General features: G+C 41.7%; 1 protein-coding gene across 4 annotated transcripts; it reads right to left on the bottom strand.

Annotated features, from left to right (window-relative positions):
- Positions 1-42,882: 42,882 nt before the first annotated feature.
- ATP6V1C1 (ATPase H+ transporting V1 subunit C1) lies at positions 42,883-85,251 on the bottom strand. 4 transcript variants are annotated; one of them, NM_001309283.2, is given in 14 exon segments: positions 42,883-46,087; positions 47,206-47,332; positions 48,196-48,293; positions 50,169-50,262; positions 50,347-50,439; positions 56,660-56,728; positions 58,676-58,774; positions 59,783-59,874; positions 61,385-61,479; positions 63,775-63,860; positions 69,441-69,508; positions 70,851-71,021; positions 81,989-82,180; positions 84,575-84,699. In NM_001309283.2, coding segments are annotated over 12 exon segments (1,149 nt in total). In that variant the 5' UTR covers positions 70,983-71,021; positions 81,989-82,180; positions 84,575-84,699; the 3' UTR covers positions 42,883-45,991.
- Positions 85,252-141,513: the final 56,262 nt, after the last annotated feature.

Here is a 141,513-nt window from a genome sequence, read left to right as displayed (position 1 = left end):
CTTTGGGGGCAAAGACAATGCTCTCTCTCTCCCTTAAAGAGGAAATTTCTGAAATTATGTGTTTTCACATGAGATAATGTCTGTGAGTTTGCTCAGCACACAGCAGAAGTTTGGTAAATGGTAGTCTTTTTCTTCTCCCTGCTTCCCTCTTCCTTCCTTTGTGATGGTACTGCCGATAACCTTCCTGCAAATAAAATTTCTTACCACCATTCCCAAGGTCGATAATCATTATTGACAGAGCAATAGTCTATTTTTTCATGTAATCTCTTCTTGCTACTATACAACACCATAAATTCAGAGAAATTTTGAACCTAGAAAAACTTAGAGATCAGCTGGTCCAGTCCTTTAATTTTACCCACTAGGAAATCACAGCTCAGAGAAGTTTGTGGAATCACCCAAAGTCACAGAGTAAGATGCTCTCTCCTGCACAGGGGCCCAGGAGGGCAGGGCTTGGGTCTCCAAGGCAAAGCCTGCGGAGTGGAACAGAATGTTCTCCCCATGTGCCTCCATGGCCTGGCACATGGAGGCAAACCGTTTCTTGAGGCTCTTGAAGGTTCTCAGAAATGTTTGTGTAGCACAAAATAGGCCAGATAATTGAGATTCTTTGAAAGAAAAGAAAGCACTTTCAGACAATTTTTGTTTGCTGTTTCCTTAATTACACGACAATTAACCTGGACCTCCCATTATTAAAGAGATGTGGTATATCTTACTCATTTCCCTTTGCAAAGAGTCGCTTGCGTACTCAGAGCAAATAAAAATGAGTGTCAGGCAAGTAAAAATATACAAATTTATTTTCACGTTTATTAGACTCCTTAGGGTGTGGTAGGTGTTAACTGTGTAAGTTAGACCACGCCACAGCAAAGCTCAGGGGAACAGGTGGTGACTTTCACTCATCAGTTCCCAGACAAAGGGAAAGGACCACAGTCATTTACACTGTCAATGCCTCTTTGGCTGTTGCTATTGTGATTGGTGCCTTCATCAGATAAGGTGTAGATACAGAAGAGAGGGGGTGAGATGCTGGGAAGTCAAGCCATTCTCAACCCTGTCCCCGTAAAATTATTGTGGAAATGAGGCTCAGTTTGCTTTCCACTAGTCTTCAGTCAACGGAAAAGTAATTGCCTTATCCTAAATGAAAAACATGACTTCCTGATTATAGTAAACAGGGGGAAGAGAAAAAATGAGAAGGGCAGACAACCAGGTCTGTCATTACCTAGTGAAAACACTGCCCCCTCAGAGAGCCAGTAGTTCAGGAGCTGATGGAAAAGAAGACGAGGCAGCCGGCAGAGCATTTTGAAGGTGGAAGTCGTCCATATGCAGGAAGATCCCGGGACACTGCCTGTTAGGGGGGTTGATCTGACTCTGCCTGTATTTGGGGATAATAAATCAATGATTTTCAATGTCTTTTGCATTTTTTTCCCCCTCAAACAAACCTGTGTTCAAATTCTGACTCTGACGCTTCCTGTGAGACCATAGGCACTTCTCTGTGCCTTAGTCTCATCTGTGACATGGAAGTAAGCATGGTACTTGCTTCACAGTGTTGCTGAGAAGAGTGGGCAGTGCGTGGAAAGTTCTGAACACAGTCCTAACACACAGCAAGTTTTCAGTCGATGGTAGCTATTATTTCACTCTTTAAAAATGTTTTATTTTTTAAGTAACAATAACAATAAAATAAAATGTTTATTATTCCTTGACTGACTGGGACGGCCAGGTCTTCTTTCTGTCCTGCTTTTGACGTTCCAGGGCTGACCTTGCGTGCTCTATCTCACAACATCGTTAACACTCTGACAACCTCAGAGCAAGATAAAATGTGTGGACAAGCTAAGTTAATCCCCAATGGGGCTCCAAAGATGTGGAGGCCCCCTCCCTTTCTTTGAGTCTCCACCTCTGGCTAGAGAGACAGAGCTCACAAGCAGAACCAGGATTCTGCACAGATGCAGCTGGGTTTTGCACCAGAGGTGACCATGGAAACCAACAGGAGACACTGGAGGGTGTCCAGTCCTGCAAGGACCCCCTTTCTGATAAACAGAGATCAGATGGACCTTTGATGCACACGGACAGGGTTCCCAGGCTGGAACAGGAACACTCAGAGGGAGGAGGCGGTCCTCCACCCAGCTACGATGACTAATAATAGCCAACATTTATGGAGCACTTATACGTCCCAGTCTCTGTATAATAAGCACTTTGAACACAGATTAGCTCATTTAATCTTCACACCAATGCTAGAAGGTAGGTGTTCTTAAAAGCCCCATTTTCATAATGAGAACCCTGAAACTTAGGGAGGTTAAGTGACTTATCCAATGTCAGCCATAACACTAGAGCCAGGATTTAAACCCAGTTCTATATGACACCACTGATCTCAATGCCAATCTCCCATTTGAGAGCTGGTTCCCTGAGACTAGTTACTGGCCAACATCTAAGGAGCTGCACATGTCACAGACTCAGATGGAGAACCCGTGAGTTCTTCTCCAGGGGCAACCCCATTGTGGGGAAGCTACATGTGCTCTCCTACTGCTCACAGGAGGGAAAACTGAGGATTATTAAGGGCTTGGAAGCAATTTTCCAGTTCCAAGGAGTGTCTATGCTGTGAGTAATCCTATTCAGAATTGAGAAAAATAGAACAGTTACTGGAAATAGGGTGAAAAATACTCCTCTACGCTTTAGAACTCCCTCATAAACAACCATATGACCAAATCCAGGAACAAGCCATGAATATAAGAAGGATGATTTGATTTTGTTTATTATCTATGTTGCATAGGGTGTTACCCTCACAGTGCTGGGGAGAAATGAGCGAGTGAAAATTATGTGTGGGCTGAGAGAACGTTTCAAATTATCTGCATTGTTGATTTTACCTCCAGATATATTCCTTCGTAAGGTTAAATTAACTGATGTGCATTTTAAGTTCTCAGCTACCAGGAGGCAAATCACTTTTGAATCTCAGAGAATCGCTGCATCACCCAGGCCAGGCAGCAGGTGGTTTCACTCTTATCAAAGCATCTCAAATAAGAACAGAATTTTAGGATCATGGGGGAAAAAACCCACAAAACAAAAAACTCCTTACTGAATAAGCCCTATACAGAAAGAACAGTGTATTTCTTTTCGTCCCTATAGAACATATGTAGACATTCTTGCGGGAAAAGGTGTGGGGAGGGTGGGTATTAGAGAATTAAAGAAGAGTAGGTGGCGGTGGTAGGGGGGAACAAGTTAAGGCTAAATTGTTCAAATATATCCAACTTGTCTGGACAAGGGCTCAGGTGGGCTCTCTTTGCTTGAGAGACTGAGAAGCCTCTGGGAGGAAGATTTGGGGAAAGCAAGCTTGCTCAAAAAGCAAGGTCTTCACTGTCAGAAAGAGGGATGTCCTCAGTGCAGCCTAGAGCAGGTTATTCAGATTCACCTCCTGCCTCACTCAGGCCTCCAGTCTTCCAAACTCCCTTCCTCTGTGAACTTGTGTCCAAATCCTAAAGAAAGGAGCAGGCTGTAAGCAAAACTAGAAAATAGTTTCACTCAAAGCTGTTTGTGGTGGTTGCCAGAGGCAGGGGATTGGAGAGTGAGCAAAATGGGTAAAGGGGGTCAAAAGGTACAACTTCCAGTTATGAAACCCAGTTATAAACCATGGGGATGTAATTAACAACATGGTGATTACAGTCAACAATACTGTACTGCATATTTGAAAGTTGCTAAGAGAGTAAATGGATGATAACTAGACTTATGGTGGTGATCATTTCACAATATATACCAATATGGAATCATAATATTGTACATCTGAAACTGATATGTCAATTATACCTCAATAAATAAAATTTTAAAAGAGTTTTTAGGGGCTGGCCCCGTGGCCGAGTGGTTAAGTTCGCGCGCTCCGCTGCAGGCGGCCCAGTGTTTCGTTGGTTCGAATCCTGGGTGCGGACATGGCACTGCTCATCAGACCACGCTGAGGCAGCGTCCCACATGCCACAACTAGAAGAACCCACAACGAAGAATATACAACTATGTACCGGGGGGCTTTGGGGAGAAAAAGGAAAATAATAAAATCTTAAAAAAAAAAAAAAAAGAGTTTTTATGCTGTTTGATTTTAGAGCACAGATTTCACTCCCTTGGCACTCTTCCAACCAAATGAGACACATACAGAAATAGGAGAGAGATGTGCTTTGGCACCTCTAGGATCCATGTCCCAGCAGGAGACTGCAGTACCCAGAAGAAGTGGTGGCACCCGGGGAAATGACAGAGGTGCCCAGTAGATAAGCCATGGTGTCTGGTGTACACCATGATAACAAGCTCAGATTTTGCTTTAAGAGCAATGAAAGGTATTTTTATCAGAAAAGAGAATAATCTGGTTTTCAGTTTTTAAAAGATTGCTTGTGTGCAAGACTGATTTTAGGGAGCTGAGAGAAAAAGAAGGGAGTCAAGTTTGAAGACTGTTGCAATAGTCAAGGCAAGAGACAGCTGACAGTGGCTTATAGACTGAGGAAGGTGGCAGAGAAGATGGAGAAAATGGATAGATTTGAGACATATTATGAAGGTAGACTCAGGAAGGCAACTCATATTTTGGATGTCAAGGGTAAGAGAGAGGGAGAAAAGAAGGACTCTCTGATTTCTGCTTATATATCTGAGTAGGTGAGGAAAACTTGATGAGGAATAAATTTAGAGAAAAAATCAGCAGTTCTGTCTTGGATATTTTAAGGTTAAACATGCCTGGGAGTTAAGGAGACAATTGGATAGAGAAGATAAGAAATCAAAGGAAGGTCAGCAGAGCCATGAAGAAAGTGTGAGACTCCCTAAAGTAGAAGTATGGAGGGAGAGAAGAGAGGATGGTCTGGCATCAAGCCCAGAGGAAACCACTCTATAGAGGACGGATAGAGGAAAATGAACTTGAGAAGAAAACTCAGAAGGGGAACTCAGAGAAGCAGGAGGAAAACCTAACAGTGTGGTGTCCCAGGAGCAAAGAGAAGAGTCCTTGCCAAGAAGAGAGTGCTCAGTTTTGACTAAGGCTGCTGAGAAGGCATGTAAGTCAAGGATGAGAAACAGTCTGTTGGTTTTGAGAACATGGAGGTCACTGGTGAACGTGGTGAGAGGGATCTCAGTGGAGGGGTGGAGTCAGAGCTGGAGCGAGTGGGTTTATGAGCGAGTGAACACATGCATCTAATTTTACTCTTTCTTGAAACCCCACAAAAACAACAATAAAGTGATTGTCTTTAACATAAACCCAGAAGGATAGTGAGAAGAGGAGAGGACAAAACAACCACAAAATTTTGAAAGCTAAAAACCATTTAGGTAAGTTGTAACCGAGCAGACTGAAGAAAGCTGAATCCTAAGTCAGTAGTGAGGAAACTTAAAACCAACACAATTTATACCTTCAAAGTCTCAGGAATTGGTGGCACCAGGAAATCTTAAAAGAGGGGGAGAGGCAAGGGGGCTGGGAATTGGCATTGAAGCAAGGAGAACTGATTGAAAGCAGTTTAAGAAGTAATCATATCTGCAGAAACCCCACCATACCCTGAATAGTCTTTTAACTGCTCTTCCCCATCCTGGCAGAAGACTGGATTTATTCTCTGGAAAGATAAAACAAGCCCCTAGACTGGGGTACCCAGTGGGAAGACTGAGAGACTGCATGCTTACTTTGCCAAGACTCCTCAAGGCTCTTCCCCGCCTCGCCTTCCAGAGCACAGACAGGGACAATTCTCTTGGGAAATGAACTGGTCTGGAGGGAAGATACTTACACATCAGGGTTACCCAAGGAAATAGCCAAGCCAAACTGCCCTCCTGTGAAGCCCACCATTGAAAAGCTCCACTGGAGAACAAAGCTTCAAATCAGCTATCTGGTCCCTGCTGTCAAGTATAAGCAGAGAGCAATATTCTAAGATATCTGAAGAAGGCCTTTAATATGAAAGAGCTACTTGGAAAACATAGAGACTATACAAGAGGAAGAAAACTTCCAAAAAATTATATTTAATATCCTCAGAGAGATTAGGGGAGATATTGCAATCATGAAAAAAAGAACAGATGCAAGTAAAATAGGACCCTCAGAGAACAAACAACAACAACCAAAAGCCCTTGGAAATTAAATATATGATGGCAGAAATGAAAAACTTAGTAGAAAGGTTAGAAAAACAAAACTGAGGCTAAAAAGCCAAAGAGATGGAATACAGGAGAGAAAAGAGAAGGAAATGAGAGGACCTGTCTAAGAGGTCCAATACCCCCCCAAAAAAGGAGTCACAGAAAGAGATAAGAAAACAGAGAGAGAAAGAAATCATCAACGAAATAATTCAAAAAAATTTTCTAGAATTGAACTGTCAAATGGATGAAGGTAAACCTATCCCAAAGCACATTGTAGCATTTCAGAGCACTGGGGACAAAGAGTAGCTCCTGAAGGCTTCCAAAGAGAAAAATAGGTGACATACAGAGGATTAAGAATCAGAATGTCTTTGGACTTCTCGATCAAAATACTAGAGGCTAGAACACAGTGGAACATTGCCTTCAAAATTCTGAAGAAGTTATTTTCAACCTAGAGGTTTTTTTATTCCCAGCCTAACCATCAATTAAGTAAAAGGTTAGAATAAAGGCAGTTTCACTTGCAAGGTGTCAAAAAAATGGCCTTCCATACACTTTTCTCAAGAAGTAACTGGAAGATGTATTCCACAAAAACAGGAAAGAGTTTGGAGTCAGGACCCAAATAAAAGATGAAGAGGATCCCCAGGATGACGGTGAAGGGCCCACCTGAGAGGTAGTGCTGTCCCAGGTCTGGAGGGCGGACTAGAGAAGCCCTAAATTGGAAAAGGTCTGAAGGCTCTGGAAGAGATTTCTTCAAGAGGATAAAATTGATAGCTAAATCTACACATTTTGAGAGGAGAGTGAAATAACGACAATTTGAAGTTGAGCTTGAATTCGAATTTGAAGTGGTGATAAGTAAATAGAAAACTAAGCAAATAAAAAAAGTTATTCCCAAGGAAAATTAAAAGTTGTATAAGAAAGAAAAAGTAATCTAGATTTACTACATGGCCCAGCTCTCAATATCACTATATGATCAATAAAGTAAACACTCATTACTGAACCGAGCAAAATGATGATGTAACTGTGCAGGGAGGGTAAAGGGGTGGGAAGAGGATGTCTGCGCGCTGTGGGAGAGGAGAGTTAAATCCTCATGCTCTCTAAGGGGAGACCAGTGGATACTACTTAAAACTGAGGCATCGAGAAGTAGCACAATAGTAGCATTTTATTTAAAAACACAGAGCTAAATGCCAAAAAGAAAAATCAGCTAAAAGAGTTATAAGTAGTCTCTGACGGGGGAAGCAGAGCAGGGGACTCCTGCTTTTCATAACAAGTCTTCTAGAACTACTTGACTCTTTAAAATATTATGTGAAGCACCTCGCTAAGAATAGAAACCATATGAAAACAGGGGTAAATGGAAAGTGAAGAAGTAATGGTGGCAGGTATAGACCAATGTTTTGAGATATTGGTTCCAAATGGAAAATAGAAAAGTGAGTTAGGGTAGTTTGGGTCAAAGGTGGGTTTTTTAAACATGGAAAATAGAGCACATTTGGGATGAGAACTGTCTACCTGAGAGGGAGAAATTGATGGTGCAGTGGAGGGAGTGGGCATGGACTTTGATATGGGAGGAACATGTCCTTCACTGAAACAAGAAGGAAGAAAAAGATAGGTGCAGACACAAATAGAACTGTAGAACTCGTCATGACTGCTTCTTGTCAGGCCTCAACAAGATACCCAGAGCAGAACACAATGCAATACACCAGCAATTATATGAGAAGTAACACAAACCATAACCAAGCATGTTCCTTCAACCCTCCTCCAGTGTGGGATGCCACACTGCCTCTGCTTGCTTGATGAATAAGTCTCCCACAATGGATATATTACCCTTTCATCTCACAGAGATAAGAACATCTACATTTGAAAACACAAAGGCTTCCACTGGTAACATGTTGGATTCAATTTTCTGGTGGGCCCCCTATGCTGCAAAACAACCACATCCCAGATAAAGCATGCTTACTGACGCGATGTTGGGCTTTTAGGAAATAGGGGAAATTGCCAAGAGACCTCACCCCCAAAACGAGCAAACTATAAGTGGCAATTACAGCTGGAAGCAGTGATCACGAAGGGAGGAACAACAGCCCTGGGAGCAAACGATGGCAGCAGTGGCGTGATCCAGATACTAACCCTTGGGCAAGCAGCAAGGAGGGGGAGGAACCCCAGACTCTCCCATTAAGCCAGAACTCTGCAAGAGGTCTAGGTGGTGCCAAGTTGGCAGCGCCCCCTGGCTCTTGGCAGAAGCAGATACAAATCTTCCCTGAAGAGAACACCCCCAATTTAAACCTGGAAGGTTCCCACGGATGAAGATCTAACAAACATGAGCACACACTCAGAGATCAGCAGGCCCAGGAGGGGCAACGCCACCATGAGTGAGTCAGCAGACGCATTTTAACAAGAAGATAGGAAAAGGAGATTAAAAAAACCTATGTGCTGCTTTCCCAAGTCTGGCCTTTGGAACACATGTACCACTATCACCTGAGCGCTTACTAAAATGCACATTCCTGGGTCCCATTCCAGACCTGCAGAGCCTAGGCTCTGGGGTTGAGTCTGGGAATCTGCATTAACACTCACTCCCCACAAAGGGAAAACCAGACACACAGGACCCGGCTTTCCTTTCCATGATCATATTCCTGTAGATCTTACTTTCCACTCATCAAGGTATAAACACAGCAGGCCCATCCACTGAAATGCCAAAGCAAAACTGAGACAATAGCTAAGCAAGACAGCATGCCCTAGTGCCAGCAAGACATAAGGACAGAGTTGGCTTGGGTGCTGTCTGTCTCCTGTCAGAACATAGCACGGCCCTAGTCTGTCCAGCCCCTGTGCCCTGGAGTCATCACTGTGCTGGAATCCTGGTCACACTTCAGTGACTACAATGCACAAACTACTGTGATGGAAGATGATAGGGAGTGGCAGCCATAATAATGACTAATATAATAGCTTAATGTAGGCTGTTCAGCGGGAATTTAGAAAAGCTCAGAGAAACCACGGGTGGGCTGTCAGGAGACTCTTTGCAGGAGGGACCAATTGAGGCTGGGAGAAGAACTCACTCTAAAGGAAGAAGGAAGAGAGTCAGGCATAGGCTGGGTACAAAGACAATGAGCTGTTTCAAAGAGAAGAGCTAATTTTGAGAAGGGCAGAGGCTGATTCTGATTTACTTGGCCCAACCCCCATAGCCCTTATCTTAGAGAGAATTTTGGACAAAAAAACAAAAAAAGAGCAAAAATGCAAACAAAAGATACCAGTGCTTTGAAGTGTTGTAGCTTAAGCAGCATGGGACAGGCTAAGAGGGAAATAGAAAATGCCTTGTGAGAAAATTGGCCAGGACAACAATAGCCAATTAAAGTTGAATGGCTACTATGGGCCCCACACGGTAGTGTTATAAGTCCTGTCAGGCAGGCATTACTGTTATTTTACAGATGAGAAGACCAAGTTCAGAGAGGTTGAGTAACTTTTTTGACATCACACAACAATAAATTATGGAGCCAAATTTGAACCCAGGACTGCTCAACTTCATGGGCCAAGTTCTTAAAAATTTTTTTCTGATTTGATTGTTTAAGTAGGTGATTTAATTTCACAGTTCAAGATTTAGAAGTTATTACAAGAAAGTCAGTGAAAATTCCTTCTCTTACCACTGCTGCTAGACACGCAGCCCCCCGCCTCACAGGCAACCAGCATCATTAGATTGTGTGTGATATTCTAGAGATACTTTATGAATTTCATTTTGCTACCAGAGTGAGAGCAGATTACCTACACTGTTCTGAACCTCACACTTTTCACTTAGGAAGATGTCCTGTGGATCTCTCCATGTCAGTACACAAACAGCTTCCTTGTTTGGTTTTCCGGCTGCAGGATTCCATTGCTAGGTGGATGCCCTGATCCTGTTTAGGAGTCCCTGGTCAATAGACTGAACTGCATTTCCCTTCTTTGAGTAGGTAGCCACCGTGCTTTACCCTGAGCGAGTCCAGTCCCTCCAGACGGATCTTGAGATTCTCCCTATGACAGTTAGGCTCCTCTAAGCTGCAAGACATGGCAACACTCTCAGGTTACCTTGACCAGTGGGGGTTTATTGTGAAGGCAGGAAAGAAAGGAAACTGCAAACAGCTGGAGAGAGGCAGAAGGCAGTGAGCTCTGCCCTGGCATCCGGCCCTTGGCCCTCACCCACTGGGAGGTACATCCTCAGCTACCCTCACGCTGCCACCTCGGCTCCCGCCCCTATCAGTTATTGGGCTCCTCTGGTGCACCTGAGTCCAAACCTCTGCAGAGGAAGGGGGCGGGGTCTCCAAGCGCATGGCCCCCTCGGCAGGCTTGGGGAGCTGCTGGCCGGTAAGCTGCCCCAGGAGCAGGGCCTACCCCTAGTCCCACCGGGTGTAGCCAAGGTGGTGGGTTAAGTAGGAGAAAGTGGGAGGAGCTGTACCTGTGGGCCCATTTCCTCAGCAGGGGCTTGAGCCCCTTGCTCAGAGCAAAACAGACTCTTTGGCAGTACCTCCTGCCCAGGAATTCTAGAACTTCTGGGAAGGAGTGGGCTGGAACTCCTGCCAAGCAAGTGAGGCTAGAGTCATTGAATCCTTCCAAAAGTTGCCTTGTCTTAAGACCCAGGCTGATTTAGTCTGGGGAAAAAATGGCCACATGGAGCCTCTTATAAGGCTTTCTAGGTTAAAAAACAATTGCACATACCTTAGCTCCTGAAGTAGGCATTATCAGTAGCATTTCCATTTTACAGACAAGAAAACTGAGGCCTAGAGAGGTTACATAGATTGCCCAGGATCACATAGCCAATAAGCAAAGGAGCTGAGACTCAAACCCAGGTCTTCTGAGTCCGTGTGTGCCTCCTTCTGATTCCTCATCCCTGCATGCCTATTTGCCAGCTCCTCCCCGCCCCCCACCCAGCTCCCGAATGTTGATGCTCCCGAAGTTCTCTCTCAGTTCCTCCATTTCTCTCCCTCTCTGTACTCTCTCCAGTTGTTCTCCTTTACTTCCTTGCCTTGGTCTAATTCCAGAAGGTTGATAGTCCCCACTTTCTCTCTGCAGCTCAGATCTTTCTCCCGAGTTCTATACCCATGTAACTAATATCCTACTGGACACCTCCATGTGACTGCCTAAGTCATCTCAAGTGCAACGTTTCTAAAATGAAACTCACTGTCTTTCTCCTTAAACTGCTTCTTCTGTGTTCTCCATCTCAGTAGCAGTAGCTTCCACTTCTTAAGCACAGACCATGTGCCAGTCACTTTAAACTGGCAAGATGGGGGTATTATCATTCCATTTTACAGATGAAGAAACCAACTCAGAGATGTTACCCCACTTGCACAAGACCATGGCACTGAGTAGTTGACGGAGCCAGGATTCAAACTGAGCTCTATTCTGCATGGCTCCCGCTGTCCTAGGCGGTCTGTGAACAGTAGGGCCATAGCTGTTCTCTGTTGAACAAGCCAGAAGTCACGGGTCATCCTTCCCCAACTCCACCCCCTCACCCCCACAGCTACTCCAGAGCCAAGTCAACCAAATCTGCCTCCTAGTTGGTTCTCAGGTTGAGCCTTCTCTCCCTTCCTATCTCCACCCCCTTAGTTCAGCCCCTACGTTATTTCTCCCGCGTGACTGAACTAGCTTCCTGGCTCGTTTCTTTGCCTTTACAACAACCCCACTTCGAATCCTCTCGCACTGTGAATGAGCTTTCTAAAACATACATGATCATTGCACTGCACCGATTAAGAGCCTCCAAAGGCTTCCTGTGACCGTGTGAATGAAATCCCAACTCCCTGTTCCTGCCACGGCCCGCCCATCCAGGTGCCCTCTTGCTGGGTCTTTGTAAACACCCGTGGCCTCATTAATAAAAATGGGCTCATCTCTCAGAGCCTGGCTCCCTCCCACTAGCTGAGCCAATATGCATCCACTCTCATCGCTCATTGCACTGATCCAGGCCGTGTATACTGGACTCCAGTGAACTGCAGAATAATGCCTGCGTGAGAGCCATTCACATGCCAAACAGCGAAAGGCTGAAAGATGCAGAAACTATTGGCAAGACTACAGTAATCTATCATGCTATTGTTTACCCAACAAATTGTGTTTGTACTGTCTTTGGTACCATGTAATTTGGTTTTATGCCAGTGTAACCAGTTAGACCCAGGCTGGCAGGATGAGAGTGTTACTGAATGATTCACTACTCCACACCTCACAGAGAAGTGCACTTCATAAACTTTCCAAAACTGTTCAACAGAGGGCATAATTTGCTCTGACGACAAAGGATTTTGTCATATGCACATTTACATAGTAACGGCTCACAGCAAACCAGCAATGCAGAAAGTAGAGTGATTTTGTTCTTAGGAATTTTGTTCACAGTTTTCTCTTTGCACATCTATGCAGTAACATCTTCTGAAAGAGTTTTCCCTCCACAGATGTTTGGGGAAGCACTGGAATAGAGTGCAGAGGCCCTCAAGGCTTCTGAAATTTCACCTACTCTGATGTCAAGATGCAAGCGCAGACCTGCCACTCTCTGCCTGGAACAGCTTTGGTTAACTCCTGCCGGTCTGTCAAGATTTGGTTCAGGTGTAATTTCCTCCTAGAAGCCATCAAACAGACAGACACATACACACATTTGTGATGTGTAATCTTATATGATCCCATAACACCCCTCGCTCATAACACCTTTCTGCATTTTCTACGGTGGATAGAAAATTCAGCTCAGACTGACAGAGCTGAAGGAGAATTTACAGGCTCAGGCACCGGAGGCATCTGTTGTAGCAGCTCCTGCCTTACTCCCTCCCAGGTCCAAGTTCAGCAGGAAAGCAGACACCTGGCTCCCTCAGCAGGCCCCTCTCATTGGTCACATGCCTCATCACTGTAGCTGAGGAAATGAGTACAGAACTGTTAACACCTGTGGCCTAGACCACACGTGCCACCTCTGAAGTTGGGAGGAGGCGGCCTCTCAGGTAGGGATGGTTCCCGAGATGAAAGGTGAGGGGATAGATACAGGATGACCCAAATCGCCAGCTTATAACCCACAGCAAACACCCCAAACCTTCTGCTTACTTACCTAGCTCCCCAGGCCAGCTGTGAAGTCCCTGAGGTGGGCCAGGTCTTACCTCCACATCCAGCCCTGAGCACCTTACCTGGCCTACCTTATTTTGAAGAAATGATAAATGGGGACACAAAATGATCAAAGCAAGACTCCGACCTTGAAGGAGTTTATGGTCTAGTCCAAGAGTTAGTGTTTATACAGTAAAAATCAATTAACCTTACAAGCTGACACAATGTAAGTCCCAAATGAGTGACTGGGGTATTGTCAAAGGAATTCAAAGAAGGGACAGTTGGGCAAGGGAGCCCAGGAAACCTGCAGCTACCGTCCACTTGACTCGCCCCCACGCCTTAGGAGAAGTGACAGGAGCCGAGCAAGCTACCCCAGTGTGGGGACTGCATCAGGAGGCTGCTCACTCCTCCCAAACTCCTGGAGAAGTGGGCCACATCAGTCTCAGGCCTCGCCAGTCTCAGGCCTCGCCAGTCTTGAGACCCTAAGCCTTTCCCTCCCTTGGCCCACCTCTCTCCCCCTCCCCTCCCAGCCCCTGAGCAGCTGGGGCCTGCAGCCAGGGCCTTCCCTCCCTCTGCCCAGCCCTCCCTGTGTGGCGTGTGGCTGACTCTCTGGACCCACATCCCAGCCTGACACAGACAAGCTCTTCCTCATCTCACTTTCACTGCTGGTTTTTAATAACTTTTTTGTTTTTCTAACTGAGGATTTGAATGCTGTTAAAGTCAATGAAGTCCTGCCCTTAGATGGAGCTGGCCGTGGCACCAATGACGACTCTGCCAGGAGAACACCCAGCTGGGCTTGCTGAGCCCATGGACACCATTGGGAAGTTTTCATCCTGGCAGGCATTTCCCACCTCTGATTTTGCCACCAGAATCTGAACAAGTTTGGTTTTAAGGTGAGGTCTTCAACCTGTAGGATTTAAACAACAAATCCTGCTGGGCAGAGCTTGGCAGGAGGGAGGGCTGGTGATGAGCGATTTCTCGCAGCCCCCTGAAGACCCTCAGCGGCTCCGCATTGCCTACAAGACAAAATTCAAAGTCTGTGATGACCACCACAGCCTCTCTGTGACCTCTGGGCTGGGCTCATCCTCAGCACAACCTGACTTGCACTTTACCTTCCAGTACCACAAAACTGCTCCTCGCCCCCACATATACCATTCCAGGCCATTGTTCATGCTGTTCCCTCCACCCCATGCCTTCCACCTCCTGTTTGCCTGGTTAACTGTTGTCCTTTAAACCTCAGCTCGGTTGTCACCTATTCCAGGAAGCTTTCCCTGATCTCTCCACCCATTGAGGAGTAAGTGTTCCTGTAATACACTGTATGCATCCCTGTTCCTATGAGCTAACTGAGGGTAGGAAATACCCGGCCTTTGCATTTAATGCAGGGCCTGGTATGTTGTGGACATTCAGTACAATTTTTGAATGACAATGAATGAATGCGTCCGTACACAAATGAATGTTTGCCTCTGGCACCTACCTCCTCTGAACCCTTTTCCTTCTGGGTGTCTGTACATTTTCACTGCTGACTTTCTTTCCTTCCTTCTTTCCCTCCTCCCTCCCTTCCTTCCTTCTTTCTTTTTCTTTCCCTCTGCCACCCCAGCTGCCATTAAAATCTTCCAATAGGAAAGCTTCCTATAAACTCATCCTCACTACGTATAAATGAGTAATAAGACATAATATGTCTCCTCCCACCATCACCAGCACCAGTGGGGATTTGTTTAAACACAATGCACAGTCTTAAAGCTAAAGGAATAAAACTATAACATTGGGGTTCAGGCATTGGCTGGAAGTGATCATCTTAGATCTGTGAGGTCCTGCTGGCCCCTCCTCTGCTCACTGGCTCCACTTCTCCACTACTGGGGGACAGAGCAATAGGTGTGCCAGGACCAGGGGAGGTGCTGTTACCCAGCAGAAAAGTCATCAGTAAGGGAACACTGCACCTGGGAGGTCTTACTGGTTGGGTACTTGGGCCCTAGATCAGACTGTCTCTGGATTGCAACCCCAGGTTCACTGTTGTGTGACCTTGGACAGGTCACTTAACTTCTCTAAGACTGAGTAAAAATGCTTATCTAATAGGGATAGTTAGGATTAAATGAGGTAATCCCTAAAAGCATTTATCATACTGCTTGACTCATAGACAGTACTTGCCAAATATTAAATATTGTATCAGTTAGCTATTGAGACATAACAAATCACCCCAAAACTCAGTGGCTTAAAACAATAAGAATAATTTATTATTGACTCATGGATCTGGGGGCTCTCCCTCAGGGTTTCTCACGCAATTACAGTCAGATGGGGAGTGGGGCTAGACCCATCTGAAGATTCACTTGTATGTCTGGCACCTGGGCTGAGAAGTCTCTGTAGGGGAGGAAGACATTTCCTCTATCCTCTCTGGGTTCTTCTTGCCAGAGAATGAATTAAATTCACATGAGACAGAATAGCAGGAGAAAATTAAACAAAGCTTTATAACATGTATACATGGGAGAGGCTCAGGCAAGCTGAGCAACTTGCCAAAATGGCTGAAGCCCCCACCTTAAATATCATATTCAGCTAAAGACAAAGGAGGATGTTGGGGGTAAGGGGAGTCAGTTACAGGAGGTTACCAGACAAGCACAATAAACAGGAGTAAGATTATTATGCAGATTTAAGTCCTTGCATTCTGTATTGATAGGAGTTTCTAGAGATAAGGTCATCCCCCTTCTTCCTGGTACAGAGAGGGAGACAACTTTACAGATGGAGATTTCCTTTACAATGTAAATGTCTCCTAACAAAGGGCAAGCAAATTCCACTCCTCAGAGCCTTCTTCCCATCTGCAGTTTATTAAAAGCAATCAGCCCCAAATAATCCTCATGCCAAAGAGACATATCTTGGGGTGGCCAATTCCAGGCCGCCACATCTCACAAAGCCAATAGTCAAATAGTAGGGATCCTCGAGCATCATTCTCTATCTCTATGTCATTTTGCTATATGGACTCCCCAGCACGGTGGCTTCAAATAGCCAGATTTCTTACATAGAGGCTCAAGGCTCCAAAGAAAGTGGAGAGAAAGGAGATAGAGAGGTAGAAAGAGAAAGAGAGAGAGAGAGACGTTTTATGACCTAGCATCAGAAGTCTGAGAGCATCACTTCCTCCATAGTCTGTTGGGCAAGGCAGGCACAAAAGCTGATGCAGGCTCAAGGGAAGGGAACATAGACTCCACCTCTTGATGGGGGAGAGGCAAAGTTCTAAAGGAATATGCGCGGGGGCTGGCCCCGTGGCCGAGTGGTTAAGTTCGCGCGCTCCGCTGCAGGCGGCCCAGTGTTTCGTTGGTTCGAATCCTGGGCGTGGACATGGCACTGCTCATCAGACCACGCTGAGGCAGCGTCCCACATGCCACAACTAGAAGGACCCACAACGAAGAATATACAACTATGTACTGGGGGGCTTTGGGGAGAAAAAGGAAAAAATAAAATCTTTAAAGGAATATGTGCGGTGGAAAAGATCATGACCATTTTGGGAAAATATAATCTGACAGAGTATTATTATAGTTACCATTTACTGATCACCTGCCATATGCCTTGTGACTTCCACGTATTATACTGAAACTGGATTTGTTGATTAGATTGTAGGTTTAGGAGCTGAGCATGGAAATATACATAATATGGAGGATCTGAAAGAATCACAGAAAATAAAATCCTTTTCCACAGTGAGGGGAAGTAGGGATAGTTGTTCCTTATCAAATATATGAGTTACACACACCTCATAACTCAAATTGCATTCAATTACTCAAAGCAAAGCTTAGCAAATTATATTTAAACTGACTACTTGAGAAAATTAAACTAATTTATCTGTACCAGCTAAAAATGACTTGCTGTATTTCTAACAAACAGCATCTTTGAGGCTGTGGCAGCCTCCCTTTGTTACACCAAGCAATGTTGGAATGCATTAGTCTGATTTTGCCCTTACTCATGAGTCCCTTTAATCCTCCCACCGGCCCAGACGGCCCAAGGGAAGATGGAACATCCAAGCACCGCCATGTCGCCTTATACATGGACAGAGTAGATGACTGTGTCCATGTGCATACAAACTATTGGTCAGCCACTGGGCCTGAGATTTCCTCCATTTATGACATTCCCTGAAGATCTTCTTAAGCAGCATGCTTTTCTAAGCCAAGGAAGAGGTTATCTGGTACGGAAACATTTTAACTAGCTTGCATATCAAAATCCATGACTATGTATTGCTACCTATCAGAATGCAGTCCCTGAGGGTGTGCATGACAGAAAGGAAAGGGTCTAAGGCTGGCAGGATGGTGTGGAACCTGGGACATCACATAATTGCAGTATCTGGGAGTCAGAGCCTTGAAAGAAGATGTCCTGGATCCAAGAACAAACTTCATCTTCCACAGCCAGCCTTGCATGTGGTGATCAGTCTCAGAGGGATGTGGATCAGTTGGTGGCCAGTCAGGAAAACAGAAACCACATGAGTTGTTCTAACAGAAAATTTAAAACAAGTATTAGAAGAATGAAAATTTCAAAAGAAAAACTTAGGTTACACAGAGATAGTAAGTGCAGGCAGTGGCTATCACCCCTAATGTTAGGAGAACAAAGAGAAGAGTTTGGAGTTATTAGAAATTACGTGCTTAGAAGAGGGGCCCCACAAAACTGGAACAATAGGCCTCTAAGAAGAAGACGCTGCCCAGCTGGTGGAATGTTGAAAGAAGTCGGAGCCAAGAAATTGCAACTGCCAGGGGAGAGGGCCAGGAGAAATGCTAACAGGAATGGTGAGCAAACAGAAAAGAAGTCCCTTCTCCATCTGCCAGCCTTCCAGTCTCTCTCTCATGCTCCCTAGAGGCAGAACCCAACAAGAAACCAGCCGGCAAAAAAGAAATGGAGTTCGCAGAGTACCCACCCCAGCATCACAGAACATAGTATAGAAAAGCATTCTAGCTGAGAGACTATAGATTAATAATCGCCACACAGTGTGTTTCAGAATATGCAGGAACTGGCTGTGAGAGCCCCTTGCAACATGTGACAACTCTTCAGGCAAGTAATTCAGTTGGTAACCCATCCCGTTTCCCTTTGTGCTTTAGTTGACAGTAAACTTAGCTAAACTTTGCAAAGTGGAAGTAATCGTCTTCAGATTGAATAATTTCTACTGGACTATATTCAAACTCACAAATTTTTTCCTCTTTCATCTCCATTTTGCTGTTAAGCCTATCAGTGAACTTATTTACTTCAAATATTGGATTTTTCAGTTCTATGATTTCCATTTGGTTCTTTTTATTGTTTCTATTTCTCTATTGAGATTTCCTATCTTATAAATCATTATAAGCATATTTTCCTTTATGTCATTGAGCATAGTCATAATAACTGCTTTAAAAGCCTTGTCTGTTCATTCCAAAATCTGGGTCATCTCTGGGTCAGCCTTCACTGATGATTTTTTGTCTTGAGAATGGGGTATATTTTCCTATTTCTTGGTGTGTTAAGTGATTTGGGATTGTACCTTGGTATTGTGAAGGCTACATTGTGGAGACTCTGGATTCCGCTACACCCTTTCAATCAGTGTCAATTTTGTTTTTGCAGGGAAATAAACTTGGTTGGATTCAGACTGCAAACTCTGTTTCTTGGGCTGTAGCTCAAATCTCAGTTCAGTTCTTAGACCTTTCACTGGGCTTCTTGAAATCTTCCCTGTGTATATATGGTTTAGGAACCAATCAGATATTTGGGCAAAATTTATATACAGAATTTAGGCTCTCTAGCTCTCTCCATTCCTGAATATCCTCCCCTCTCTCACTTTCCAGGGGTTGCCGTTTCCCTGAACTCTATCATCTGATTCTTCAGGCCAGAAGGACTTCAGATTTTCTACTGGCATTTTAGCCACCTCTCATGGGGCAGACTGAGGCCTTAGTCTAGAAGTCATAAAAACCGAAAACTCACCACATGCCATTCCTATCTTCCAAGTATTGGTTCCCATCCAGTTCTTTCAGGTAATTGTTTTTGTACTTTGTCCAAAGTTTATAGGTGCAATATGTGGAAGGCTTGGTCTGGTAAGAGCTTACTCAACCATTATCAGAAGTAGAACTGCAAGTAGTCATTTTTGTTTTATTTTTTTTAATCGAGGCACATTGGTTTATAACATTGTATAAATTTCAGGTGTACATCATTATATTTTGACTTCTGTATAGACTACATTATGTTAACCACCAAAAGTCTAATTGCCAAATGTCCTCCTTTACCCCTTTCACACTCCCCCGATCCTGCTTCCCCCATGGTAACCGCCACTCTGTTCTCTGGATCTATGTGTTTGTCTGTTTGTTTATCTTCCACATATGAGTGAAATCATGTAGTATTTGTCTTTCTCTGTCTGACTCATTTTACTTAGCATAATGCCCTCAAGCTTCATCCATTTTGTTGCAAATGGCAGGATTTCACTTTTTTTATGGCTGAGTAGTATTTCAGTGTGTGTGTGTGTGTGTGTGTGTGTGTGTGTATACACCACATCTTTATCCATTCATCTGTTGATGGGCACTCAGGTTATTTCCAAGTCTTGGCTATTGTGAATAATACTGTGATGAACATAAGGGTGCATATATCTTTTTGAATTTGTGTTTTTGTGTTCTTTGGATAAATACACAGAAGTGGGATACCTAGATCATATGGCAGTTTTATTTTTAATATTTTGAGGAATCTCCATACTGTTTTCCATAGTGGCTGCACCAGTTTGCATTCCCACCAGCAGTGTATGAGGGTTCCCTTTTCTCCACATCCTTTCCAACACTTGTTATTTCTTGTCTTTTTAATAACAGCCATTCTGACAGATGTGAGGTGAGATCTCATTGTGGTTTTGATTTGTATTTCCCTAATAATTAGTGATGTCGGACATCTTTTCACGTGCCTGTTGGCCATCTGTATGTCTTCTCTGGAAAAATGTCTGTTCAGGTCCTCTGGCCATTTTTAACTTATTTTGTTGTTGCTGAGTTGTATGAGTTCTTTTATAGATATTGGATATTAACTCCTTATCAAGTATATTATTGCAAGAGTCATCTTTAGCTAGCGTTTTTTTATGATTCTCTCTCCACTGCCTTTCTTACTTGGTGTTTGCTGTTTTTGCCTTCACCTTACTGGTTATATTCTATTTGTGCTTTTATAAGATGCCTTAGATCCTCTCCAGAAGCAAATAACGTATAGATAATTTGTAAAGAAATAGATATATGGATTAAAAAAATAAACTCTGCTGCCTTAAGGAGAAAGCTACACCCACTTAAAATAGGTTCTCTTTCCAGGCCAGTAGTTCCATGATTTGGGCTCAGACAGGTAGGCTGACTCTGAGTGAAGGGGAGAATAGTGGCACAGGGTGAAGGGGTATCACTTCAACTCCAGGCCTAGAAAGTGCCAACTGAATACTCTTTGTGAATAGAGAAAAAAATGGAGCTTGTAGTGTGCTAAGACAGCATGCTCTTCCACCTCCTTCTACTAGTTCCTCTGGAGGAATGCTTGCCCACTCTGGGAGGTCCTAATGGGACTGTCAACCATGCAGCAGTAGCCTCCCTCCATAGAGATGGCCGCATGACCCAAGATGGCCAATCAGAGCTTCCCCTCTCTTAGCCAAAGAGGTTGGTTCAGGGGTGAAATATGACCTGAGTTGTCTTTGAGGTTTATGGCTATGTGGACACTGATGAGACTGTGGTTGCTGAGCTGGGAAGAAGGGAGTGTGGGAGACAGAGGGGGCCAGGAGACATCTTGCCCCCCGTATGAGGAAAGTTTGTTGAATGAAGTGGAACATAACTAGCAGAGCTGAGAGACAGAGAAGCAGCCCCATATCCAGCCATGTCTGAAACCCAATCCATCTTTGGACTTCCCAGTTATATGAACCAATGCATTCTCTTTTAGCTCAAGCTAGTCCGAGTTGGACTTCTGTCGTTTCTAATAACAGAAGTCCTAACACCGAGAGCAATATGTATCAGATTCAAGCACTAGAATTTGTGGGACTCAAGATACATCGGATTCTTTGTAAACTATGCAGCTGTTCTAACAATATTTTACAATTTAACGCATTCCTATCAATTTCAAAGTGCCTAAAGACCTATATAACTGAAATGTAATCTCTTCCAGTCATCTCAATTCACAAACATCACGGCCAAGTACAATTTAAGGAATAGTCTCATTTCCTTTGAATGCAAATAGCATTTCTTAAATGGAGACCCACTTTTTTATTGCTAACTCAAGATTCAGTCTAAATAAAATTAATGAAAGAGAACAATGGTAACTATGTACTGGGGCTTTAGGGAGGAAAAAAAAGAGGAAGATTGGCAACAGACGTTAGCTCAGGGCCAATCTTTCCCAGCAAATAAATAAATAAAACACTGAATCACAATTCAGGCTCATGGTCCTGTGCCCGACCCCTCACTGAAGGTGGGAAAACCTGTCAGAGGAGGATGATGTTGCTGCCTTCATCTAGCAAGAGCCACGACTTGAATGACAAAGAGAAGCAGGTTTTCTCTCCACATTAGTAAACACTGACAAGAGTCAGGTGATTTTCCTACACCCTTCACTGTCTTGTTCTGAGGGAGGATCTGACTTAACCAAATACAAAACCTAACAGGTATTTCTCCCAAGTGAATCAGTGGGGAGGAGCTGAAGTGACCTTTTTTTGTTTTGCTGAGGAAGATTAGCCCTGAGCTAACAGCTGTTGCCGATCCCTCTTTTTGCTTGAGGAAGCTTGTCACTGAGCTAACATCTGTGCCAATCTTCCTCTGCTTTCTATGTGGGTCACTGCCACAGCATGGCTGATGAGTGGTATAGGTCTGTGCCCAGGATCTGCACCTGTGAACCCGGGTCGCTGAGGCAGAGTCTGCCGAACTTAACCAATATGCCACAGCGTAGGCCCCTGAAGTGACATTTTTTAAAAAGAGAAAGGTAATATTTAAAGAGAGAGTTGTCTATGTCCCCCACCTTGGCGAAGGTAGCCTTAACATTTCCATCAACTTTGATACGTGTGAATCACAGCCCTTTCACTCCTATGAAAACATCATGATTCATCACAAGCCCTGCCAGCTGTGGGCTGCACATGATTCTTCTGACAGTGCCGGCCTTCCCCAGAGAAGAACTCTGGGAACACGCCACTCCCAGCTGCATGTTGTTATGAACCAGCCCTCTGTTTACTTCTTTTCAGAGATGAGACACAGACTAGGACGACCTGAACATCAGCTTTTTTTTTTTTTAAGGAAGATTAGCCCTAAGCTAACATCTGCCACCATCCTCCTCTTTTTGTGGAGGAAGACTGGCCCTGAGCTAACATCCATGCCCATCTTCCTCCATTTTATATGTGGGATGCCATCACAGCATGGCTTGACAAGTGGTGTGTAGGTCCACATCGGGGTTCCAACCTGGTGAACCCCAGGCTGCCAAAGCAGAACGTACGAACTTAACCGCTGCGCCACCAGGCCTGCCCCTGAACACCAGCTTTGAGGTCATGACATATTCAGAGTGCTCTGCGGAAGATCCACTCTTCCATCACCATATGAATCAGGCCACCTTGGCTGAGGAAAGCAGACTGCATTTATTTTTTATTTCAATGTTTGTGCATAAAGAAAAAATTTAGTATTTCTTGAATAAACTTCACTGAAGTATAATTTATGTACAATTAACTACACCCATTTTAAGAATGCAGTTTGAGTTTTGATAAATGGATACACCTGTGCAAACTCCACCCTAATCAAGACATAGAATATTTCCACCATCCCAAAAAGTTCCTTCATGCCCGTTCACAGTCAATCTCTCCCACCCCCACCCCAGCAACCACTGAGCTGCTATCAGTATAGATTAGTTCTGGTTATTATAGAATTTCATGTAAGTGAAATCACACAGTGTGTACTCTTTCATGTCTGGCTTCTTTAGCTCAATGTGATGTTTTTGAGATTCATGAACGTTATTGCATGTATCAGTAGTTTATTTCTTTTCACAGCTGAGTAGTATTCCATTGTACAGCTGTATCACAATTGGTTTATCCATTCACCTATTGATAGGGGTTTGGGTTGTTTCCAGGTTTTGGCTATCATGAATAAAACTGCTGTGAATATTAACGTACAAGTCTTTCTGTGGAAATGTGCACTTATTTCTCTTGCACACATCCTAGAAGTAGAGCAAACTGCCTTTTTAAGAAGTCATCAAACGTGATGATGCAGATATGACCAGGAATTGGGAGGAAATGTGAACACTGCAGGTGATTAGAAAAGAAAATTATAATACTGTAAAAATTCAAATGGGGTGGGTTCCTGTAGGATGGGTGACATGCCAGCAGGTGTGGAAAGTCCTGGAGTACAGGAATTTAACAATTCCTTGCTTTTCTCCAGTCTGCATGAGCTTGGACAAGCCTCTTACCTTCTGGAACCACCTCGAAATGAAAGTAGTAATAGCTGATTCTTACTTCGCTGAGCTTTAAGATCACCTCTTGGAAAATGTCTGAGTCCCTTAAGAGAACTTTAGCTATAAAAAGTCAAGGTGGCATACATTGTACTTACAAATATGGACCAAGTGCAGGAGGTCAGGCACAGAACACACACACGATGGGTACTGTTAGGGAAATACAATTAAAAACAAAATCTTCTCCCAACCCAGAAATCTTCTCCACAAAGATAACAGAATAAGCATTAAATCAGAAAGTGATGCACAGCACAGACAACACACTAAAAATTGCACAGACAGAAAGAAACCTCACCCTCTTATAGATCCAAGCAGATACCACCCTTTCCATACATATTCTGAAGATAAACCATCACTAGTCCTCAACTACCACTTGACGGCACCATTGGTCACACATAACTCATTCTCACTTTGCCTGGTAATTAGAGTGACCACGTGTGTTAGCTAATTGGCGTTATCCAGAGGAAAAACAAACTTCTGCTTCATGACAGGAGGCCATTCTGCAGGTGGGAGGAGGCACACACGGAAGTTGGCTCCTATCCCGCCCCCCCCCCCCCCCCCCCCCCCCCCCCCCCCCCCCGCCTGAGCTGGGAGACAGGGGTGCTCTCTCCCTTGATGTTTACACTTCAAAGAGATAGCTCCCAGGTCCCCGGGAAGACATGCCTGGATCAAAAAGCTGACAAACTGCCAATCCAATCTTCAAAAGGATTTATATATCTTTCAAAGAGGGGAGAAGGTACTTACAATGATAAGTTTCCTAAAATCAATGCTCAGAGAAAAAGGAGAGCAATCTCTTCCTTATTTTCAACAGGGAGAATTGAACCTGTTTTTAATTTATATTTGTCCTGACAATACATAATGAATGTTCCTTAAAATGATGCACATAAATCATTTTTTGGTCCCAGCTCCCAGTCTGGAGCCTCAGGCCTTGGGGTGAGCAAAGGTGAGAGACGGACCCAAAGGCTCCAACCCCTGCAACCTTTGGCTCACGTGGTGGACTCCATGCTCAGCATTTCTCTTCCATCCAACCCTTCCCATCTCCGGCTCATTTTTATTCATGAAGTGGCTGCTGCTAAGAAACCCCCCTCCTCCTTCCCCCCACTGCTAGCTCCAGGGCTTTGACTTCTGCCTGGGCCCCTGCAATCCTTCAGAAGCCCCAGCAAATCCCTAACTGACCCCTCACTCTGGAGGCACCCGGGGTCGAGGACAACACAAGATTCACACAGCGGCCGGGAGCCCATTTGGCTCCATGAGTCAACCTCTGCGCCCCTCACAGAGAAGCTCCTTAGATCCAAACCCAGCCATGACCTGCGCCGTCTTTCCTGAGCTGATGCCCCCATTGTTCTGTCGGAAAAGAGATGTCTGTAAGCTGCCCCATCCAGTTACTACAGTTTCTTTCTCTCTAAAATGCTACCATTTTCTAAATGTTTTTAACTGAAATTGGGTGGCTTCCCTTTCTAATTAACTCAAATGGCCTCTTTCCTGATGGTGGCAGCTATAATTATGCCTCACTTAACTCCGAGAGTTCTGTTTAAAAGTGGGGGATGTATAAGGTGACCTTTGTGTCACCCCTTGTTTATCTGGACTTGTTTCTGGGGATGAGAAGGACAGTGCTCCACAGATGCGTCATTTTACCCCACTGGCTCAGAGGGATGCGCTGTGACATACACGCGTCGTTCACTTTGTTGCAGCCCTGCAGAGAGTAGCTGACTCAGTGGGTGCAGGGCTGGAGAGTTTGTGTTTGGTGATGTGTGACACCGAGGGAGGAGGAAGACGGTTGATACTGTCATTATTTAAAATCACTTCCACCCACTGGGCTGAGTCACTGGAACGTCACTGCCTAGGATTTTGCATCAGTCTCAAAAATATACCTCTGCAGAGTTTTCCACTCTCAGCAGCGTGCCCGTTCCCTCACTCAGGCCCCTTAAAAGGAAGCCTGCGTGGATCTTGCGCACAGCTACTTCTCCATCAGGTGCCTGAATCCAACCCCCCCCCCCCCCCCCACCCCGTCGCCGCATCTTCCTGACAACAGTGATGATGCATGTTTGCGTAGACTTGACATTTCCAACCCGAGTTCTGAGGGAGGCGGTTCTGGTGCCCCCCTTCACACACAGGAAAACTAAGATTCTACCAGCTGAGGGACTTGACCCAAGGTAGCCGGAGAGCAGGCTGGGCCAGAATCCAAGGTTTCCTGCCTCCTGGCCTAATCCTGAACCAACGAGAGAGGGAAAAGGACCTTTGGATCTGAACACACGGATCTCTAAAATACACCTGAAGCAGGCCAAGTAAACAGGACAAAAATCTTCTTTGGCTGAAATGATTCGACCACTGGACATTTGATTTCAGATTTCAGAACAAATGAGAACATTTCTTTTTTTCTTATACCTCAGACTGTGATAAACATTCTCTCCCTGCCCCTCAAAGTCCAAAACAAAAGCCTTCTTGTAAAAGGCGTGGCTGGTTTCCAGAACACCTGTGACCACTTATAAGGAAAAGAATGATTTCCCAAGTAGTGAGTTCAAGTGGTTCTACGAACACAGCTCTGGGGCCAAGGCAGGCTTGGGGAAGAGCCCTGTCTGGGCAGGTGACCACGGTCATCATCACAGGATTGTTATGAGGAGTCAATGAGATAATGGATGCAGAGCACCGCGCACTGCGCCTGACGTTTATTCACCCTCTATAAATGTTGCCGATAATATTCTAAATTTTCAATAATTATGCTGCATATCTGATACTGGATACTGTAAGTAATGGCTCTGGTCTTACTTTTTAAGCACTGTCTATAATGACGGTCTGTTAAGATTCCCTTTGTAAAAGATATTTAAGCATGTATGTCAAATTCTATGTCCAATATGCTACCAAAACAAACTTCCTTTGGTGAAAATATTTATTTTACATTTGTCGTATGGGCAACTGGAGCCCCCTACTGTCGGAGGAGCCCCAACTACACGGTTTTTGGGTTTTTTTCCATCCAATTTCCAGACGAACTCCTTGGAGCCTTCTAGGCTCAGAAGGATTGGTTAACCCAGGAGAATAAGTCCCACACGGCTAAGAACAGGAGAAGATCTGTCTTCTCTACAGTAACAGGGCATGCTCTCCAAGAGTGGGGTAAGTTGGGATTTCTTGATGCTTCTTGATTATTCTAGAGCCGCCTCCCCAGAAAAGAGCCTCCATCCTCCTCATCTCCTCACGAAGGGTCGAGCCTCCTCTCGCTGCACCTCTGTACCTGAGGTTCTTTGGAGCCCTTGGCTACACGGATACCAACCAGAACTAGCCCTGGCAGAAGCTTCATTGTCACCACCCTGCTGTTCTCTGAGGGAGGGGCAGGGCCTGGGAGCCTCCAGCGTCCTACATCATCTTGGCTTTTTCCCCATTTAAGCATCTACACTATTTTGTAAATTGAAAAATGCTACAGTGGAAGGAAAAAAAGGAGTCTGTTTTTACTTTTAAAAGACTAGCCTCTGAGAAAATTCAGAGCACAGAAAATTCATCATGAGAATAGGCCAGATTTTTACACCCTCAAACCACAAAAAGATCACCCAGGCTGCTGGGGGTGGAGATGAGGAGGGCAACAGGAATGAGGGGAACAAAGGGAGAGGTATCGGAGCCCAGAACAAGGGGCCCTTATACCTGAAAGGGCCTTTGGTTCAGGAGCTAAGTCGGCACCCTCAGCCTCCACCCCAGTGAGCACCAAACACCACCAGGGCTGAGGAGTTCTCAGATGTCCTTCTCATTGAATTCTTGTTACAACACTTTTGCCTGCAAGTAATACATCTGTCTAAAGATAGGTTAACAATAGAGGCACTTAATCATCACATATGAAGTCTTAAGAAAGATGTCTCAAGGTTGGTTTGGCAGCTTAGTATCATCAAAGACCCAGGCTCTCTTCTGCTGTCTCATAGGATTGGAGTTTTTCCTAGGCTTGTTACCTTATGGATTCAAGATGGCTGCCAGAGCTCCAAGCATCACATCTTCATTTAACTGCATCCAAAGACAGAATGAAAGGAGACAGGGAAGAAGAGTTCTTCTTGTGCATGTTTCTTTTTTAGCAGAGAGGAAAATCTTTCCTAGACTGTCTCCAGCAGATTTTCCTTACACCTCATTGGTTAAGACTGGGTCACATGCCCTCTCCTAGTTGCAATGGAAGCTGAGAATATCTGGCATATTCAGTCTCTATTGTGGGAGATGAGCTCTTCCAACAGGGTATGAAGAGAAAAGGAATTGGACTACACTACTGAGAGACAACCAACAGCGTATGACCAGCCTCTCTGATACCAGGCTGGCTGCCATCCATTAGCCATCCTCCATGCACCATTAGACAGGTGGCACCTGTCTGGGCCCAAGACTTGGACCCTTTATAACTTACATTATAATGTCTTAGGACACACATAAAGCCTCTTCGAGGAAAGGAGGTCTCTAGACACCTATCAAGGTGATGGCACTGGGGGAGGGACACGTTCCACACTTGTACCTGGGCAGGGCTAACTCGAGCATTTGCTCTAGATTCAACTTCTTGCTACACCTTCAAGCCAAGACAGGGGCGCCCCAGCTCCCATTGTCTAAGCAAACAATCATATCAGAACATCGAAGGCTCTTAGCCATGTGAGGTCTGCCATCAAAATGACCACAAGCAAAGTACCATGAGAAGTGCGAATTCAGAACTGAAGGTTTTCCCCAAAGTTTGTTTCCAATCACCAGAATAAGTAGAATATCCCAAGGAATAATATGGACTGGAAATAGAACTTGATTCTAAGAATGCTGGTAGGTGGAATTTACTTCAGCAGGAAAGAAGGCAAGACGAGTTGTTGCTTTTCTATGTAGGACTCACTGTTTCTTAGAGCCAAACAGCAGGAGCACTGCTTCAGTAAGTAAGAATAGGTTTGAATAACATGATCATCTCTAGTTCCATTTCCTTTTCTATTAAAAGGAAACAGCCCAGGGGCTGGCCCCGTGGCCGAGTGGTTAAGTTCGCGCGCTCCGCTGCAGGCGGCCCAGTGTTTCGTTGGTTCGAATCCTGGGCGCGGACATGACACTGCTCATCAGACCACGCTGAGGCAGCGTCCCACATGCCACAACTAGAAGGACCCACAACGAAGAATATACAACTATGTACCGGGGGGCTTTGGGGAGAAAAAGGAAAAAATAAAATCTTTAAAAAAGAAAAAAAAGGAAACAGCCCAAACGCAGTAAAATTAAGAGAGGATAATTAAGCACACTAAATAAGAATGCATTAGACAAGTGAAAATAGAACACCTAACAGGCCATAAAAAATAATCACAACTACACTATACATACACACACACATACATGTATCATATATAATATGTGAAAATAATATAGGTATGTGGGCTTATGGATTATTTAAGCTGTTCTCTTTTGTGGAAAACAGAAATGACAGACAACTAAATGACTTTGGCTGCAGACATACTGGAGCAAGCTTCTGCTAGGGCCTCCTCCCCTCCCTCACACCGGGGCTCTGCAGGCCCCAGGTTCGAGTCCTGCACTGCAGTGGACTTGTCAACAGCTGATCGAGCTCCAAGGGAGGACGAGTAAGGTGAGCCACTGGGATCACGGAAAGCAGCAAGAGAAGGCACAGTTCAATCTCCTGTTTAAATGCATGTCATGTGTGTTCAGCTTGGAAATTTCTCTTACTAACCATACTCATATTCACATGAATATAACTATATTGTTGCACAACAAAGACAAACTGTATGCCTGTCCTGACACATGACTTCCGAAAATCACCTTCTAAATGCTTCCATCTATGTGCTATGACTTCTTGATCCTTTATTGACAAATCTGAAATACTCGTGATTCTGAATGTCTCTTTGATGTTCTGCAATAGGGAATTGAGGCTAACAGAAACCTTGGCAGGTCATTTAGTTGCTGGCTCGCTCCTCGCTGAGTTACAAAGGAATGATTCACTTTAGAATCCAGAAGAAGCCTCTTGAGCCTCGACGGGGAGAAGCTTTGAGGGCGTCTGTGAGCACGTGTAAGGGGCAGCCTACGTTCCAACGTCAACAGTCACAACTTCCTTTGCCCTCTGCCCTTCAAAGTTGAACTTACTAAGAAAATGGCAAGAAGATATCTGCAGTGCTTGCTTTTCCCTTCAGTATTTAATTATTCAGGATAACGTACACTGCAAAAACGCCAAGGAAAAAATTCAGTCTTGTTTAGCCACTTCACAGAGTCAGGAAAAAATGGGTTAAATGAGTGTTTTTCAAACTTTTTGGGCCACGAGCCATAGCAAGAAATACATTTCACATCATAAAGTTTCACAAAACAGTGTTTACCTTTACAATTGTGAAGCGTGCTAATGGTTTTTACTTTATTCTATCCTGTTCTTTTATTCCTCCCTCCTTTCCCTCCTTCTGTCTCTTTCCTTTTTCTTTTTTTTTAAGCAAGTGCTGATTGAAACCCCTACACTGCTGTCACAAGCCTCTAATGGATCTTGGCCTGCATCTTAAAAACACTGGATCAAATGGTGATTATAAATTAACAAGGATTAACACAAAGGATATTTAAGTCACTTATAATACTGGTGCTAAGGGGATAAACTAATTCCCAGGTTACAGACTATACTCTAAGAGCAGACTTTTGTGGGATTTTATTACTTACTCCTTTACTTAAACAAAACAACTCTTTAAAATAATAATTATACTGGACTTGAATCCAGTGGCATTGTGCTCATACAGCTAAAGGCAAGGTCCTCGTGGCCCACTCCACTCCCACCCGGGGCCTCTCCCCGACACTGACTCTTTCCAGGTCTTTCCTAGCCTTTACACACACGGGGTTTACATAGAAAGTTGGAGTTTTGCTCTATGTTTTAATAATATCGTCACATTTACAATATTGTTCTTCAACTTGCTTTTTTAAATTTATTAACTTGAATAATGGCCAATGTTTATGGAGCATGTGTGCAAACCACCATGCCAAGCACACTATGTCCACATGCTTTTGGAGGATTTGTTAAAATGTTAAATTAGATTGAGAGTAAATTATTTCTTAGCAATCAACACTTTTTAATGTTTAACACTTCCCAAGAAACCTAGCTTTTGCCCATAAACATAAATGTGATATCCTCTTATACTTATTCAAAAGTCTTACTCTACTTAAGCGATTCATGTTTTCTTCCCTGCTGTTCGTTTCGTTTGGTGCCTCCCGTACACCATGTTGGTTTTCCTCACACAGTGGGAGATTCCTGGATGGATGTTATCTTTATACTCGAGCGTCCCTCCAGGTCTGCATGTGAGTGCCGCCTCTGGTTAGCGACGGCCTTGGGAACAGGCAGTGGGGGGAGTGGGCAGGACGCCTTTCTCCTCTTGCTGGGTGTGACAGCCCCTCAGAACCCTGCCCTGCCTCATGGGTACAAGCATTCATTGCCCTGCTGACAGCACCCCAGAAGCAGACACATCTCCTTCCTGAGCTTGGCACAGAATTATTCATCAAGAAATTTAAAAATTTAAAAATTCATCAAAAAATTAAAAAAATTCTACCTGGGCTGGAGCAGGGAATAAAGAGGTTCTTCCACTAAGTTATAGGAGCTGTTGATCCTCAGATGAACTCCAGAGAAATAATAACAAGCACCACAAATAGTATAAGGTCATTCAACAAAATCTCAGTGAAGACCTGGAAGACAGAGCTACATTACCTGAACACATAAATCCTGTAATTCCACCTCCACTCACTGTTTTAGTCAGGACACCCGGTCATCACAAACCCAACTTAAACCTACTAAAAATGGAATTTAGTGGCACATGTAACTTAAAAGTCCAGGTGCTCATTAGGCTTCAGGCAATTCTGAATCGAGGGGCTCAAACCAACTCAGCAGGAATCTACTGGTTTCCATTCTTTAGGTCTGCTTTGATCTGTGTTGTCCGCGTTCTCTGGCATGCTCTCTTCTACCCTGGTGATGTCAAGATAACCACCTCCATCTCTGGGCTGACATTCTATCCTGCTGTCTATCCCACAGGAAGGAGAAAGACCTCTTTCCCAACAATTCCAACAAAAGTCCCAGGACTGCATCTTATTGACTGGGTGTGGGTCAGGTCCCCTATTCCTGGCCCAATAACTCTTAAGCTTCGTTGTCAGGGCCCACCTCTGAGCTAGCCTGCTGGGTCAACAGCACCTCAACTACACTGAGAAAGGGGGCTGGGAAGTTCCCCCAAGGAGAATTGGGGTACCATTACCCAAAAAAGGAGGACCAGACCTGGGCTGCCAATAACCACCTCGCTCACCACGCACAAGAGCAGTCTGGTATCACAGAAAGAAAGGATTCTTTGGAAGAAATGACTACAGGATAGTCAAAGAAGGGAATAATGTTCATAGTAATATTGCAGAGTTTAGAGAAATGAGAAATGTGGCGGGCAGAGTAGGGGCCCCTCAAAGACATCTACACCAAAGTCCCTGGAACCTGTGACTATGTTACCTTTCATGGCAAAAGGGACTTTACAGATGTGATTAAGGTTATGGACCTTGAGATCGGGAGATTAGCCTGGAATATCCAGGTGGGCCCAAGGTAATCACAAGGGTCCGTACGAGTAGAAGAGGGAGAGAAGGGTGGATCAGAGGTGGCAGAGTGAGAAGAATTTCATACCCTCCTTTGCTGGTTCTAAGTTCTAGGGGACCACGTGCAAGGATCAGAGAGAAACTGCTATTTGCTAAGGGGGAGGGGTGGGTGGGGCACTCAGCCAATAGCCAGCAAGGGAATGGGGACCTCAGTCTTACAACCTCATGGAACTGAATTCTGCCAACAACCCAAATGACTATGGAAATGGATGGTCCCCACAACCTCCGAAAAGGAACGCAGCCCTGCCGACACCTTGGATCTAGTGGATGAGACTGTGTCAGACTTCCAACCTACCGAACTGTAAGAGGATAAACTCATGTTGTTAAAGCCACTGAATTAGTGGTAATTGGTTATGGCAGTGACAGAGAACTAATTCAACAGGCATGGCCCTGGCTAGTGACTCTCAAAGGAGAAAGGTCTGAGTCCCTAGAAGTGTTTTTCTAAACGTATTCACCCCGAGAAGTGTATCAAGTGCCTTAATGTGATCTCCTCTGACCTGAGAGGCAGACAGGAGAACCCACACGCTTCTCACCAAGGGGCTGCGTGCCTACGTCACACGCCTCCAGAGGGGCTGAGGCAGGGTGCAGCCCAAGGTGGGTGTCGTCCTGGGCTCCTTCCACCACATCACAGTCAGCAAGTGAAGGAGAAACCCGAAATCAGCTAAAGACAACACACACGCCAAAAGAGACATCACACAGTGGGGGCCGAGAGCAAAAGGAGGCAGAGAGGGAAAAGGTGCCATGGAGAAGAGAAAGGCGCCGTGGAGCTGCCCTCGGAGGAACAGGCGCCTCCTAGGCAAAGGAGGACAGACACGAGGCGAAGCGGAAGGGCTGTGAATCCTTCAGAGAGAGAGTGCTGGGGGAGGTGGGTAAGCTGAGGGAGCTTCGACAGACATGAGTAAGGCTGGAAAACTAGGTTGGAATCGTATTTCCACAGAGCTGTGCAGGCCACGCTAAGGAGTTTAAGTTTACTATGAGCAATGGGGATCCAGGAAGATTCCTAAGCAGAGGGTGACCTGGCCAGGTTGCGTTCTAGAAAGCTACTTTCTGCAGCAGTACCAAGCAAGGGTTGGGCACTGAGCCTGGAAGCAGGAAGGAGGCAGCTGCAGTAGTCTGAGGTGGCAAGTGTCAGGCCCACAGAGAGAGCTATTATTTGCTGAGGGCCCACCTGGGTCAAGGAAAAAGTGCTCAGTGCTTCTCACTGCTAATCCTCACAATAACTGTATGAAGGAGTTCTTACCTTCTCTTTACAGATTGGAGAAACTGAGACTCAGAGAGGTTAGTTAGCTTGCCTAAGGTCACACAGCTGCTAAATGCCCAAATTGGGATTTTAATTTGAACTCCTGTCAAGGAGCCAGACTTTAAAACCTATGCTTTTGATTATGCTATGGATAATGCAGAGGAGGGGACAGAATTAAGAGCTATTTTAGAAATAAATGGATGGAATTTAGTGACCAATTAAAAGTGAGGAAGGCTGAGGTACGAGGGAGAGGTCTCTGCTTGATGGACTAGGCGTGTGCTAGGACACAGGAGGCAGGCAAGGGGCGAAGCTGGTGCTTCTCAACCAGGACAGCATCACACCCCTGGGGGCACTTGGAAATGCGGGGGTGGGGGGGCGGGGCGGGCGTTGTTTTGGTTGTTCCAGTGACTAGGTAGGGCCAAACACCCTTCAAGGCATAGGACAGTCCCACTCCACAGAGAACTGTCACTTCCCAGATGCCAAGTATCCCTTCCGACAAATACTGAAGACAATCTCAAAGGACATCCACCTGCCAGATTGGAGAGATGGGGTAGTAAGCAACAATTTCAGAAAATAGATGATACCAGAATCCATGAGACAGACAGGATGACACTAAGGAGAGCTCACAATAAGAGAACATTCTGAAAAACTAGTGACGTCAGTGTCAAAGTGTGGTCTCTGGAGCATCAGCATCACCTGGGACCCATCAGCATTGCCTGGAATCCATCAGCATCACCTGGAATCCATTTAGAAGCAAAACCTTGGGCCCCACCCTAGACCTGCTGAATCAGAAGCTCTGGGGCGGGGCCAACAAGCTGTGGTGTGACAAGCCCTCCAGGTGATCCTGAAGCTCAGTCAGGTGCGAGAAACACTGGTGGAAGGGCTGGACAGAAAACAGAGGAGGGCGGCGCAAGAAAGGAGGACAGTTTCTGGACGAAGGCTATGGCATCAAGTAGGGCAGGCACTACACCTGACTACACAGGATGCTTCCGCGACTTCTCCAAGAACAGTTCCAGTGGACAGGTGGAAAGTGGCTTTCAGCAAGCGGAGGGCTTATTTGGAGTTAAAAAGAATAAAGAATGGGGAGTAAAAGCTTTTCAAAAGGAGGGATCAGTAGTAGCTCGAGAGGGACACAGGGTCAAGGGAGAGATTTTATGATGAAAGAACAGAATTATGCTTATAGAATACAAACGTAAAGGGGAAAACCAGGAAAGAGGAGAAACTTACAGGAGCAAACCAAGCGCAGGAGGCCCGTGCACCAAGGGGCGGGCACTGCGCGGTAAGGTCGGAGCGGAGCCCTGTCTGTGGGGTGGCAGGGAAGTACTGGTGGAGCAGGACGTACCTTTCCAGAAACGGGAAGAACAGAGGCAGGGGGAAGTCTGGAGGTGTTGGGAAAATGAGGGCGTTTAGCACTTGGCACAGTGCTGAGTACCCAGCAGGCTCCCAGAACTAGCAAGCCCAATGCTTCCAATTAAAGCCCAGTTTGACCATCGACAGCCGTGTGACCTCACGCACAGTAACTCTGAGTCTGTTTTGCCCATCTGTGAAAGAGGAGGCCAGGTCTTAAGTGGAGAGCAAAGGGGCAGGAGTCGGGAAGGGGCCTTGAGAAAGGAGGAGATTTGGAACAATTCCTGTGGAGAATGGGAGACAGTTGACCAGAGGCCAGTAAAAAAAACCCATGCAGAGAACATGGTAAAAGGTATATAACCAGGATGTAAAACCAAAGTGGTATACAACTTAAAAAATAATAATGTTCATAGTCACAGCGCTCAACTGAGATTTCAGTCCTTTTTCTTTTGGTTCAACTTCTGTGTATATCAAACAACAAAGCAGCCCAAGCCCAGGTGTGTGTAGTTCCTGAGAAAGCAAGAGCTGCCTGTGACGGGTTAACTACATGCATCAACTAGACTGGACCAGCAGGTGCCCAGATACTTGGTCAAATGTTATTCTGGGTGTTTCTGTGAGGACATATTTGGATGAGATTAATAGTTAAATTGGTGGACTTGAGTAAAGCAGACTGCCCTCCCTAAGGTGAGTGGGCCTCGTCCAAACAGTCAAAGGCCTGATTAGAACAACAGGCTGACCTCCCCCAAGGGAGAGAGAATTCTCCTGCCTGATGGGCTTTGCACTGGACAGCAGCTCTTCCCAGCTCTATAGCAGCTTCTGGCCTTCAGACTCAAACCGGGACATCAGCTGTGGAGATTCTGGACTTTCCAGCCTCCATAATTGTGTGAGCCAATTCATTATAATAAATCTCGTCATGTGATATATATAGATATTTATATAACTTCAGAAAGGATTTGAAATGGCTGCTTAGCAACATGGAATTTCAGGCAAGTAGGCTTTCTTTTAAACTGCAATCCTGACAGGAGAAAAAGCAGCTTCACTGGAAAGGGGTTCTGAAACAAAGGGAGAAAAAAAGAAGAGAGAATAAACAGAAGAATTACCAGGGTCAGCCAGTCAAAACGGACCCCAAATGTTAAAAGATTCTGACCAACCAAAATGAAGAAGCAAAAAATAGGGGGGGAAACTAGGAAACCAAAAATGGCAAAATAAACAATGGCATCACAGGAGGGTGACGGTGGGAAGAAGAGTCTAATAAATGTTACTGTGGCCTTACAATTTAAATGTGGGAATTAGTGAGTTTTTGGAGGCTGATTAAACAGGAACAGCACTGCGTCCCATATTATAGCTGGAGAGTTAACTTTCCTAGGCAGGAGGAACTGAAGCTGCGTGTCTGGGTGTAAAGATAAGAGCCTTCCAAATCATTTATTTTAGAAAAGAAATTCTGATGCAAGGGCAAGCTGCCAATTAAAATCTGGAAAGCTCTGACTATGGAAAAGTTGACGCTTCCCTTCAACTTAAGGACCTAATTACATGGGCCCCATTCCAGAGCTGACACTAACGCTTCTCAGGCAGTCAACTCATACAGCACAATGTTCCCGTCTCTTCCAGGTTGCAGTATTTCCCCTGAAAGAATGTTAGGGATCTGATGTGGCCGAGCCAAACGGACACCTTAAATGACTTAAGAGGAAGAAGCACGAGGGAAGTTGGAGTAGCAACAATTTATATGACAGATTTACACTTTTCGTATTGAGTTGATCATTAGAGTGTGTTGCCTCTTTTCTCCCAGCAAACGGCCATAAGAGTCCGAAGCAAAACGACAACTTTCTCCTCTAAGGAATGCAGAACTGAGAAACACAGACATACTGGGAAAATGAGAGAGAAACCAGAATGCCCCCTACCCCCCAAAACCCTGCTGTCATATGTTTGCTATTCTAAAAGGACTACTGTGGGACTAGTTTAGGGCTACAATTAGCCAGTTAGGTACCAAATATGATTTAAATGCCAACTAATTTCATAAACATGAAATGACTATGATTTCAAAGAAATCAGGGCAGCTGCAAAAGAAATCAGTAATAAAGTGTACAAATTACTGAATTCTCCCTGGATCTTTATGAGCATTTGCAGGAGAGCATTAAAAGTGGTTGCAAAACACTCAAAGAGTGACAAGGTGGAGAGCTTGCGGGTGCAGAGTCCGGCACACTTCCCGGCACAGGATATACTCAATAAACCCACCCTCTGGATGAACCAGGGCCTCCTATGAAGGTGCCAAACACGAATTTAAGAAACTGGGGTTACAAACACGAGTCAGACCCCTGCTGGGTGATTCTTCACAACTGTAAATCAGACCCCACAATGGGTTCTCTTTGTCATTAGAACAAAATCTAAACTCTTCCCCATGGTCTAGAAGATCCTGCCTCACTTGCATTTGCTGCACTTTCTACACCCCTCCCTCACTGAGCTGGTGGCATGTGGACCTTCTGCTGTTCAAAGCCTCTGAGCTGGTTCCCTCTCAGGGGCCTTTGCATCTGCTCTCTCTTCAGCCAGGGATGTTCTTTTCCTAGATCTTCACATGGCTGGCATCTTCCAGGGCACAACTCACCATCCCTACCAGTTCAGGTCACTGTCTATCACGTCACAGGTTCAGAGGTGAAAGGTCTTGTTTGTTACATGTCAGTTGCCTATCAATCACTATTGGGGAAGTGGCCTGCGGGCAGGTTCCCTTTCCTTATTTAAATGCTCTCACCCCAGCACCCAGGAATTCAGCAACTAATAAATATTTGCTGAGTTATGAGGATTCGCCCTCGAGGAACTTGTAACGTTCACATTTAGTAACTGGTTGTTGAAGGAAGGAAGGAACTATGGATACTTTAGCCTAGACAAGCTGTCGGTGCCATGTACACTAACGCAGTGGGAAGAGATCCTCAGAGCACTGCAGTCCCAGACACTTTATCTTCTCCCCGCCACTGCTGGGAGTGAGTGCTGACGGCGGACCTGACTGCCAGTGACACGCGAGCTCCCTGAACCAGAGGGGCAACTGCTGAAAAGGAGGGTCTGAGGACCGCTGCAGCCAAGCCTAACTGGGATGATGAGTGGAACGAAGGAAAACATAAATTTTTTTTTTTTTAAATAAAGGACAGAAAAGGAGACCATAAAACCTCAGAAAAAATAGCAAGGGTATTGAAAGGAGTAAAACACTAAAGTGCAAAACTCCTCACAAAGGGGAATTCAAATTAAGGTTTTTTTCTTAAAAAAAAAAAATTTAGTAACGAGTTTGATGTTCTTTATTCAAGGGAAAGCAATCCATGGACTGGCGGAGGGCAGTGCCTCACACACAGTGGAGCACTCTTGAGGGATTTTGGGCAAGAGTGAGTTTGGGTTTTTTTTGCTGAGGAAGATTCACCCTGAGTTAACATCCGTGCCAATCTTCCTCTATTTTTTAGCATGTGGGTGAGCATGGCCGGCTCACAGCATGGCTGCTAACACAGTGGTGTAGGTCTCTGCCCGGGAACTGAACCCCGGCTGCCAAAGCAGAGCACGCTGAGCTTAACCAACAGGCCGCTGGGACTGGCCCTCAAATTAATTTTTAAAAACTACATTGATAGATAAACATATGAGCAAAGAATTGAGAGAATTTGTAAAAAACTTAATCCCTGGTAGGTTTTTAAATTGAGAAATAGCACAGATATAAAATTCACCCTTTTAAACTGCACAATTCAATGTTTTTTGGTCTATTCACAAAGACGTGCAACCATTATCTGATCCCAGAACATTCTTATGCCCCCAGAAAGAAACCCGGTACCATTAGCAGTCACTCCCACACCCCTCCTTCTTCCTGGTCCCTGCCTGATACTTATCTTCTTTCTGTATCTTTGGTTTTGCCTATTCCTGACATTTCATATGAATGGAATCATACAATATGGGGCCTTTTTGTGTCTGGTTTCTTTCACTTAGCATAATGTTTTCAAGATTCATCCATGTTGTGGGATGGATGGAGACTTCATTCTTTTTATGGCTGAATAATAGTCTACTGTGTGAATGTACCACATTTTGTTTATCCATGCATTCATTATAAGCTGATGGACACTTGGGTGGTTTCCATTATTGGGCTACTGTAGAGAATGCTGCCATGAACCTCCTGTACTAGTTTTGTGTGGATGTATGTTTTCAGTTCTCTTGGATATATATCTTGGAGTGGAATTGATGGCCATATGATCCTGGTAGGTTTTTAATGGGGCTATTTGCCTTCTAAATAGATCTAATTAAAGGGAAACTAACTTCAATTCATATAAGACACAGAAAAAAGCAAAAAAGAAATGAAAATCAAATAGTATAAAAAAGGATAATACTAACCATAAAAATAGCAGTCACCATGTCAAATCCTCCTCTGTGCCATGGACCTTGCCAGAATTTGTACATACCATGAGGTTCAATCCTCCCAATAATCCGATGATATCATAATTATCCCTCTTCTACAGATGAGGAAACCAGTTCAGACCCCAGGATGTCAGGCTGCCCAAGATCACACCAGGAGAGAGCACAGATCTGACCCTGGCAGACATGGCAGCTCTGAGGGGCCAGAAGAGAAAAGCAGACCACTACAGTGTTCATAACAAATGTCCATAGTGTATATTCCCCCATCGAAGAGACTCTGGTCAAATTAAAAAACAAACATTAAACAATATTCTGCTTTCAGAAAAGACGTGGAGAAGCTAAATTAAAAAGAAGGAAAAAAAATGCAATTTGAACAAAGGGACTTTCTTCTGTGGGTAAATGAGGAGCTCTTCAGGCTTTGTGAGCAGTGACTTGACATTCCTCTGGCAGCGGAGCTGGGGTGAACTGAAGGTGAGCAGAGAGCGGGACAAGAAGGCCGGTCAGGAGGCTGTTGAAATAGACTAGGGAGAGGAGGGCTGGGAGGGGAGGGGCGGGGAGCTTGAGTGCCTGGGCGCAAAGGGTGAGAGAGAGGAGCAAGGGGCAGACATGGGAGCGCCAGGAGAGAGGGAGGAGCTTGGGTTTTGACTGCACTCCCTTCTCCCTGGGCCAGTTGCCCCACAGAGTGGTGCCACTGGGCTCACAAAGAAGTAAGATCCATGTCAATGTGTCACTGATGAGAACAACAGGGTTGCTATCCCTTTCATATACCACTTGCCTCTTTCCAAGGGCTCCCTGTAAGTCGCTAGACTTCTTGTTAGAGACCTGAGCCGTTCACTATTTTATGAATCTCTTGAATTCCTAAGAGTCAATAGAGACAAATAATGTCATTCAAGAACATGTGCTGAGTGTTTTCCCAATGTCTCCTTACAGAGCCTGGTGTAGCGAATGCCCTGTATACAATGAACACTGAGTGAGCACTGACTGACAGAAGAAATTATATTCCCAATAGAACCACACAGCTGTGTTTTCAATTCCGCTGATTCAATATTTCCCATCAGACAGCTTTTGGTCTTTCAATATTGCAACCGGTTTACCCTCATGCACATAAAGGCACAAAGTATACATAGTTGTCTTTTGTGATCAAAGAGAAAGCTGTCTGTGTAGCAATCTGAGGCACATCAATAACGATTCAGAAAGCAATCTTTTCCTCTCCTTGTTTCTCAGGCTTGTGGGGAAATTAAATCTGGCAATCAAAGTAAATAGAAGCTAGGCTGGCTCTTTAAGTTAAAGGCATAAAAACAGCCACAGGATATGGGGCATATTGGAAACTCAAGGGCAAAACAGCTCGTTGCTCAAGTGTGACCAACTAGACCTGCTCAGTCCAATGCAGCCCCACTAGCCACATGGAGCTATTTACATTAATTAAAGTTAAATACGATTAAAAATGCAGTTCCCCAGTCACACCAGCCACGTTTCAAGTGACGTGCCACGTGTGGCAGAGGCTATCATATTGGGTAGGAGAGACAAAGAATGTCCATCATGATAGAAAATTCTTTTGGACAGTGCTGAACCAGACCAACTGTGTGGTCAGAGGTGAAAAAATATGAGTCTATTCTTTACCCACTAACTAACATTATAGGCTAACTTTTCTGGACAGATACTTTTAAGCATGGTTTCAGATTCTGGATTTCACATATCAGTAAAATACTTTTTCTAATTTTGGGTTGCCAAATTTGTATTTTGTCAAGTAAGGGTGCCACTGGATGAGTAGTAGGGCCTGTCGAGGGAGGCACTGTGCCTTTCTACTGCTCAGCATCATTTCCCCAGTACTCAAAACAAGGCCTGTTCACAGGATGAGCTGAGGAACGACTTGCTGAATGAGTGATTATATATGCAAACACACATAGACAAATATGCACATAAATATATCACATTTTTCATTTTATTTTTGACTGGTAAAAACTTTGTCACTGGCTGGCACTAGTCACCTGAAAAATGTCTGGGTTCTATACACTGGTTCTACACACACAAACTCACACACACACACAGTCACAAAATGAACGTGAGTCATCTAACATTTTCTGAAAACTTTATATTAACAAAGAGTCATACCAAAATATTCTGAATGAGAACGCTACCGAGCATCTCTGGGATTCTTACATCAACTCTATGTTTCACAACCAACGGTGAAGGGAAGCATGGGGAAGAAACTTCCTGTTTGCTTTTCTATGACACCAGAGTGCCCTCTTGTGGTAAAATATAGCACCCGTGTAGTCACCATTTTTATTTTAAAAAACGAGGGACTTTATGCTTATAACACATTAAAACCGGTACTGACCTGTAGTTAATCCGAGAATCAGCCCAAACAAGTACCTAGATATATAAATATAAAATCTGGCAAGTTGTGTTGGTGAAAAGGATAATTAAGAATAATTTGTCATAGAAATATCCAAAGAGGTCATCCACCTATCTAGGAAATGGCTAAATACACAAAAGCATCTCTTGAGGTTTGATATTCTGGATAGTTTCTGTTCATCCTCTGGTCAAAAAAAAAAATGACTACTTTCAAGTTCAAAGTAGTATTGTACACTCAGTTTATTCCTCTAACATCAAAATACCCTTTACTGCACGCAACTTTTTTCACTTTTATCTTCATACTCCTTTTTTGGTTTCCTCATACAAACCATTCTCTGAAAGTCTGTTTTGATTGTTCTTTTATACTTTATAGACAGTGATAAATTCCACCCAAAGTGGGTTCTCAATTAAAAGATAAAAATGTAACCTTGATCATTTTAGACAGTTTTTGCAAATTTCAATGTGATATTCTACGGCCTTGCAAGGATAAGAGACATCTACGTTGATCAGTTTCTGCTGAGGCAGAACTTCCTGGTTCTATTGATTAATGACGTAGAACACTTCTTCAGGTGACAGGACGAGAAAAGCTGATTTATCCACAGTGATCCTATTAAGTGTGGTCTTAGTGAAACAGAGAAGAATCACTATTTGAACAAGACCTCCAGATGCTCACAAACTCTAAGTCAATGACCCTATGTGGGGGTTCAGAGCAAGAAACTTTAAAAGGCAGCTCAGATTTAACTGGCTGACTACCAGCACCTGAGTCTCCTGGGTGTTTGTTAAAAACGTAGACTATGCCCTCGGACCTACTCAAGATTGTAAATCACGTCTCTGTGGAGCGTGGCAACGAACCCGCATTTTTATTAATTCCCCAAGTAAGAACTGCTGTGGATACAATCAATTTCAATACTGAGCAACTGTCAGGAAACGTCCTGTTTGTGTCTGCGGGGCTGCCCTCTACCTGTTGTACGCTGTTTTCTTCTTGCGTTATTTGACCACTCCTGGTATGATGGATGTTGTCTTGCGTGTCCTCAGTTTCATTTTCTTCTCTAACGACCCCAAAAGATATTCTCTTACTGCTGATTCACTTCCATGATTTTACTCTGTTTATTTTTTCTCTCATGTCCAGGGGCTCAGATCTAAATGCTAAGAGTAAACTGGCTGGTGAATAAAATGGTTCTGATGTATTATATTCCTTTTTTTAAAAAAAGCCAGAATTACATTCATATATTAATTTACAGCTATTTATGCTAGAAAAATAAAGACCATAAATAAGTTTACATTACTGAAATGGGTAAACGTCAACAGGAACTTAATTAGGAAAGTTTTCAATACGTTTCCTCTAGAACATAATACTGTTATAGACCTTCTAGTCTTTTACTGATGTCAACAGAAACAATAACCACATTTTTTCTAAAGGCCTTCAAGGTTTTCATTATAAGCTGTTCTAGAATATTTGTGTAAATGATTTTTAACCTTGTGCATACGTTACTTTTCTTCTTTAAAAATAAAGGCAGATGAGAATGAAGAATAACTTCATATCCAGATCAATTTCTTATATTTTATTTTCAATATTTGAGACTAATTTTGAAATGAGAGCACAGAAAAGTTCACATTTGCTGAGTATTTGTTATGTACAAAGTATTAGTTTAAAGATAGTACTTGACGTGTGCTCATTCAAAAAGCCATAAGGAGTATGTTCCACTCAGACCACACAGTGTCTTAAAAGCAACTTCAGCAATACTATCTGAGGAAGGAAAATCCTCTAGGTTGAATAACTTAGACCAGTGAAATGAGCATGCAGCAGCTGGACACATCATCACCCCTCACTGAGGGGATGTTCTGGGCTCCTAGGGTCCTGCCAAATACCAACACAATTTAATCTCTGATGATCCACATCTAACACCTTTTCTATACCATTATCTAACCTGGACCAAAATTAAGGAATGTGTTTGGCTCACTTGTAGAGTACCTAGTGGAGGGCCAGAGCCATGGTAGGAAGGAAAAACCCGGCAGTAGGAAATAGGTTCAAATTCAGACTCTGACTTAGAATTCGTGAGTTTTAACAAAGAAATCACTTAGCTGCTTTGACTCTAAGCCTCTGCATGTGCAGAATGGGCACTGTCACTCCTCCCAGCATGAACACCACAGGAAGGAAGAGGTGATGGATGTGAGCGTGGGCAGAATGGTCTCTAACAGACATTCAATAAATGTTTAATGGATCTCAGTTATCTGAGCTCTATCCTAGAGAAGGGCCAGTGGACTCTGCAGCAAACAAACCAAGGCAAGCTACGGGAACAGTCCCTTCCCAGGGATGGCAGCTGCCATGAACAATATAAATAATCCAACAGGGTCTGAGCTCAGAGACAGGCAAACAGCTTTAATGTTATGTTATAGACACAGACTCTATTATTCACCATCCCCCCACCCATGTAATTACTTCTTTCTACCCTCCAGACTCCACAATTACATATACCAGATTAAACACAAGTGAAAAAGGGGCTACGGGCCCTCCTCTAGGATTGTAAATACGTGGATCAAATCTTTACCAGGCACCATCCTAAGAACTTTATGTGCACGCTCAGCACAACGGCCCCAGGAGGTGGGCACTCTAGTCATCCCCATTCCACAAAGTGGGGACTGGGGCCTGGCGATCACTGAGCTCTTCGGGAACAGAGCTGCACTCTCAGCCACTCTGCTTACTGCGTCCCTCAGAGAAACAAGCAAGAGTCCCACAGTCCCCAACATGCTCTGGGATTCTAAACGACACAATTCCTACCTACTCATAGCAGAACAATATTCAAGTCTAAATAAAATCTTAAAGCCATCGTGTAGCCTACGTATCTTTTACTTTGTCAATCCCCCTATGATACAGAAATTAAACCTATTTTACAGATACTAAGACTCAAACAACACTTGCAAAAGAAGAAAGAGAACCAGAATTTTCTGACATCAAAAACAAAACTTTTCAGCTTCCCCTTAGCCAAAGGAAAACTGAAAATAAAATCTGCATCCCAAACACGTCTTGAATTTAGAATTCTGACAGATAACTTTGCAGGTAGGTATCAAAATTTTAAATATACCCTATGACCTACTAATCCCACTTCCAGGATCTCTCTTACAAAAATACTAATACAGGTAAACAAAGATATTTGTGCAAAGACGTTTACTGCAGCAGCGTTTGTAACAGCAAAAACTAAAAACAACCTGAATATCCATCCAGGCTGTATTATGGCACGGAAAACCATGGAGCTGGTTAAAGAACGAGGTAGCTCTAGATACACTGACACATACATATCCTGGATATACTAGTAAGCAGAAAGCAAGTGACAGAATATGTGCAGTATGATCCCATTTTCATTTTAAAATAAACTCTGTGTGTGTGTGTGTGTGTGTGTGTGAGAGAGAGAGATATATGTTGTGGGGATACAGAAAAAGGCCTGGAAGGAAACACACACTTCCTTGGGAAGAAAAAGTGGGTGAGGGGGGTTTGTCTCTCATGTTTTACTTTATGTAAGTCTATATTTGTTTGAAGTTAACAATTACTTTTGAAATAATATAAGCTTTTGAAATAAAAAGGATTTTGGAGACTAATTTTTTAGAGGGAATAGAATAGTTTATAAATGCCCTTAAAATAAAATGTAAACTTCTCTCTCCCATTTACAGGCCTGTGAGTGCACAGGAAGGGTAGCAGCCCACGTGGTCCTTTTTCACAGCTCTTCATGAAGCTGAGTCATTCATTTTGGAGGTTTTTAAGACCAGCAATGCCTCTATTTTCAGACTATGTCATAAGTGACATAAATGTCAAAATGAAAGCTTTTATAATTATAGATCTTAAAAAAGAACCACATAAAACAAGGACTTAGACGAAACAAATGACTAAAGCTGCAGTTTTGCTAAACTTTATCCAAAATGGGCCCTACTTCCTAATTATTTTAGAGACCTAAAAGTCTAGTGTCTTGTGCTCTGACCCAAATTTGGCACATTTAAATCATATGCAAGTCAGACACAAATGGTCACACCTCAGTATATAACAAAATCTTACAAGTAGCATAGCAAGTTAGCTACGATATCATTTAATAACTCTCAAACTGAAGTGTAATCTCCTGAAGTTACACACACCACAATACACCTTTGCACAGGTAATTTTATTCTCTCCTGTGGGTGTCAACAGTGCTCATAGACTGTAATTTGAAACATTCAGAAAGCACATACCTGAATATTCTCACATTTCTTTACATCACAATTTAATAACTACTGAACAGTTATGTCTACTAAACACAGTGGACAAAATGGTATAAATGTTTACACCACTCCCTTGTAAACAAGGCTTTTGTGCACAATAGTAACAAATGGAATTAATGCATACCACAATACCAATGAGGAAAGACTTTCTGTTTAAATAAACTATTCTGTTTATAAATAAACTCTGATTTTTTCAGTACACATTTTACAGACCTGATCAATAAAAAGAAATGAGACATATATTTTCCTTTAAAAAGAAAATGCTGAGAAATGGACCACTACGGGAGAACTCACTTAGGAAAAGGGGTCAGAGGCAAGCAAAGGATAATAAAGAGATAAAAGTACTGTCATATCTACGTCTGTGAGCATACACCAACACAAGGACAGGACTGTCTGGGGAGGAGTTCATTTTCACTTGAATTCCAGCAAGTTGCAATCAATCTTGTAGTACACATAGGGGTAGTATTCCTGTTGACTCAGATTTAAGCCTGGAATATCCATAGGAGCCTATGGAAAAATCAGACAATTATTCAATTAAGTATTTACAAAAAGCAAAAGAAGAAATAAAGTATTACCATTTACCTTCCAACTGAACACCTACTTTGGGCTCAGTTAATGCATTTATGTTAATGTAATCTGAGTTAGGTATTATCACCTCCATTTTGCAAATGAGGAGACAATCTCAGAAAGGCTGACGTGGCCTGGGCACACAGACAGTGAGTGGTAAAGCCAGATTCAAGCACTCTGACTCCAAAGCCCATAGGTGTTTAATCTTGACCCTAGTAACCATTTTTATGTATACTGTAAACAACTGCTTTTCAAATCCAGGCTTGGGGTACTGAGTTTATGGGATACAGGGTTTATAAAATGTTATAAAAATAAACTAAGTATGGTTTTAAAGATATCACTTACTATATACCTATTTTATAAGAATTTACTGGTAGGAAATTATCTATCAAAGTCAGACCTCATATTTTATCAACAATTCCATGAAAATCATTTCCTACATTTTCTTCTATCAAGAAAAACTAACTTTTCATGGGTTCTAACTAATGTACACGTGAGATACTACCATCCGAAAGAGGAAAACAATCAAGATATTTAAAATCAACAAAATAAAAGCCCACTACAATTTTAAACAACAGCAACAAGAAAAAACACACACACTTTGTTTATACCTTCTGTTTAGAAGAAGATAAAAACACACACCACTTTAGAAAAATGACAGTTCCCTTTAAAATGCTTATCTATTGACGCTACTACTTCTGCCAAATAAGGTTAAAGCAAGTACTTATTTTCTTCCTCCCTGCAATTTATAATTTTTGTAATCATCTAGTATCATTGGTTGCTTCTATATTTCTGGAGCTATAAAATCTGACCTACAGCAAGATAATGACTGGCTTTTAGAAATACCAAGAAGCAAAGCACAGCTCTAACTAGTATAAAACAGAGTAAACAAGGCAAATTACTTGCTATGTTTATCTAACAAATTAACTCTGAGAACCTGAGAGAAATAAGAAAAAGACCATCACAATACTTACTACCCCTTTTCTATCTTCTTCCAATAACGTTTTCTGAAATTCATTCCAGTTTCTATGCTACTAGGCTATCTAAGAAGTACTTACATCAATAATAGCTGCTGCGCTGCTATCCAGATGTTTATACAATTCATATAATACTTCTCTTAGTTTCTTCATTGTTTTCTTATTGGGCTGAAGTAGCATCGCTTGGAAGTTCACTGGCAAGCCATACCTTAGAGGGAAGCAGAAATACAGTATGTAACACAAGCAAACATATAAAGAGATTTTCTTTTGAAAGCAAATATTCTCCTCCTGTTCCTTAATCATAATTAACGGGAGGACGGTTTCTCATTTTAATGACCACCTTTACAAGTTCAACTAATATACAAAGAGACTTGAACTTCTCTGGTTTGCACTGTCCACTAGAAATCTTTCTTTAAAATGAGAGCCAATTGTCTACTATTAATTAATTACTCTTCAATTTTTAAGGTAATCTATGAATACCCTCAGGAAATAGTAATAATATATAAACTTAGTAGATACTTTAGTGATGATAAACAACATGAGATTACCTACATCTACTTTGAAAATTCAAAGAAATTTAAAAATAGTGAGCATGACCACAGATAAGTATTTTTAACTATTTCTAGTATAAACAACATGTACAGAGGATCACAAGATGATTGAGATTTTAAGAATCTCAAAATAATAAAATATTTTAGGTTAACATGAAACAATGACTTAACATAAGTCATTAGCATACTGTGTACCAAACTACATGTAAAATATTTGAAAGATCTTTCTTTTAAACAAACACTGGCCAATATTTTATAATTGACTTTTAACTTAAATAACTACATAAAAAAGAATCAGAGTACAGCAGGATGGATCTCTTTTTCCAAACCTGGTGTTAAGGGACAAGACTTATATGCATGTAATAAACTATGTGATATTGACAATCTCTCTCTCACGAACGGCCCTTTGGCTTCTCCAAATCCATTTCCTATTATTGGACTGTGTATTATAATAAAGAGATCTAAAGTAAAGGGATCTACGAAGTCTTCAGTTCCAAGTTTCTCAGTTAACTTACTTTACCTTAAAACAGACTCAACAAAAACCCTCAACGCTTTCACATGAATCCACGCAATAAACGCCTCACTGAAATTCACTTTAAGCCACCGTACAAGTGGTCCCTATAAAAAAAAAAAATCACCACAAATTTAGTCTTGGAAATGGCAATTATAAATTAGATAAACCAAGTACTTTTAAAGGAGTGACCATCCACTAAGAATCTGTAGGAGAATTAAATCATATTATAATTCACTTTAAAAATGTTTTGTTATTCTCATTATCTTGAATACTTTACTTAAATTAGATTAAAAGGTTAGCCACTACTCTATAACTTCAGTAGACACTAAAATTCATCGAACCTATTCACTACACAGAAACAGGCACATATCTCAATGGAAGCGGTTTAAAGTGATACAGAATATAGAGGTGCCCCAGGCTTGAAAAGCCAGCCCTGTGGCCTAGTGGTCAAGAGTCAGTGCTCTCATCCCTGTGGCCTGGGTTTGTTTCCCAGTCAGGGAACCACAGCACCTGTCTGTTGGTTGTCATACTGTGGCAGCTGTGATGCTGAAAGCTACGCCACTGGTATTTCAAATTACATCAGGGTCACCCATGGTGGACAGGTTTCAGCAGAGCTTCCAGGCTAGACAGACTAGGAAGAAGGACATGGCCACCCACTTCCAAAAAACTGGCCATGAAAAGCCCATGAATAGCAGTGGAGCCTTGTGTGATATAGCGCTGGAAGGTGAGAAGATCACATGAAAAGACCAGGCAGGGTTCCACTCTCCTGTACTTGGGGTCGCTAGGAGTCAGAATTGACTCAACAGCACTGACAAAGGTTTGAAAAGCAAAATATAAAAATCAGAATTTACTATGCATGCTCTGAAACATTTCATCCATTTAAAATAGAATTCAAATTACAAATAATTTCCCAGGAGCAAAGATAAATAGTTACGTAGCAAGTCATTTAATATCCCTAAGTCTTAGTTTTCTCATCTGTAAAATCAGGGTTGATCTAGATCACTAAAACCTCTTCATGCTCTAAATTTTTAATGATTCTATTTCATAGTATAAATTCTTTTCGAACTTAAAATATTCACTATGATTTCCAGTACTCAATTAAAATATTTCTTTAAAGAAACAGATTTCAAATAACTTAATATCACCTCTCAGACACACATGATCAGTTCAACTAACAGTTATTTGGATAACATTTATTGGGCTCATTTGGATGTACCAACCAATTAATTTAAACAAATTAACAAAACAGGTGAAAATCTTTGGTTAAAATATCTGTTCTTTAAAAGAGTTTTGGATCTTCACAGTAAGTTGGTTTTATTGGACATAACTTGGTTAGGGTTAGTTATCTCCCAATTGAGATGATATGGTTTATGAAGTACTTAGAAATAATTTTAAATGGAATCTGTCTTTATTTCCTCTTGCATTATAAGAGAAATACATTTTCACCCACTATGTTTCCCCTTCCATACAAACTTTTAGTCTTCACAGTAATTCTGTACTTCAAGATGGCAAGAAAGTTGACACCATCTTTCCTTTTCACAGTTCCATCCCTGTTCCCCATTTTGCCAAGAACATACTAACTCTCCAATGGTTTAAGTACAAACTACTTCAGTCAAAGATTGTGGCATTAAAACACTTTGCATCAAGAAAATGAAAATTCTTACTGAAAAGAGAAAACTACTGTTTAACTAAAATAACCCCTCACTACAGGGATATTAATCAAAACACTGCATTTAAAATTAATTTCTGATAGGGATTTAGATGGAGTAATTAATTTTAAGGTATGTATTTTAAGACAACTATTCACAGATCTAAGCTTATTTATAGAATCATTTTGACTACTTAATAGAAAAACTAACAAAAATCAAATGTCTTAAAAGCAAAAGCAGGGAAGTTTTTCTTTCTTTTAAATCAAGGAAAAGCAACACCGCTTTTTCTTCTGATTAACACTGATAATACTAAATATTAAGACCACATACAAATTGCTTTTTCTTGTCAGTAGAAAGCCTGTTCATTTCTTCTTTATCTGCTTTCATCTCCTCTTCATTATACTGGAAGTCACGTACGATGAATCTAAATTTGGGGGGAGAAAACAAAACTGTCCACAACATGTATAGGTAATCTAACAAACTAAAAAACATAAAATAATCATCTTACTTGTTTTCCCTGGCTTTGTGTCTGAAGTCATCAACTGCCTTCCTAAACAAGGTGACATTACAAAGGTAACTGTCTTGGTCCTCTGAGAGAACGCTGTGGAAAAAAAGACGAAGCCTGTTTAAAGCTTTATCCTGATTACGCTCTTCCATAGTGAGGGCAGAACTCAGAAACAGGGGAGGAGGAGGAGCAGCAGGGGATGGCAGCCCTTCCCAAAGCACCTCAATGCTATTCATCTGCATTGCCTCAAACACTGAAGACACTCACTGTTTTTGATGTTTTTATTTGTAGAACCTTAATAGCTCTATATGACACTTACTTCTTCCTAACCCAACAAAATTAAACATTAACTCAAGTAAAGCATCCAGTCTCTGAGAACCATGCTTTTCAATCTGCATCACTGTCAGGCTGGCCAAGCCCAAACTGCCCAGTAGCTGGTTTGTTTCCAGAGTCTCCATGCTTCCCTGTTAAGCATCCTCTTCTTTTCTGGAAACCTAATTCTCTCTTCCTCTCTCCAGCCCAGCCCCATGGAGGCCTGGCCCACCCTCTCTGCCAGTACCTTCCACCTCAGATTCTTACTTTCCTCCCCAATCACAAGCTAAATCAAAAACTGTCTAAATAATCTCTGACAAAACACACTTTTATGCATCTCGGGCTTCCTTTTTGGCTTCAGAAGATCCCAGTGAGGTCAGAACTTCCATCCAGTCACAGCTCTCGTGGACATTACTGGAACCTTTCCAGACACAACTGTCAGGAAATTTTAACTGTCATATAAATTTGCAATGCCCTGGGGGAAAGTCCACTGTTTGGAAAGGCAAGCTGTATAGTTCATGTACAGTATGACCCTAATTTGGCTTTCAAAAATTACTCACAGCTACTCATGCAGAGAATCCCATATGCAAGCTCTATGAAGCTACACACTGAATCGTTGAACAGGGACGATCTTGGGGTGGGAGAACACCAGTTAGGTGGGAGAAGGGGGTCTCTTCTCCTTTCTATCTTTCATGTATCAGGAGTTTTTTTTTAATGTTTTTATTTACAATATGGTACTTCTGAAATCAGAAAAATTATTAAATTTTACAAAACTGAGGCACTGCTTATGGAATTGAAACATACTTTACTAAATACGACAAAGGGAAAAAAAAGCAAGCTTAGTTTTTCCAGGAAGCTAAGAACTGCCTGGTTAGCAAAGTAAATTAAGAAGACAACTACAATGCTTAATGGCAGAACTGCTTTAAGAACTGAAGCCACTCTGGCTCCTGGCCGGCCAGCCAGCAGGGGTCCCTCCCCATCAGAATGACCAGCAGACGCCTCTGGGAGAACTGACCACTGTAATCACGGACATGGTGAGAAACTGAGCTACTCTAGATTTAGAATGTTTAAACCTCTCTTTAAATTGTGCCCTCTCAAAACTATTGCCCTTAGTTCTTGCTCCCACTGCATATCAAATCCAAAGCAAGGTCGCTATCAAGTGACAGAACTCAATAAAAAACCTTTCATGATCTTTCGGTTTGCCAGCATAGATAGACTCAGTAATGTGCAAACTGACTGAGATCAAAACAAATCCAAATCCAACTTGACAGGCTATTTCAGACCTATAACAATATTCCACCATTATCATATTAATCTTTTAAACATATACAGTACTTTGCTGTCTTGAAGGCCGTTTCAAAAGTGTTTGATGCTTGACACAGCTCTGTGTCAAGGAGCCAGGTGTCTATTATGCAGGCTCCCATCCATCATGTAAGACCCGGGTCAAAGCAAAGTTGTTTGGCTTACTCAAAATCCTTGTGGTGAAAGAAGCCAGGCTAAAAATTCAGTCTTGTTTTATGACTAAGTCCCTTTGCACTACCTTATTAAGAAAAAATAAATAGAAATCATTTGCTTTTCCTTCCTCTCCCCAGGAAAAGTATTTCTTAAACTTTATAAAAAATAAACCATGAGTCCTTAGTATAATGGACTTTTGGTCATTTAACATGCACTGAGCCTCAATAAATGTGCCCAGCTCTTGCCTATTAGGAATAAAACTAATAAGACATAGTTCCCTGACCTCAAGACATGGGTCTAATAAAGGAAACATATAAACAGGAAACTACAATACAGAGTTGTAAGTGCTATAAGAGAAAATATATATGATATATTGGGACAAAAAAGGGAATGAATAACTTTATCTGGGGGACATAAAAGAGTTGCACTACAGTGGTGATGCCAAGTGGAAGTTTGAAAGACAGGCGAAGGAAGAGAATGTTCCAGGCAGAACCCCATATGCAAATACAAACAGGAGTGGAATAGCACAGTGCATCTGGGAAACTGCCAGAAATAAGTAGAGCTGGAACACAGGGTAGAAAGGGTTTGTGTGTATGTATGCGTGTGCGTGTGCCAGTAACAAAGAGATCTGTATACCACAGAGATGAAAACGGCAGCAATGCAGAAAGAAGACTGATGAGAGGAAGAAAATGTGGGAGATAAGGAGACCAGCTACTGGCAATCACAATGGTCCAAGAGCTGGGGTCTAAACTGAAGCAGCAGCAGTAGGTACAGTGGGATAGTTTAAAGTAGGTTGAACCATATGAAATTAATGATATCTGACCTTTTTGACCTACAAAATAGCAATTTCATATGGTTCAACCAAATACTATGGGAGGTAGAAATGACACAACTCATTAGATGGGGGGATGAGGGAGAGGTAAGAGTCCAAAATGACTGACTACCATGCTGCTAGTTTGGGTCACTAGGCAGATGTTGCTGTGATACGCTACAAGGGAGATGGGGAGTCGGAGGCTGAGATTGGGGTGACAAACTTGTATCGGTAGTTACCTAGGGCACAGAGAGGTGGAGTGGTCCAGGAGGAACCCAGGTATGTGGATCTGAAGCTATGGGGATAAACAGGCCACAGATGGAGATCTCGGAGTCCTAAAGCTACAGGCACAGGTCAGAGCCAAGGGTATGGCTGAAACAGCACTGACAAAAGAATGGACCACCTCGCTGAGACAGAACAGCCTGTCTAGACTGGTCAATATTCAGGGTTACCAGATTCTCTCCAGCTCACTCGAGCAATTCGGGTGTAGAAGCCAGGAGACTACATTAAAGATTAATTTGGGGTGGGAGTTTGCAGAAGGTCACAGGGAGCAGAGATGATGGTGCTGGCAAGAGAACGGCTGAAGTGATGACTAGAGAGTGCAGGCTCAGGAGAGGAAGCACGACTGAAGGAAATCAACAACATCAGTGCAAACAAAGGGGTGGGGACTGGAGATGCAGACAAGGGCAAAGAGCAGCTTCCACGGCAGTGAAAAAGATGGAAAGAAGGCTCTGGCTCAAGAGGTGGATTACAGATTTAAGATCCCAGAGGTAAAGCCTTTCTAGAGGTCAAGGGGAAGGCCAAGGGCAGAGCGTGTAGAAAGCCAAGTAGAGGTGACGGTCTGTGAGCTTCAAGTATAGGGGAGATGAGAAGCCAAAAGTTGGATGGATTTCAAACCAAGACAAAAGCGGCATCGACCCTGTGACATATGAGACCAAAGTCTCATATAAACAAAATGAAGGCACAAGGAGAGGAAAGAGGTAAGAAAGTACCATCTTTTCATGATTACACATGGACTTGAACTCTCCCCAGATATGACGGTGGCCAGGAACTGTGCCTGAAAGGGGGCTTAGTTTAACCCAACTTACAAAAGTTCTATCAGGTTCAAATAAATGACTCAAACTCACTCTCTTTAGTTCTACTGTTATGTAGAAGTAGTAACACTATCTTTTTCTAAGCGTAACCAGGGCTAGAGGAAACTAAAAGTCAACACTTTTCAGATGTTTCGTGGCATTTTCAGTCACTCATGTGAGTGGCAGTGCTCCTGGAGCTTACTAGCTCTTCCTGCTGCTTCCGATTTCTTACCTCCCTCCTCTGCTATATTTGCTCCCTAATCAATCTACCTGTTTCATTGCCAAGGCATCTTTCCTGCTTTTCTCTATGAAAGTTATCTTTACAACCCCTGCTCCAAAAGACAAGAGAAATGCTCCACTAGGGTAGTTCTTTGTAGGCCTTCCTAGCGAGGCTCCTCTGCTTCATTTGGAGCCGCAGCACTGTGAAGCACCGAAAGAGTCTGCTGCTGTTTCCAACAACACAGAAAAGGCAAAAATTAACCAGTGATCTGACTCAATCAGACTATTAACAAGGAAAAGCAGACAAACAAAAGGAAAATGGTAATTGTGAAAGTACCAGTGAAAAGCACCTCTTTCTAAATGATTTTTCCAACAAGCAGCAGCAGCCCAGCAACCCAGCCTCCACTTCTTTGACCATAACTTTGGCATGGTATTTACACACATCCCTGCACTTAACCACACAATAATGGCAGGATTTCCAATTGTCCAGTCTTTTCAGACTTATGTAGAATATTTTGCAAATAGCTAGATTGTGTATTTTTTTTTAAGATTTTACTTTTCCTTTTTCTCCCAAAGCCCCCCGGTATACAGTTGTATATTCTAGTTGTAGGTCCTTCTAGTTGTGGCATGTGGAATGCCGCCTCAGCATGGCTCGATGAGCAGTGCCATGTCCGCGCCCAGGATCCGAACTGGCGAAACCCTGGGCCACCAAAGCGGAGCACATGAACTTAACCACTCGGCCACCGGGTCAGCCCCTAGACTGTGTATTTTTTAAGTGAAATATTTTTTTTCAGGTTTGAAGATGGTATTTTTCAACCTATTCTTCTCCCCCAAAATTCCACTTTCATCTTCACCGTTCCCAAGAGTAATCAATCACTCAAGCATCATGCCAAAAGCAGCAAGTGAAAGTATTACTACTTATAATTGACTTAAAAAAAAAACACTTAGAACAATGATTAGCATATAGTAATTACTCAAAAATGTCGTTACTATGATAAGCAAAAAATCCAGCATCAAGTCACAGAGATCTTTCCTAAGCAGTGGACAAAATTTCAGACTAACCCACTGAAGTGTGTGTGCCCTACATGAACCAACTTAACAGTGCTGGCTGGGCTACTGCTCTATTCTTGATGACCAAATTTAAATAGCTGAGTTTACAATCAGTGATGCCAAATGTCTTTTGAACTGAGAAACAGGTAGAACAGATGCTTTCATTGAGACAGGTTTAGTTCTCAAAAAAATCAACATTTATGAAACTACAATAATCATCATATTACCTTAAGTTTTATATATCTTATCAAGCCTTAAAATAACCACATAACGTGTACAGGAAAGGTGCTATGCTCGTTTTACAGACAAAGAAAATGAGGCCCAGAAAACTTAAAAGACTTTCCCCAGGTTGGGAACAGAACCAGGAACAGACTTCAGATCCCTGGGCCCAGGACTCTCCATTACATTAAGCTCCCTCCATTACACTAAGCTATGACACAATGAAACTGGAAAAGAAAATATTTCAAGGACCTAGGCTTACTAATGCCACCTCTTTACTATCTCCTATACCTTTCTTTCATCACATCGCTACCTCCTGAAGCCCATACATACAAAAGAATCCTTTGATGTGCCTATACACAGTATTGAGTATTTTTGCAAAGAACACCCACGTGGAATGGCAGAATTCAGGAAAAAATGACATGGTAGAGTTCAAAAGAGTACAGGACCTGGATTTAGAAGACCTCAGTTTTAATCCTAACTGCCACTGAACACTTATACAGCCATATGCCTTAGGCAACTATTTAACTCTTTTGCATTTTTACTTCCTCATCTATGAGAATAAGAATGATAATTGTCCAAAGTACTTCACAGAATTGTTGTAATACCCAATAAGACAACGTATGTTAATCCATAAACTAAAAAACACTTACTAAAAGTGTTTTTTTTTTTTAAGGAAAGTATAGATTAGGTAGAATCTATGCTCACTGGAAAGTGATGGTGACTATTTGGAGATTAACACAGTACTCTACATAGCCATTTTGGTATACTTCCTTTGCAAGATAAATGAGGAATTATAGTCACATAGTAGGTACACAATAAATACTGAATGAAGAATTTTCAGAAGGTAGCACAGCACAGCGGAAAAGTACACCAGAGACCTGGGTTCTAATTCTAGCCCTGCCACTAATGGGACATGTGACTCTGGGCAAACCACTTCACCTTTGTGGCCTCAAACTTCTACATCTATAAACATGAGTGAGTTGATCAGGCTGAAAATCCCCTTCCAGGTCGAAAATTATGGTAACTAGAGTTAACATAATTCATTTATAAAGTGAAAAGATAGTTCTAAACTGTAACTGACCACAAAGGAAACATACAGATATTTCTAACCCAACATCCAAACTATAAAAAGAATTCCAGGAAAGAAATGGGTTTTACAAAGACTACTACTTACTTGCTAGACCTTGGAACTACCATATCAGCTAACGTTTCATACTGCTTAATCCAGTCGTTGTGGTTTAACCTGAAGAAAAGGTACAATAAGTTCTGGAAAAGAAAAACAAGTCCCGCTGCCTGCCATTTCCAGAAAGAGAAAAAACTATGGGATAAATAGGAAATTCAACTACATTAAGTATACTCCAAATCTATTTAACAAAAAAAATTCAAGTTTTCTACTGAGAATAAATTTCAAATACACTGAATGGTGAAGCAGGAAATACAGTTCACCACCCTATTATATCTAGTAACTATTGCAAAAGAGGCACATCCTCGAACTAAGATTGGAAGGAAAGTAAAGCAAAGTATAGATTCTAAGTTACGTTCAAACTTTAGGGTTAAAATACACATTACCTCACAAAAAAAGAAAAACGCCATGTTGAAATCACTACCATTTCTATTCAGTGGCCATTAGGAAGGACTGGATAAAACCATATTTACTGAAAGCACAGAGTACCAGGAAGTATTGAGTAAAAAGGTGACGGTAAACTATGATGTCAGAGAACATTGTGCAACAACCTTTTCTAGAGACCATGGGCTTTTGGGGACGTACGGAGAGACAATTATGTTTGCAATTTAAAATAAAGAACTGTAGTATTTGTAAGCCAGGATAGTGAATAATGCTAAGTATTTTAAAATAAAGATTGAATGGGACAAATCTTTTATTTGGGCAAAGGTTATTTTCCTACATAGTATAAAAACACAGATACACAGAAATTTATTATAAATAATCTGTGTTCTAGTATTCTACTAGAAGGGAGAAAAAAGCAGAAGTCAGATAATATTGTAGCCAATGTAAATACAATGGAGGTGCTTTCCCAACCCTTTCCAGGAGGCATCATTTTCCAATATTCCCGGTATCCTAACCAGATAAAATGGAGAACAGAGCAAGGGAGGACTTCATGCAATGATGCTCTGAAGAGTCCCCAAATCTCCCGCTTCAGGTTGGATCCCTCCAGACGCCCTGATAGTGAGACTTCAGTGCACAGCAGAAGCGAAACCATTAACAGTGTTTAATACACACAGCGTTGTAATCTTCCAAAGGTTTCACTTTACCAAGATTAACTATGATCGAATGTTAATTAACACAGAAGGCCTAATCTAAAGAAGATATCGAAGGGTTACCTAATCCAGCAAACTATGTCCATAGGCCGTGCCTATTTTTGTAAATAAAGTTTTACTGAAACACAGCCACATCCATTCGTGTACAGATTGTGTATGACTCCTTTCAGCTACAACCACAAAGCTGACGTGGTAGAGTTGCGTAGTTGGACCAGAGACCAAATGACTTGCAAAGTGTAAAATACTATCTGGTCCTTTACATAGAAAATTTGCTAAGCTGACGTGGTAGAGTTGCGTAGTTGGACCAGAGACCAAATGACTTGCAAAGTGTAAAACACTATCTGGTCCTTTACATAGAAAATTTGCTAAGCTGACGTGGTAGAGTCGCGTAGTTGGACCAGAGACCAAATGACTTGCAAAGTGTAAAACACTATCTGGTCCTTTACATAGAAAATTTGCTAACCTCTGATCTAATCCATGCTTTGCTTCTTATTGGGCTTAGTTCATCCTAACCAATCAAAGATTTTTCAGAAAAACAAATACAAAGAGCTTCCTATTTTGAAAAATCTAAAATCTGTATTTTAAAAAAATCCAATAATTTAGCCTTACTTCATTTTTTAATGAGCCAACACTACTAAGCTGCTAAACTTGATTTGGAATCTCAATTTATAACTGACATCCCCATTACCAGGTTATCAACTAAATCCTATGGTATGTGCCACATAAATATATGTTGGTTGACAGAATAAATAACAAGGTGATATTCCCTTTATACTTGGGTTTTATGGAAAACTTCAAATTACAGTATCATATTGCAATGATATCAATTACATATCACATACAATATCAATACTGCAGTATCATTTTTCTTGTACTTTAACAAGCAAAAACCTTTTGTAATGAAAAGACATACTTAGGAACTACAACCAGCAATGTGATGAGATACTCTGAATCAAGAACAAAGTCATCCTTCTTCACAATTTCTGCTAGACTTCTAGTTAGCAAACTTCCTCTGAAGAATAAGAAAAAAATCATTAGGCTGATAATTATGTGGTTCCATAACACAAATAAAGAAACAGCAGGCTAATTATATTCACATATATTATATATACATCTCAAGAGAAGGATTAGCCTTAGTTAACATTTTTACTTATAAGAAGTCAAAATCTAGCTGAATATCTCCCACCTCTGCAACCAAAGAAATGTCAACATTTATCAAAACTTGCCTCTAGTGTCTCCCTTTGTGTTTGCTTTAATTATTATAACTCAGCTCTTCTCTTGATTATATATATAATATCTTGACTGGGAAAGTGTTATTCATTAGATATCAATTAAAGCATATGTCATCATAATTACAAAATTACACCATCTAAGCACAACCTTGGATTTTCCTCCCTTTCCCTGGGTATCATTTGACACTGGGCAATTTTGGTTAGTTAACCCAATAATCAACTCTTTCAGATCAGTCTTTCATAATGAAATGACTTGCCCTCTTTGCTCCATGATAGTGTCCAACCAACTTTCCCTCTGGGATATGAATGCATAACTTGAATAGCTAAGTGCTTAAAGCTACACTTGTAGTAGTCATACTACAATGAGATCAACCAAAACAACTGTGTTCTGTTTTAAGAAAACCTAACAAGTAAAAAAATGTAAACTTGGAAAACAGATAAATTAAAGAATGATTACATTATGAAAGGATTCTTCCAAAGAATTCTTTTGAGTAGCAGATAATTGCTATGGAATTAAACTATGATTTAAGAGAATTAATTTGACAATTTTTCAATGAAAAAATCAAATGGATAAAGGGACAGACCAGGACCCAACTCTCAAGTATTATTTGTGAAACAAGCATAATAAATCAGCCTTGCATCTATTTTGACTAGCCTAAATTCACGAACTTTTCCTCATGAAGTGAAAAAACACCATTTGATTATAGAAACAGCCAACAATAGCTCATTCAGCATATGCTAGAGTGCTCCCCCAATTCTTAATATCCACATATACTTGATATGCTTACGCATTCTTTCGTTCCAAATTCTGAAGATTCCCTTTCAGGTTATTATATGCGGATGCTCGAGATTTCAGGTCATTGTCAATCTGAGTCACTCCCTTAAAAAAACAAGAATAGAGAAAGTTTTCCTAAATCTGCCTCTACTGATACAATTAAAGTAGCTGTACTTAAACACTAACTTTAAAAAAAACAAAACACCACTAGTTTCTGATGTAGGAATATTCTATTATTTTAAAGTAAAACTTTAAAAGGTAATTTTAAAAAATAACCTACTTCATTTTTAATAACTGGTAATTTCCATATGAATCTTTTCTACTAAAGATAATGTTTTAGTCCACACATATTTTACTTATTGCCACTAAGTATAACAATTACTAATAAAAGATTTTAATTCACAAGGCTGAAGGATTAATTTCCAAAAGGAACTAAACCACATAGAGTTTGTTGTTCACACCACCACTATTCTTACCCAAAATATTTTCACAATGAAATTGAAATTGTAGTTGAATTTATTTAGAAATGCTACAAAAGCTGATTTTCAAAAAGCTGACTGAAACTACTAACAACTTAGGGAGAAAAGCAAAGCAACAGATTTAACACTAGAAGAACTAGCTTAAACTCAGCTCTACCATTATTAGCTATGAGTCAGTTCACCTCTCTGAGCTGTTTCCTCATCTAGAACAATATCAGGAAGAAGATCACTAACTCCTTGACAAGGATCAAAAGAAAATAAGGCTCAGTCATAGTAAAAGCACTACTTTACATTACTGAACTACTCATTTGCATTGAATTATATAATGATTTTAGCTAAAATCCTTAATAGTCTATTCATTTATATTTATCCATAGAGCACACTGTACAAATAAAGTCACTGGGAGCCAAGGAAAGTCTGTCCAAGTAATTTAGACCACACTTTCCACTCCAGCCAGGTCATAAAAATGTTGGCAAACAACTAATAGCTCCTTGTCTATTTGCCTTATAGTTTCAGGTGATACTTTTATGTTTTCCCTCAAGCTCAAGGACTCTGAAATATAAAAAGAACTCTTAGCTCAGCGAGTTCATGGACGGGCTTCATGATCTGTGTACTCCCTGAAACTCTACAGAAAATAACACGGCACATGAACATTGGCATTTTTCTGGGTAGAAGATGAATACTGAATATGTCAGAAGGTGTCAGAGGTTTAGCGCCTGAATCAGTACTGTACATAAACATACTTAAGTGACCACTACCATCCACCTGAACGACTCAGAAATCTTTAAGAGATTCCAATTTCCTGTTCTACATCATTTCAGTTACCCTTAAAATTTGTATAAATCAATATAGAATTTTAAAGTTTCTTTTCTTATTTAAGCATTGTTGATGCAATACTTAAGTTAACAACATAAATAAGTAAACTACACAACTTGGATACACATGACAGTGTTATACTTTTTAACATCTTTCTTTTTTGGTAAAGTTGTAGTAAGGGTACCTCCTGTCTGTATCAGTCACATATAATTAAGTTGCCTTGTCAAAAAACCTAAAGAATATTTCATAGCTAAATCCTTATAAAATAAAAAATGCCACTATAAATCAATGTGTCCTACCTGTGTCATTTTTTATCTTACCTTGGCAATTATTTCAGAAATATTTTTCAGGGACTGCTTGATTGGATATTTAGCCATGTCCCACTGAAACCTTGTTATATAAGTAACCAAGTCAACTGAAATAAGGGAATAAATTAATTACTGAGAAGGAAAAGAATGTTTTTATAGTTTGCTAAACAGTAATAGATTTAAATGCTGAAATTGGCATTGAGAAAAATTAGTAAAGATGCTTGTCTTTTCTGAAGAGTCCTGATTAAATAGACGTGAAACTGCATTAAGTAACTGGATTAATCAAAATTTTTACCTTGTAATCTGATTGGATCTCTTCTCCTTACTCAAAATTTAATATATATACATATAGATAAATGCTCCTTCTAATTTGATGACTTAATAAACAGAATATGCACATACCCATGATATGCCTCATATTCAGGAGAAAGAGACACAAAGATTAAGAAACTACTTCAAATTGTCTCCTCAATAAGCAGAATTTGACAAAAGTATCTTCTCTTTGCCAACTTAAACAAACTGAAAATGACCTTGTCTGTTAAAACCATGTGATGATTGTTTCTAGGACCCTCTCACTTTCAAATGAAAAAAATAAAAAACGTAGAGCCAAAGAGACACTCAACAACTAATTCACTGAAAGCTTAGTAATTAAGATGACTTTACCCCTCAAATCTGATGGGATCGAGGTCAGAGAAACCAAATGTCAAGTATGGCCAACTGGAAAAAGTAATTCACACCAAAATCTCTCTGTCAACTTCTCCCTACAGAATACCAACAAGTCAACAACGTAGGTGGCATTTCCAAAAGCAATTTTAGATGCAATGCTCCCTAGATTGTCAACCCCAATTCCACCTCCTAGGCTGACCGCCCTAGCTCACTGAATACCTAGAAGATCAGTAAAGGCACCCTAAATTAACATATGTTCCTTCTGCACCAAACACAAATTAACAGAAACAGTAAACAATTAGGTCAGGATGACTATTATATAAAAAGCAAGAACAAGTTAAGTTCTTCTTTCTTTTCCTTTTTTTTTTTTTGCTGATTAAGTACTTATTGAGCATCTATTATTTGCAAGAACAAATGAGATTAGAGAAACACTGGTTTTAAAATACAGTGACTGTTGAGACTTTAGCCAAACTACTCCATACTGCTGCCTCGAGAACCATTTTACGTGGCCAAGTGCCTGCAGGGGCCTAGAAATCACACCAGCCCCTCCTTCAATAACAGCCTGCAGAGTCACAAGTAAACATAAGTTCCTGATATGACCCCCTGATATGACCCATGTGATAAGCACTCTCCCCAATGCCTAGGGCCTTCCTCTTGTGTACCCCTTAGATAAGACCCCCTCGAAACTTACCAAAGCCCCGCTTTTGGTTTGAAATGACCAACTCAGACTTAGCCTGGGAACCCCAACGTACTCCACCCACGAACCCTAAGAAAGGCATGTGCCCCAGGTCCCACTGCTCTCTCTGCACCACTCTCTGCCTGCACCTCGCCTTGACATTTCCACACGGCCCCCCTCCTCAAGGACCTGTGAGTAATAAACTTCTCTATTTTGCTTTCCCTTGAGGTCTTTTGTTGACTGTGGCTCACCATCCCATGACACCCCAGGGTTCTACTTAACAAACGTTAATTTAACGAAGTCACAATAGTGACCTTTATCACAGTAGGCTATACTGGATAGAATGAAAGGAAACAGTTATTTGTTATTATAATATCATATCACTGAAGATTAGCCTAATTTAAAACGAAGAAAATGCTAAAGTGGTATTTCATTAAAAAAACAACAAATTCAAGTACAAAGACAACAATGAGGTCAAAGTCATCTTTCAAAACCATCATTACACAGAGCAAACCCTATGTAAATATTAGTTTCTAGCTACAAAGAGGTCAGTAGTAGACTATTCTATGGGTACTAAAGAAATGCCATATTCAAATTTGAGGGTAGGAGGCCTTACTCTGCAATAAAATTAACAATTTCTATTCTAAGGCTGTAGCAGTTGGATGCTATTAGTTATGAAAAGCTGGAGAAAATAAGTATTCAACTGGAACAATGCTGTTATGGAACAAGACACATAACTTGGAAACACACTTGTAAGTGTGAGTTAACAAAGAGATTCAGAAAGAACTAAGGTAAATCTTTGTAATATTGCTTTTGGAAGGAGTTGACATCCATATCATAAGTTCTATTACATAAGATTGTCTTACATAAGACTGTGTTTCAGGGACAGAATGTAACTGGCAGTATCATCAAATTCAGTAATAATAATTACATTTTAATGGCTTTCTATTGCATTCAATATCCTTATCTATAGATCTTTTTTATATGTTCTTTTTTTGTTTTTGTAGCTAAGTCATTCACTTTATACAAGTCAATATCAAATCATGAAACATTAGCTTACCTCCATTGGCCAACAGATTCTCCTGAACTTTATCTTTACTATCCTCCAATACATCAGCCATATATTGAGCCACTTTCTTAACCACCCTTAGGAGTAAAAAAAAAAAAACCCGTAATCATTTTGAGGAAAAAGACCTAACTTGCATGCTATACAATGAACACATTATATAAAGACATGAATTTGACTACATATGTTCCCATTACACGTGTCTATATAATACAGAACAAATGTGACCTAACTTCTATAAATAATGTTCAAAGGATAAAATGGACCAAGAGTTTGTTATATGCAAAACTCAACTGAATAACTGTAGAGTTTTAAAGTAGACTACACACAATATATGCTTACTAAGTCTGGAAAGATAGTAGCGGGAAGCTGGTGAGAAACAACAGCGAGACGTTATATGCCGAAAAACTGGGCAAGAGACCTGACTGCAAGGACTAAGAACAAAGCAGGAGGCAGGGAGTTAGCATTCACTAATTATATGCTTTCACTTAGGACAAAAGGGATCCAACAGGCAAGAGAATACAAGCAACAGTAATGATGAAGAGAGAGGTCCTGCATTATTTGTTCATTAACTATTTATTGAACATCTACTGTTTGCAAGGAACAATGCTAAAGAGGGAACCATAGCGCCAAAACTACTGAGGCATCTAGGTATTACCTTGTCAATCCCTTCATTTTATAAGTAAAGACACTGAGGTATAAAGAGAGTAAGTGACTTAGTCACAAAAGTCACAAAGTCACAAAACCAATTATTGGCAGAGCTGTGACTAGAAACATGGTGTCTTGACTTTGGAGTCCAGTGTTCAAAACACGGTGTCTTGACCTGAGTCCGGAGTCAAGTATACAAGACAAAATCACCAGCTTCACAGTGCTTAAAGTCGAATTGGAGAGATACTAAAAAACAGAAATGACTAAATACAAAGCAATTTGTGGTAAGTGCCAGCTGAGACTACCAGGTTAGTCAGAAGCATAAAAAAAAAAGGGACCACTTCCAGCTACTGTAATCAAGAAAGCATAATGGCTCATGGAAGGGCATTGAAGAACAGGAATGGTTTTGAAAGGATGATTTGATGGGAAGAAGTATATTCTTGCAGAGGGCATCATATGAGTCAAGATCAGGAGAGGTAGAAAAGGAATGGGCATTCAGAGAATGATGATGGGTCCAAACTGCCTGGATGTTGTGCTGAGAAGTGGAGGTTAGGCTAAGAAGGTAGGCTGGGGCCAGAATGCAGACAGATAGCCTCTGATGTCAGACTTCAGAGAGAGGTGTAACACGGTCGGAAACAGGGCTTCAGAGAATTCTTCTGATAACTATATGCTCAATGGCAGGGAGGGCAAACTGGAAGACAAATTAAGGAACTCCTGCAATATGAACCAATAAGGGCCAGAAAAAAGCAACAGAAGAGCTAAATTTGAATGAGAATCCTATACTGAATGACCTCAAACCTGAGAAAGTAGAACAATTTCAGAAAAAATGATGTAAGCCATAAATCTTCAACGTGTTTAACTTGGGATTTGTACATATACTTGGCTATGTCTCCAAAATTCACCCATTCCTTCAAAGGAGACAAATCATCATTCCCATACAAATTGACAAGCTTTTTGTAAAAAGAACCATTTGCTATGAACATTCAAAAAGGTGCACGTTTACCAGAGAAACAGTTCAGCATATAAAATTGCCTGGAGTCAAATTTATAAACTTAACATTGCATAACTCAGACCTTCACAATCTACCTGTGCATCTTTACAAGAGTATCTTTGCCAAAGTACACATGGTCACTTAAAAAACAAATCTGCTCTAATGATTAGATTACTGAAAAAGTATAAACTATGATTTACTCCGTACCCCACAATGTTCAGACTTTAAAAACTGGAACATTTAAGTCATTAAGTTACCATCTGTCAATTCTACCAAGGTCTAACAACCACATGATTTTTAAGTTCCTCATAACTTGCAGGAAGACTGATGAAGACAAGATCGCATAACAGTGCGGAAAAGAACAGCTGACAAACTGCACAGGTAACTTTCAGTTCTACTGACCAAACGAACTGCATTTGCCCTAAATACTCTTCAGACTCCTTCCCTAAAAATGTGAGCAAAGTATATTTGGGACATCCCATTGACAATTTAAAGAAAGACCTATAAAGCCACTGAGGTGATTAATAAGGATCCAAATAAGGGTTAATAATTATATTCTCAGGAACCTCCCTCCTCAACGTCTCTTGGCTGCATGACCTGAAATCATAATGAGGTCGATGGGGATGCAGGGAAGACAACCACCTCAGGGACAGCAACTTCAAAAAGTTTCCTCAAACTCTTAACTAAAAACCTATAATCAAGAAACCAAGAGACAATTCTTACCATCAATAGGTCCTTTGAGAATATCATCAATTATTATTTTCACATTTGCTCTATATGAATACATGGAATTGTGAACCCTACAAGTAACTTGTTACTTTTTCTTTCATCTTCTCTTTTTCATTCTTATTGCCAAGTGCCTGGCCTTAGGTGACTGAAGCTTTTAATATTTCTTGCCAAATCTACTGTAAAACTGTCTCCTAACTGACCTTTTTGCCTCTAATATTAAAGACCATGAGTACATCTTTAGATCTGTTTATTTCCTTACTACACGTTGTTATGTTAAAAGGTCTCTCTGCAACATCTCAGCCTCTATTACCACAGCCATTTCATTATGGTGGTTCCATCAATTCAGAAAAACCTAACAGATAAATGGGAAACCCTTCAGCACAGATTTCAAAAACAAGTTCCCCTCTATTCAAATCCATTTCCTTAAAACTTCAATCAAATGTACACTTCTAGGATTCTCCAAAATTCTGTGTTTTACGAATTACACCTATTTACCTAAGCCCTTTGTATTTAAAATCTCTGCATTCTAAGAGTCAAAGGAACTGTAGACTGATTCTGCCAATTAATCAAAATGCAGAAAGTTATCAAAGATTCTATACCCATTTCAGCTAATATACACTGTATACACTGTGTAATATACACTAATATATACTGAATTTCAAAAATGACTAAAACTGTAGTTTAAAAAAACTCCTCTAGGGGCTGGCCCATGGCACAGTGATTAAGTTCGGCATGCTCCGCTTCAGTGGCCTGCGTTTGCAGGTTTGGATCCCAGGTGTGGACTTACATCACTCATCAGCCATGTCGTGGTGGGGATCCACATATAAAGCGGAGGAAGACTGGCACAGATATTAGCTCAGGGCTAATCTTCCTCAGTAAAACTAACTAACTAACTAAACTCCTCTAATATAACTGAATTTTGAAGACAAAAGCATCACCATCTTCAAATAAATGGCATAACATCCTATGTTCATGGCTCAAAGACTTAATACTGTTAGGATGGCAATACTCCCCAAATCGATCTACAGATTCAACATAATCCCATCAGAATTCCAGCTGACTTCTTTTGGTGATCCTAAAATTCATATGGAAATGAGAGGAACCAGAACAGCCAAAACAATCTTGGAAAAGAAAAGCAAAGTTGGAGAACCCACACTTCCTGATTTCAAAACTTACTTCACAGCTACAGTAATGAAGACAATGTGGTACTGGCATAAGGATGGAAATACAGAACAGAAAGAAATATGGAACAGAACTGAGAGTCAAGAAATAAACCCTCACATTTATGTTCAATAGATTTTTGGCAAGGGTGTCAAGACAATTCAATGGAGAAAGAATAGTCTTTTCAACAAATGGTGCTAGGACAACTGGACATCTGTATACAAAAGAATGAAGCTGGACTCACCATATACAAAAATTAACTCAAACTGGATCAAAGACCTAAATGTAAAAGCTAAAACTATAAAACTCTGAGAAGAAAATATAGACATAAAACCATGTGACCTTGGATTAGGCAATGGTTTCTTAAACATGATATCAAAAACACAAGCAACAAAAACCAGATAAATTGAACATCAAAATTAAAAATTTTGTGCTTCAAAGGACACTACAAAGAAAGTGAAGACAACCTACAGAATGGGAAAAACACTTGCAAGTCATATTTGATATGGGACTTGTATCTAGAAGATATAAAGAACTCTTACACTCAATAATAAAAAAAGCCAACTAAAAAATGTGCAAAGGATCCAAATAGATATTTCTCCAAAGAAGAAACACAAATGAGTAATAAACACATGAAAAGATGCTCAACATATCATCAGCCATAAGGGAAACGCAAATCAAAAACACATGAGAGTTAGCCCTGTGGCCTAGTGGTTAAGTTTAGCACACTCTGCTTAGGCAGCCTGGGTTCGGTTCCTGGGCATGGACCTAAGCCACTTGTTGGCGGCCATGTTGTGGCAGCAAACCACACACAAAATAGAGGAATGTCAGCTCAGGGCAAATCTTCCTCAAGCAAAAAAGAGGAAGATTGGCAACAGATGTTGGCTCAGGGTGAATCTTCCTCAGCAAAAAAACCCCACCAAAAAACAAAAAAAACAACAACAAAAAAAACAAGGAATACTACATCATATCCACTAGGATGGCTATAATCAGAAAAGTGGATAGTAACAAGTGTTGTCAAGAATGTGGAGAAATGAGAACCTTCATACACTGCTGGTGGGACTGTAAAATGGCGCAGCTGCTTTGGAAAACATTCTGGTGTTCTCCAAAATGCTAAAAACAGAGTTACCATTTGACCCAGCAATTCCACTTCTAGGTACATATCCAAGAGAAATGAAAATATATGAGCACGCAAAAACTTGTACACAAATATTCATAGCAGCATTACTCGTATCAGCCAAAAAGTGGAAACAATCTAAATGTCCATCAACTGACGATTAATAAAAGGTGGTATATCTACACAATGGAATATTATTTAGTAATAAAAAGAAATTAAATATTGATACATGCTACAACATGGATGATCTTTTTTTTTTTTTTGAGGAAGATTAGCCCTGAGCTAACTACTGCCAATCCTCCTCTTTTTGCTGAGGAAGACTGGCCCTGAGCTAACATCCATGCCCATCTTCCTCTACTTTATATGTGGGACGCCTGCCACAGCATGGCTTTTGTCAAGCGGTGCCATGTCCGCACCCGGGATCTGAACCAGTGAACCACAGGCCGCTGAGAAGCAGAACATGTGCACTTAATCGCTGCGCCACCGGACCGGCCCCTGGATGAATCTTGAAAACATTATGCTAAGGAAAAGAGGCCAGTCACAAGAGACCACATATTATATGATTCCATTTATACCAACTGTCCAGAATAAGCAAATCTAAAGTGTCAAAAAGCAGATTAGTGGGCTGTGGCGGGCAGGGAGTGACTGCTACTGGGAACAGGATGTTTATGGTGGGCGGGTGGGGGGGGTGGGTGATGAAAATGTACTAAAACTGATTGTGGCTACACAACTCTGTGACTATACTAAAAATCACTGAATTGTGCACTTTAAACAGGTGAACTGTATGGTATGTAAACTATATCCAAAAAATGATACCAGAAAGAATCAACAATTTCACAAACAAGTGCATTTTATCGTATGTAAATTATAACTTCATAGATTTACAAAGAAAAAAAAAGTCATCCTTTTTTAAAACCATTCCAATAAGCAGCGTATACATATAACAAACCCAATGGCCAGATAGTCTAATGAGATATTCTCATTTTGCTCTAGTCTACATAAAAAGTACGTTACCCTTCTACAAACGCATCCAGTTTAGCCAGTTCATCCGACAAACCAACCAAGACATCCAGTGTGCCAACCTACAAGGGAAATACAGCATTTTATTACTTAGGTTTCACATCCTTTTTTTTTTTTTTAAAACAAGATGATACCGCGGGGCTGGCCCCGTGGCCGGCCCCGTGGCCGAGTGGTTGGGTTCGCGCGCTCCGCTGCAGGCGGCCCAGTGTTTTGTTGGTTCGGGTCCTGGGTGCGGACATGGCGCTGCTCATGGGACCACGCTGGGGCGGCGTCCCACGTGCCATGGCTGGAGGAACCCACAATGAAGAATACACAACTATGTACCGGGGGGCTTTGGGGAGAAAAAGGAAAAAGAATAAAATCTTTAAAAAAAAAAAACAAAAAAAAAAACAAGATGATACCCCATCTTGATTTGAAGGGCCTTAAGTTCTCCATATTTTATTTCATAATGTGCAAGAGTGGTTAAAAAATGTTTTCCAGACATTTCAAAGCTGTTTATGTGTACGAGATAATCCTCTAATTCATGGGTACAACCACCATTTAAGAAGCGAAGACTGCCAGGCAGGCCCGTGCCTCTGCCTGCACCACCCAGCAACAGTGCAACATTTGAAGCCATGGTTTACAACAGCAGCTCTTAAGCAAAGGTCCGTGACCATGCCCTGGAGGGTCTGTAACTGAATTTGTAACAAAACTGTTACGTGTGTAAATGAGCACGTTTTGGAAGAAATGTCTACAGTCTCTATCAATGTCTCCAAGGAATTTGTAACTCCTAAAATATTAAGAATCAGTAATTTTAAGTATTTCTTAAATGAGTGCTGTGTATAACTGCCTCATTTAGGTAACCAACAAAATATAAATATCATGATCTTTTCTAAAAGTTCAGTCAAGCTTACTGGCAAGCCTGCTTCACTTTGAGGCCGCTAGATTACTGATCTTTAATGAATGTTAAACAGATGGACTAAATTAAATAACTAGGTTAGATTTGCCAAGTATGATTAAAGAGGTGCAATGGTAAAACGTGTATAACATTAGTGAGCATTATATGAATTTAATAACAGAAAAGTGGATTCACTGTGATATTTAAGAATATATAACTAAGATTTTTCACTTCTGCAAGTCACATTTGTGAATGTAATATATCAAATATTTTCCTAAGATTTAGAAAAGCACAAAAACTTGGGAAAAATGTGATTTCATTTTGGTAATTTATTTCTAAAATCTCAATTTCCTCCTTATCTAAAAACTGAAGATTAGAAAGAACAGATAGATTTCAAATTATGCCAATGGCTAGGGATGGGAGAGTTTTCTTTTGAAGGAACCTCATCTCTACAAGAAGGCAAGTGGAGACAACTGCCCTCCCCTTCCTGAAGAACGCACACACTACTTTGCACAGTGCAGTTTGACCTTTAAGTCAGGAATGTTGAACTTTGAAGAAATAGCAAGATTGTTGTTCTTTGTAGTTGCCGCGTGCAATTTCTCCCATGTCTGCTGACATGTTTTCTCCCCAGGAGCCGATATAAGCCAGAACTCAGTCATGTTTGTTACCAAGTATTTGTTCCAAAATCAAGAGAGACTCTGAAAAGTCAAACAAAATAAAACAAAAAATACATTTAGTATCATTTGTTTCTAATATTTCACAGTCACAGGATAATTGATAAGTATAACCTGTTTCAAAACTAATCCAACACTGGCATATGACGCGAAACAAAGTCAAATTTAGTTACCTGGAAGTAAATCCCTGTACAGGTTTCCTCTGCTACTTTTTTTTTTTTTCTGCTGAGGAAGATTAGCGCAGAGCCACCATCTGCGCCAATCTTCCTCCACTTTTTTTTTAACATATAGGTTGCTGCCACAGCATGGCTGACAAGTGGTGTATGTCTGGGCTCAGGATCCAAACCCAGGCCACTGAAGTGGAGCATGACAAACTTAACTACTATACCATGGGGCTGGCCTCCCCTGCTACCCTAATGTTCACTTTATGCCACTTTGCTTTTATGAAAGACCTACATTAGTACCTATTTTTGATAACCGAAAGAAATCCAAAGAGGATTTTTGCTTGTGCGAAAATAGCATTCAGCTTTTGTCTAGCAGTGAGCCCTCATAGAGGCAGCATGCACCATGAGCAGCAAGAGTGCTGCTGCCAAGCTCCTTCCCCGGGAACTACACCAAGCATCAGCCGCCGGAGCTCTTAACTGTCTGTGAGCATCTGTGCTGTAGCTTGATTTATTTTGGTAGGTTATTTTTGGGGTCTGCTCAAAATTTTTCCCATATAAATTAATGGTAATTGCTTCTTCACTTTAGGCCATTCTGGCTTATGAAAGGTTTCAGCGGATAGTATGGGGAGCCTGTAAATGGTAAAAGGTGAATTACTTATGATACTAAGAAAACAAGATGATAAAGAACTAATACACGAGATATCTAATTTTTTTAAAAAATCACAAAATATCCTAAAATGGATTCAAGAAGTGAGACTACCCAAAACACCAGCCACCAACAGTTTCATTCCACAAAATGTCATCCATACACATCCCTGGCACACCAATATGTATTCCTAACAGAAGAACTTAGCTTTGGTCCACAGCTAACATCTTCCTTTGAGATGTTTTTCAGCTGAGCTGGGCTTTCGCCTCACAGAAATGCAACTGCAAACCGCTCTACACCAGCTCTGACCCGACTATGGGAGCATCGGCTGTGCAGACGGACTTGGAGGCGACCTCTGCTCCATTACCACACGTAAATCTCCACCACTGCGTGCCTCGCTAGGCACCTTCCAGTAACATCTTTAAACCTCTCTTAACAATCCAGATCTTCTAAGTGATGGTATTTTTTGAAAAACTGAGGTTTTATCATAATTATTTATACAAGTGGTTCTCTTAAAAAAAGCATATTTGATAACACATTAAATATGTGTCATGTTATACCTCCTCTCCTCCAAAAATGGCAGGTGATAAAATCAATTGTCAAGTTCCTCCTGATGATACTGTTAAATTATCTAAACTGCAGCTTCTTCAAAGACTGTAACAATATGAACTATTACAGCAGATGTCACTATCATACCATTTAGAGTTCTAGAAAATCTTTTTCGTCCAACAGATTTCCAAAGGATTTAAAGAAATAAGAGAATCCCATTTTCTCATCTATAAATACCTGCCCTAAGCTACTTCACAGAGGTTTTATCAGATCAAATGAAATAAAGTCATGATAATGCTAAACAAAGCTAGAGTCCAGAAATGTCTAGGAAAACTACAGAAAGTTCTCTAATTCCATCTTTTTACTGGAGCCCTCTCTAGAGCCTGTTTGGAGATGAGGAGGAAACGGTGTCTTCTGTTTGTACTGTGTTATAACATCTAATACATTATCTTATTGAATTCTCACGACAGCCCAATGAGCTAGGTAGTAATACTCGGACACATTAGTAATTTACCAAGGTCACACAACCGGCAGATGAGGTTCAAATCTCATTGTGTTTGACTGTAAGGGCCATTTTCCTTCTGTTGTGTTATGCTAGGAGAGAGAATGTTCTGTATCCAAGCTCACCTGAGCTCTCCTACTGGAAGAGAGATCCACATGCAACCTTCAACTCTTTCACCCTATGCTTTCTTCCAGGCTCACAGCACCTTGTAGGGCTAATGAATTCCACTAGATAAAGGGATGTGAGCTTCCCTTCCTTCTTCTTTTCATCCAGGATCATCACAATTTCTAAAACAGCATCACCCAGCATCCAAAACTATCCTACCTCCTATAAGGAGCAATGACTCTCCAAACAGAAAAGCAAATTTTTTTTTTTTAAATTAGAGATTCAAGAGACCTGGAGATCACAGAGGAAAGGGCACAAACTTTGGAGTCTCAGAATAGTTAACTATCTGACTCTACCCCTCTACTAGGTTCCTCATCTGTAAAGTGGAATCCTACAAATCTCTTGACAGAGCTGCTGGAAGGAACGAATACAACGATGAACCTAGATCCTCTCCCTCCCACCTGGCCTCCCTTCCTGGGTGACTATGGGCTGCTGTCCCAACCCATCCTACCACCAAAGGCTATTCCCAGTCCCAGGTGGGAAACACCTTGTTTACTTAATTAATACCTTATAAAGGCCACCATTACGCACTTATCCCACTATCTTCCCTCGTTTCTTCCTCTCCTGACTGGGAAATCCTGAAGGGCCAGAAACTTTTCTTCTGTGAAGCCCTAAAACCCAGCATACACAATTCCTGCCTACAGCAAGGACTTAATAAATTGCTTGTTTTATTAATAAATGAAATGTCATTATAACAATGACTCTGAATCAATCAAAAAGTCTGATCAGAGAAAAAATAAGGGCCAAAAAATATTTAAATTGTATTTTTCTTCAATTTTTTTTATCTAGAGTCTTTCAGAAAACATCCTAATTTTAGAGTAGCTCATAAAATTAAAAATTGGTAAAGTTGCAGATTACTAAGCCTACGTCTTTTGTTATTCTAAGGGTGAATACAGCCAAAAATATGAGAGGGCTTGAGAAAGAACCTATTTGTACTTTAGGCAAAACCATGGCCTCAATTCTTCTATCCCCTAGTCAAAGCAAGCTAACTATAAGAAGAGCCTGATGGGAGACACAAGCTACTTAAGTATCCAAGGACGAATTTAAGAACAGCATCAAGAAGTCTTTTGCAAAATCCCTTTTTTCTCTGTTTTTAAACAATGTCCACTGTTATCCTCTCACTTATACAAGTCACACAAATTTCTCCTTGAAATTGAAGAACAATTTAAGCTCAGTCCCAAACAAAATTTCTCTCTGCAGATGTGTATATCTATGTTTTTGGTCAGAAAATGAAATCCATGTTGCTAAAAACATTTCCCTTTTTCTCTCAGCTGCGTAGAAAGAGTCAAAACTAGTATCCACTGGTTACCATCTCACTAAGAACATGGACAACTCCAGCTCCTCTGACTACTTCGAATGACTTCTGTTTTTATTCCTAATTATTTCCTTTTTTCATCTTGTGTACTGGAAGTCAGGCATAAATAAAGCCAAATCACATGCTAACCAAGAGAGGAAATTATTAAAAAGGCACACCAATTAAAAGTTGGAGTTTCTCAAGACTCAAACCTAGGTCTAAGTCCCTCTCTTACGTGTGTATAAACGTGTGTACACAGTTTCTCTCTTGATGATCTTATCTACACTCAAGGTGATTCTTGTCTAGATGCTGAACACTCTCCCAAATTTCTGTCTCCAGCCCAGGCCCCTCCCCAGCATCCAACAAGTCTCCACAACCGACTACAAGACATCTCCACCTGGATGTCTCAAAAGCTCCCTAAGACTCAACACTTCTAGTCAAACTCATCATCTCCTCCCCCAAACCTGGTCCTGAGTTAGTACAGGTGTACTCCTGAAACATTAGACAGTGAGAACTGTCAAATGTCATCAAGATAGCAGCAAATATTTATTGGGCACTTCCTATCTACTAGCTCCAGTCAAAACACTTCACATGTATTAACTCATCCATACCTTTAAAACAACCCTACCAGGTGGGTAGTAGTTACAAATGAAGAAACCAAGGCATAGAAAGTGCCCCATATATTATATGACATATATAATATGTCTCATGTCATATATCATATGAGAGCATATATGCTAAGGATGAATGTATTATATGCTCTTATAGTACCTTCTTTTCAGTATTTCCCTGAGGGACACTTTTTATTAATGTCTGTCTTCCAAATAAACTGCCATGAGGATAAGTGGAAACCATGATAGTTTTTGCTCAAAACTGTATCCTCAGTACCTGGCACAGAGGCTGGTATGTAAACCCTCAAAAATTATTTGACGAATATTCTTGAATGAATAAATAACTACAACGATTAAATGAAATAACATAGTTAAAGTATCTGGCTCATAATTGGTTAGTTCCCTTCACTTCCCCCATATTTTTAAAAAATCTTTATTGAAATATAATTTATATACAATAAAATACACCCATTATAAGAGTACAGTTCGATGAACTTTTGACAAACGTCAAACCTGTGTAACCACCACCAAAACCAAGATTAAGACCATTTCTGTCACCCTAAAGCCTTCCTTCACACCTGGTCCCACTCACTCCCCATCCTACTGTGAGCCCTTGGCAAATGCTGATCTGCCGTCACTACAGATTCATTTTTCCTGATCTAGAAGTTCATTGTACATAGAAGCAGATATTATGCACTCCTTTGTGTCTGGCTTCTTTTGCTCGGCATGTTGTTGGCGTTTGTCCATGTTGTGTGCATCAGTAGTTCATTCTGTTTTATTGCTCAGTATTCCCTTACATGAATATACTACAGTTGGCTTTTCCATTCACCTGCTGATGGACACCTGGATTGTTATTGGTTTGGGGCCATTAAGAACAAAGGTGCTATAAACATTCTTCTACAAAGATCTTTGTGAAAATATATTTTCATTTCTCTTGGATAAACATCTAGAAGTGGAATTTCTGAGTTGAATGATTAGCATGTACTTTATAAGAAGCTGCCGCCAAACTGTTTTCCAAAGTAGATAGAACATTTTATAACCCATTAGCAAGGTATGCAAGTTCCAGTTGTTCCACAGGCTCACCAACACTTAGTGCTGTGAACTTTTCAATTCTGATGTCTACTTTATCAATTTCTTCTTTTATAATATATGCTTTCTGTGGCATAAGAAAAATCTGCCTACCCCAAGGTCACAAGGATTTATCCTACTTGGATTTCACTGAGCTTCTCGAATCTGTGTTTTCAGTTTTCATCAAATTTGGAAAAATTTCATCCATTATTTTCTTGAGATATTTTTCTGCTTCTCTTTCCCTTCTTTTGAGACAAAAATCAAATGTTAAACCACCTGATATTGTCCCACAGGTCAACAAGCTTCTATTCATTTTTTCAGTTTTTTCTCTCTGTGCTTCAGTTTGGATACTCTCCTGCTATATCTTCCAGTTTGCTGAACTTTTCTTTAGAGTAATCTGCTATTTATCTCATGAAGTGAATTTTTCGCTTTAAATATTTTCTTGAGCTTTTTAAGTTCCTTTTTTAAAACTTTTCATTTCTTTCCTCACGTTCATGTCTTCTGTTAAATCACTGAGCATATTTATAATTCACAATGTTACACTGTTAATCACTGGCTTTTGTTGTGTTCCTTTTAAGAATGCTGTACTTTGTTCTGACAGGCAGTTAAGTTACCTAAGGATCAGCATGATCCATTCAAGGCTTGCTTTTAAACTCTGTTAGGATGTGTTTAAGGTTTCACTCTAGGGCTAACTTAGCTCTGCTACTAAGGCCTGACCTGGGATTCCACTGGATGCCCCAAGTATGCAAACGCCTCCCAACCCCACAAGCCCTGATGATTGTTCAGTTTAAAGCTTCCTAGTCATTCCTTGCTGGCCCTCCTGCAGAGACGCCCATATAGATGGTGGGTGTTCTGACTAGCTCCCTGCTCTCTGCCACTCTGACCTGCAAATTCTAGCCAGATAAGCCCTCCCCAACTCCATTCTCCTTAACTCAGCAAGACAGCAAGACCAACATGCTCTGCTTGGCTTCCCCCTCCTAAATCATGGTCCAGGGAGTGACTCCAGGCAGAAAGCCAGAGGGATTATAGAGCTCATTTCATTTGTTACTTGTCTCTCATTTCCTACACTACCTGTTGTCCAATATCTGGCAGCAGTTTTTTTCATATATTTTGTCCAGTCTGGTTGGTTGTGGTGGGAAAGCAACTATGGTACCAGTTAATCGGTAAACAGCCTTTTGATCTCACTGGGAATTACAGCCAGAGAAAACCCAAACGCCAACTTCAGGAAACACAATGTAACGGCCAGAGCACTGCACTGAGAAGATGAGGACGGGAATCTAATCCCAGTTCTGCATATCATTGTCCGCATGAGTTTCTTCAGCTGTAAAACGAGAGGACTGGATTACGATATCCAGGATCCCTTTCTGCTCTTATATGCCATGAATCTATATTGCGTGAGACCCAAGACTTTTTTTCTATTTTCTTGTTAAGTTCCTCAGGTAATTCAGATGATCAGTCAGGTTTCAGAACCACTGTATTAAAACAGACATTCTCATGATTATATAGGGAATTACATAATGATTATACATTGACTATATAGTGAATGTTACAAGAAATGACAAATACTCTTTAATAAGATGGCTAAATGTTACATCATCATTATCAAGAATCACACAGTACTGTTAGTTCTATAATACAGAAATGATTTTTGTTCTATGGAGTTTTAAAACCTTAAATATATCAACCTACTTTTTTGCATGCTTCCTATGGCGACTTACAAACTTAAAACGTAAGTAAAAAAGCAATATGGTCTATGAAATCAAGTACAGGACAAAACAGAACCTGGATAAACTCTTGCTTTGCTCAAGAAATGCACAATTTTATTTCATTTATGAAGGACAGAATACAGAGGATTTTAAATGCCCTAGGTACAAACAGCAGGTGGCTTTGTGACCACAGTGTAGAGTTCTGATTTATTCCCAAAACTTCTTGAAAAATTTTTCCAGCTCTAAAAAAAATTGCTCTAGGCGAGAGAAGGCTGAGCAACTCACAAAAATGTATGCCCCTAGTCCTGCTTCTTTCTTGGAAATAAAACTGAAATTTGCCAATTGTCACCATCATCGTTACCAGCCTCCTTGTCTGAGTTTTTCTGCCTTATCCTCACCATCTTCCTGACCTCTCTATCCATCTTGACCTAAGGCCTGCCTTCAGTTCTCTTTCTTACTTGCCTCTGCTCAGACAGTCCATTTTGCACAAAACAACTTCTCTCTTCCCATTTAAACCAACTCAAACTTCCCTGAACAAAAAGATTTTCCCAACTAAGTCCAACCAAGCACCAAACTCATTAATATAATCCCAAACTGCTACTCCTTCAACCCGTATGTCCATTTAAACCCACATAATAAACTGCATTTCAGCAGACATCTATTTTGTGTTTTATCACATATCTCTTAATTGACCGTAACTGTTTTCAATTTACGGTCATATCATTCATCTTCACCAAATGTTTTGGGTGCTTAAGTTCCCAGACCCGTGGTAGGCTTTGAGAAGCAAAACAAAAAGATGTACCCCCTGTCCTGAAGGAGCTTACCACGGTGTGTGTAGATCTGTATAAGCAGGTAGGTCCGTGTGTGCAGGGAGGGATGAGGGAAACGATGCTAATGACAAGATAAAAAAATCAAAGCAGAATACACTGGAGGCATAACAGAAACGCTAGTCAAATTTTTAAACACTTCTATTTTATCTGATGCAGTAAGTATGCTGCTTTAAAAAAAAAAGTAAAAATTCTTTTTCAAAATGCAATGAAGGAAAGGAGAGAAGAAGGGAAAACCTGCGTTCAAAGCTCTGAGAGTGTTCATTTACTGTATCACCCACTTCTGGGAATTTGAAGGCTGTGGATTATTTTCCTATCACAATTGATTTGAATATAAAATAAAAACAGTAAAGCAATAACTATCACAACACCACAAAAGGTGGAGATACTAAGCCCGAACAGAAGAGCTACTTAAGCATCTCTTTTATGAGCCTGACCCAAGACAGAGGCAACCACAGAAAACAGTACAGCACCCCACTTAGTGCTCCAATAATTAACTGCTTTTAATGCTTTCAAGAAACCAACACTTTAGTCTCTGAAATGCAACCATCTTTCACAGTAAATGAAATTTCACAATAAATTAAGGCTGAAGGCAGTCTACATGCAAAACTTCCTTTTTGCCTTAAAAACACCAAGTTTACTAAAGTGGCTTATTTCAACAAGCACAAGAAGGCATACCTCAGATCAGTGAAACATCACACAGCCTTCCAATCGTGGCACATCAACTTTTAACAGAACTGATCAGTGTAAAACATTTACCACAATCCATTCATTTAAAAAAGTTGCCATATCCTCCCCTAGAAATTAACACTATACAAATAAAAAGTTAAAAATATCAATTTCCTCTTTGAATGTTAAAATTCTATCCTTCAAAACAGAAGCATCTTAATTGGGATTGCAGGAGGGGCTTGCTCATAATAAAACTTGTTTAAAAGTTTCCAATAACAAAGGGGGATTTTACCTCTCAAGGAATACTTTCGTGATTCATACAGAATGAAATTTAAAAATTGTCAGAACATATACCTTCTTTAAATAAATAAACTTCTGCATGTTTTCTTTTCAACTGAAAGAGTATTTATAAATGCTCTGTCATCCTATAAAAGCTTGCCTGAATTTCATGCCACAAACATACTTAACTATAAGACAATTTAATCTTTAATAGATGTATTATATAAACAATTACCATGTCTTTATTTCAGAGTTGGCTACAAATAAATTTGTAAAAACCAAGCCTTACCCTCACATAGATGACTATCATACAAACAGAAACATGTCTGGGTGGGTTAGGGAGGTAACAACACATTATACAATGTTAAAAAATTTCCTGTAGTTTCTGGTAAAGCTGGCTGGATTGGTAGACATGGCAGGGGTGGGAGGTGTACACCCGTTACTGAAAGTAATCATCAGAACTTTCTGAGCTCCCAGAGACTTCCTCTATCCCTAGGCACCTCAACAACGCCCCAAAGAGCAAACAACTCCTTCCATGCCAGGGGATTCCCTGAGTCTATGCACATGGCTCCCAAAACATTACTTCCCTTTCCTTTTTTTCTGGTATTTTATAATAGTGACTGGCCCACAATACCACATTCCACTGAAAGGTGCTGGTATCTCTAACACAATGTATTCTAGCCTGAAATCCATCAAATTAAAGACTTAAAACTAGTCTTCCCCAATCCGTCACTCTGGTAAGCTTGAGATTCTGTTCACTACTAATGACAACCACTTATTAAATATGTACTATGTGATAAGCACTTCAATACGCTAAGCAATTTTGTACTTAGTTCCTTTAAAGAAGATGTTATCACCACCCCTGCTCGCAGATGAGAGAACAATTAATGACCACACAGCTAATGAGTGCATACATTTTACATGCCAGTTTATTAAAATACTACCCTTAACCTCTCTATCTCCAACATCAGGTAGAATGCCTGTCACTAACAAGCACTGAGATATCTGTCCAGCAAATAAATGATGGCACCACATGCAGTGTTTTGCAACCGAATGGTACCTCTCCCCCGAAAAGAGTTTGGAAATACATGGGAGTGTTTTAGGTTGTCCCAATGTGGGGGTCACTATCAGACTTTAGTGGATGGGGGCTAAACAAGGGACACTCTTGTCCAAAATGCCAACAGCATCCATACAGAATCACTAAACTATAGGCTGGTTCATAAAGAAAACCTTCCATGGTAAAGTTAATCCCCCTGTTAATTATCTTAATTTATGAAGTAACTTCTTATTCATTGACAGTTTGCTTAAAATATCTTAAAAGACAACATCAATCTCTTTAAATAACACCTTTTTTTTGCATTTACCTGCATTTTATTTTGAAATACACACACACCTTATTTTAGATATAGAGCTAATGCTCCATCCTTCTTATCCTCTGATGTAACCAAAGCACCTCTCCTTCATTGCCCACCTGGGTCCTTTCTGAACTCAATAAATAGCAGATCTGCACAACGATACAACATTAGAGGGAGATTTCCCACTGGAAAAGAATTTTACTTCATTATCAAGAATATAGCGTGAAATTTCTAGTTCCAAGGGTCACTCGTGTCAACAGGAAATTTCAGACTGCCCTGGTTCATTGCCTGAGCTATCTTTCCAAAGGCACTATGCTAATGGTTTCTACTACATCTTAGAAACGTCAATGAAATAGAAATGTAACATGCATTAGAATATAACTAAAATGGTATAAAATTCCACATCCAAAGGATGAGAAAGATTTACTGCTGCAAATACAGCAGAATACACACAAGAAGAAAATTTAAGTAGGAGGTACTTAGCCAAAACTGTAGCTACCCCTAAGCAGACTCAAGTTCAAAAGGAAGACTGACTGCCTGGGGGACTGGTGAACCACAAGGACGTCCTTTTGCAAAGGTTTACTTTGGCATTCCACTTTTGCTCTTCGGCCAAGGAGATTATTTCACAAGTTGTGGAAATAATCACAGAATCAGATTTTTGAAGCCCAAAACTTTCCTTCTAGGTTATAAAAACCAGTGTAAATGAGGCTCCTAAGACCAATATGCCAAAAAAATGAGTATTTCCTGCCCAGTTTTAAAAGCAGAATTACACTAACCACCCAGCTCTCACCATTTACTTCAGTCAGATCGCAAGTACTGTTTTCTTTAGATTTAATCTAGTCCCCGAAGGTGTACCAAACAGAGAAAGATCCTCCAGGAGTTCTGAGACACAATCCTGAGGCTCGGTCTTCAGGACAATCCCAGACTTGCTTGTTGCCAAAGACCCGTGATTAACAACTTGAGCACCTTCAGCTCACACTGGTCGCCCATTATCTCCTCCAGCTGAACTGTAAATTGAACAGCTTTACCCAAGCTGACAGAAAAGCAGTTTGTAAAGCACTGGCCCAGCACTGCCAAATCCCCTGAAGCTGTCCTACTAGAAAAAGTTCACCCACAGTGCTGAATCAAAGATTACAACGCACTTCAAGAAACTCACCCTTCTCTCTAGATGCGACTGTGGGAAGTACTGTGGAGGTGATCAGCAGGAACAATACACCAGCAGGGAGAAGACCACGGAAGTTATGCCAAACTTAGACAAATCACTTTCTCTCTGTTTCTAGTTCCAAGGGTCGAGATAGGTTCCTATCTATAGAATGAATAGCATTTTCATCTACTTTCTCTCAAAGACCTGTGAGAACAAAATAAACATGAAAGGCAATCGAGTCCTCCCTGTGACTATCTGTTGTTCAATAAAAGGTATTCTGGAGTAGATGACGTTACTGACGGGTAAGCTGGAAAGCCAAAACAGAGTTTTGCAAAGGAATCTCCCATCAACCCCAAAATGATCCAGCCTCCCCGGTGGACTTCAGAACTGCTTAGGGGGTAGTCATAACCACCCTCAGTGAAGGGTGCAAATAGAATCTAATCATTCATTCCCTTCTCCAATTCCTTAGCCCCTCTAAAAGCGAGTACAGTTTAACACTCTCCTTAATTCCTTAGTGGAGAGAGAAGGAAAGTATCTTGCTTTCAAATCCTTCACCGGCTCCCCACTCCCTACAGGAAACAGTTTAAATTGCTTTGCCCTCTCTTGGTGGGATTACAACAATGTCCTCCTGAGGTGGTCTCCTCTCACTCACTTTTGCACCCTACATTATCAACAAAATTTTCTTTTCAAAAACCATGTCTGGAGCCAGCCCTGATGGTGTAGTGGTTAAAGGTTGGCGCTCTCACTGCTTCCACGGCCCGGGTTTGTTTCCCGGGCGTGGAACCACACCGCCCGTCTGTCAGTTGCCATGCTGTGGCAGTGACTCACACAGAACAACCAGAAGGACTTAAAACTAGGATATACCACCATGCACTCCGGCTTTGGGGAGGAAAAAAGAGAGGAACGTTGGCAACAGATGTCAGCTCAGGGTGACTCTTTCCCTGCGAAAAACCCCCCGTGTCTGACGCACTCCACTGTCTGTAATCTTCACTGGCTTCCCTCTGCTTTTAGAATAACAGCTCTGCTGGGCCTGACCCCCAGTATTCCCTCACCTGCTTCTCTCACATAGCTCCCTCCCAACTCAGCCATGCTAGCCCTCCTACAACTTCTCAAAAGATTTATTCATCTTCACATTGACATACGCCATTCCCTCAAGCCTGCACTGTTTTCACTTACACGTTCACACCCTTCACAGATGTCAATTCGAAAGTCATATCCTCCAAAAAGCCTTCTTTGAACCTTCTATAAAGGGCACAGGCTTGACAAATCTTTCACACCACTCTGTTATTCCTTCAATGAACATTTCACACTTGCGTGACTATTTATTAAAATCCATCTTCTCTCCTTGACTGTAAGCTCTATGAGAGAGTCTGTTCTCTAAACCCTAGCACTCGCACAGTACCTGGTATATAACACAATAAATATTAGTTGAATGAACAAATGAATAGCATTCTAGTGTCTTCATTATCTGACCCCAACTTTATTTCCCACTTCTCCACAATTCAAATCCGCCACAGACCCGGACTTTTGACTCCCCTAGCAGCACTCTTTTACCTCATCTTGAGGCCTTCAAATCCTGCGGCTTTCCCTGCCTAGAAAGTTCTCCCCATTTCTCTCCACCTTTTCAGATCCCACTGGCTTGCCAAGACCCAACTCTAGTTACCATTCCCTCAGGATATTTCCCGATAGTGCCAGTTCACATGTCTGCCCCTGCTCACAATTCCAAAGCACTCAGCATTCTCTTTTGATAATTACATATAACCTCACTGTATGTCAATGTATCGTGTGTGTGACTTATTTCCTCAACACTGGCGAGAACTCCTAAGGCTGGACTGTTTACACGCGACTCCTCCACTCCCAGAGCAGTGCTAAGGACTGAGTGCTCACTGAAATATTTTATTTTTCCCTAACATACCAGATTTTTCCTCTGAAAAGAATATTAGCTTCCCCTTACTCCTGTTTCTCAGGTGATTCAATTAGCCTTATGTAACTCTCTCCTCAAGTTCCTTTTCAGGGGTTTCTTGCCTACCCTTCCCCCATTCTAATAAAAAATGGTTTGAGCCTTCTGGATTCTTGTTCTTTCTCCCGCCTACAAGGGCCCTGCGTCCTCTGTGAGGGCCCCCTGGCTGCAGTGAGGGGCCCCTAGACCCTTTAAACTGCCCTCCGCCTTCTCACAAGCGCGTAAACCCAGTGAAGGCTCTTCAGCTCCCTGTGACCTCACATACACCACCCGAGATCCTCATCTGGGCCACTCTGTCACCTTTCATACCCCTCAATTAAAGAGGCGGGGATTCGCTGTGACCACCCACCCAAACGAAGGAGAAATGTACTAGACTCTCAGTGTTTCTCCTTTCTGCCTCTCCTACTAAGTACCCCCTGGGGCCCTTTCTCTTCTTCCCTCCTTCCTCTTCCTTAGAGACGGAACCTAGGCCCAAGGCTGCCACAAACCGGCGCCGAGAAACCAGACCCAGCCCCCCAGCCAGCTCCAACGCCACAGCCTCGGCCCCTGCGCCCGCCCCCAGCCCTCCGAGGCGGCGACCGCAGCGCCAGCGCGGCCTAGCCGGGACTCCCCATCCGGCGCAGCCATCGCTCACTGACCCAGCAAGGTGTCAAACGAGGAAGTGGCAGCAGGAACAGGTACAGAGGCAGACAGCCCGGCAGACGTTAACGACTCAGCGCTCCATCCCTCCTGGGCCTATGCTCCGGCCTCACAGCTTCCTAGACCCCAGCGCCCACGGAGCAAGTCACGTGCCAGCGGAGCAGTCAGCTGACCGCAGGGCTCGCCGCCCGGCCTATGCGCGCACTGCGCAGCCGCCGCCGCCGCGACCTCCGGAGGGGGCGGGGCTGGGAGGTCCCCTGGGAGGCCGGGAGACAGGAGTGGGCGCTGGCGGCAGCTTTTTGGGATGGGCGGGGTTTTTCGCTTCTCGTAGTGTCCCGGCGGAGTCTCCTCTGCCGCTTGTGAACGTCACCGCCCCCATCCCTAACGTTACCCCACTTCTTCAGGTTTCTGCGGGTCAGAATTTGTCGCCAGCCCCTACACAGGCTGCTCTGCTCGGGGTTTTCTTCCGACAGCTCCGCTCCCTGAGTAATATCCTTAATAGTTCCCTTCACTGATTCACATTTTCTTTCCAGTCCACTTCAAGTTAATTCCATAAATGTTCATGGAGCGTCTTCTGTGTACTAGGCATTGTGCTGATTTTGTAGGGTTATGAATCACTTCTTGCCGTGAGAGAGCATGTTATCTGGTTCAGGGGTGTGTGTGGCGAGCGATAAACGTCATAAATAGCTGCAGCCACAGTAGATAGTGGGAAACCAAGGAAGGTTTCAGGACAAAGGCATGGACAGGAGAAAGCATATTCTTTGGGGGAAAATAAGGTAGGAAGCTGCTCTTCTGAACCCTGCATATTTCATTGGCTTGGGAAGATAGCTGGTATTATTCTAATTTAGGACATAGTTTTAGAAACAGTAGACAACTTGGTGATTTTCTAATTTAGTCCTTTTAGATTTGCAGATGAGGAAGGTAAAGAACCAGCGGTCACAGAGCTGTTTAGTGCAAGGGAATAGATGTATCTGATTTTAAATCCTGGCTCCACTACTGACTAGCTGTGTGACCTTAGGCCTCTAAACTTAGCTTGTTCACCTGTAAAGTGGTAATAATACGTACCTTGTAGAGGTATTGGGAGGATTAAATGAAGTATGCATTTAGCACAGTACCTAGCATATAAGAAACACCCAGTAAATGCTCACCCTTATTGCTATATACTACAGAGACCCAGATTTTCTGACCTATCCTGTGCCTTTTCTGCTGTTGTGTCCCTTTAGAAATTCACCACAGAATTTCTTAGAGCCTCGATATTAGGCTCTAACAACCAACCTAACTATCCCCGACCTGATGCTTTTCACCAATTTCGAATGAAGTTCTTGCAATTCTACCAACCAGTTCTATAACCCAGCTTTGGAAACTTGTCAGGAACTCCACAGGCTTTATCTGGCATCACAAAATGGGCCTAACAATATTTTGTTAGATCTGTACTGTCCAATAAAACTTTCTTCGATGATGGAAAGATTATTCAGTGCTGTCCATATGGTACCCGCTAGCCTTATGTGGCTATTGAGCACTTGAAATGTGGCTAATGTGACTGAAGAACGGAATTTTAAAATTTATTTCACTTTGATTAATTAAAATTTAAATACCCACAGGAGGCTAGTGGCAACTGCTTTGGACAGTGCAATTTTAGAGTCTGCATTTGAAAGTTTTTGGTTTCTTTATGCTTGTGTGTGGCCCTGAAGCAGAATTCTCATCTCAGTTTCTGAATTTATAAACTTAAGTGCATCTGCTTCTGAGCTCCCAACACTTTCCAGCATTTTAAACATCATGTTTTACTTGAGAGGTAGTATAATGCAGTGATCAATTAATATTAGCTCTAATTATTATTGGGCTTAGCATATCTCATTAAAAAATCTAGCAAACGTGTTTCCTACAAGCAGGGCATGATTGCTTTCTAATAGCTTCTAGTGGTAAGAAACTGCGTTTTATCGAGGAAAGCTCGCTTTTCTATACTATGCATAGGAGCATCTTAGATTTCTAAGTATGTATAACAGGCATTCCACACCTTTTCCTGCATTTCCAACTGTCTAAATATTCCTATCTGGAAGCACCTTCCAAGCTTAAAACACAGAAAAAAATGCATAGGGAAGATTTATTTTTCTCTTACAATTTTTTCAAGGGAAAAAGATGAATGTTTTAATTAAAGTGGGGAAAGTATTTGAAACTAATATCATAGTAGGAATCAAAATCATTTTTCACCCCCCTACAATATTTAAAATATCTTGAAAGTTAGTACTGGTGTTCCCCTTAGAAAAGGAAATGTCCTTGTTTAGGAAAATACCTTGATAAACTAGCAGAGTGGAAGATAAACTGAGAGCTTGGGTAAATGGAGACCAAGAAACTAAAGATGTAATTAAACTAGTTTCCAATAGAGATTGGAAAGGAAAAGAAATTGGTGGGTGAAGACACAAGAGGAAGGCGTAGGGAAGTTAAGGGAAGAGAGAAGAGAAAGAGAAAGCAACGTGGTAAACGACTTGTAAAAATAGGAGCGTTTAGAACTCCATCGAGATTGCTTCAATTGCTGTGATGTAAATCCTTTGCCATCTACCCAAATCTTTAATGAAGTCTAAGCTCAAGTGCTTTATATGAGCTATTTTTTTGCAGAAATTTATGCTATCCAGGTTACATTATATAAAGAGCTCAGACAAAATGATAAGAACAATACCAAGATCCCAACACACAAGTGAGCAAAAAGCACAAACAACTGAGAAAAAAAATGCCACTGACTAAAACATGGGAAAATGTTCACTCCTACTAGTGCTCAAAAATATAAATAAGAAATACAAATATGCATCTTTATAAAAATAAATATATAAATATAAATAACTTGTATTAGCAAAGATGGAAATATATACATAATAGCAAATGCTGGTGAAGCTGTGATAAGATAGAATCTCTTACACTGCTGGTGCAAATATAAATTGGTACAGCTTTTACAGTCAGCAGTTTGACAGTATGGATGAGAAGCCTTAAAGATGCTCATTCCATTTTATCCACATTAGGGTGGAAATAAATGGAAAAGATAGGAAAATATTTATGCAAAATATGTTTGTTACATCATAATGTCTGTTTTCACCATCAACAACATTAAGATTTAGTTGAAGACCTAAGCCCCCTATGAAGGTGAAGGGTTGAAAATGGTTTGAGGTTTAGATCTTGAATTTTTCGAGTTTAATGTTCAGGGTTAACAAATAGAATACACTAGACCAGAGGGTATTTGGCAATGTCTAGAGACATTGCTGCTTGTCACAACCTGTGGGGAGAGGGATGCTACTGGTATCTAGTGGGTAGAAACCAGGGATGCAGTGAAACATCCTACAATGCACAGCAAAGAATTATCTGATCCAAAATGTCAGCAGTGCTGAGGCTAAGAACCCTAATACTAGACCCATGATATTCTCGGATTCCCAAATTCATGATTAACAATGTAGTATGTAATGCTGTTAGTTTTTTATCTGTAAAATTGAGCCAAGAATATCTACCTCTATTGTTGTAAGAACAAAATGGAATCATGTATTAAATTATGGTTACACTGCCACTTTGAGATGTCAGCTAGGCTCACTCACTAGCTAAGAGATTGACTCCTGTATGCCAGCCTCGTAGTGAATTCCTGACTTATCACAATCACAAACTTCTACATATCATGCCCCTTGCTTGAGAAAAATACAGAAATTTTTTAATCAATAAATGCTGAGTATTTAATGAATAATAGCTTTTTTTTTTTTTTTTGGTGAGGAAGATCGGCCCTGAGCTATCATCTGTTGCCAATCTTCCTCTTTTTGCTTTGAGAAAGATAGTAACTGAGCTAATACCTGTGCCAATATTCCTCTATTTTTTGTATGTGGGACGTCACCACAGTGTGGCTTGATGAGCAGTGTGTAGGCCTGCAGCCAGGATCCACACCTGTGAACCCTGGGCTGCCGAAGCAGAGCATGCAAACTTAGCCACTTGGCCATGGGGCCAGCCCCAAGAATATTTCTATTCAGATGCATGCACATTCTCAACCTGTGCCATAGGCCCAGGGAAGCAGGTGGAGGGTGTCTGTTTCTAACCTTCCCCAGAGCAAGAGTTGAGGACATCTGTCCTCTTGGTGCCTCAGCTGGGCTGTCAGCTATGGGGTGTCTCCGTTGTCTGCATTCCATTCCCTGCTGTTCACCAGGATCACCACTAATGCCTCCGCATCCTTGAAGCCTTGTGTGACTCCCATAATTATACATAACAACAACAATAACAGCTGGATTTCTAGAGCAGTTAGGTTTGTGCTCAGCACTGTTCTATAGGCTTTGCATGTAATAACTCATTTAATCCTCACAACAACCCTGAGAGACAAGTATTATTATTATCCCCATTTTACATATGAGGAAACTGAGGCACACGATGATTATGTAATTTGAGCAGTTAGCAGGTGGCAGATCTGAGTACTCAGCCCAGGCTGTCTGGCTCCTGGGTCCATGCTCCTAACCCTGCAGCACTGTCTCTCCCTGCGCTGTGTGTCTCTTAGACACACTCCTTTTACACTCCGAATTCTCATGGCACTCTTAAGGTATTTTCCTAATTTCACTTACATTTTATCAACCTTACCAAGACCACCTTTTACTCAAAGAGTCTTGAATGTGCATTGTACATGGTAAACATTCAATAGGCGATAATTAAATAGATTTCACAACTAAAGGAAAGGCTAGATTCTCAAACATTTTGTGATAGAGAGGAAAGGAAGAGGTTACCAGTAATTAAACCTGTCAGTTCCTTTCTTCTGTTCCCTGTATTCTTGGTCCCTGAACTAACAGAAATTATCATCTTTATCATTATTTCCTTGGAAATGTTATGAAACCTTCTTGGGAGCAGCAAATGTTCATAGAAGTAGGAAATTTTTTTTTAAGTCATTCTGCCCTCTCACCTTCAATGTTTTGTTCCCTTTATTATTACTTCCTAATGTGCTCGATCCAGCTTTAAATGACACAATGGGAAAGATTTTGGACTACTGTTCTGTACTAAGAAGTGGTTGTGTATGGACTAAATCTATTTAATTTTCATCTTATTTACACTAATAGCCTAAAAGTAATAATGCAGGAAGTTAGCATTCAGTAGTTTTAATGAACCAATCAATTAAGCAAAAAAAACACCAAAACATACACAAAAATACCTGTTGCATTTAATAATTATAATGTCTTCTCTTTAGTCTCCTACTTATTCTTTCACCTAAATCCTCAATTTACAAACATACATCTTCAAAATATTTAGTAATACGTAGGGCAACTGATTTACTGAGGGGAGAATGTGTTTAAAAAATTATCAACAGAAATAACACTCATTTTAAGTGCCCTTTGAATATTTCTATCGCAGCCCTTACTATCTTATTGAATATATTTATGTGGCTCTCTCTGGTAGGGAAAGAATTCTTGCAGATCTCTCACATTTCTGCACCTCTTGGGAGTAGAAGCACTGACTGCCTTTTTCTTATCTTTTCAAGGATGTTTGTATAGCAAACAGCATTGGAAGACAGAGATTATGTCTCCTTCTGAAGTGCTGGACAGCCACACTTAAACACAGTATAAAAGATTTGGGCTCCCTAAGCCCAGGGTTACTCTCCTGTAATGAAATCGATTGTGTGTCCCCACATCCATCTGGGCCCATCCATGTCCCTGCTGTGAGAACTGGGGCAGAGGGGACTGATGCAAACATGCTGGTGCTCGTGCTGCTTGCTGTGCTGTGGGTAAAAGTCCTCTGTCTCTGACCCAGGGGTCTTGTGTCCGTTACCAGCACCCATGAAACTGACAGGCCAGGCTAGCTTGTAGGTTAAAATCTCAGACCCTTCCCAGTTCCTGACAGTGTTGATGACAAGGATGTGTGTAGTAGAGAAATAGCTTTCTGGAAGAGAAAGGATGAACATCTCATAGGCCAATTAATGGAATTTGCAAGAAGTCTGTGGACATTGTTAGTAAGCCAAATTGTATGGTCCCTGGGAATCAGTTGTAGGCTAAATTGTATGGTCTGCTGAGAAATAAATTGCCCTCTCCTTTACTGCCTGTTAATGAGGAGGGATTGGGGAGGTGGTTGCAGGCCATGTAGTCTCAAAGGCTACAAATGGGGCCACGGTTGCTATCCTACTAACTACTAACTCTCCCCCAGGCAGAGACACCTCCTCACCATTCTGGCAATCAGCCTTAGGTCCACCTCTTATAATAACTAATGTTAATATTTTTCCTGGGCAGGCAGAAGGTCCCACCCCCTCTCAAACAACAGTTATAGAGATCATAAGGATAATAACCACTTGGCTAAACACACTATTGGCCAAGTCTCCCTACAGTGGCCCACGTGGGCCAAAGTGGGAACATAATAAATGGCTGTAAGTTCATAAAAATGCTTTGTCCCTTTTGGATGGCTTTTCCTGATGAAAGGTCTGGGTAAGAGTAGGGAATGATTGGGAAGAGGTGAAGGTATAGCTACTGGAATGGAACACACTGAGTTTGTGACGGTGGAGAGAGAACAACAATCCAGCAGCTGGGCAAGTGACACCTTATACCTCAGCAGATGTGGGACAGAAAGACCTTAAGGATCTTTGTCCTTTGGAATCATCCCTGAAGCCTTCCTCAGGAAAGAAAACATCTTCGTGTGATTCTCCTAAACTGTTGCAAGCACCTTAGATTTAATTCACTGCTGGTCTGCCATCCCCTTCCAGATGACTCTGAGCACAGTTTGAGGTTTGATCGCCATTCCCCTTAACCTTACCAAGATGTCTATCTGAAATAGCAAGAGATGTCCCCAGCTCCGGCACCTGCCACACAAAACACCTGTCAACACCTCTGGATGTCTTCCCCACTCCCCTTCCCATAGCCATTGCTCAGTCATTTCTTGGGATGGATAAATACCACCTTCCTGGTGATATGGACAAACAGGAGCGTTTACTCTAACTGTCCTCAGGCACCTCCTCCATAAACAAGGACTAGGCTCAATTATTCAAAGCAACCTACAAACCCTAAGATTTAACAGCTGGTGGAGAGGCCATGTTGGTGGCACTGTTGACCTATACCCACTGAATGGTCTATGTCTGACTTGAGGGCCTCCAACAATTATAAGCAACACTTTCTTTCCGGGACTGCCATTGTGCATTCCCAGGACTGTATTGCTTGCTTGGAAGCCAGTCATTATCTTTACTTACTCCCCAAAACATGGTGACTTGCAACTTACGAGTGATCATAAGAGACCTTCAAGTGTTCAAGGAAACACCGCTAGCAGATCACACAGCCGTGAAATGTGAGTCCAAAATGAAGCTTCCTTTCATTACCTGCAAGAGCTTTCCCAAAGGATAGCTGACTCATTATTTATGCAGAATCTGTGGCCATTTATTGCTACGAAGGAAGCCATCCCATTATAAAAAACAGTACAAAATTTGTCCCTGACTTTACTTAAGCTGAAGTGATCAATGACACCACCTTGGCCCCGGAAGACATTCAAGTCAGCCTCCACTTACTAACCAGGGACATTACAGGTGGTAGAATTGCTTTAAACTTCTTCCTCATGGGCCAAGGCAGAGTCTATAGGATTGCTAATACATCCTTCTGTGCCTATGTTAATGCCGTGGGCCAACGGAAAATATCAATACAGAAACCTAAGGAGAGAGCCCCATGATTTTTCTGAAGTTAGACCCTGGTGGTTTATGGGATTGTTCAATGGGTTGATTCTGAGAACCTGGGGGACATAGCTGAGGCCATTGCTGCAGGATGGCTTCTCCTGCTGCTGGATTCCTGTTCATAGTAGCCTTTATAAGATGCTGTATGACACAAATTGAACAGATTTGGTCCTAGCCTCTGTCAGTTAGATTAATTGGAGTGGCCAGTAGAGTGGCATATTTATGGGAAAATTCATCAGAAGCCAAGACAGTATGGAAATGAAGGGTAGACATTGCTGGAAGACAGTGCTTCACAGGTTTCTTGAATTTCTCCTGTTCTGGATTCTCTTTTCAAGTATGTTTGTATAACAAACAGTGTTGAAAGAGAGAGATAGTATCTCTCTTCAGAGCAAAGGTCAAGTAAGCATGTTTTTTCTTTCTGCTTTTTTTCTCCCCAAATCCCCCAAGTATGCAGTTGTATATTTTAGTTGTAGGTCCTTCTAGTTGTGTCAGGTAAGCATTTTTTAAAACAGATTTTTATTTTAGAATAGTTTTAGATTTACAGAAAAGTTATGAAGATAGCAGAGAAATCCCATAAATCCTACACTCAGTTCCACTATTATCAGCATCTTATATTAGTATGGTACATTTGTTTAGGTAAGTTTTATACTGTTTGGTCTGAAAGATTTGGGTTCCCTAAGCTCAAAGCCCTCTCTTGTAATGCAACCCACTGTGTGTCCAGGGATCCAACTGGATCTGTCTACATCAACTGTGTGGGATTCGGAGGCAAGGGGAGCCAACATAAATATGATGATGCTCATGCTGCTTACCGTGTGGTAAGTAATAAACTCCTTTTTCTCTGATCCAAGAGATTTGTGTCTTATACCCACATCCATTAAAAGATAGCAGACTAACTTGTTAACTCATATGCAGGATAAAATCCCAAACCCTCCACATTTTTTGACAATCCCCCTCTCCCTTCACCAACTCAACTCTTTGAAGGCATGGAACAAGTTTCTGTTTGATAAATATAGACTGAACTTCACTAAAATGGGCTAATAATCTATTTTAACAATTGTGTAGAATGAATTTGAGGTCAGAGGTCAGGCTGGTGTCTGCATAGAACTTAGTCATATCAATCAGTCTTTGCCTACTAATTGAAGGGGAACGGAGCACACACTACAGGCCCATGGGGGTAAGGCAGTCATAGGGGTGAAGGTGAGAGAAAGTGGAGTGTTGGGAAAGTTGGACAGGTAAGAGCTATCTGCAAGGTGTGAGAAAGTATAGACCAATTCATAAGACCTGGTGCCTGGAGGATGCAGGAACAGACCTCAGGTATTGCTGACATGTGATCACGAGGGTGCATGAGTCATCTATGAGTAACACGCAATAAGTTACTTTGGCATAGCACGGTGACAGGCAGTTCCAGCAGTCATTCAGTGAGCGAGTCCGTGAGCCTTTGGAAGGACCCTCGCTCTTGGCCTGGAGTTCAGCAGTAGGGTTCTAGTCCTGAGCGGTACAGCAGCAAAAGGCATGCGTGATATGGGACGTGGATTCCAAAGTAGGGATTCTCAAACAGGGTGAGGATGGACTTTGAGAAGTACAATTAATATCAAATATCATATCACTTTATTTGGGGGGGGACACTGTGTGTATAATACAAATTAATATCTGACAAAGTATTTTTGACGTAACTAATTCTCTGGGGGCCATGAAAGTTTTGTGATTTTCAACAGTGAGCATGGGTTAGTTAAAGGGAAGGAGGGTTGTAAAGCTGTAAGGCACAGGGTGATGATCATGAATCTCAGCATGTGAGCTAGAGGGCCTCACATCTCTGCTCTGGTCTCAGGCTGGAACAGAGCCCTGAGACTCCAGAAAAGAACAGCCGCAAAAGCTGAACACGAGCAGTGTCTAAAGAGCCATGTGAGTGATCCTAACGTATTTTCTAACACACACACACATGCACACATACGCTTTTAAAACTGAAAATACCATTAAATACCCAGATTGCACTAAAACAATCCCTGACAGTAATAATCCCCCAAAAGTATCAATTTACTTACAGAGCACCTAGATAGATATAGCTAATATTGTGTAAAAGCATATGAGATGGACTGTCAGGTTTAAAAAACTAATCCTATAAAATTAAATCCAGTTTATATGACACTAACAAGTCCACCCTGTCATACCAAAAAAGATTTTTTTTCCTGGCTCTACTATTTACTAACTCTATGATCCTGGGAAAATATCAAGTGCCTAGCGTGTTAATGAGGTTAATATTAGCACCTCATAAATTTTGAGGTTTGAGATAATGGAAGTGAGAGTGCTTTGAAATTATACTTGCTATATAATTTTTATTATGATATATGTTCTCCAACTAGGCTTTACAAATATCCAGTCCAAAATGGTGTATCAATACCAGCGCATTCACTGAGAGAATGAAATATACAAGTACCCCCCCTCCCCACCCCCAGGAAATGGAGTGACTACAACCTAGATGTAAAAGGGTGAATTAAGAAAGGGAGATAAATATTAATGGAATATAAATGCAAATGACATTGGCAACATGAAAGCAAGCATGAGTGACCTGCTAGCTGGAATTTAGACTCTATTTCTTCACTTTAGACAGTTAAATAAGAGCTGTAGCAAACTAAGGTTTTCTTTCAATAAATGTAAATTTTGCAGTCAAGGAGGAAATAATAGTCTCTCCCTACACCTTTAAGTTTGCTGCGTACGGTAAATTATAAAGGAATCTGGGGGGAGTATTGGTGTTGGGGAATGATAAATACGAGCAAATGTTTTCCTTCCACTATTAAAAAGCAACCTGATAATTTTATGTGATTGTGTTCTAAAATAAAACAAATACCTTCGAACTTGGAAACTGTTTAATTGTTGAGATAATTCGCCTTTTCTTCATCAGTTGATAAGTTTAGGCCCAAAAGGGAGAAGCTGCACAATAAGTTCCCTTTGTATATGTGGTTCTTTGATAAGAGCTATAAAACACTATTTTGTATTCTAGCAAGCAGCTTACAAATATCAGCAGGTAAACTGCTAGTTCTTTAATTTGATGATTCATTAAATGATCTGTTTTTTTTTTACTATACCTCCCTACCCCAAGCACACCCTTGCAACTCCCCTCCCTAACCGATGGAGCTTGTACTGGAACCCCCTAGGAGTCTTGTTAAAAGTGCAGATAACTGAGGCCCGTGAAAAACACTGAAAGTGTATTTCAGGGTTCGTGGCCTCGGTATCTACATTTAATAGAAGCTCACTAAATTTGATCAATCATTGTACTAGCACTTGTTGAGCATTCCTTCCTACAAACCTCTGTGGCATGGCTGTATTATTCATTTAGCATTTAGGGTGTGTTAGTATGTATTCATTCATTGAACAAATATTTTTAAGGTGCCTACTGTGTGTCCAACACTGTCCTAAAAATTCATTTTTTGATGCATCTACCACCAACCAGATTAAAAGGCCCTTTCAGATACGGATCCTAAGTAAACATTTCTTTGTAATCCTAGAGACTGATAGTGTACCCTCCATTTAATAGTTTTCCACCCAGGGTCCATTCCCTTCTTCCCTTTTAACAGAATCCCAGTTTTGTTCAGGGACCCATCCATATAGCCATATATTTCAGAGGCAATTTTCAGAAATGTGTCCTATTCCTCTGAAGGTAATGCCATTTCCCTTGCCAATGATTGTGTCACGTCATGTGACTTAATTCTGGCCAATGAGGCAGGAGGGGAAGGCTGCTGAGAAGTTTCTGTGAAGTCTCCTTACTCCTAGAACAGAGCCACAGGAAGAGGTGGTCTCTCTTCCTCCACATAGTTATACTTCTGTTGTGATATCTGGAATTGCTGCAGCCATCTTGTTACTTCCCTGAGGAAGAAGCTTCCACTGGGGATAGCAGAGAAGAGAAATGGAAAAAACCTGGGTCCTTAATTACTTTGTTGAGCCACTCATCAACCAACTGCAACATTTACTCTACCTCAGGACTTCCAATTTATTGTTAACGCCAGTTTGAGTCTGTGTTTCTCTACTTGCAGCCACAGCGTCCTAACTGATGCTCAGTAAATGTCAGTTCAAGATGATGTTGAGGGGCCGGCCAGGTAGCACAGCGGTTAAGTGCGCACGTTCCACTTTGGCAGCCTCGGGTTTGCCAGTTTGGATCCCGGGTACGGACATGGCACCGCTTGGCAGGCCATGCTGTGGTAGGCGTCCCATGTATAAAGCAGAGGAAGATGGGCGCGGCTGTTAGTTCAGGGCCAGTCTTCCTCAGCAAAAAGAGGAGGATTGGCAGCAGTTAGCTCAGGGCTAATCTGCCTTAAAAAAAAAACATGATGTTGACAATTATGTGAAAAATAAAATGATAGACTTTCCATATTCCAAGATGGTTCTGCTCACTATTATTGAGATTTATTTGTGAGGCTGTGAATAAAAATATCAATGCAAGACCTACAATCTTTACTCTACAGAGATACCCTCTTTCTCCTAAGCCCTATAACCTTCTTATGTGCCATTCAGAAGCAGGAAGGTCAGAAGAAGGTGAGTGGCCCCCACAAATGTCTAGGAGCCACCAGTGTCCTCTTCCTTTTTGACCACCCCTCATCGCCTGACCTTTATCTATCTCCTCTCTTGGCTTATCTGACACTTGCTTACTATGTCACTTTTCTTCCTACATGTCAAACCTGTCCTCTCTCTCCTTCAATGGCTCCCTTTCTCTTCTACCTACAGAAGGTGAGTCTTTCCGAAGAACGGATTCTCCGTTCTCCATTTCTTCCATTCTACTAGAGTTTAAACTATTTACTCATCCCACATTTGCAACATCCCACATAGTGGACAGTTTCACCTAGATGTCTCACTCGAATCAAAATCAGTATGTTCAAAGTCAGACCTACCAATTTGTATCTGAAAATCATCTTATTTTTCTAGAAATTATACTGCAGTTCTTTCAAGCTTAAGACCTTGAGATCCTCTTTGATTTCTCTGTCTTCCTCATAATTTTCGCTGGCCCCAAGTCCTAACAAGTCCTCTTGCATAATTTCTCTTGCATACACCCCCTCCTTTCCGTTCTTACAGCCACCATCTTGGTTCAGGCTCTGACTTCATCACTTTGAACCTGGAATACTGCAATATCTCTAAAATGCATTCCTCTCCGTGCTCTCCCCCTGCCCCACCCAAAATCCTTCCTGCATACTCCAGAACAGCTCCCCAGTCAGAACCCTTCAGTGAGTTCCCACTGCCTTACATTCGTGTCCAAATTCCATGGCCCAGCAAGGCTCCAAAATTAGAGTCAGTTATCTTTTCAGCGTGGCTCCAAATATGCCTCTATATACAGCCTTTAATTCAAACGAGTTATTTCACTTCTCGTTACCCAAGTCCTCCTGACAGTTTCCTTCCTTCCGCCTTGGGTCTATATTAGACTGCTCTTTGTCTCCATCGACCAAAACTGAACCTATTTTCCAATGCCCACGCAAGAGTCTGAAATTGTCCTCATCATTTCATATGGAAGTTATTCATAAAAATAATAATGATGATTTAAAACAATAGCTACCATTCAATGAGTGCTTACAATATGCCAGAAGTTGTAAAATCCCATTCTTGTAAAATGTGAATGATAAAACCTACCTAATAAAGTTATTGTGAGGAGTCAATGAGACAATGTACGTAAAGGGCTGAACCCAGATCCTGGGATATGTGGAAGGTGCCCAATAAAAATGAACTGAACTGTCGTTAATTATACCATTGAAATGTCACAGGTTTTGCCATCAGTCAAAATGCCATGTCTTGGCCACTCAAAAGAGAATGAGCGCTGAGGAAGTGGCTAAGACGCAATGTTGGGTTTGGGAAAGGAGTTGCCCAGTTCCGGTTCCTCACAGCATCCCCTGGCATGACTTTCTGAGCCTGAGGCAAACAAAAATGTCTTTGTTCCAAATTACATACCTTGTCTGATGATACACTTGTTCTTTACATTTCTATTATGTGTGTGTCTTACGTATCCCTTCACTTCCTTGTCCTGGGCACCAAAATGCAGAACTCAGACAGCATTAGGAAAAAAGTTCTTTCCGATGTGATCAGAGGTACAAAATCATGTGGGAGACCAAAGAGAAAGCTCTCTTCTGGTGGATAGAAGCTCTTCATAAATGTTCATTTCCTTTAAAACAAACAACAAAGTTTCCCCCACCTGCTGAATTTCTTCTTGCTGTTTCTCAAACCAAAACGCAATTTAAGAGACAGTTACTACATAAGAATGTTAAATATGTGGCTTTCATGCTAAATCTGTGAAAATCCTTCCTCACATTCCAATGCCGGGAAATTAACAATTTAAATCTCTCTTTGAAACATACGGTGGATTTACTTCTCAGAACTTCCAGAAAAAGCCAAACCAAAAACTGCATCCAGTCACACTAAGGTTAGAATGTTGTGATTTACATAATAAGCATTTGTCAATAAGTAAATGTTTCATTCTTTATAAGACTGAGATGGGAAGTGCGGTTAGAACTCAGACAGACTTAAAGAGATGCATCTGATCCAAGGAAAGGCCCAACACGGGGCTTTGAGAAATAGAGCACCATTCATTCATGAATGACACAGGATTTAAAATTCTTGAGGGTGGAAGGCCTATGTGCCCCACTAGGGGGCTGGATTATAATCCACAGGGACTGCCGTCTCCGTTTCTTGAGAATTTGGGTACAAATTAGCATGTCGAGGACAGCCAGGTTGTTCCCTGGAACACTACAGCATTTTCTTCTATCCCAACATTCTTATATAGGCAAGGCCTCAACCCAAGGCCTGGGAATCTGTATTTTTAACAAACACCCACATTTTGGCTGACTCATCCCTCAATCCACCGTCGCTTTGCAGAAAGAAGGTTGTTTTTCATTTGTTTGTCTCTTCGTTGTGCTGTGGTAGCAGGTCCTCTGGCTTTCTCTTTTTGAAGCCTGTCCTTCCGGGGTGCTGAAGATTCCCCCGGGGTGGCGCCGTCCCCCAGCTCTGTCCTCCACAGCAGACCTTTCTCTTCTCTTTCCCTCATCAGAATTCACCTTTCCTGTGGGACCCTTTCTTCACTGGAAGATGACGCTCATCTCATGAGTGTTAAAGGAAAACGTAACTATTACACACATGACCTTTTATCTGTAACTTTCAATGCCTTAATTCTTTCTTTTTCTTTTCTTCCGTGGACCCTTTTTCAGACTAATGGTTTTAAATGCATAAAGTAAAATAAAAAGGAAAGAATTATATTGAAATACTGCTCTCATAATATGTTTTAAAATGTGAAATAGTAATCCCTGTTCTTTATTATACTTTAGAAAACAAGATCTAGAGGCAGGTCTAATAGTTTTCTCAATTTCAAAATATGATGAACATACATGATATTTTGAAATATCCTCAGAAACTGTAACGTTATATGAAAATATCTGTGATTTCTATTGGTGACAAAATGTTAGGAGGTGCTAGGTTTGTTGACTACATTCATAATTAAAATTTCAGTAGGATGAGAGTGAAAATAAAGATATAATTTTTTCCTAATCCAAGTTCATGGACCCCATGAATTCAAGATCCTTGGGCCTTGGGTCCAGGTTAAGAAATCTTGCCCTAATCAAATGACTTGATGAATTGTGGGAATTCCAGTCATTGCAGTTGGCCAGCGCAGGCTCTTCCTTTGCAAATAGGGTGTTTTGTGGGTTTTTTAGCCATAATTCTCTGACAGTTACCTGCCATATTACCTGGCAGTTAGTAAGGGATTACAGATTTTTTGGAAGCTTCTCTTCCTTGAGTGTTTACCTGTGCTGTGTCCCCATCCAGTTTCACCTATTCCAATTATGCCCCTAGGCCTCCCCATTCCCTCTCTGGAATCTTCAGATGCTGCCCGGAACCTCACTGGACCAGGTCCCCTTTCCCCCCTCCCCAACTCAGGCTTGATGCTCCAGCTTGCACCTGTTCCACTCTCTCCTCTTCAGCTTCTACTTTCCACTGTGTCCCCTACAAAGCTCTTGTCCCCTCTGGGAGCTTACCTGACTGTGTTCTCAAGTCTGTCAAAAGTGCTTACGAGGGGCCAGCCCCATGGCTGAGTGGTTAAGTTTGCACGCTCCACTTCGGCGGCCCAGGGTTTCACCGGTTTGGATCCTGGGTGCAGACATGGCACCACTGATCAGACCATGCTGAGGTGGCGTCCCACATGCCACAACTAGAAGGACCCACAACTGAAATATACATCTATGTACTGGGGGGATTTGGGGAGAAAAAAAAAAAAAGGAAGAAGAAGAAGATTGGGAACAGTTGTTAGCTCAGGTGCCAATCTTTAAGGAAAAAAGGTGCTTACAAAACTCTTCAGCAGTCTGATCCTATAAGGGCTATAGAAACATACCATTTCTCTTGCCCCACTGATCAACCAGGTTTGGAAATAATTTTTTCAGTCTGTGGTCAAGGCATCAGTGATAGACACTTCTGCGAATTATTTGGCTGCAGCCTCATCATACACAAAGGCATTGATCTGACCCTCTTCTCTGAGTGCCAGGCCCCCAACCCACACCCACATAAGAAAAGGCACTTAACATCCTTGGGAGAGAGATTATTTTCCATATTTTCCATGAAGAAAACTTAGATACTACAAAAGGCTCAATAACATGTCCAAAAACAAACAACAAGTTGGTTATGGACCCAAGATTTTAACCAAGATTCTCTGAGGCCTAGCTCTACACAGTAGGTGCTCAAGAAAGGGTGGTTGTAGTTGTTATTATTATTATTATTATTATTATTTGAGAGTCGATGGGTTTTCATTTGGATTCCCTGGAAGCAGATTCTGAGACACAGAAAATTCATACGAAAATGATGTATTAGACAGTGTTCCCAGGAAAAATCGTTAGGAGAATAAAGAAGTGGGGCAGGAAAGAAAAGAGGACCAAGTAAGTGTGTCATGCCAAGCAGAGGTGACTCAGGAGAGGGATGGGTCTCATCTCAGAGTTGTCCCATCAGAGGAAAGGAATGGGAACACTTGCATCCCCATATCTGCCAGTCACTGATTAAGGGCTACTTTGGGGGTCTGTGGAGGGGGATAATCACCACGAAAATGTGGCTTTCTTAGGAGCACAGGTAACCTGAGCTATGGCCAAGAAGAAGGTGTGGCCGGTGGGGGAAAGCATACCCAGAGCCAGTACACACTGACAGCATTTGTCAAGGGGATCTTGAAAATGGAGCATCATCATCAAAGGAAACAACACAGAGCTCTGATTTTGCCAGGGTTTGTATCCATATGGACTCCAAACACATCACTCAGGGCTGAAGAGAGTAACAAGCGTCGTTCTTTGAGTCAAGAGGCCTAGGCTTTAGTCCCAGTTCTGGCAGCTGCATGACCTTGGAGGAGTCATTTAGGCCCTGTGGCCTTCAGCTTCCCCTCAGGACCACGTGCAATCCTAGAGCCAACACTGAGGAGGCTCCGTAAACATTTGTTGGTCAACTAAAATCATTTTATTATTTCAGCACCGTGGGAATGCAGGTCGTGACTGCCTTCCCAGCTCCATTCCTGCTGGGTCTCTGACAGTGAGACTTCCTCTCATTTTCCATGTTTCTGTTACTCTTCTAGGGGAGTTTTCTTTTGTATATGTGATTCAGCTCTTCGGAGGGAACCCATGACAGTCATGTGAGATGGGTTTAATTTTGTACCATCTAATTGTTTATTGGTAACAGGGTTAACTAGATGACTCTGCTTTTCCAATGATACTGGAAGGGAAAAATCATTCAAGATTTTTTTTCTGGGAGATTTAAAAGAGCGAAATATAAATGACTTTTTGTCAGTGTCCATATTATAATAGATAGCAAAGGGTGGCTTTTTTCCCCAAAATATATGAATAAATGACTTTTTTTTCAGTCTCAGGATGAGATTTATGCTGTTAGACTTGTATTCTTTTTTTATGGTATTTTACAATCAATTTACAACTGGAATGAACTTTTGTCAATTCTGTTATTTGAGGCAGAGTTGGGTGTGAGGAACGTGACCCGAGTGATGTGGCAGACACAGATGTGCCTCCCAGACCTCCCTGCAGGAAAGGATGTGCTGCCCAGCTGTGGGGAGTGTGGCCAGCAAACAGCCTCTGGCTGTCAGCTCCTTCAAGGTGGGCCTCAGCTGCTTAAGCTGCTTCATTTGAGGTCATGCCCTTTCTAGGACAACCTGAACCCAATGAGGAAAGTGGGGATATAAAGGCATAACCATTTTGGCCTAACTTAGGAAACCCTGACAAGCAACACTTGCTCTAGATTTTTCTATTGGGTTGCCAAAGCTTTCGTTGGGTCGACTGCAACAGTTGGTCCTGGGAGTGGTCCCAGAAAGCAAGCAATAAAGTGAGGGTTTGGAAGTGGATCACACACCACTGGGCTGGCCATGAGGATCCCATCACTAGTGGCGAGTAGAGTCCAGACACTGCTAGCACAGGTGGCCATTCAATTGTTAAATCTTCCACAGGGGGTGATTTGGGCGTGTGTACCAGCAGGAGAAAATGCACTGGCAGGTGCAATGTATCAGGTATTTGAGACTTTGAAGGAAAAGGTAGATCGAAGGATAATAGGACTGGATGGCTATTGCTAAGTGCCACTGACCTGCTACACTAAGATAAGGAGCAGCTGAGGGTGAAAGCCAAGCATAAAATCCAGGCGTGAAAGTGAGAAGGCTCATTGGATATACAAGGATGCTCCTTCAGGGGCTGGCCCCGTGGCCGAGTGGTTAAGTTCGCGCGCTCCGCTGCAGGCGGCCCAGTGTTTCGTTGGTTCGAATCCTGGGCGCGGAGATGGCACTGCTCATCAGACCACGCTGAGGCAGCGTCCCACATGCCACAACTAGAAGAATACACATGCCACAACTAGAAGAATACACAACTATGTACCGGGGGGCTTTGGGGAGAAAAAGGAAAAAATAAAATCTTTAAAAAAAAAAAAAAAGGATGCTCCTTCAACCCTGCAATGGCAGGATGGAAAATGTTTTGGAATTTTTCAGCCGAGAGACTGAACTTCATAAAAAAATCAAGGCAGGTCTGTGTCAAGGTCAGAGTTCAGCTTAGAAAAACCCTTAGTCCTCTCAGATGGAATGGAGATATCTTGGTGGATGTCCCCAGAGAGTTTGACATCTCAGACTCTGAACTTCCTAAGCCATCGGCCACCCTAGGATTGGCATGATGGGCAAGTGAATGGAGAGGCCATGGTGACAGAGATGCAAATACTTCCAACAGCACATGAAGGCAGTCCTCGTCTTGCACAACAAACAGCGTAGGGTGGTGACAATGACCATGCAACCAGAAACCGTGCACAGAAATCTTAATAATCAGCGGGAAAAATTACAGTTGTTCTGTGACTTTAAAAAAGTTTTGTCAAAATATTAAAAACAGTTTTACTGTAGGTTACAAATGTATAGAGACATAAAAAACAACAAGGCAACTAATATTTATTTAGTGCACTGTAACAAAATATTAGAAACCTTGAAAAGTAAGTGGTTTATTTCTCTGTAAGTAAATTCAGCAAGAGTAGTTTGGACAGTGCTTTTCTTCTGCTTCTTGTGTAATTTTTGACACGGAGAGAGCATGTTTCCTAAGCCTCTATGGAGAATTGTTGTACTCCTTTCTGAGTCTGGATCAGCTTCCAACATTTTATCCTTTGTGCTGTCAATGCCATGAGAAATTCCCACAAGTTACTTCAACATGAAGCTTTCCCAGATCCGTTTCCTCTGGGCCAGCTTCGTCCTTTCGCTACAACCATTTTCTCAGTTACGTTGCTCAGTTTGCCTTCACTAAGTTCTTCTGCTGCACGTCTAGAGTCTTCCGAAGGGCGGCCATGTCCAATTCCCACATCAGCTGTTTTTTCTATAAGTCCTTTCCTTCGAGTTTCACTTCCAGCATTATCACTTTTTTGGATTTCACTTTCATCTTTGTTGGCCAATTCCCTCTTTCAACTATGCCTTACTGTAAACTGTCACGTGGCTTTATTCACAGGGAAACAGGCAACACAACTACATGCTTGGCTGTCTGTGTGTGACCTGAACAACAGATGGGCCATGACCAAACACCAACGGACTTTGAAAGAAGTGATGTGATTAATTACTGATCATGATATGCATCTTCTATTTCCATAGTGATTTGTGGACTAAAGAGCTGACCGCGAGGTTTATACCATATGCAATTAAGCACAGTTAATACACTACTGTAACTGAAACTTGAACCATTTTGGCCGGGGGCTGGTATTGTTTAAATCATGGTAAATAAAATTTGTGAGTATTGGAACTATGCAAAGTGAGGACTAACTATAGTTCCAACACTTACCAAGATTGACCTAGCTACTGCCACTGTCAAATGTCCAATTTGTCTGCAACAGAGACCAACACTGAGCTCCTGATGTGACACCATTCCTCAATGAGATCAAGTGGCTACTTGGTGGCAAGTTAGCCACATTAGGCCCCTTCCATCTTAGAAGGTCAGTGGTTTGTTCCCACAGGGACATATTCTGGGCACGAGCTTTCCTTTCCTACCTGTAGAGCCTCAGTCAGCACCACTATCTAAGTACTTATAGAGTGTTAGACTCACCAGCACCGGATTCCATATAACATTGTGTCAGACCAGGCCACCAACTTAACAGGAAAGGAGGTGTGGAAATGGGCTGTGACCATGGATCCACTGATCAGATCATCCAGGCGCTGCCAAGACTGATTGGGTTGGAATAGCCTGCTGGAGACAGAGCTGAAGTGCCAGCTCAGAGACAATACTCTGTGAAGATGCATCCTCCAGAGCACAGCATGTGCATTAAACCAAAGTCTTTAGGTGGCCTTATGTCCCCAGTAGGAAGAATAAATAGGCCCAGAAACCAAGGAATGGGCCCACTTACCATCATTCTCAGTGACCTACTTCTGAGGGACTTTGTATTTCCTGTCCGCACTTCCCTGGGCTTTGCAGGGTTAGAGGTTCTGAGCCCCAGTAAGCACTCACTTTTGCCAGGGGACCCCACAGGAATCCACTAAAGTATAAACTACAGCTGCTGCCTGGGCACTTTGGACTCCTCGTGTCAAGGGACCAGGAGGCAAGAAGAGATGCCACTGTTTTGGTGGAGGTAATTGACCCTGGTCATCAGAGGGGGTAAGGCTATATTATTACACAGTGGGGCAGGAAGAAATATGTGTAGAACTCACGTGATCTCATTGGGTGTGTCTTGGTATTCCCTTGCTCAGGTATGACTGTAAATGGACAGGTGCAGGAGCCTGGCCTGAGAAGGGAATGGTGACTAGGGCTCAGGCTCTTCAGTGATGAGAGTCTAGGTCAAGCCACCAGATAAGACTCCAAGGCCAGAAGAGTTGATAGCCATGGGTGAGGGGGACCCAGAATAGATAGTGAAGGAGGGAAATGATGTGGGTCAATTGTGGCCAGAGACCAATTACACAGATGAGGGCAGAATTTGTCCCTCAAAAAGTATACCTTAAGGAGCTGGCCTGGTTGCATAGTGGTTAAGTTCACAAGCTCTGCTTCAGCAACCTGGGGTTTGCGGGTTCAGATCCTGGGCACAGACCTACCCACTGCTTGTCAAGCCAGGCTGTGGTGGCATCCCACATACAAAATAGAGGAAGATTGGCACAGATGTCAGCTCAGGGACAATCTTCCTAAAGCAAAAAGAGGAAGATTGGCAACAGATGTTAGCTCAGGGCCCATCTTCCTCACCAAAAAAAAAAAAAAAAAAAAAGTATAACTTAAGAAGAGAGGCCCACCAGAATCTTGGAGAAGCTGCTTTCTTAATGCCCATGGAGAATGGATCCAAGCAGCATAAGGGATGGACTATAGTAGACATGAAGATACACAGCTCAGGACCTCCTTTCAAGAAAGGAAGGCCTTCACACCTTTCTCTGATGACCTAGTAAGGCAGAAGTATGAAGACCCAGCCCTTTCAATCTGACTCGGCACACTGATAGGCCATATGCACTGCAGGGCTCCCCACTGGGCTGAAGGCTTTGTGGCGCTGCATCACAGCTCGACTTCTTCTGCCTGATCCTGCTTTTTCCCCCCATCCTTTTGTAAGTGTTGATCCCTAATAAACGTCTTATACTCCAAATTCCATCTCAGTGTCTGCTCCTAGAGAACTCAACCTTCAACAATGTGTCCGTATCCTGAGACCTTGCTGGGTTAAACAACCTGTAACGTAATCTTCATATTTCAATTTTATTTGAGAAGTAATTTTTTAAAATGTTACTTTGTGATGGTAAAGTTGTTATCATTGGAAGAAAGCTGATAGTTCCCTAAATATAAGATCTCCAGTAACCCAGATGCAAAGATTGCTATACTAAGTTGTGAACGATATTGCTGTATGTTTGCATAGTGTGTCACAATTTACAAAGCACTTTTATATTTACAGGTTACCTGTTCCAAACAGCCATTCCATGAGCTAGGCAGACATTTGCATTCTCTCCTCAGAGGAAAAAGAGTTCAGATGGACTGCAAAATGTCTAGGGATAAATCCCAGAGAAATTTTCCCACTTGTGCTCAAGGAGAAAATACAAGGTTATTCATAAAAGGCTTTTAATAGTGAAAAATTGAAATAGTCAAAAGTTAGAACAACCTAGATGCCTCCCAGTAAGGGAATGGATAAATATAATGTGATATATTCATGAGTTACAATACCACACAGTTCATTAAAACAGATGAAATATATAATTTATAAAATATATCAAATCTCAATATAAATCTCCGAACATAATATTGAGTCATTGACTAGATAGTTTCAGAATACATATACTATCATATCATTTAGGTAAATTGTTAAATAATGTAAAAACAATACTAAACATTAATACATATATAGAACTTTTAAAGTGTTTTTAAATGGACTGATTGGACACCCACTACACTCCCGGCAAGGATCCTGGTGGTAGAGAGTAAAGGCGTGGAAGATCCCTTGCTCTGCAGGAATTTTTTTTGGATTTGATACTTTTAAGGCTGTACTGGGAGCTGGCAAAGAAAGAGCCCATTGAATCATGGTTGGTAAGGAAGCACAAGCTGAGTTTTAGCTTCCAGCTCTATGCAGAGATCCATGGTCCTCATTTCTCTTTCTCCAGGGCTAAGCCACTTCTTCCCACGCTCAGATTTCTGATTCTGGAATACAACATGCACTCTGTGAATGTATGAGGGAAAGGAATGCCCCTCACAACCCAACCCTCCTATCTGCTTGGCGCCTCCCCATCCCCATCACAATGAGGTTTAGTTCTGGGGTTAAGCCCAGTGGCAGTGAGCACTAGGACACAGCCTACCACTTGGCACTTGGAGCGGTTTGAGGGACCCTCTGTCTGCCACCCCCAGATTGTATGAAGAGAACAGCAGGGTGGAGACCTACTGAATCTTTCTTATTGAAAGGAGTTTAGTCAGAAGGAGAGGCCCACTGAAAACCAACCTAGTGAGTAACACACACATGCTCTCCAAAGTGCCCAACACCTGGGCGGCTGCTGATGCTCCTTCTACCACGTTCAGTGTGGGCTGAGCACCGAGCTCAGGGAGGAGCAAGGTCCAAGACCTTCATCTTTTGCAGTCTGGGCAAGGTGAGGAGAGACTGTCTCAACGCCTCCTTGGGCCCTCTCTGTTTGCACAAACTGCTAAGGCTTGCCGCACTGTAGGAGTACCCAGAATCTGTTCCGAACTCGCCAAGATTTGGCTCAATCTGATTTATCATTCCCAAATCCCACTTAACATATGTATTTCTTGCTAATTTTATTTTACTTTTTACCCCTGTCCTAACCAGAGTGCTTCGAGTTGCCTTTCATAGGTTGAAATTATCCAGGCATCTGAGATCATCCCAGCTGGAAGAGTCTGCAATGCAGGAAACAAAGAGAGCAAAGAAATATTCTGTCAAAATATTTTGCATATTGAATTTTAAAAAGCGATTATTTGAGGTTTGTGAGACATTAATGTATTCTGTACACCAACTTCAACCAAAGAGATCATAAAGAGCAGAGAAGATTGTTTCATTATTGAGAAAAAAGAACAACTCTATTCCACTAGCCTGGGGCATTTGAGAATTAAGACAGGGTTTGCAAAGCACTTGGCGGTTTGCCTGGCTCATAATAGGTGCTTAATAAACTTAGTTGGCCTCGGTGGCGTAGCCGTTAAGTTCACGCACTTTGCTTTGGAGGCCCAGGGTTCGTCATTTTGGATCCCAGGCATGGACCTACACACTGCTCATCAAGCCATGCTGAGGCAGCTGTCCTACATATAAAATAGAGGAAGATGGGCACAGATGTTAGCTCAGGGCCAATCTTCCTCAGCAAAAAGAGGAGGATTGGCAGTGGATGCTAGCTCAGGGCTAATCTTCCTCAAATAAATAAATAAACAAACAAACTCAGTCACCATTGTGTTCGGTGTGTGCTGTCTTAACTCTTCGGTGCAGTTCAGGAAGATTCCTGCTCTAAAACAGCCCCTCTTACAGGTGATGTGCAAATAAATTACCTGGGGATTTTGTTAAATTGTGGATTCTGACTCCATGGGTCTGGGGTGAGGCTTGACAGTCCAGCTTTCTAACCAGCTCCCAGGTGTTGCTGTCACTGCTGGAATGAGATCTACACTCGAAGCACCAAGGTTCTCCCTCATGGGCTGAAATCATCATTCCTGCTCATTTCGACCCCTACAGTTCTGAGTGTGTTATTTGTTTTATCCTCTGTGCCTTCCTCGACCACAATCACCTACTCAGATCCTACTAACTCTCAAGGTGTAGTTTAAGCCCCACTTTTTTGCCTAAACCTTCTTCCCCAATTTTTGCAGCCGTAAATAATTAATATTTTCTCTGAAACCCTGAATCAAATTTAATAGAATCCCTTTTATTAAAACTGCCAAGAGATTGGTTAGTTAACCTAAAAAGTTGTTTAAAGTGAGAATATTGTAATTTAAACATAACTACTTTAAACTTTTAATAAAAATATTTAAGTGCACATTTGTTGAACAATTTTTTAACGTAAGGCCTAGTCCTTTTGTTCCAGGGTGTCTCCCTTGAGAAGTGTACATAAGCCATCCCTATAACACATTGTTTCGTTCTTCTGGAGTCTGATTTTTTTTTCTCAAACTTTCGTGGATTTCCTGGCCACACCTAATTTGATTGCATTTCTTAAATGACTTACTTTAGTTCATTTACTTGTTTTCCACAGACATCACAACTCTTTCGTTTTGCCCTCAGATTTCATTGGTTTCACAATTTTTAAATTAAATTAGGTAGTTACAAGAACAAGCACAAAAACACATCTGGAAACAAACACAACCAACTGCTGGTAAGTGCACAATTCGCCTGTGGGAGAAGCTGGGGGATGGGACCTGTGGTAGGTTGAGTAATGGCTCCCCAAAGACGTTCATGTCCTGATCCCAGGAAATCTGTGATTTTACCTTATATGGCAAAAGGGATTTTGCAGATGTGATTAAGTTAGGGATTTTGAGATGGAAAGATTATCCTGGATTATCTGGATGGACCTGACATATTGTCAAAGGGCCTTATAAGAGAGAGGCAAGAGGGTCAGAGTCAGTAGTACGATATGTGACTACAGAAGAGGTCAGAGTGATGTGAGGAAGAGGCCATGAAGCAAGGAACCAAGGCAGCTTCTGGAAGCTGAATAAGGCAAGAGAACAGATTGTCCCCCAGAGTCTCCAGAAGGAACCAGCCTGGCCAACACTTTGACTTTAGCCCAGTGAGACTGATTTTGGATTTCTGACTCCCAGAGCTGTAAGATAATAAATGTGTCTTGTCTTAAGCCATCATGCTTGTGGTAATTTGCTACAGCAGCCATAGGGAACCAACACAGGACCCGTGTACTGCTCTGGAGAGGCACTCAGAGGGCTGTGGGCAGAGTGGCATTTTGGGAATGTGTCATCTGTCTGGCAAGTGCAGTAAGTGGTGTAATTAATCACTTTACTGTAATTAATTTGGAACTGTATTTTGTTTCCTAAATCTTTCATGTGTCTTGCCAGACAGACCTGAGTTTTTTGAGGGCATCAACATGTTCTTTTGCTGGCTTTACATCTTGAGAGACAGGCTTTTAAGTCAGCAACTAATCACTTTAGTATTTATAATTAAAAAGCAGTCTGTGTGAAATTTTTGTGGCTTAATCTTTAAATTAGTATATTTAAGATTTTTTTCCCTGCTGAAGAAAATTGGATTCTCTACTGTACTAAAAACTTTTAATCTAGAAGACACGAGATGGAGAAAATACAGCAAAGGTTTTGGAATCCTACTGGCCTGCTTTCTGCTATTACCAACTCTGTGGTCTTGGACATGTTAGGGAACCTCTCTTACCTTAGTTCCCTCTTACGTTAAACGGTGATTATAATAGTATCCACCTCATAGTCTTGTTGGGAGGAATGAATAAAGTACCTCCAAAACTGCTTGGTCCATAGATATACAAACAGTGGTAGTGGTTCTTACCATTGTATTGTTGATAGAGATAATGCTCTAGAATGGTGTGAAGAAGTAAAAGGACACTGATAACAACAGTGCAGGTCATCAGACCTTTTATATTTTAAAATTAGAAGGACTTTCCAAGACCATCTAGAATAGGCGTAGGCAAACTACAGCTGACAGGTCAAATCGGCCTGCTTCCTGTTTTCATAAATAAAGTTTTATAGAAACACAGTCATGTCCATTCATTTACCTATTGTCTACGGCTGCTTTTGTATCACAATGGCAGAGCTGAGTAGTTGTATCAGAAACTTTATGGCCTGCAGTCTAAAATACTTACTATCTGGTCTTTTACAGAAAAAGTTTGACAACTCTGATTTAGAACACCTAATTTTGCAGATAAGGAAAAGGACCCAAATAAGATAAGTGACTTTGTCCACGGGCACATGGCTAGTTAGGGACAGAAACAGGACTAAAATTTAGATGCTCTGACTTCGCAGTTCCAAGCCTGAATGAAGCAGAGAAAATGACGGTTCTCTGAATACAGCTCAAAATGGGCTTCTTTGGTGGAGTTTGGCTCCAGCCTAGGCTTCTAGGGAAAAGGCTGCCAAGTGCTTCCTCCAGAAAGCCCCAGGTTGGTTCACACTTCCACATCCTGACACGTGCAACCTATGCTCCTGCCCTAGAAAAGATGCTAAAAGCAGTCCTTCAAAAGGAAATGAAAGGATACCAGAGAATGACTTGAAGCCGTATGAAGAATTACACTGGTAAGTGTAATTACATAGGTAAATACAAAGCCAGTATTATTATATTTTTAGTTTTTAACTCATTTTTCTCCCATATGATTTAAAATACAAATGCATAAACAATAATTATACATCTATGTCAATGGGCACATAATATATAAAGATGTAATTTGCGACACCAATAATAACGTAAAAGGGGGATGGAGTTGTATAGAAGCAGAGTTTTTGTATACTATTGAAGCTAACGTGATAGTGATTCAAAATAGATTGTTATATGTTTAAGAGCTGAATTGTAATCTCCACAGTAACCACTAAGAATATAACGTAAAAAAAAACCCAGAAAAAGAAACAGAGGAATCAAAACAGTACACTACCAAAAAAGTCAATCAAACACAAAAGCAAGCAGTAACGGAGGGACTGAGGAGCACTGATCTCCTTCCCAGGTTCTTCTCTTGATCTAAGCTTTGTGTCATGTTAATGACTGCAAAACAAGGTGAAAATGAGATGCTGCCTATTTAAGAATATTTGGAAATGCTTCTTACGCAATTGAGTGTCACAAAATAGAAGTCATTTCCGCTTCCTCTCTGCCTTTCTATAGTTTCCTCGTTACTGTTAAGTTCTCCCTTCAGTGCACTCCTGGCTTGCTGGTTTCTTGCAGTTCTGTAGAGTAGCACTGACACTGACTTAATCCATGTCTTTAGGTTTTATTGTGCTCTTTCAAAAATTTTTGAGTTACCTTCTTTGACTTCTTTTTGACCATGGTCTTATATGTAATTTGCCCAAAAAAATTCAAAATACCTGAAGAAGCTCAGGTAAATGGTCAGCGAATGAAGGGAAACTCTCAGCATATGACAACTAATGTTAACGTTTGAAATTGTTAAATCCTTTTTAATAAAATTGAGTGTTAGTAAAACATGATTTTGAAAAGTTAGGGCTCTTTCTGCATATGATAGAAAACCCAACGTAAGTTAAGCCAAAAAGAAAGCCTATTGATTCCAGGAACTGAAAAGCCCAAGGCTTCAGGCACTCAAACTGTGTCATCAGGATCTCTTTGTTTCTCCACCTCTTGAGCTCTTCTTCTTCTAAGTTGGCTCCTTTCTGAGCCAGGTGCTCCCCTGTGGTGGTAAGATGGCTGCAGCCCTTCCAGTTTCACATCCTTCCAGGTTCAGGTAGAAAGGCAAGGTCTCTTCCTGAGACAGCACAAGTCCTGGGATTCATTTTGATTGGACTAGTCACGGGTCCTGGGGAATTTGGGGCACTGATGTCCAGGCTTGTCCTGGAGTCTGGATCAAAGCCCCACCCGAAGGACATGGACAGACAATGGGCGCAGGGGTGGCTCCCCTAAAGGAACTCAGAGAGCTATTACCAATGGAAGGGGGCATGGATGCTGCGTGACCTCTACACTCCTTCCTCACATAGAATGCTGGATGGTGAGAAGACCACCAAGGCCCACCCATTCTTCAGTCAGATGCTCCAGAGGGGAGAGGCTGGTCAGGAAGGGAGTCAGAATCCCAGGATGTTAGACATAGCTGCGTCCTCAGGGGTCCCCCAGTCCAACCCCTTCATTGTGCAACTGAAGAAACTGAATCCAGAGAAATCAGTGACTTCCACAAGGTTACAACTTCTCTGTAGCACTGTGAGAGGGTAAGTCCAGGTATTCTGACCCCTCATGCAGACTGCTCCATTAAGTAGCCCCTGCAGAAGGGGTTAATTAGTGGAACTTCCTGAGTGCCTCAGGACAAAAATCTTTCTCAGAAATGGACAAAGATCATAACTTATATTTTTTCTACCTCCCCATTTACCCAATAAGACGTTGAAATAGATATCTGTATATGTATAGATAGAAAGATTTATATGTATATGTATGTGTACAGATATATGTATAGATATAGATAGATGTATAGCTAGAGGTATGTATGTATATATATGCCAAGAGAGACACAAAAAGAGAGAGGATTTTAGAGTCATTCCTGAGTACACACTTAAAAAAAAGGTTTTGTTTTTTTCCTTCAAAATGCATAGTTACTGGATAATTCTTGTTCAATACCAGGGAGAAGGAAACTGATTATTTCAAAGTTCCCCACAGTTTGTGTTATTTTTATTGATTTTCCTAAAGCTCATTTCCAAACATCTGAGTAAATATACAAAATAAATATTCCTCTTAAGTCATTACTATTGTTCCTGGGATTGGAAGCCAGGCTCTTGCATCGGTCCCCCTTCCTACATGCATCAGTAAAGTGCCAAGTGAACAGATGGGTTTTGTGCGCTGCTGAAACATCTGGCAAGGTTGGGCTGTATTTGGCTACAGAGTCACACATGTGGCTGGGTGCTGCATTACACCAGAGGCTAATCTAGGCACAGCTCATTCGACTATATCATACCAGGACAGAGCAAAAGGCTCTGAACTGAGCACATAAACATGGAAATCTCACACTTGAGATGGAGGGGTGTTTGTTCCTGTGATTTAAGAGACACCAAACGAATCTAATCCAATAATCAAACATTGGTACTAGGCCCAACATTTGGCTTTTTTCTCCTAGGATAATCCAACATGCAACAGATCCCACCAAAAACAAGCCTTATTAGGATCCCTTTCTGTTAGCTGGCTGCACATCTGACCTTTCCCTCTGGTCTTGACTACAGTTTTTAGGTGTAGTTCACATGTTGGTATCTAAAGGGGTTCTTTGACCTTCAGTTTTATAAATGTATGTAATAAAATGAACTCGGTACAACCACAGTGTGGCAGTTTCTCACAAACTAAACATACTCTTACCACATGATCCAGCAATTGTACTCATTGGTATTTACCCAAAAGAGTTGAAAACTTATGTCCATACAGAAACCTGCACATGGATGTTTATTGCAGCTTTATTCGTAACTACCAAAACTTGGAAGCAACCAAGACATCTTTCAGCAGGTGAATGGATAAATAAACTGTGGTACATCCAGACAAAAGAATATTATTTAGCACTAAATGAACGAGATATCAAGCCATGAAGAGCTATGGAGGGAGCTTTAAATGTATATTATTAAGTGAAAGAAGCCAATCTGAAAAAGCTATATACTGTATGATTCCAGCTATATGACATTCTGGAAAAGGCAAAACTATGGAGACAGTAAAATGATCATTGGTTGTCAGTGATTGGGGGGGTGGGGAGGGATGAACAGGCGGAGCACAGAGGATTTTTAGGGCAGTGAAAATCCTCTGTATGATACTACAGTGATGGATACGTGTCTTATACATTTGTCTAAATACATAGGATATACAACACTAAGAGTGCACACTACGATAAACTATGGACTTTGGGTGATTATGATGTGTTTGTGTAGGTTCATCAGTTGTAACAAAGGTACCACTCTGGTGGTGGATGTTGATAATAGGGGAGATTATGCATGTGTGGGGGCACAAGGTATGTGCGAAATCTTTGTACCTTTCCCCCAATTTTCTGTAAACTTAAACCTTCTCCAAAAAAAATAGTCTTAATAATGTAAATAAATAAATAAAATGAACTCTATGCAATAGCTACCAGTTAATTTAAGCTACTTATATTTATTCATTCATTCTAAAGATATTTGCTGAGTGCTTCCTACATTCTAGGCACTGAGCTACTGAGCTAAGGGCAGGAAGCAACACTACACATAATACACAACTTTTTTGGATATAAATCCATTCTTCCTCTGTAGTGAATTGGTAAAAACCATAGACATTCTCATCCAGAAGACTCTCTGTGTGGTTCAACTCACCTCCTTTTCCTCCATTGTCCAGAAAGCCTTTCCTGCCTCACTCTACCCCAGGGTTTGTGCTTGTTAATCCAAACTACAGAAAATTCTGTCTCTCCAGTTGTACACACACAAAGTTCATTCTCTAAGTTCAGCCATCTCTTTGTCAATAATATTCATGAATACTGGCTATGGCAGGAATCCCCATAATGCTGGAATTTAAGAAATTTCTACTTTTTCAACATATATTTCTCACAGTTTAGGTTGAAACAACATGTCCCATCACCGCTTTGCGTGGAAACACAGCTCTCACTGTCCACCAGAACTTCGGTAGAGTATTGAGAGGGGTTTCACAATCACTCACTCTTTGAAGGAAGTGAAAAGTTTCCGAGTTGAGAACAAATTCCTGGTAATTTACCTAGAAGAGTTTCCTCTATTGCTCAGAAGTTCTTGAACTCTATGATACTTCCTGTTCAACACCATTAAAAGCTTCCTCTGAAGTTGGCATTTCTCTTGACTCCCCCAAATTGCTCTGATTCTCTTTCATAGTTACGACCTGAAGTAGGGGATTGCTAATATTACATACTTTGTTTAGGGCACTAAACAGGAAGTAGATGGTCCTGGGGATGGATAATCTGGAGAAGGTCAGCATATCTCATTATGAGCGTCCCATGAGACTCCTGAGGACCTTATGCCAATCCGCCTGCTCTCCTGACCTGCTCAGCTGGGCCGTCTGCTCAATCTCCAGCTCAAGCTCACTTGCCAGAGGTCTATGACAGACCGTCTGTTTTCCTCTCTGCATTTTTAAGAAAATGGTCTATTTTCAACAGTCATATTTAAGGTCAAGGGCACAATCTTGAAAATTGCGTGAAGTTGGCAGTTTTGGATGGCAGATTTGGACAATCCGAGTCAGGTGATTTTCAGTCCCTGTTCTAGCAATTGATCTGAAGTCTTCTGAAATTCACTCTTTATCATCACTGGGACTTGATCAGTTCAGCTTGCCAAAATTGACCAGGTTATTTATTTATTTAATAGAAGAAAACTGTTCAAACTCTTTATTCAGTAGATATCACTACTCTCTTTTCTAGTGCCCCAAACTCAAGATCCCTGATGCCACGAAACTTGGTGCCCATTAGTGGAGGAATGGATGTAAAGTGGGTGGACTGCATACTCTGGAATCCTGTGCAGCAGATGAAAACAACAAATGAGATGAATGGACAACAACAAGCTTAGCTCTTTAAAATATAGTGCTGGCTGATTAAAAAAATAGTAAGAAAAAACAAAATTTATAGCATATACACACAAAACAATATACTTAATTTTATTATAAGATAAAAGCATATTTAAGAAAATATATGAAACACACGAAAGTAGGTACTTAAAGTGGGGAGTGGAGGTTGGGGATGAAGGGGGAAAAATAAAATAAAACAAGAGAAGCCCTGCCGGAAATGTGATCATAAGGTAGTATGAACTGAGGAGTAAGGTTGACTCTTTTGAGGCCTCAAAAAAGGCACAAATAAATAATAGTTCCCAGAAACATCACCCTATAAATTAGTGCTTCCCGACAAGTTTCCATGGAACTTGAACATTCTGAAAGAGATTACTAGGTATTCTCCAAAAGCAGATCCTATGATCCAGCACATTTGGGAAACAAGTTAAGCAAAGCCAATGAGGTTTCTTCACTTCAGGTTTCTCAGAGCACATAATAGTCTAATCCACGATGGGTATATGCAGTATTTCCCAAACTTCTTTGGTCTTAGAATGCTCTTTACCAAATGCTGTATTGCAAAACAGTGCAGGAAATGCTGTTCTCAACATTTACCCCAGTTCCCTTCTTCCCTCAGAACATCCTTCATAATCCATCTCTACCTGTGCTCCAGGTCTCAATTCTTCCATGAAGGCCCCTCTGCAGCCCTCTATAATCTCTAGTCTGATATTGTTGCCGCAACTCTCTGGCTTTGGGACAAAGGTCAATAAGCAATAAGAGCAGAATACTTTACTGTTGCTGCAAAATACTTATTACTGCAGCAGTACGATCAGAAAACAGCAGGCATACTAAACTGTTTCTTCTGCATAGACTGTTGCTTTCTTAAAGATGAGTGTGACATAATTTTTTATCTACCAGCTTTTGTTTAAGCTGGCTTGAGTAAATTACATGGAAGATCATTTCAGCCAACCATTTCACAGCATCTGTTCAAATCAGGTTAAAGTTATATCTATTGTCTGTCTCTCTCACCGGAAGGTGAAGGTGGATGAGTCATATTTGCAAAGCATCCCAACAGAAAAGAAGCCACAGAAAAAAGCTTTCTTCGCAGAGTCCTGTTGCTTTAATAAATTTAAGGAAAAGCGAGAGGGTGAAACAAGAACTATAAGCTTCCAAACCCAGCTTCAAGTCAGTTGAATGGTTTCTTAGCTTGGGGTAGCCCTGCTCATCACTAGCATTCCATGATGAGGAGGATGAAGGAGAAGAAGAAGAGGATGAGGATGGAGGTGGTGGTGGTGGTAGCTACCCTTACAAAGTCCATACTTCAGGCCGGGTGCTATGCTAACACTCCTCTATCCTCACGGGTTTAAGAATAGTGGCCACTAAAAAGCCCCTCTGACTAAAAATGCCTTCCCCATCTGCCTCCGATAGACCCAAGATTTCCATTTTATACACCGGTTCCTACAGCGCCTTCTGCATCTGTAAACACGCCGCAAGTATTATACTAGAGACACCTTTGTATAAATTTGTTTATTGTAGATTTTAAAAGGTCACTCATCTATACAGAATTCAAAATGTATTACCACGTACATCCGAAAGCTATATAATGTTATAATCCAATGTTACTGCTATTAAAAATAAGTATATAAAATTATACCTCTAAAATAAATAAATAAATAAGAATAAAAAGTCACTCAATAGAAGACCTTGGCAAAATATTCAACTTTGCTTGTGATGTGAGGGGTTACTCTCCAGGAGAACAGAGATGGATGAAACAAAACAATGCCATTTTTCCTCCTAGTTTTTACTTAATTAAATACTTGACATTCACTAAGAACCTATTATTTATAAAAGATATCTTCAAGGTCCCTGGGGTTTTAAAGATCAACATAGATTGCAATCTTAGCGCTTAGCACTTATCAAGGAGGCAATCACAAACAAATAATTATACTGTGATACAACTGCTCTAACAGAGGCATGAGAATTATGTATGTAAAGCACCCAGCCCAGATGCTCAGCACACAGGAGCTGCTTTCTTCTCCCTGCTCCTCTGTGGGAGTCAAAGAAAGCTTCACAGAGATGCCCTCTGTCTTGGAGGGTAAGTAGGAATCATCCAGGCAGAGTGGGGGATGGCAATGGTGTCCTAGTGAATGTTTAACAACCAGCACTCTAGCAGGGGAAAAAAAGCCCTGATGTGCATTTGCTAATTTCCATGGTGTAAATTCTCCTACTGCAGTGGATTTCAAGTTTATCAACGTGATATCACTGAACAAAGTTGGGACTAGATGTGCATGAGCTAGTAAAAGCCAGCTCCAGCACAGTGTTGGAGGGACCAGATGAAAGGAACAGCACACGCAAAGGCATGGAGGTCTGAAAATGTCTGGTGGTTAGTTAGCTGTTGTCCTGCAGAGGGTGAGATAGGGGCTGGAAAAAAGATGGAAATTCTGAATCAGATAATCCACAAAGAGAAGACAGGTGTAGCCTGTGATGGGAGAAACAGATCATGAAAGAAGAATTTGGAAAACAGTTTGGGAAGAGATTGCCAAAGGAGTTGAACTTAGGCAATTTTCTCTTTTACGAAATTGATAGTGATCTAAACCACCCAGGCTTTAGAGGAGTAATACTGGAGAAATACTTGAGTGGAGAAATACTGGAGGACAGGGAGATTGGGAGCAAGGCGACTGGTTAACAAATTTTCCAAATAGTCTTGAAAAGAGATCTAAACTGCCGATGCTTGGCATCTTTGGGCCACAACGCAGCCATTTCAGTGCTACTCATGTATATCCTACCTCAAGGGGTTCTTTAACTCAGGTGTCTGGAAAACAACAAAAGGAAATAATCGAAATAATTTTTAAAACACTACTAAATATAAACTATACAATACAGTGCATAGCTTTATCAAACATAAATGCGGGTATGTTTTTATATATGGTGAATTCTTTTATGAATCCCTGTTCTTCCACAAGAGGGACTACTTTATTTGCCGCTGCTTATCTTCTTATTGCTGAGTCTTACTGCCTCTTCCTGAGTATCACACTGGTCCCATTAAGCTCTCAGATTTGTTCTATGTTTGCTTGATGTTCACTTATGCAAGCGCTCACCTCTTTCACGACAGGAAAGCGTGTTTCTGCAGTCGTAGCACCCCTGTTGCTCATTAGTGGAGCCAGTTCCTTGGCATTAAGTGCTGGAGTTGAACTCAATGTCTACCCTGGAGATGTCACACTCTCTCAGGTCTCCCGGCCTAAGCGACACTCTTGGCCACATTGCCGGAGGGCTGATGGCCCTGGGTCTATATCAGCTGACTGATTGGCCTCCCTGACAGAGTCGTGATTCCCTGGTCAATAGTGGCCCATAAGATGATCACATAAGTGCAGCCTCTGTGGTTATGCCACAGGTGTCTGTTATGACTCTCTAGGTACATGCATTAACCCCCGTGGGAGGTCCTGCGATTTATAAAGGAAGGTGTGAGTGTGACAGTGTCTGCAGAATCCCACACCAACTCTCTCCCACTCTTATTTTCTCCTGTTTTCCTTTTCCTTCTGTACTTGGCATCAGAACCAAGCATTTGTTACTGAAGGCTGGAACCGCGTTGCTCAGCTCCTTTAACTCCTGTACCACCAGCAGGTGGGGATAGCAGCAGCATCTGGAGAGCACAGGAGGTGAGGGAGGGCTGAAAAGGTTCACGGCTGCTTCTCACTTGCCCTCAACCTAACCTCAGAGCCAAGAAGGCGAGTCTACTCACTTCCTCCCAAATATGCTGGGATTAATGCCACCCCACATCTCCAGCCACAGTGGAACGCAGTGGTCAGAGCGAGTCCCCCACCTGATTCAACCCTCGCTTCGTCGCTCGCCAGCAGGGCAACCTCAGTAAGATTACCAGATTTAGCAAAAACAAACAAACGCAAACAGGACACCTATTTAAATTTGAATGTCAGATAAACAATGAATAGTTTTTAATATAAATATGTCCCATGCAATATTTATACCAACCTATTGTTATTTATCAAATTTAACTGGGTGTCCTGAATATTATCTGGCAACCCTAGACCTCCGGCAAGTTAACTTCTCTGTTCCCAAATTTCCTCACCCAGAACTTGAGACTAATGGGACTGCCTACCAGAAAGGGTTGTCTTAAGGGTTAAATGAGATAATGCGTGTAAAATGTTAGGAACCTATCTGCCGGCACACACTAATAAATGTTACGTGGATTTCCAATATAGTATGGGGGAGTGCATGGGCTTGGGAGCATACAGACCACATTCAAGGTGACCTTGGGGCAAGTTATTTAACTTCTCTGTGCTCAGTCTCATCATCTACAGAATGGAGATAAGACGAGATGGTTCTTACCTCCCCTTGTTGAGAGGAGTAAGTAAGGCAATAGACGGAGACCATTTAGCACAATGCCTGGCTCACAGTAAACATAGCTGATAGTGCTCTGTGTAAGAAATAGTCATAAGAATACCCTCCTCGCCCACTCCGAGAGCCATCTTTGCTATGCAGCTGCTTCATCCTATTCCAGCGGGCACTGATTCCTCTTCCTCTGAATTTCTGCAGTCCTTGCTGATTTTACCACCACCTGAACCATGGACTATATTCTGCCATGCACTGTTTCCTAACTGCCTGTCCCGTTTATGGATGCTTTATCTCATTGGTCAGATCCTGGAGGCCTCTTCTTCCAGCTCCTCCTTTCGGTATATATCTGTTGACTGATTAACTTTTTAGTGCCATCGTCATGGATGTAAGGACCAAGAGAAAGAATTGCATATCCAATGACATACTTCCTGAAATTGACAGTCAGGGAGGGAAGGTCCTGTTCAAAATGTCCATGCAGACTTTCCCATGCATGTGGAACTCTGGAGAATGGATACAAAGTGTCAGGGGTGTCATTGTCTGAGCACGGGGCAAGCAAAGGGTTAAGGGGCTTGCCTTCTCCAGGTGTCTGACTAGGTCTCTGTCACTGGTAGGCTCCTTCTCTCAAATCCTGCTGGTGGGGCTTGAGACATGAAGATGTTCAGCACATGGCCACTGAACAGATCAACAATAACGCATTGGAAACACAGCCTTAGACCTGAATAAGGTACAAAACCCGGAGATTTTAGTCCATCCCAAATAGAATAACAGCAGCAAAACCTCCACGCCAATGATTCTCAACTTTGACTGAATGTTACAATCACCTGGGGAGCTTTAAAAACTACCAGATTCTGATTTAGTTGGTCTGGATGGGGAGCCTGGACGGCTGGAGTTTTAAAAGCTCCCCAGGTGATTGAATCTAATGGGCAGCCATGGCTGAGAAACTCTGCTTATACTGCTTTAAATGGGAACCGGACGGCCTGCCTGACATGTGATTTTTGCAAAGCACAGAATACTTCTAAATTGGCTACAGGTTGAGACCTAAATACCATTTTTTTTTTTTTTTTAGCTTCTGGACAGTAGATAAAACAACTCTAAAGTGACTTGATGTTCTTCCAAATTGCTGTGTAATTAACTATCACTGAACAAACTTCTTGTAAGGCCTTGCCAATGGCATATTCCTATATCCTGTTCGGCGAGCAAACTGAGAGCCAATTTTCCAGTGTGGGCTACACTCTGGTTTGTGGGAACTGACTGTTTAAATCTCCTGGTGGCCCACGAAGGCAGGAGCAGAAATCACAAACTACAGACTGTTAGAGCTGCAGGGGGTGTTGGAGCAGAGTTTTCTAAACTTTAATGTGCACATGGAACACCTGGGGTCTTGTTAATGCCCAGATGCTGACTCAGCAGGTCTGGGGAGGAGGCTGAGAGTCTCCCAGCTGGTCCCAGGTGAAGTTCCCCAACTAATTCTAATGTGCACCCAAAACTGAGAACCACCCATCTGGCAGGTGAGGAAACTGAGGCCCAGAGAGTTGGAGTGAAAGAGGTAGCTGAAGGTCCCACATTTTGAAACTAGCACCCAGCCTTCTGACTACAAAAACCTTCTTCCTCAATTCTGTAGAGACAGAAAGTATAGCAGTGTACACCAGTGGCTGGGGACAGGAGGGAAATGGGGAATGACTGCTAATAGATGTGGGGTTTCTTTTCGGGGTGATGAAAATGAGCTAAAATTAGACAGTGGTGATGGTTGCACAACTCTGTGAATGTACTAACTGCCACTGAGTGCTATGCTCTAAACAGGTGAATTTTATGGTGTGTGAATTATATCTCAATAAAACTATACATAATTTTTTTTTTAACTTCTGCTTCTTCCTCTATCTCTATCAGTCTTCATCTAATTAAAGACATTCTGGGAAGAGCAGCCGATGTGGGTGGAGAAGCGTGGACCTTGCAGGGGTGGGTATAAAGAAGCTGACACCTGATTGGATGCAGGCTAATCCGAGGGTGTTTCCCACTGAGCTTCCTTGTCCCTTAAAAGCCACCCTCCTCCCCATACACAGTTAACTACCGCTGTGTTATGGCATCCTGGGGCCTCCATTCTGTGTGGACTTTCAGTTGCAGGGTGAAACTTGGGCTGAGTCATCAAGGCTTCAGTTGCTGTGAGGTCATGTGCATCCCAAAAACAAACCCCCTACACTTAGGGAAAGAAGAATTTTCTCCCATGCAAACTGGGGCTACAATAAGATAATCTCCTTGAGATGGCTTTTCACTTCAGAGACAAGGAAATAAGAAGGGAAACTTTTTTCCATAGAACCCATCACTATCACTTCAACATATTTAAGGTTCATGCATATTTATATTTCAGAAGATTAAAGTGGATCCCAATAATAAATAGGTTTAGGATGATGAATACTGTAGGTAACTGGCAGGCAAATGTGCTTAAAAGGATATATCCACCAACTTAACAAGATAAGGGAAAGAGATTCTGAAATTTCACATTCTTAATCCTCTTCACAGCAAAGGGTGGAGAAGTTAGGGGTAAAATGTCTTCATGGGATCTGCTAGTGTCTCCCTTTTCACTTTTACCCAAAAGGGGTTTCAAATAACTCAGGCCTATTCAGATTCCAGAGCATTCCATACTCGAAGGACATTCTATTCCTCGTAGTTAATTCCTGAAGTGCAACCACGGCCAGTCAGGGAAGCGTTCCCCTAGTCACTGGATTCAGACTAGTTGTTAATCCACACACGATTTCAGGGCTGTTAACCAACAGAGGGTTTCCTCACACACACTCCTCAAAAACGTTCTCCAAGGAGTGGGAGGGGAAAGGAGAAAGCTGTGATGATTCTTTCATTGCTTCAGCGAAAAAGGGAAGTATGAACGGATGGATGTTAAGGCAGGTATTCAAAACCATTTGTTTCCTGGGAAAGGATCAAAACCCCTTTCAGTGTCCAGGGTGGACTTCCAATCCACTGAGTTTGCTTAAGAAGTCTTCCATACAAGCCACACTTGTTCTGTGGCATCTTTTAACCTACCTTTCAGAGACGACAAAAGACACAAGGAAAGTTTTTTCCCCTTCATTCCAGGAGAGGCTAGAATGGGTCCCTGTTACTCAAAGTGTGGTCCGTGGACCAGCAACCTTGGCACTGCCTGGCAGCTCATTAAAAAAGCAGAATCTCAGGCCACTCCCCAGCACTGTTAAATCAGAACCTGCATTTAAACAAGACCACAGGTGATTCATGTCACCTTAAAGTTTGAGAAGCACTGGTCTAGGTCAACTGTTGTTAAACTTGGCTGCATATTCGAATCACTTGGAGAATTTTTAAAAGTCCCAGTATTTAGATCAATTACTCAGAATTTCTCAGACCAGGCATCAGTACCATCAGTAATTTTTAAGTTTCCCAGACGACTCCAATATGCAGCGGCCCTGTGGCCTAGTGGTTAAGTTTGGTGCGCTCCACTTCAGCAGCCTGGCTTTGGTTCCTGGGCGCCGACCTACACCACTCGTCAGCCATGCTGTATCAGTGACCCACATACAAAATGGAGGAAGATTGGCACAGAGGTTAGCTCAGGGCAAATCTTCCTCAAGCAAAAAAAAGAGGAAGATTGGCAATAGATATTAGCTCATGGTGAATCTTCCATGAGCTAACAAAACCAAAAGGAAAAAACCCCCAAAGACAAAAAAGCAAATTAGAAACGAATGGTCTAGGTCAGGTGTCAGCAAACTTTTTTTCTGTAAAGAACCAGACAGTAAATGTTTTAGGCTTCATGGGCCGTATCACAACTAATCAATCACAAACTAAACTAATCAAACTCAACTCTGCCAATATATAAATGAATAAACGTGGCTGTATTCCAGTAAAACTGACATCGGACACTGAAGTTTGAATTTCATGTGTCATGAAAAAAAATTCTTATTGTTTCAACCATTTAAACCCATGAAAACCATTCTTAGCTTGAAGGTCACATAAAAACAGGTGACAGGGCCAGATTTAGCTGTCTAGCCGTGGTTTGTCTACCCCTTAACCAGGTCACTTTCTTACCAAAGGAAAAAGAAAACAAACCCTGAAGATTTCCACTTTAATTTAGGCTGATGCATAGGACTTAATGCCAACCACCAAACATCACTTAGCGTTCTAGTGCTTCAAGCTTGATTGGGGTGCTCTCTCTGAGGACGGTGGGGGAGCTCCCCGGATGACTCCGAGTGATTAGCAAACCTAAACGGCAGTTCTCCCAGTTAACTGCCATTTCCCACTTAGCTTTGACGATTTGGGTCAACACACCTCAGTATCAATCTAGACTCGTTGCCTGAAGGACATTTCACTGGTTGCTTCGAGGAGTTTCAAAGGAACTAGAGAAAGCTAAACTCTTGCCCTTGAGGATTTCAAAAGTTAATGGACAACAAGACAAGGGAAACTACAGGAAGCTGAAACCAATTATGCTTGCTTCTTTTTTGAAAGATTTGCTCGGAGCTAACATCTGTTGCCAACCTTCCTCTCTCTCTCTTTTTTTCCTCCCCAAAGTCCCAGTACATAGTTGTATATTCTACTTTTAAGTCCTTCAGTTCTTCTATGTGAGCCCCTGCCACAGCATGGCTACTGACAGATGAGTGATGCGGTTCTGTGCCTCAGAAACAAACCTGGGCCACCAAAGCAGACTGTGTGGAACTTTAACCACAAGGCCATCAGGGATGGCCTATTTATTTTTCCTTGTTGGCATTTTCATTCTAAGTAGGGAAATGGTTACGTGAGCATCTGGATCATGGTTGTCTACCAGATTAGCATTGTGCTGTAATTGGATATTTTCATGTGTGTTTTCTAAAGAAATGATTGACAGAGTGACACAGCAATCAAGGGGAATAGGGTCATTTAATGCTTTCCTTTCCTTGGTGCTGTGGTTTTGTGGGTGTGTGCTAGTGCTTTATGAATGATTTAAAGCTGGTGTGTATTGCTTAGCATTTCCTTTTCCTCTAAGATTTAGATTTGCCCCACATCTCTCCCATTGCCAGAGCACTCCATCCATCCATCCCTGGCCCCGAGGGGCGCTGCAATCCTCTGGCCCCGTCTCCCATTCTGTAGGCTGCCACAGCAGTCTCTTTTTAAATTTCCTTCTATCCCTTTTCTGATGACTACAAGAAGGAAGTCTTGGTTAGGTACCAAGTGCCTTTAAGACTTCTCTAATACTTGCTATTCTTCTTTCTTTTAACCAGTAAAAGTCTTGTACTAATTATGTTTACAGTTAGCTGTAATTGTTTCATTCATTTAGAGCAGTGCCATAAAGTTTTCAAGATAAACGTATTTTATATAAATAAAATACAAGCAAAATGAATTGATGTAATAATGGGGTGGATGTATTTAAGTTCATAAAAGTAAACTGACTTAAATTAAAACATTATGTCCCATGGCAAAAAAGAAATGATAATTATGTGATGAGATAGAGGTGTGAGCTAATGCTACAGGTGGTAATCATATTGCAATATATAAATGTATCAAATCAACATGTGTATACCTTTAAACTTACACAATGGTTATGTCAACTATATCACAATAAAAATTTAAAAAAACAAAAGCATGATGTAAATATTCTGTATCTATGTACAGAAGGTACTTGTATGACACAAATTGTGACTTAGTATGAGAATAACTGAAATATAGGGGAATGATCATTGGGAAGAAGGAACAGGCAGCCATTGCAGCCCAAGGTCAAAGAGCTGAAAGAGCCTGGGGGCACCGAGGGCCTTGCAAGGAAGGTAATACAAAGATGAAGATGAAGACAGGCGAGGGGTCAGGAGGGGTGGCTTAGCAGGGTTGAGCAGTCTGTATTCGTGGTTTTCTCTCCAGTCCAATCAGAAGGCCATTGAAATTTAACTCTTGAATTGCCCACAAAAAATATCAAGCTTTTAGGAGCCTGTTCTGGTAGCCGCTGTTTTAAAAGAGAGAAAAAAAATAAAATAACAAAGAAACATATTTCTTAGTTCCTATTTGAGGAAGGCAAATATATGCTCAAGAAATAAAATATGTGTTTGTGGAATTAGAAATAAAAGTTGTAAAGTATTTTAATAATCAAAAGTTAAATACATATTGAGATTAATAACTGTTACATTAACTAATGGTTAACTAGCATTCGTCAGTTTACAAACAACTTTTTACATACATTCTCTAAATTCACTTTTATGATTGTTAGGTAGGAATTAAATTGTTAGTGGTTTTCTTTTTTTCTGTGTGTTACATATGAAGCAATTTTTGACCCAGGGAAGTCACATTTATTTCCCAATATCATACAGCTGAAGCTTGAGTTCAAGTCTTCTGGTTCAAATTCCACCTTCCTTTGTCTCTGCATGCAACACAACATCCACTGTTAGACCCAAAAGATGAAGTTTTAAAAGTATTTTGAGGAGAGGAAGGGACATGTCTTCATCATTTTAACAATAAATCAGCAAATATTTCTTTTTTTTCAATTATTTTATTGAGGTCACAATGGTTTATAACATTGTGTAATTTCAGGTGTACATTATTGTTTATCAGTTTTTATATGGACTACATTATGCTCACGACCCATAGTCTAATTTTTATCCATCACCATACGTATGTGCCCCTTTACGCCTTTCACCCACGCCATCCTCTTCCCCTCTGGTAACCACTAATCTGTTCTCTTTATGTGTTTGTTTAACTTCTACATATTAGTGAAGTCATGCAGTGTTTATCTTTCTCTGTGTGGCTTATTTTGCTTAACATCATACCCTCAAGGTCCATCCGTGTTGTTGCAAATGGGACGATTTTGTCTTTTGCTATGGCTGAGTAGTATTCGATTGTATATATATACCACATCTTCTTTAGCCATTCATCAGTTGATGGGCATTTGGGTTGCCCAAATCTTGGCCATTGTAAATAATGCTACTATAAACATAGCGGTGCATAAATCTCTTTGAATTGTTGATTTCAAGTTCTTTGGATAAATATCCAGTAGTGGGATAGCTGGATTGTATGGTATTTCTATTTTTAATTTTTTGAGAAATCTCCATACTATTTTCCATAGTAGCTGCACCAGTTTGCATTCCCACCAGCAGTGTATGAAGGTTTCCTTTTCTCCATATCCTCTCCAACATTTGTTATTTTTTGCCTTGTTTATCATAGCCATTCCAACAAGTGTAAGGTGATATTTCATTGTAGTTTTGATTTGCATTTCCCTAATAATTAGTGATGTTGAACATCTTTTCATGTACCTGTTGGCCATCTGTATATCTTATTTGGAAAAATGTCTCTTCACATTCTCTGCCCATTTTTTGATAGGGTTGTTTATTTTGTTGTTGTTGAGTTGTATGAGTTCTTTATATATTTTGGAAATTAACTTCTTGTCAGATATGTGATTTGCAAATATTTTCTCCCAGTTAGTGGGTTGTATTTTCGTTTTGTTCGTGCTTTCCTTTGCCTTGCCAAATCTTTTTAGTCTGATGTAGTCAGCATGTATTTCTTAAGGGCTTACTATGTTCCAATTGCTAGGAGGAATAAATACAGAGGAGTATGATGCCATTTCATAAATACAAGAAAAGTTAAAAAGCAATAAAGAGGATGCTTCCACTGTGAATGGTCTTCAGGCTCTGCATCCCATTATCACACAGTGCAGTGTGACACCATGAGCAGCAGCCCAGTGCTGGTAGGGAAAATGACATTCTCAGATGGGAATTGTGAAGGCTTTTAGAAAGCAATTACGCAATTCTATTAAAATATTAAATATATAGACTTTTCAGCATGAGGGGAGATTTTAGGGTATTGATAATGTTCTGTTTCTTGATATTGGTATTCTGTTTGTAAAGTTTCATCAAGCTGTACAACTTATGTGAGTTATATGTTAATATATATTATTTCTGTATGTATATTTTAATAAAAAGTTAAACAAAAAAAATACCCTCTGATCCAGTAATCCTTTTCCAAGGAAGATATTCCACAGAAGCAGGATGTTTATTGCATCATTCATAGAGGCAAAATTTGGAAACCACATGGATGCCCATCTATTTAATAATCATGATACATCCACGTGAGGAATAATATTCACCTATTAAAAAGAATGAATTATATTATTTGAAAAAGAATATGTTGACTCAGGAAGATTTCCACGTTTGTTGTGAAATGAGATCTAGAGAAGTGTATATTATGTAATTTCATTTTAAAAAATAACAGAAATTCCCCCATACAAATATATAAATATGTCTATATCAGCTTTTATGAGTACTGAGAAGTGAGTGATGAGTATACACAAAGCTGTTAACATTGATTTGTGGGGAAACAGAGCGGAAGAAGTAAGCAAAGAAAACTATAGGGAGAAATGTCTCTCAATGCAAACAGCATGTATAACACGATCCCACCATGTAAATTGTGTGTGTGTGTGTTTGTGAGTGTGAGTGTGTGAGTGCTGCGCGCATGCGCCCACCTGGAGGGATGGAAGGAACAGAGTTGCTTGAATATCAATGGAGTTATCCCTTTCCACTGATATTTCAGGTAATTATGTCCTTTTTATACTCTTCTGTATTGTTTGAAAACATTTACAGTAAGTATTAATCACTGTTATAATAAAAAAAGACATTTTCATGAAAAAAAATACAGTAAGTCTGTGTTTGGGGGTTTTGAGGCATCCCTGAGAAGTAGACAAGTTCTGAACAGTTTGAGAGAACAAGGAAAAAGAGTAAATGTGGAGATCCAAATATCACCTTTATTTCTGACTGAGGCTGGGCTGGAAGGCATGGCTTCCACCTTCAGGCAAGAGGGTCCACAAATACCAAACCCGCGAATCAGGCAAACTTACCATCTCCTCACAGCCATGCTGAAGAGGGCGGACAGGCCTCCCCGCAAGGCAGGGAGCGAAGCAGGGGCGCCTGCCCTTTCAGGGAGGCTCTCTCCAAAAAGAAGAGAGGCAGAGCTGGGCTGAGCATGCCCAGGAGTCCCCAAGTCACCCCACCAGGGCAGAGGGAATAAAGGGGCAGAGAGGGGTTGTCGCATCACTGAGCATTCCAGGCAGAAGGAACAGTATGAGTAAAGCCATGACACGTGAAGCTTGAGACGTGTGGAGGGGGGGCATTAACTCAGGACAGATTCTGTTAACCTGATGGGTCTCATCAGCTGGTGGGAAGGGAAGGGCAGAAAAGAACCAGCAACCTGGGGGCATATGCAGAGCTTCCTTCACAAATGAGGAATCAGACAGGCAGAGGTTTTGTATAAGAGGCAGTGTGGCGTAGTGGTTAAGAGTGTGGGTGCAAAGCCAGCTGGCCTGTTGCCAATCCCAGCTTACCACCTACCAGTCGTGTTATCTTGGATAAGGTTCTTAACTCTCTTGGCCAAATGTCTTCATCTGAAAAATGGAACTGATGGTGCTTAACTTAGAGGATGGTTGTGAAAATTAAATATATTAATACATGCAAATCATTCACGTATGGTGCTCTGCTCAGAGTAGATGCTCATAAATGTTGGCTACTATCATTATTAGTACTGTGTCCAACTCTACCACTCAGCTGATAAGGCCAGAGCTAGGGTTTGAATGTAGGTGCATTTGGCTTCTATGTCTGCTCTCTGTGTCACTCTGCCTCTCAGACTTGTGTATATTCCTGCAACACAGACATGCTGTGCTTTTAACATCACATTTACTTATCTATTTCTTGCATATTTCCATTTCCTTTTAGAAAACAATATTATGGCTCTAGAAATTTCTATGTCCCACAGTAAGAAGTAGATTTGAATTTCAGCCCGGCATATATTCTCACATAAATATAACAAGTGAAATTTTCCCAAACTGTACACCCAGTCTATGTGCCAAGCACTCTGATTATTTGTCTTCTATTCTCTCTTATTAAAATAATAATAACAATAGTAAGTAACAAGTTGGAATTCGTTTCACAGCCCACAAGTAGCCTCAAAATTTAAAGAATATTGTCCTACAGGAATGTCCATCTTACATTCTAATTCCAAGCCAATCAAGCAACCTTCTGTTTACTAATTCAGGAAGGGGCAGCCTGGTTAGAAGACTCTAGTCCAGATGCCTATACAGGACAGGTATAACATAAATATTTATAAGACATTTGTCCCATGTCACTGGGACATAGAAAACAGAGAAGGCTTTTCTCTCTGAAAGTAGTTTCTTTAAAAAATTGAGCTCCGCTATCCTTGGAGAGATACATTTTGGTTTGCAAACTGTGGTTTTATTTAGCAAGAACAAATTCCTACTATCCCGTCCAAAATAAGTTATCTTCTCTCCCCACTCTTTATTTTCTATTTTATCCTCTTATTTTTTCCTTCCTTGCAGATGAAACCTTGCAAATTAATGTGTATGTTTACTTGCTTTTTTGTCTGTCTCCCCAGTAGAACGTAAAGTACACAAGGCAACAGCTGACTCTCCTGTTCACTGTTGCATCCCCGGTACTGATGAGAGTGCATGATGCACGCTAGATGCTCAATAAACATTTGTTGAATGGATGTTTGGATGCATGCATAGATGATGTAAGGATGGATGGATGGATGGATGGATGGATGGATGGATGGATGAAGACAGACAAAAATAAAGTTTCTGAATCTGCGGAACTGAGGACCTGTGAAGCCTAGTGTCTCCACCAGGTCACATCTACCCATTAAGACCTATCCTGAAACAGCTCCTATGCACCTTTGTGCTTCCAAATTCATTTATTTGTAAAACATCCCATATATTAAACATTTATATTCCTTGTTGATATACTTTATCAACCTACAAACCTAAGAATGTTTCTTAAACATGGGATAGATATTATCTATCATTTGAAGGAGTGGTCTGCCTGCTCCTCTCTCAGATATAAAACACAGCACAGCCGGTCCTATAGCCACAGAAACTAAATTCCGCACAAGAAAGGCACTTATTGGAAAGTCACATTTGTGTTTGGATAAAGTACCTACATGATAAGATTCATTCCTGCTCCTGGAGTTTTTAGGGTTATCTGCTGCTATTTGCATCTTGTATTTGAGAAAATCAGATCTTCTGTAATCACACATAGTTTTCTCTTGCACCTCCCATGATCACATTCCTTGGGGCCAGTGGAAGAGCATTAATCCAAACCATAAGGCACTCTTAGAGACGTCGCCAGCTCCTAATGTTGTCCCGAGCACCAAGCCCTGATTTATCCTTTCATTTTTTAGGGTAATCTCCATCTGTGAAAGACTGTATAGGAAGTAGGATGCCTCCTGCTACTACAGAAGCTGGAGAGTGGATATGTGACCCAAATCAGCCACATCAGGACTTGGCATCTTAAAGGACTGACACGATGGTCCAGGGACATTATTCGATAAGGCAGCGGCAGGGTTGAGAGTCCATTGGATGGTGAAGGTAGGTTGTGGCATCTGCAGCAGCAGCTCAGCAACTCAGATTGTTCCTGTGGTGTGACCTTGACATGTTTTTCCTGCAGCTCAGCTGTCATGGCTATTTTCTGAGCCTGATTCTCCAGCCCTCCCATTGATTCTGTGAATACAATATCCTTCCAGTACATTCCAGTAAATAGGTTATCGAGTCTGTTTCTGTAGTAGACACTGTGATGGGCTGTCTAAATTCCCTTTCAAGTCTGAAGGATTTATTTTTTCAGCTGTTGAGTGGGCTGTTGGCAGGCAGCCCTCAGCTGTCAGCCTTTTCAGCATTGCCTGAGCTAAAGACAGTCCCATCACCCAAGGTTACAACCCCTTTACTGGGGCAGTCTGAATCCAGAGATTGGTCAACATAGGACAGAAAGACCTGGCCCTTCACCCCAATTCAAGTTGGATTGCCAGATAAAATACACAATGCTCAGATAGTTTCAAATAAACAATGAAAAAATTTTTCAGTGTAAATATATTGCAAGTATTATATGAGACATACTTATGTTAAGAAATTATTTGTTGTTTATCTGAAATTCAAATTTAACGGGCCAGCCTGTATTTTTATTTGTTAAATTTGGCAACGCTAAACTCTGGGTAACTCCGAAGGACCATCCCAGCCTCAGAGCAATCTGTGGGGTTGGCTGAGGTCCCCCTGAAACTGCATTTCAGCCCATCTCCTCCCTCTGCCCACTCTTGCTTCTGTCTCTTCTTTTCCCTTCCCGAGGTGATAATCCCAAGACCACTCCCTGATATAGCTGCTGCAAGCTGATCTCTGTCTCAGAATCTGTCCCCTGGGAAACCCAACCTGTAACAGTTTCTCTTCCTTGCAATAGGGTGACCAACTGTCCTGGATCGCCCAGGACTGAGGAGGGTCCTGAGATGAGTCGATCACACTAGTTTGCAACCAGAAATTCTAACAGATATAACTCTCAATAACTTGGATGACCAGAAAGTGTCACTGCTCCTTGCCCTTTCAGGTGTTTAATAGACAGTCTATGGGTCCAGGGTTTTGCCTTATTATCTGTGCCCAGGGGTCCCATGCCCTACCAGGACCAAATCTTTGTCCTGAATCAAAGCCTCTTCCACTGAGGGCCTGAGATCCTGCCTTCTCCCGCATGAGATCAGACCCTGTGCTGCCTAGAAGCGTGAAGCTGTTACTTCCTGATGTGGGGAATTGTCTGGCAGCTAGACTTTCCCTATTCTAACTGCAGGATCGGTCTATCCATCTCCCACCCTACCCCTATTACTTGCCTCCAACTACACTTGGGATTTCTATTTAGTAATAGCTTGAGTGTCTTCTCCAGGGCCAGTCTCTCTCTTCCCAGAGCTGACTTTTTATCTTCCTTAATAGCCCATGTTTCTGAAGCCATATGCCTGAGCATCCCTCTCTTATGATTGGAAACTGAAGAGCAGGGTGAAAAAACATGTAGACTCAGGTTTCCAATAATATTAATTGAGTATTCCTTACATGCCACACATTACACCACAAGTTTCATTCATTCATTTTTTCAAAAAATGTATAGATTGCCAGCTATGTGATAGGTATTATGCAAATGAGATTAGGGATATAACGGTGGATAGGAATAAAAGGTATTTGCTTGGGGGCGGGGCGAGGGGGGTGCTTCTAGTGCGGCATGCAGTCAATAAGCAAGCGTAGCCAGTACTATCCCAGCCTTGCTCCCTGGGATCCCTTACACTATTTCCGTGTGCCTCTGCCCTGGCTCTTGTGTGTGTGTGTTGTGACTTTCCAGCAGCCTGCTCTTGCTGGAAGGAGGACTCAACACCCAGTTGCCCTTAGCCAACGACTGACTGGTGCAGGAATATGAACATGCAGCTCATTTGCATCAACTTGGAATAAACTCAGGATCTACACTGCAGAGCTCCCCTCTGGGATCAGGTCAAGGTTGGGTCTTTATCAGAAATCCCACCCTTGTTTGCCTTCTTCCCAATCTCTGTTCTGCTTCCCCTACTCCTTTACCCATCTGCCCCAGGAGGAGGTCCTTAATAAATCATTGCACTTACATCCTCTTCTCAGGATATCTTCCTAGTGAGCCTGAACTAAGACAGCAAGGGAGTAAGTGATGATAAGCTGTGATCAGTCTATGAGGAAAAGAGTATTGTGATAGAGAAAAATGGAGGGACCTACTTTAGACAAGGAGGGCAGGAAAGGCCACCATGGAGGCGACATTTCAGCCAAGAAGGAATCAGAGAGATGAAAAGCCAGGGGAAGAGTATTTCAGGTAGAGGAAGTGGGAAGGACAAAGTTCTCAAGCTCTCAAAAGAGCTTGGCATTTGGCATGTTCTGGGAATTATCCAAAGACTAGTGGGGAAGGATGGCAAGTAGTAATGGGGACAGGGGCACAGGAAGGCAGAGGCCAACTCATATGGGGCCCTGTAGGTCATGGTAAGGACTTTGGGGTTTACTCTAAGTGAGATGGAATACCACTGGAGAGTTTTTGGCTGGGGAAGGATACATCTAATTCATATTTTAAAACGATTGCTCTAGCCACCTTGTGGAGGTTCTGAGTGGAGGTAAGAAAAGCAGTTGGGAGACTATAGCAATAGTCCAGTAGTCAAATGAGAGGAGATGTCAGCTGGGACTAAGGAAGTAAAGTGGAGAGAGAAAAGGTATATTTTGCAGGTAGAATTGACAGGACCTGCTGATGGCTATTAGCAAAAGGGATTAGTTAAGAATAACTCTCAGGTTTCTGGTTTTAATAATTGGGTGAATTTTGATGCCTATCACTGGGAAAGAATCAGGATTTGGGGACAGAGAAGCCCACACATAATCTAATCCTTGCAAAAGCCCTTTAACCAATGTGGAAACCGAGGCAGGGAGAAGTAACTGGCTCCGGTTTACAGCGAGTATGTAGAGGAGAACTGAAACCCTGATCTGAATACTGACCTTAGTAACTCTGGGCTGTCACAGCAGGCCTCCAGAGTCTTATTTGCATAAGACGCCCTCTGTGCCCACAGAGAATGACTGAAGGAGGACTCATACTAGATGCTAAGGTTAAAAAAATGGGGGCAATGAAGCCACCCTAACCCCTCCGAAGACTGGTCAGGGAGCTCACCTGGAAAGTTTTTCTAACTCCTATCAAAGGTTGGCTGAAAGAACATCTAACAAAATCACCTACCATTGAAGGCGGGTGCCTGAGGGTTACTGTAAATATTCAATAAGAACATGATTACCCTTCAACTTTGTTCCCTAACAATGACACACATGAAAAGAAGTTAATCTTGTTAATTTGCTGTTTTCTTGCTTAGCCTGAGGGGTGACTCAAGAGTCACAAGGATTTATAAACTTATTTTGCAGAAGAAAAAGAATGCCTTTAAGGCAGTCACAATCACCAGATAACCAGCCCCCAGCTACCATGGAAGCCCAGAAGTCTGATTGCCTAGGGGATTACCAGAGTGAAAGAAACATGGATTTCCTCTTTGTTTCTCTGAAACTCCTCCTCCCAAGCCCCTTGGCTCTATCAAACCCCCTGCTTTCTTCTCTAGTTAAGGTGGAGTTGAGAGAACCTATCTCCCAGCCTTCTGTACTGGCCAATTCAAATAAACCTTTCTCCATCTCCAAGCACCCATGTCTCAGTGAGTGGCTTATTGCTCATTGGGCATGCCAAGTTGAGATTTGGGGTTTGGTAAAACTATTTGGGATAGAAAAGTGATGCCTCCTTCACAGGTTTGGGGGGAGCTCTGGGGTAGTAGAGGTTGCAGGCTCGCATGGCCTGGACTCCAGGGGACCCTTCTGCAACCACCAGGCCCCTCCCCACCCATGCAGCGCTCACTACAGCCTGGATCAACTACCTGCTGTTTTCTGAACACAGCAAGTTCTTTCATGCCTTTGTCAAAGGCAGACGCTGTTCCCTCTATGAGGGGACAGAGAGTGGGGCTCCCTCCCAGCCCTTTACCATGTGGCAACACCTCCTTTGCCTTCAGGACTTAGCTCTAAAATTAGCTTCTCTGTGAAGTCTGCACTTCCCCAGGCAGTGTTAGTCACCTCTCTGTATCCCCACAGTGTTCTGTTGAGGCATGTGTTAGGGATTTAACTATCCCCATTTTGCAGGCAGAGAAAATCTGAGCCTGCACAGCAACTAAATGGGGAGAACGGTGTGGCGCTGGAGGTGGGCACCAGAAAACTCTATATCACATGAGCCAGAGGGGCAAGAAAGTTTCCCAGATGACCCCTCCAGGCCTGGCTGGGGGAAGATAGGGGATCCAGGAATGATGGCAGTGAAGCTGGAATGAGGGAAGGCCGATTTGAGAGGCTATACCATAGGTTATTGTATTCTACTTCTAAAGCCTTTTCGCACTGAGATTCATAAATTGAAATTATTCCTTGATGTGTCTTTTCTCTGGAACTTCTCAAAGGGACTGAGGACAAGAGCTCCTGACTCCATTTGTCTGCCTTACTCAGGAAGATCCTAAGTGTGGCTCTTCACAAGAGTATCCTGATTTCGTCCTGACTGTCTGAACATGGCACTGTGCACAGCAGACTGGAGAGACTAGCCCCTGTTTTATATCTGTCACTGGGTTCCTACTAAAATTTGCATTAATAGCCTCTCCCGTTTATGCAGCACTTTACAATTCGCAAACTACCAAATTGTTTCACTTTAATTTTCACACAAAATCAGGGTAATTCTGCTGTAAACCCATGTTACAGTTGAGGAAACTGAGGCTCTGAGAGGTCAGGAACCCTGAAAGGAGGTAGCAGAGCAGAACTAGAACCCACGTAACACCAACTGTAAGTCCAGGGCTCACCCTGAGGAAAGGCCTGGCTTCCATTCTTCTAAAAGCCTGAGAAAATTCTAATTGCTTGACCTTCAGAACTCAGGAAGACCTTTTTGACTGTGGTTTGTGTCCCGGCCAAAATAAGCATTATTACAGGGGCTTGCAATTACCGGCGCAGTTTGCAGCATGCCCTAACCAAACCAGGAAGAGCTCCATCACAGGTTGATAAATAACCCTGCTTCCATAAAGGAGAGATGTTTCCAGAGAAAATAAACACACAGCAAATTGCTCCTTGTAGTAGGAGTGTTCCAGGGTGTGGATATAATAGGAAGCATTTTATAAGGAAAGAAGAGAATGATGTTGAGGATAGGAATAGGAGATATTGTGAAAAAGAACTGAGAAGGATACCAAAGAACAAAAATTGGGATGGAACCATTGGCAAAAAGAAAAAGATGTAGAATGTGGTGCAAGAGAAAGGCCATGAAATGTCAAAGATAAACATTTATTTAACAATCTGAAAGTAAAAATGAAAGAAATTTGAGGTTCTGGACTGAATCAATGTGTACCGAATCCCACAGGGTGATTTTGCCATGGGAGACATCAATGACAAGAGAGGAAAAAGGTCATAATAGCTGTATTTATTGGATTCTTGCTAGGTGCCAGGTACTCTCCTAGGACTTTAAAGATATGATCCTATTTAATGCGTGCAATGACCCTTTTATTGTTTTGCAAATTGTACAGATAAGAAGCTAAGGCACAGACAATTTAGGTACCTTGCCCAAGGTCCCTCAGCTGGTTGGTGATGAAGGTAGGGTGTGAACCGAAGGCTGTTGAGTCAATGCCCTTAAACTCCATGCTCTATCACCCTGTGTAGATGGCCTGCATTGAAAACTCAAGGTTTACAAGGTTAGTATTCAGACCAACGTTTAAACACAACGAATTCTACAAAGTGATAGTAGCAAGTGCGTGTGTGTCGGGGGTGGGGGGGAACTCTCTGAATAGGAAGTGATAGAGATACAACTTAAACTAGCTTAAGCTAAAAGGGAGATTTTTGGCAGCAGACCGAGATGGCTCCCAGAATGAAGGTTGAATTTGACAGTCAAGCTTTGGGAGCCCAGGAAACAGAGTCTCTGAGATTTCAGCTCCTGGAGTCAGAGATTTGAAAGGTCTCAGGACTCTCCTACCTCTCATCCTGTTTCTCTCCTTAGGTTGTTTCATTTTCTCCTATTGCAGGAGGGTTCTTTCATGGGGTGGGGGATAACCTCTGGTAGCCCGGGCTCCTAGCCTAGCAAGCAATTCCACAAGCAGAGGGGAAAAAAATCCCTCTTCTTTCCCAGCTTCTTTCCTTTTTTCCTCCCCAAAAAAGTTCCCAGGGAAGAACTGTGATTGGTCCAGCTTGGGTCATGTGCTTAACCATGGGCCAATCACTGTGGCCCTGGGGACAGAGTTCCATGATTGTCAGCCCCCTCCCACTAGGGTCACATTTGGCTTTGACAGATTTTCCGAGAAGGGAGATGTTGTTCTAGAGAGTCAAAACAACAAATGTCCATGATAAATTGGACTACTGGCAAGAAAATTACAAACATCAGGAGAGATGCAAAAACAGCCAAGATCAAAGAGTTTGATATGACAAATAAAAATGGCAAGCAATAGGATATATTGGAGAACATGAGGAAGCCATTTGGTATAAACCTAATTTGGCCTGACCTTGTCTTTTCAAAAGGGCCTGACCGTGGCTGTTGAGCATGCATTGTATATCTGCTTTAGATATTCCCTATGGCAAGAACAAAGGCCCTTGAGATAAAGGTGCAACTTCCCTCCCCCTCCCAACGTTGGCATCTCCTTAAGGATTAAGCATCTTTCCTTAGGCTAGAAACTGAGGCTAGAAACTGATTGCTGTGCTCACCTGTGACCGCCCAGTTCGAGACAATAGACTTGCCTCCTGCTACGCCCTCTGAGATAGCAGACCCACTACCTGCTGTGTCCATCAAGCACTGTGCTGACAGGGCAATCTAGTGACTATTGTGGGAGGGACATTTCAATCATATGTGAAACGTCCTGCTTGGGGGTATATAACCACTCTGTACACCTCACTTCTTTGGTGCCCTTTCTTCCTTTGGGAAGAAAGGCCCCGGGCCATGGTCCTCAGATTTCACCTCAGAATAAACTCAGCCAAATTTTCATTTATAGATTGGTTATGGATTATTTTCGTCGACAGATAGCAAGGATAATATGCCCGATAAACTTCAGAAACCCTATATAATGAAAACAAGATTTAGGCATGATGAGAGGAGATTTATCGTGTGGGGGCCTGGAATTGGCCACCCCAAAATATGTCTCTTTGGCATGATAATTATTTAGGGCTGGTCACTTTGCAGACAGGAAAGCAACTGAAAAGTAGAATTTACTTACCCTTTGTTAGGAGACATTTGCATTGTAAAGGAAATCTCCATCTGTAAAGATGCCTCCCTTTCTGTACCAGGAAGAAGAGGAGATGACCTTATCTCTAGAAACTCTTAATCAATGCCAAAGGCAAGGACTTAAATCTGCATAATAATCTTATTCCTGTTTCTGGTAACCTCCTGTAACTGACTCCCCCCACCCCCAACATCCTCCTTTGTCTTTAGCTGGATATGATATTTAAGGTGGTGGCTTCAGCCATTTTGGCGAGTTGCTCAGCTTGCCTGAGCCTCTCCCATGTACACATGTTATAAAGCTTTGTTTAATTTTCTCCTGCTATTCTGTGTCGCGTGAATTTAATTCATTCTCCGGCCAGATGAACCCAGAGAGGGTAGAGGAAATGTCTTCCTCCCCTACAATTGAACAAAGCAGAGGGTCTAAAAAGCAATTTGAAAGATAAATTAGGATGCTAGTTCTGAAACCCTTAAATAGTTCTATTGTTAAGGCAGATGCATTCTGGGAGAGTTGACTGATGCAGGATAGTACTCCTAGTTTGTGTTCACTAAATATTAATTCATTTTGATGACAGGTTTTATTAGAAATTATTGCTTGTAGCACTTACATATTTATAACATATATTTTTAGCAGAATAATTTGCATACGTAAAGTTCTGCATAAATGCAACCGATAATTTATTACAGAGTCATTGAGCTTATGTTTACTCTTTCATGCATATATTTATTCATTCATCTGTTAATTACTAACTGAGTGGATACTATATTTCAGGTACTCTGTTGGGAACACCTGGTTTCTGCCCTCAAAGTGCTTAGAGTACAGGAGACGGGACAGAACTATAAATAAATTGTGCCTGGACAGGTGTATCGTGGACACTGTGGTACACTGCCAGTCCCCCCGTCAAGACTAAGACACTTTGCCCCCACCTATGGGAATGTGTTAATGTTAAAGGCTCACAGATGAGTACATCCTCAGGAATTGCCCTTGGCTCACAGGAGCTGCCTCCCGCAAGGTTATGACCTCTAGAGCTGGGGCAGTCCACATCCCATGACAGCGACTGGTTGCTGAGAGGGTACAAGGACCATCTTCGAAGCTTGCCTCCACTGTAGACAACACTGAAGGGTCATCCCAGTCCCAGAGCTCCCTGCGGGATCAGCTGAGGCCTAAGCTGCAACTGCATCACAGTTCAGCTCCTCCCTTTGCCCAGTCGTGCTTCTGTCACTCCCCTATAGGTGTTGTTCCTGAGAACACTCTCCAAAAATAGTCTGCAATGCAAATCTCCATTTCTGAGTCTATTTTACAAGAAGGTGCAACTTAAAAAATTCTTATCAGGAAAGACTGTCAGATTCACAAGTTGCCTGAGCCTACTTTCCAGATAGAAGACACCGGTCACTTTGGAGCAAGCCTTTGTTTGGAGAAGAATCACCTAGATAGTCCCTCCACTTTGGGTAAATATAGAAAAGAAGGTACCCTTTGCTCTGGAGGAAGAGAGTCATAGAATATTCTTTGTAGCATGAGAAAGCCCATCCCTCTCAACCATTCCAGTGCAGAGCTGGTCTGCAGCTGAGAAAGAAGATATTTTGTACAGGAGACCAGAAACTTCCTGGGAAGGGAGGAATAGAGACTTGGACCCTCTTCCTTGTGAGGTTCAACGTTATTATAACCTCTCTTATAAATGTGATGGTCCCTACTGAGGTCCCCTGATGAGAAAGGAAGAAAAGGCTCCAGAGAGGAACTTAGCAGGAGCAAAAGGGGAGCCCCTGGGAAGCCCCTCATGTCCCAACCAGCCTGGTATGGGGGGTGGGCTTTGAGAGAAAGGATGAGCACAAGTCTGTAAGTTAAAGAGTCAAAGAGAAACATTTCCAACTAAGGACAACACTGCAGGAATAAAGTCATCTTCCCTCAGAGGACCGCATGGCCAGTGAGGAATATTATCTCGCAAGACGATCATCTCAGCAGCAGGCAAATCTACACTGTTTTACGAAACCAACTTTCAATATCAACCCTGTAGAGTAGTAACAAAATTGACCATGGTGGAAAATAGGGGCCTACTAGGGGACTGATGAGGTTTTCCAGTTCTCTTTCTCAAATGTGGGCAACCGGAGTTGCCATTAATTGGGGAAGGGAGGCTGTGAGCAATTCATTTAACACTCAGAAGAGATGCGATTGTCTTGGTACTTTAATCTGGTGAAAGGGGTCCTATAGGTTACAAATAATTCCAAAACAATGTGAGTAGTACCTTGGGAAGAGGAATGACAACTGGTAGGGAGGAAGCCTTCCTGAGGAGGTGAACCAAGCTCAGTCTTTTTTATTATTATTTATTTAAAGATTGGCACCTGAGCTAACAACTCTTGTCAACCTTTTTTTTTTCTGCTTTTTCTCCCCAAATCCCCCGGCCGCCTCCCC

Source organism: Equus caballus, chromosome 9 (genome assembly GCF_041296265.1).
Source record: "Equus caballus isolate H_3958 breed thoroughbred chromosome 9, TB-T2T, whole genome shotgun sequence".
Taxonomy (NCBI): Eukaryota; Metazoa; Chordata; class Mammalia; order Perissodactyla; family Equidae; genus Equus; species Equus caballus.
Note: the sequence above shows the minus strand (reverse complement) of the source record. Positions and strands in the feature narration are given on the sequence as shown.

What these genes read in the sequence shown, in the direction of transcription:
- ATP6V1C1 (XM_023648793.2), bottom strand. Translation starts at nt 70,982, where the DNA reads ATGACTGAGTTCTGGCTTATATCGGCTCCTGGGGAGAAAACATGTCAG. An exon ending in GAATCTGTTGGCCAATGGAG is followed by an intron (nt 61,480 to 63,774) that starts GTAAGCTAATGT and finishes CCCTTATTTCAG; the next exon opens with TTGACTTGGTTACTTATATA. An exon ending in TTGCTGGTTGTAGTTCCTAA is followed by an intron (nt 56,729 to 58,675) that starts GTATGTCTTTTC and finishes CCTTTTCTTCAG; the next exon opens with GTTAAACCACAACGACTGGA.